This window comes from Polyodon spathula, chromosome 10 (genome assembly GCF_017654505.1).
Source record: "Polyodon spathula isolate WHYD16114869_AA chromosome 10, ASM1765450v1, whole genome shotgun sequence".
NCBI lineage: Eukaryota > Metazoa > Chordata > Actinopteri > Acipenseriformes > Polyodontidae > Polyodon > Polyodon spathula.
The window spans coordinates 15,219,293-15,355,718 of record NC_054543.1 but is presented as its reverse complement, the minus strand read 5'-3'; the positions used below and the strand labels follow the sequence as shown (position 1 = coordinate 15,355,718).

Below are 136,426 nucleotides of genomic sequence, written 5' to 3'. Positions count from 1 at the left end.
AGAAGTCAGGCTTATTGGTCTGTAGTTACCTGGTTCGGTTTTGTTTCCCTTTTTGTCGATCGGTATTACGTTTGCAATTTTAGTCTGTCAGTACAAGATGACCGACTTCCACCTAACCCTGGGAATAAACTGTTGTGCCATTTAGTCCAGGGTACTCTGTTCCCTTTACACAGTGCCCTCGTAGGTCGGGAGGGAGATCTAACACCAAGAATCATTCGATCTCTGTCACAGTGTGCAATGTATTAAAAGTATCAAAAAATTTTAATAGTGACAACTTCATACAATACATTGTGTTTCACAAAACGCTGAGGATGGACATCTTTTGGTTGAAACATGTTCATTTTATTCTCTCTGGATTTTTAACCTCAAAAAAATAATAAAGACATGAACTTGGTTTAAGTTTGGTTTATTAATGTGTGTGGGCATCCACTATGATGGCGATACATTTTACAACCTGACATACATAATAATCAACTAGACAAGTGTTAAACAGATGTTTCTCAAAATGCATTGCTGTATTGGTGTTGTGTTTCTGATTACAGACAGTTCAGATATACCACATACAGGCAGATGGTGCGCTGGGCCCACAGCATCCTAGGCCTGTACATCCGGAAGCCTCTCCCGTCATGTCTGGTGAAAACAGACACTAAAGCATAGCGCCTATACCGCTGTACAGACAAGCCGGATCCTTTGCAAGGAGCGTATATCTGGCTTTTGTCTTCGTGTTTGATTACGTCACCTATAAGCCTTGCTGCTGCCTTCCCCCATGCACGCTACAATACATTAAATCATTAAAAATACATTACATTTTGGCATTTTTTTTATAATCAAATAAAGAAAAACCGCACTTTCAATGGCAATGTTCAATTCAACATCTATAAATCACTTTTTTTTCTATTTTAATTAATGTTTGGTTTTATTTAAAAAAAAAAAAAGTTATATGGAACAATTTTTTCTTAGCTCAGTTTTAGGCGAAAGGATATTTAATAAAAAAATTCCTTTTCGTTAATTAAATGTTTTTTTTTTTCAATTCAGTTAACCCATTTTATAAGCACTCTAAGGCTTTGCCTCGTGACTTTCAATGCACCTGGGGAGTGGTGATATTAGACTATATCATGCATCCTGTCGTGCCTTATTGCTTCCATAAACTAAATGAAAACGCAAGGTGCACTGAGGAATCAGTGTTTGGCTGTGTTAATCACTTTATACAAATAATGTTCTTGACTTAGTACCTTGCTTTTCATTTTATTTTGTTTTCACAGAAGGTGCCATAAGCTAAAAGTGGTTGTTTACTTATTTTGACAAAAGGTATTTAGAGTGTGTCACGGTACAGGAAGTGGCTGAAAACCGCGTCTTTTTAAAGATTTTGAGCAAAACGTCAGGACACCGGGGCCTTTGATGGAAAACAGGGACGTCTGTTCATCCTTGGGACCCTTATATATATATATCTATATCATATATATATATAGATATATATAGTCTATATATATATATATGACTGATGTGTCCTGACAGAATGGTGACAGACAAATCACATTACAGTTAAAATACATCGTGTCATGCAGACTGTTCATGGTGACTGTACATTCTATAATGTCATGGGATGTGCTTCTGTTTTTTTTTTCATGCCGTGAACTGATTTGTAACTTATCGTTAATGTTTTTTTTTCAAACAAAAGTATTAACAATTCTGTCTATTATCATAAAACATCCTTGTATTATTATCCCACTGTTTACATGCTTAATAAAATATTTTTAGTGTAAGGTTATAATAACTGAAATGCTTCTGTTCTTAGACTTAAGGACGACTCCCATAAAGTTCCAAAGAAGGAAACGCAAGATATGGAGGATCAAAACAAAGATGGCCGTGGTAGAAACAGACTGGCCACAAACTATCCAGACACACTCCATCTTTGAACAAGGACCTGCTGACACAATAAGGAGAATAGGTAAAACATCCAAGCAAACTATACTTAATGTTCTCCATTGGCATAATGTCAAATTCATCTGTAGATATAAAACTGGCTGGCCCAAAAAAATGACATGATAATGGATATCCATGCAACCCTTATAAAAGCTGAATGTAGTAAGAGCATAGCAAAGTATTATTAGAGCTTAGTGAAAGCATGATAAAGTATAGGTAAGCACTGTAAAGACTAAAGCATATTCATAGCATTGCATAGCATGATCACAGGAAAAGCAAAGGAAAATTGTAGTGCGAATTTACCATGGTAAACATGAATAAGTGATCCCAACAGAATGGCTGCAGTGATTATCAGGCTTATCAAGACAGTCTAAAAGTCTCTCTTTAATTAACTACGATTTTCTGAAAGCAGGAAATATCATGTTAATGTTATGAAACTGAGGAACAAACAAATTTACAGTACTTGGCATAGACCTTGAATTATGTTACTTAGTTATTAAAGACTAGTAAATGTTTTGAACATAAACCTCTCGAGTCAAGTTGACACACTTTCCAGAAAATGAAAGCACTGTCGTCGTCGGTAAGGAAGTTATGAATTAACTTCTTTAAAAGATTGTATGATTTATTTCTCTTTTCTATTTTTTCTTTATGGAGCTGGCACAGTACAGAAAATAATGACTGTGGCCCCACTCAAGTATTGAAATCTATTAAAAAGGAAAAACATGCATTTAAAGATGACGCACAGGATATTTTACAGAACCTGAAACGGGATGATGCAAGTTAGCACAAATTCTCTCAATCTTCTCTCAGCTCTTATTTGTCTGAGAATTCAGAGGAAAAAAACAAACAGTATGTTAAGTCACTGTAGTTGTTTACTAAAACAATGCATGACATATGCAGCCTTTACTACATTCCCATTGTTAGGGATAATACATTGGTTTACAAATATTCTACAGGTTTAATAAAGCTGTTTTCCATAATTAAAACATTAAGGCCACAATTCTATCCATAGGGACCATAGTTATATATAACTGTTTTTGTAGTAATTAGCCTGTACATCGCTGGTTCGAATCCAGGCTATTCCACTGCCGACCGCGGACGGGAGCTCCCAGGGGGCGGCCACCCAGGGGGGAACAATTAGGTCGGCCAGGGTGTTCTCAGCTCACCACGCATCAGCAACCCCTGTGGTCTGGCTGGGCACCTGTGGGCTTGATGTAACGCTGGATGTTTCGGAGGTAGCAGCCTTTTCTTTCTTATAGGTATGATTTGTCTGTCTGAAAACTGGCACAAGCAACATCTTTCAAAAATATATAAATTTTACCAGGCCCATATAGGCTGTATTTAAAACCAGAGCCACACTAAAATGGACTAAAGAAACAGATTTGGAAACGTCTTTAAAGTTGCATTTTGTGATTTGTGATACTTGAATCGTTATTTATTTGCATACAATCATAAGAATCCAGTACAAAAATAAAATCCATCTACGACTAAAAGCACTCAATTACTGCTGCCCAGCATAGATGACTAGGGGTCTAATTAAATCGCGGTAAATTTACGTATTTTTCACAGGTAGGTTGCAGAATAAAATTAGGATTTCGTAGACATTTCGCTGACCTGTTTAAACATTAAATAAACCTAAGTAGACAGTATTTCAGAACACTACAAAGCCTAAAAATAGTGGTACTTGCTTCCTTACTAAAACAGAGTGCTGTCGTTTATTAAAGGTGAGCATGCAGCATCCCCCTGCAGCTGACTTGCTCATACATTGAGACTGCACATTCTGCATCCACTGAATTGGTTGGAAGTGTAAGGCAAAGCTTTGCCAAGTTTAAAAAAAAAAAAAAAAAAAGTTATACAGGTGTAGAACTCGATTAGAAACAGCCCCAAAACTCGGTTACCGAAGGGCATCTGGCATACTTTAATAAAGGCAATGTATGCAGCACATTCGCTGTCGTGTTACTTGTCCCATCCGATAATTTATTTTGTTAGTACCGAGTCAAAACAAAGAAAACGTGGCTATTCGGGTTTAAAATTCCAACTATGAAAAAGTAAGCAGCAGGTTGAAGCGAGGTGGCTGTGCTAGATCGCTGTAGTATTTAACTTGACGACAGGAATTCTTTTTATCTAGGCTTACTTTCAGTTTGGTTTCTCAAAACTGTTAATTTTATGTTCTGTTCAGCAGCCACTAGTGGCCTTTTGTTGTGATTCTGAAGCTAAATAGTGATCGATCATATTTTCTCCTGACACATTAAGATATGCAAAACATTAGCCGAAATATACTTTGCTTTTTCTGTCGTCCATTTCTACTATTTTACTTCCAATGCTGAAAACTAGATTGCAGCAACGTAAATGAAAACAATGCAACACCAATTTTCTCCCACCCCCTACTGCACAGTACAGGTCACAGAAAAGCAGTCAAGACGCACTCGTAGGCTGATTAAAACTTTGTTCTCATTTGAATAGTAAACAACAACTGGAAATGTTATTTGTGGACGTTTTATTGTTTGTTTTTTGCTTAAGTACTATGCACACAGGGCTGCGAAGGAATAAAAAAGGGTTATCTACAGAAGGAAGATACATAGTTTGCGTCTCTTGCGTTGTGCAGTAGTTCATTTAAACAATGTTTCTCTCCGTACTTGTCCATATGCATTGACCCCTAAAAGAGGTAAATTTCGCGGTGAACGCTCATTTTCCGTGAAATCATGATTTAGGTAGACCCCTATAGATTACAAATATTTCATAGGAATAAGGATTTGTCTCCAACAAAAACTAAAATGCTGAATGTCCAAAAAATGCAATGTAAAGCAATATTGTACAACTTTTTCAGTACACCAATGCGTTTTGAAAGTTGATGACATGTTTTATTGTTGGTTAGTTTTAATTAGAAGGTCTTTTGCTGTACATTGAAAACACTTTCGTAAAAGGAAAAATAAATTGTAGGTCGCTGTGTTTCTTAATCTAAATGCAATTCATAAATCTCTTATCAATAATCATCAAACATTTTTTTCACCATGTCGGTAATTGTCGTACAAAGGTGGCAAGTTAGTTTTTGGAATCAAAATGATTTAATTCCAATCTGTTTTTACATACCAAACAATACTGGGTGACAGCAACCAACCAAGACCTGACTTTTCAAACTGCATTTGACAACAATAAATGCTCTTTTGTGTTTTTTACATCAGCAACTGGTTTCTGTTTGGCTGTCTGAAAGTCGCACTGGGGATATGACTTTACTGGGAAATGTAAAGAACAAAGATGTTATCTCACAAACACAAATGTCTAATACTATTTAACAAACACAAACATATATAGTGCTTTTTAGTCTAGGTTTATTAATTTAATTTTGAGGCTTAATTTTGCTTTTTTAAAACAGATTATTTTTTAAAGATTCATGTGAATTTTAGGTAATTTCCCAAATCCAAAGGAAACTCCCAACAAGGATATTTGTCTGAAATATTTAGATGCCTTATTTTATTTTTGCTCATGTTAATTTAAAAAAAACAAAACAAAAAAAAAAAAAACGGTATTAGTTGTTGATAATGTTTTATCTTTTTGTTTTAAAGAACACAAGCATGATTTGAAACAGGCAAGGGACCTTCCTGTTCAGCATGTAACTTTTCACAGCTTCATGAGGATCATTTACTTTTCCCAGCACAGTAAGTGCTAACAATATATACACAAGGTTTAAATACAGTATGTATCTGAAGGGTGGCAATATCTGGAGGGATTCTGAAATCAGTAGAATCCATGCTCTTCGCTGTTACTCCTCAGTCTTCTTAGCCCTGCTGGTTGACTCTCTAGTACCAGGTGTGCTTGCAGGCGTTTCAGTGCCATTGCTTTCTGAAACCACTTTGATCTTGGTTTTATTTCCTTTTGCTTTTACCGAATTCTTGGGTTTCGTCTTCTTCCTGTTGCGAATGAGGTCTTCACGCCCCACCTCAACCATGTGTTCTTCCCACGACTTCATTTCATTTTTATACCGGATTTTATCGTCTTCTGCAAGTTGCATGTAGACCTGGGTTAAAAAGAGAGGGGTCATTTCTTTCCATATCAATTGTTTTATATTGCAGCAACATCATAGAACAGAAACATACAATAAAAAAGAAGAGGATTTTAAAAAATGTGAAGTGTTTAGTGCAATAGAACAACGCTGAATATGGGAACAGATTAATGGCATAAAACAACATGGGATGGCTTAGAAGGATTTCAATTTTTTTTTTATTTTTTATAAATGTCTGTGCCACATAACCGGTTGTATTCTAATTATCTAAACAAAACAGTGGCGTATCATTTTAACGAACATTTTAGGCAAAGTCACACCTGGGTGAAACACCAGCAGGGTTACTACAGAGCATTAAGCTGTTTAGATCATTAAAAGTGACCCTAATGTATGTAAAGTTTCAAATAATTCAAACAGTTGATCACATTCTTTAATAGCAAATTATGTTTTGGTTTTTTTCCCCCAAAATGATTTATAATTTACCTCTTTTTGTGCAGTACGCAGTTTACTCCAGTCTTCAAACAAGTTCTTCATCTTGGCCTAAAGAAACAGAAGTGCATGCATTTGTCATGTTCTGAAAAGTAACAGATTCATGCTTATGCAGCATGCTGAAGACAGGGTTTCTTCTTATATTTCAATGTATTTAAAATCATTGCTTCTTACTTCTTGAAGCACAGAACTGTAAAACACTGATGTAAAACAAATGCAAGCTACTAAAATTTTAGGAAAATGTTCAGTAAAGAATATTGCAACTTCTATTCCCATGTTCACACAGCATGGATGCATTGAGTGTCACTCACCTGCGTTGATTCTCCTGTAGCTTCTTGAAAGTGTTCAGACATAAAGATGTTAAATGCAGATCTTAGTCGTTTGGGCTTGCCTAACATTGTAAGCTCCTGTAAGATTACAGAATGTAGACAACATCTGTTCCAAGTTATATTTGATAGAATACAGAACATTTGAAGATGTTCTTGATTCTCAAAGATGCAAGGGGGGAGAACTGAAGACATGAAGTATCTGGTCTAGAGTTCAATTGAAACAGGCCATTGGAATCATTAATGTCCGTAGAGTTCTGGCCCAAAGCACCCCCTACTCTTTATGCCAGGACAACATAGATATTTTGATAGTCAATACTGGTTTATCTCTATAAAATACGTAGCTAATTCACCAAGAAATATAGATAAAACACTACAGTAGTCAACGGATTAAACAACACTAAAAGGGCACTGACATTGCTTAATGATTGGCAATCCAACCCCATTTTCTTCTATTTTTTTATCTGTATCATACAGACAATTAGAATATAGATTTCTACTTTAATTAATCAGTGCTCACCCGCTTTTTCCTTATTGCCCTTCTCCTGGCCATTTTCTGCCTCTTCTCTTCTTTCAGCGCTGCTGCATGGGCAGGCGTTAGCTGTTCTTTGAATTTTGTCATCTCTTCTTTATATACCTGCCTCGCTGCAAGTGCAGCCTCCTGATATGGCTGCAATATATACATATATGCATTTTTTTTTTTTTTTTTTTTTTAAATCCTGAAAATACTCTTTAAAAACACTGAACAAATAATTAACAGCATGCATGACATGTTCGCTTTATGATACACTGCAATATAGTGCATCGTGCTCCCTTCTTAGAAGGCAGCCCCTGTGACTGTAGCAAGGAACCAGTTAAAAGGTCATAGCCTTGCTTTCCCCCAGTGTGTCGTTTCTCTGGCACTTGCAGTCTGGTTATAAGACACAACATACTTTTAACTATGGCTAAGGTTAAAATACTATATAATGTCACAGGGTTACATAGCAAAGACTATAAATAGCTTTTAAAGAGCAAAATAAGATATTATGTTGCTGTAATTATGAGTTTCCTGGTAAATATAATTGACTGCAAGCATGGTCACAAAATGTTCTATTAAATTGATCTAAAACAGTAACAGATGGAAAATCTGCCACCAAAACCAACAGCGACTCGCTTTAAATGTACTTGCTTTTTTGACTGAAATGAGAAAGTGTGTTCAGCCAAAGCAGCTAGGATATCCAAACAAGCTCAAAGTCAGGTAAAGCCAGATAAATAGAAACTAATAGCGTAACTCAATGATGTCTATCCAATTAATCTGAACTGTGGTAGATCTTACTACAACACACAGACATTGGTTTTCTTAAAGTTCTCTTTAAAAGATTTAATCAAAGGTGGTACTTAGATCCGCCACCGTTCAGACTAGCTGAACAGAACTCAGTATTGAAGTAACAGAACCACTCAGAACGACAGCAAACATCATAGAAACATTTGAAACAACTTGCCATTTATTATTATTATTATTATTATTATTATTATTATTTATTTCTTAGCAGACACCCTTACCCAGGGTGACTTAGTTGTACACAAAATAAAATACATGTCAATAACTACAGTACAATTAAGAGCAAGATATAAAATACAATGACTTCAGTCCTAATAAGAGCAAATACAAAACACAGTATGATTTAATATCTGGGCAATTCAAGAACAGATAAGTGTTGACAGTTGTGTCAGGGTTAGATACGAGTGGAAGTGAATTACAAAATACTACAGATTGGATTAAGTGCAGGATTAAATACAGTAATATAGGGAGCAGATAAGTGCAAGTTAAAGAGCATTAAAGGCAGAGTGCTATATTGTCCAGAAGGGAAGAGTTGAGTTTTACAGGTGTTGTCTGAAGAGGTGTGTACCAATGTTATTAACCAATGTTAACATTCCTAACAGTGTGTGCGGACGTCTATTGTGCATGTCAGACAGCAAAGGCAGCCCAATTTAAATGATTTAAATCAGCTTACCTGGTCTCCAGCATCTTAACTACGAGACAAAACATTTCTTTACCTTTTTTTGTTCAGGTGACAGCAATCTCCACTCTTGTGCAATCTTTTTCGTTATTTCCACAAATCTCACATCTATATGGCAGACATTAATATACAATAAATATGGTCTCTGGTTTGGAGATAAATTGCAAGGACTCATTTGCATGTAACCCAACAGATCAAATGAACTGATGGGACACAAGGGTCAAGGCCTTTTAGAATACCGTAAAACTTCAATTAAACGCCTCTGGCATTTATTTACAATATTTGCAGCAGACCCGGCACATGTTAGAGAAAGGTAATTATTTGAAAGCCGGCAATTATTCGAAGCTTTACGGTACTGAGATTGTATACAACTTGCTGTACTGACAGTAGACAGAAGAAACAAAAATTCATTGCCATATAAGCTTTTCTTATGGCACAGCCATAATAAATTATCTTACATATATGCTTACTTAAGAAATATAATTTAGACTGTATGAAGTTCGTGTACAACAGTAGCATCATTTTGAAAAATTATATGTAACAAGAAGTGTTACCAGTAATCAAAAGCTACATAATTTAATGAACAAACATTCAAGTATGCATGGATGACTTTTTTTTTTTTTTTTTTTTTTAAATCAATGTAGGTTTTATTTTTTCGAAAAAGATTCCAGTTGCTAAGGTAATTATATATATCTATATATATATATATATATATATATATATATATATATATATATATATATATATATATATATAACACACACACACACACATTGTTTTAAAGCATTTGCAGCTGGTATTTTACCTGGATACTGTTTTGCCACTGCAGGCCGTTGCTGTACTGCATATCGAAGATAACCAGTCAGTGGTCTTTTTGGGGGTCCTCCTGAGCTTGTGCTGAAAGAAACCTCTCTCACTGCTGGGCACACACAGGTGCACCTTAAAATTAAAAAAATATATAAATAAAAATGAGTTACTTTATTCATTAGTTTGAAATAAAACCAAAAAAAATGTTTCCGAATAAAGCCTCCCTGTGAGAACAGTATCGCTGGGAGGAGTGTCACTGGGTACTATACCAAACATGCAATGAGCAGGGTGGGATCAATGGGCACTTGCCAGGTCTGAGGGAAGGTCTCAAAGACAGAGGTCTGCAAGGGAGCCAACCTGAACCAAGACCAGAACAGATGGATGAGAGAAGCAAGTGCGAGTTTGCATCTTTCACAGGTTAAATCCAAATCAGGGTCAATTCTACTGTCCTTTGACCTAATGCGGATGGCTGTGCAAAATGTGGAATTGTATCTGCCCATGTGCAGCACAAACCTTAGAGGAATGCTCAGGTGAGAATCAAACATTATATCTTGTTCCCACAAGGTTTAAAGTGTTTAATGGTATTCTGAATACAAGTCTTGCCCCGTTATTGAGCGCCTGTCCCATCATTAACGTATTCGCAGAAGCGATTCTGATGACTCTACAATGGGGTCTGTGGCAAAGTGGTAATTAGTGCACAGGTGTAAAGCAGGTGCGGTAATCCAACAATGAAAGACAGAAAACAAACGGGCGAAATGGTTTCGGTTTTATTTTGTAATTCCAAAATAGTCTGATGACCAAACAGTAAACAATTGCGATACACAGTGGTGTGTATTGAGAAGTGAATAATTCTGGGTTGCAGTCTTGTCCGGGTTTAGTGCTGGCCTTAAGCGACAGCTCCGGATCATGTTAGCCATCTAATCTAATAACAAACAAACATTTATATTAAAGAAGAGACAGATGAAACAAACAAAACACTCAAGGTACCTTTCACTATACAGGTCCTTTCGGTTTAGCGTAACCATCACAAGGAACATATCACAGTTCAATCACAAGGAACTTCTGCCTAACCATGGGAATAAATTGTCGCAGTACTTACAAAGGTACCACAAAATGTTCCTGCCAGGACAACTGAGGAAGTCAGCACCTCCAGCCACTTTTTTTTTTTAACATAACAAAAATCCTTATTCACTGCCAAACATGAATTATTTTAGATGTGTAATGACTGCAGTATAAGATACTGATCTAAAGGTTAGGGTTTTGGTGCAGGGAGAAGATTCATTGTTTTATTAGCAATAATATGTTAGCCAATAAGAGTGCAGTGTCCTGACAGGAGAATTCTGTGTTACCTTTGTAAGGACATCTTAATTGTCAGGCCATCCAGTCCAGGGTACTCTTTTCCCTTTACACAGCGCCCTCACAGGTCGGGAGGGAGATCCAAGAATCATTTGATCTCTGTCACAGGTCCCAAAATAGACAATTGAGCACTGTGTTAAGACCTGCTGAAACCAGGTTTATTTAGTGGTGTAATCAGGAGCTCTAACAATTTCACACACTATAAAAAGCAAAGTAGTCCGAAGTAACAACTCTGTGTGTTTGGACTGACACAGAAAGAGGAAATCAAAGAAAGAAGTAAAAGAAAAGAATGACTGGGATGAGTGAAGGGGAATTTTCTCTGGCTACTCCATCGCTATTCTTGTAGTTCACATATTGTAGTTCACATTTAGAGGTTGCCACAATGATAAATAATTTGGTTTATTTTATGTATTCATTTAAGGTTAAGTAATTTAGTTTGTTATGTAGCTATTCATTTCCAACATCCATAAATTTACAGTTTGGAGGTACTGTAGCGCTACAACTACAGTACTACAAAAAATGCCATAATTATTTATATCAAATAAATCTGATTTTTTTGATCGCCAACCCAAACCTGATAACTCCCCTACAGTGAGGGTTGAATTCTGGAATCAATAGTGGATTTGAGGCATGAAGTGTGGTTCTTATATAAATACTTTGCAACACAGATGCTTTAAAAAATTCATTCAACTTCTTAAAAATAGTTGCACATAAATTTGTTTATTCTTATGGCTGTCTAAAGCACAGATAAAATGGTTTAAAATGTGGTGGGTGTGGCAGTCTTCTGGTAGGTTTCACCAGTCTTGGTCAACCTAACTTTACATTTGGTAAGGTAATCCACCTTTAATGCAAATAATCAGGGTCTGTTAAACCAACTCTGTAAGTCTATATAGTATTTATATCATGTCATGTACCTTTCCTAAACACATAGTTTGCCTAATAGAATGCAATAATACAAAACCTTTTATAAAACCTTTTCTCAACTTCATACTGTGTGACAGTAAAATTCGCCCAACATGGATTGAAAGGCTCATAATCTTCGTATCACATTTCTCGCATTAGTTGCAGTATACAATGGGGTCCATAAGAACATACCCTACTCAGTAATGTCACTGGTAAAAACAGAATACTTGTTTAAACTTTATACTAAAAAAGTCAATCGGTCTTGCCAATTCCCGTTCTAGTTACAACGTGGAAACGGGCATCAAAAATCGACGACTTGACACAACATGTAACTACCAATGTAAAATATGTTCAGAAATATTTTGCTACATTGTTAATGTAGTCTATTGACTCCGAGAGAATTGCAACCGGGACAACCACGTGTTAATAAATGATAATACAAAAAAGTAACATAAAACACATACAAATCCAGTACACTTTGCATACCTAAGTAATTATGTAGCAAACAGGTCATTAAAATGTTCATTACCCTAATCTCAGTAATTTACTGTACACCGTTATAATCCACAACATTAATGGCATTTAAAAAATGTGGCCAACCTGTATTCAATTAGACTAACTGGGTTAACTGACACTGCTGGTGGCACGTCTGTAAATATTCTCAGGCCCTGGGGATTAAACAGTGGATTAAATTTATATTTTGACCATGCATGACCATCTGCACGAGCATTAACAATAGCATACTGTCTTCCTTACCTTGCAAGAGATCGGCTGCTCAGGAGCCCCAGTGTTTTCGCAAAAAATCCAGCGCCACATGAAATTAAACTGGCCATCTTTGAAGAAATATATTTATAATAATAAAAAAAAATTAACATAAAAAAAAGTTATTCCCCAGATTTACTGCCTCTGTCACGTCAGTCAAGTTTAGGCGCTGGGAACTGTTATAGTCCAGAACGGATGCATTGTGGGGGAAGGTCACACAGTCCCTTGCCTAACTGCACATTGACTGCAGCACTTTCATCACTGTACACGCTGCTTCCAGTGCTGCAGTAAAACAGGTCGTGCGTGATCGTACTGTGCTGAAATTCTTCCGTTTTTATTATTGAATACAAAACAATACAGGTACACAACATGTGAAGGAAACGTGTACAAACTGACAGAAACGTTTTATTACGGTTTTATTTATTATGTCCATGAAACTGGTTTTATATATATATATTTCTAGATTAAATATAGTAAAACCAGAGGTCTCCTGACTGTTGGAAAATACAGTTTAGTATAATAGTCCAAAAATTACTTGGATTTTTTTCAGTAGCTTTTAATCCAGTTTATCTTTATTATTTGATTAAACATTGTTAAATGTTTGGTTGGTGTTAACTGTCTGAATATTTGGGTTGTATAATTTTTTTAAGAAATTTGCTGTAAATCCTGAAATCTTGCCCATATCTTCAAAAATTACATCATTAATGTTAATTTTTAAAATCATATTTACATCAAAATTCCTCTTTTCAAGATTAAAGCAAATCTACTATTTTTTTCACCTTCCTCCATCCATTGTCTTCTAGATCGAATTAATGCCCCTTCAGCTTTTTCTTCAAAAATGTTTATCTAACTCAGTTTGCAGTGTGGTAAGATTTGTCAAATTCTTGTCTAAAATGTTGTTTTGTTTGTCTGCAAGACTAATAATTTCTCTAATTACATGTTTGTAGCTTGTTCTTTTCTATAAAAAAAACTGCAGTACTTCGAACTTTAAATTTTAATAATTCCCAATAGTTCCCAGTGTTCACCTATTAGTTTTTGAGTAACTTGAAATTAACCGTAGATCAATTTTGGACTGCAAGGAATATGTTTTATTACTCAAATTTTACTGTTTTTCTTTTGATAATATAATTTTATTCTTGAATTTCCCTCTGAGAATTGCAACTCCAGCAGAGTGATTATTACCATGTGGTAGCTATATTTCACTGCCCCACTGATTTTTCCTGAACAGAAACAAAATCTGGATTACCTTCCTTACAAAACAAAAAGAAAGCTTTTCTTTTATAACTTTTATATATAACACTAACTCCATAGCAATATACTTACAGCTACCCTAAGTTCTCATTTTTCTGTTCTATCATTTACCACTTTGTATTAACAGTATAATCAGATTAATAAAACTCACCAAAAAGTTATCATATATAAATTAAAAGGAAATAATAATACATAAATAAATAACAATATATTAAATAAGAACATGAAAGAAAGACAGAAACAAACAAAGAAAAAGCTGTTCTAAAGTTCATATAAGGTCGTTTAGTATTGATATTCTCTTAAAAAAAAAAAAAAAAACAGACAAACAAAAAAAACCAAACATGAATGAGTTATTCTGCAGCAGTTTAGCTTCTAGTAAGGTGGGGTAAGCAGCTCAGTTGAGGTAAAAAGCCCATGCCAAAAAAATATCCCTATTTACACATATTCAGTTTAATAACAAACTGTAATAGCAGGCACCATCTTGTGGAGTTGTGTGATTGCATACTTGTGGCAATAGAGGCAAGAGTAAGTTTTCAGTAAAGATTATTTTATTGTTACACCATAATTACTAATTCTTCGACATTCTTTTTTTCTCATGTAATTGTTAACTAACACAGACTAAGCAACGGTTGCCATCGTTATTAATAATGAAGTCATTTGTGATGAACGTGACGGTAGTGTTTCAGGGATCATGTCACTACTTAATGCATTATGGGTAATGTTTGTTCTGTAGGTCAAATGGGGCAAAACGGTCATATAGCACAGCACAGAAACCATTTTTGTTTTGTTTTGTTTTGTTTTTTTCAGTAGGCTACATATACATTTTGTATTTACAGTCTGCAATGGTTAGAAAACACACAAAAAAATACTAACAGGGGAAGTTATGGCAATGAGAAGCTGTTTGCTACATTAAAGGCCATAGAGGAGGGGAGCCCACTTATACGGGTAAGCAAGAATTTTGGCATCCCCGCTCGTACTTTGATGTGGCAGAGACAGGCGTGTTTCAGAACCAGGGACAGTAAAGCTAGGTTGCCATAAACCAATATTATCAAAAGAGGTTGAAATAGAAATACATGATCACATCCAGTACATGGAAAAAACATTTGTATGGCTTGACTACTTTAGATGTAAGACAGTTGGCATTTAAAGCAGCTGAAACATCCCTTTAATGAAGATACCAGAATGGCAGACAAAGAAAGTTGCAAAAGCAAAGAAAACAAGTAGAAATTCTGAAGAGCAGGAGTGGCCTTGCCTAATATGTGGAGAAACCTTTGCAAAAAGTAAGAGGGAAATTTAGCTACACTGCCAACAGTGCCAGAAATGGGCACATGAGAAGTACACCCCAGGCATGCCTTATTTTTGCTGTCCATAGTGCAAGACAGATTTGTCATCAGCTGAGGATTAAGCATGTTATTTTTATATTGTTTGCTTAATGCTCTTGTTCTTAGAGGTGTTTTAGCACTCAATAAAAAAAGTTTACTTCATATCAGTTTGTGTGTGTGGGTGAATACAAAATAATTCTTTAGATATGAAAAATAAATGGAATATACAAACTTAACCTTAAAGCAAAGACAAACACCTGACAACTAAAATGTTATGCATTAAAATAGACAAGTATTCCCATTATTACTGTGACCTCTTGTATTTCTGTTATACATAACTAACACATTGCTGCAGCAAATCCTTAAGGGGCTTCTTGCCCCACCCTACCAATATACCGTCTACCCAAATTTATTTTCCATCGATGTAGGCTCTAGGTCAGAGCTTTATCTACCTGTGGCCAGTTTCTTCCGCCTGTGTTTACACATTTCTGTCAAGTCTTCTCCAAATCTTTGTTTCTTTTAAGAAATGGTTGTTTTGGTCAGTTTTCTAGATGACATCCCTTACTGAACGAAATGCAAATTACATAATGACAGCTCTCTCTTTCCTAGACGGTGAACGATGTCGATAGCATCCTCAAGTTTGTTTTAAATCTGGAACCACGTGTTGATTACTTTATTTCTTTCCCGACTTACCTTTATCAATAGATATTACTGAAATGGGCATCTTAGCTTAACCCTTCCCTTTAGTAACAAATACTAGTGTTTATATAATCCTGTTTATATATGAGATCTCTACCTCGAACAGTCTCCAATAGATGTGGCTTGGCCTGTATAGTGGCAGCAGAACACTATAACCTACAAGCTCCTCAAGAATTATTTTAAAACAGTGCTGACCAGCAGCACCTTGTTCAGGTTTGCAATCAGCAATCAGTTTATTTTCTCTCCTTGAAGCTGCCTGATTCTAGCTGGAACAGTAAAATGTTATAATCACTTCATGTTCTATTATAACTCAGGAAGCAAGAACAGAAATTTAAAAAAGTATTTTTTTGTATGTAGTGTAGTTTTACTGATGATCATTTTACCTTTCTAAATAAACCATGTAACCAGCTGGTTTTACAGCCCCTCAATTAGTACTTACCTTGGACTACCAATGCTACTTTAGGAGATTAGTCCAAATGGCAATATGTAAAACCATCCTATAAACTTAGGTTTTTTCTGTGGGTGGCTCTATACATTTAATAGAGCTTTGTTTATTTTTATATATATATATATATATATATATATATATATATATATATATATATATATATATATATATATATATACACACACATACACACACACAGTACCAGTCAAAAGTTTGAATACACCTGCTTGAAACCAGGTTTTTCATGATTATCTATGCTTTTAACTGTATAAACTTGTCTATACACACTTAATATTTCATTATATAGTAGAAGTACAGATGTTTCAACATCAACTTTTCAGAGGAGATTGTGTGAAGCTTGCCAAACTGGAAGAAGTGCTGCAAAGAAACCATTGTTAAGAATGCCGAATAAGAGGAAGAGACTTGTGGATCAATGAGTCAAAATTTGAAATATTTGGGTCCAACCACCGAGTATTTGTAAGACGCACAGAGGGTTAGCGCATGAGTTCTGCATGTGTGGTGTCCACTGTTAAGCATAGAGGAGGCAGTGTCATGGTCTGGGGTTGCTTTGCTGGTGACAGAGTTGGTGATCTTTACAAAGTCCATGGCAAGCTCAACCAGCATGGCTATCATACCATACTTCAGAGGCATGCCATTCCATCAGGATTACGGCTACTTGGGAAGTCCTTCATTCTTCAGCAAGATAATGACCCAAAACACACCTCAAAGTTGTGCAAGAACTATCTAGCAAAGAAGGAAAGTGAAGGACAACTCAATCTAATGACCTGGCCTGCTCAGTCTCCAGACCTCAATCCCATAGAACTTGTATGGGATGAACTGGACAGAAGAGTCAAAGCAAAGCTACCCACAAGTACCCTACATCTCTGGGAATTGCTGCAGAAGAGCTGGGAAGAAATGCCGGGTGATTTCCTGCTGAAACTTGTTAACCGAATGCCTCATGTTGTGAGGATGTTGTTAAAGGCAAAGGGTGGCTATTTTGAGGAATCCAAGATTTAGAGACAATTTTCAATTTTCTTGAACATTGCTTTGATACTCCTTATGTTTTGCATATTGTAACATGTGTTTTCATTTTCAAGTATTTACAGAAACGTATACGATATAAAACATTGTCAATTATGAACAAAACCTAGTTTCCAGTAAGTGTACTCAAACTTTTGACTGGTACTGTGTGCGATATATATATATATATTCTCACACAGTACAGTCCAGTACAGTGTGTGTATATATATATATATATATATATATATATATATATATATATATATATATATATATATATATATATATATATATATATACACACACACACAGTACTCCATTTGTGAATTATCAAGTCATTACTCTCTTTTAAAGACACAGAATCTACTACATACAGTACTATACTTATGAAAATAAGTTGGTTTATAAAAAGATGGGCAAGGCGGACATGTTTTAAAAGAAAACATAACCAATCAAGTGTAAAAAGTAATCAATTTAGTATTACGGATAAGCATTTCTGCAGCTGCTGTATCCAAATAAATGACACCCTTTGCATCAATAGGAACCCAGAGTACTGAACCACAGCACTCCCAAAAGACGAGACGCTAGTACATTGACTATAGGAGAAGGGTTAGGAGTCTAGTTTTTCAATGTTGGTCTTGGCTACAACCCTAGCAAATCACTGGGTCATTAATATAGAAACATGCAGTTGTCTGGATTTTTCATTTAAAAGATTCATGAGTAATGCACGTGATGAATGAATGGGACGAATGGGACTCAAGTTACGGAAAAGCAAGACAAGCGCATGTTTGTTTTTTGTTTTTTTAGGTTATGTTAATATTTTTGATTAGATTAGTATTGCATAGCAGTGCATTCAGGTAGCTTTTAAATTACAGTAGTGATGTCAATTCACAATCTTAACAGGTTTTGTTCAATTTAACTCAAGCTATGCATATATTACGAGTATTTTAATATGTACAAAAGTAAATTAACAACTTTACAAATGTTATTTTTTATTTTTTACTTTTAAATGCAAAATAATAAAAATAGATTCCGTATAGCTTTCATACTATACAATAAAAATCTCCAAAAAAAAAAATAGAAATGACCTACAGGATGAATAAAGGATTGAAAATCAAATTTTAAATGAAAGAAAAAATATATATTTTAAACCTATGGGTGACCACAGCAAGAAAGCTGAATTACAATTTTAGTTTTAATGAGTTTAAGAGATCAAGAAGTGCTACAATAAAAGGAAAAAAGTCTGTCTGCAATGCACAAAATCCACTAAGCCTTCTCATGTATTTTTTGGACATAGGAGAATTTTCCTGTAAAATACTAAATCTTGGTTCAATAATGGTAATTGCCTTTAGTGATATGCTACCAGTTCATTGTGTTCAACAATATTACCTAATTTTAATTTTTCCCCCCCCCTTCGATTCTAGAATTTACAGTGCTTTGTGACTTTTAAATCTGTTCGGTTTTCTTTACATTGCGTACTTCTGAGTCCATTCTCTTGCTAGTCTGTTGTATCTGGAAAAACAAAATGACATAAGATGGTTAATGCATTTACTGACAATATGCATTTTAATAGCATGAAAGAAAGGGTCACGGTCAAGTTAATAAAAGTAATACCATCTCTCAATATTGAAGCCATTTTATATAACGATTTGTTTTATGCAAGTGTTCATGAAAGATGAGGGACAATGGGATAGCAACAGATGCCTCGTCAGGCAAGCTTCCCCCATAGCTCTGTGCGTGCACCTCAATCCTAACTGGAACAAGCCGTGCCATTCAAGCCTGACTCCAAGGTGACTTGTGCACAAAAGACCCAATTCATGAGTAGCAATACACCTAAATTAGTTCCCTTTAACAAGACTTTTTAGAAGAAAAAACAAGTCCCCCCCCAAAAATACCACCTAAGTAGTATACCGATACTTTACTACACAGTAAACATTTTAACAAGCAGTCTTAATATTTTCATAATACCAATGATTAATTGATGGAAGTTACGGATAATTAGAAAAACTGTACATGCACATTTGAACTTTTCCTAGTTTTAATTTCACTGACAATTTCACATATCAAGCCAGGTGTTCTTCATAGCTGCGGATGGATGTAAAGCAATGACAATAAAATTGAGATTACAAAAGACAGAAATCAGAAGCTACAAAAATAGAAAGTTAAAACAATCAAGAATCAGTAATTCCTATTAAAACTGAACTCCAAAATAGCTAGCAAGTGTGACCTCATTTTCAATATTCCAGTATTAGTGTAGATGACCCATGTGGTGAACAAATCTCTGCGTACGAGCACATCGGGTTTTATATTTTGAAAAAAACAGATAAAGATTATCAAAGCAATTCAAGTTACTGTGGTAAAAGATGCAGTATTACAAACAATATTTTATTTATTTTTTTTTTTTTTTTAATTGGTAGCCTATATTTATGTTAGTCCTTGTTGACCAATAGGATTTTATTATACAGTGCCACCGTTAAGGCAGTGCAGATCACATTAGTCTGCAAACCAAGACAGAACACAATGTCCAGGAAATGCCTCTCTTACGTCAAATACTGTAAACGATCAGGGGAAATAATTGATTCTTCAGTGTACTTGCTGCACATTTTGAATTTAAAGATACATAGAAAACATAATTAAACAGGACTGGGTAAAGCAAACAAATACTTGCATTATTTATTTTTTTCAGAACCATCACTGGTCCTTCATGTCAAAAGGAGCAAATAAAATAAGAGGTTTCTTGACTGCCAAAGCTCAGCTCCAGCAAGGCCTTTGAGAGCATGTCCTGTATTTCTGCTGCAGACTGAACATTTTCCATTAGAAAAAGTAAAAAAAAAAAAAAAATCAGCTACTCCAAACATGCATCATTCTCACCATCATTTCAGAACTCCTCGATGGCACAAATATAACTATGGAGAAGTGCCAGTAAAAGAAGAAAACCATACTCACTTTTCTTTATCTGACTTGTAGATGTGTGCTATGTCTGGTACTAAGGGGTCGTCAGGGTTTGGGTCACAAAGCAATGAACATATGGACAATAAAACTGTAAAATACAAATCGTAAGTTAAAAACTAACACAGAACGCAAGGATTAATAATAACGTATTGGACAAATAAAGCCACGGTACATTCACTTTACAAAAAACAGTTTTGTTTATAAATAGAATTACTTTGCACTGGTGGAAAAAAAAAAAAAGCTAGCTATAAACACCACAGTTTAAGTGTGATTCATTTAGTTACACCAACCTGGAAGTATGCAAAAAGCAAGAGTGATAGGAGGTTAAAGATAACTCAAAACCCTTAAACAGGAACTATCAAGTAAGCTTTCTTTTAGGTCTTCAAACCCATTTCCCCTTGTAACTGTAAACAGGATGTAGATTACATTTTTAAAAAATGGTATACTGTTGTAATGCTTAGATTTCTATGAGATGTAAACACAGCACATTGAGGAAACAATTTAAATCCTGATTCATTATAAAAAAAGAGGTTAGTGCTACATAAGATTCCCCTATTTATTTCATGACATACATATGAGTAAGACTATTTAAAAACTAAACATGGACCACCATATTTTATTTTTCACATCTAAACAAATTCTATCAATGGGAACTACAAGCCATGTGTTTCCATTTGAAAATGGGAAGCATAACAGTATTCATCCTAAACTCCTTTTTTTTTTATAACCATACCCTAAACAGGCTTACCTTTTGATACTGTTAGTGCCGGGGACCACTGTGACCTCAAAATATCCAGGCAAATACTTCCATTACTGTTTATGTTTGGGTGATATATTTTTGTTGTGAACGCTACCTGTTAAGACAAAACAAGCATCTCGCTGTTAGAGCCTTTTGTAATTGGGAACCCTGGACAGGAGGAGGGTGACAATTATTTGTTTAACCTACTTTGTATATTGTCACCGTATTTAGGAGCAGAAGACTACCAGCTATTTTTACAGACACCTATTAGCACTAATCTGATGGATGCCTAAGATTAGTACCAATTTGGATACAGTATTTGAAACCAGCCATACATAGTTACATAAAAATCATCATTTAAACAATGATTCAACAGTTACTCACAATTTTAAATGTCTAGGACTTGGCTAAAGTTTAGACAAAACTCCAAACTAACAGTCCTAGAACAAAATTTAAAATGTTAAACCCATTTAAAACCTAATTCCATATGGTTATGCTAACCTTTGGTGGTTTAAATGGGTAATCTGTCGGAAAGTGGATTGTGAGAAAGAAAACCCCTCCTTGATACGGACTGTCGCTCTAAAAGACAAACATTTGAATGATTAATACAGAACACATTTAACCTAATGTATCACAATAAGATAAGTGGTTCTGGATACAGTAATCTACATCTAAAGTACACAAAGATGTACGTATGGCCGCCTCCACAACATACCCAGCTGGAGATAACGTACATTAATCTCCTTAATGCTTACCCTGGTCAGCTGCCAACCTAAATATACTATGGGTATATGAAAACTACTAATGTTTTATAAAATACATTTTAAAAATCACTAAAACAGCAACAATACACAATCAAACTTTAATTAGAACGGTCACCAACATCTGTGGCTACTCAAGACGTGTGCCTCACATTCATTATTATGACCGTGTGCAATAAACTGCAAGTTGGCTTGTTGTGCATACAGCTTAAAATATATTTTATGGCTCGCAAAGAAATAATGTATATAATAATATATACATAATTAATTGTACTTCATGGAGGTACATCTTTATTTTTAAAGTCATCTGATGCTGCTTCAGGATTATTGAACTCCTGTGAGACTTCTGTAAAACAGTGCTAGATTACATTGTCAGCTAATTAAATATGATTAGGAAAATAAACTGCAGTTATTTAGAGAGGCGTTAACAACAACAAAAACATCTGTAAGCTGCAACATCTGATAAGTATTAAATGTATGTCAACAAACTAATATCCTATGTAAGAAGTAGATATTACATAAATAATGCAGAATGGAAAATGTACTTACAGGTCCCATTATTGTTGCTTGCCAATGAAACACTGCAAAAGAAATATAGCAAACAAGTATCACAATTATGTTCTGTAAACAAGTACTAAAATGAACAAGAATTCTGAAGGCAACACTTACAATCATCTCCCACTGGACCTGCTGAGCACTGTGCAGGTGGATCCCGTTGCAAGTCATTTAACTCCTGAAAGGTAAAAAATAAAGAAAGTGACTGCAAATAAATTACTTGACTGTTTAAAAGTGTTAACAAAATAAAACAAACACCTGCCTTATGATGCATTTCATTGACAATCTGTGTAACACGATGTCAAATATTCTGCAGAAAAGTATTTGTTACTGTAGATCAAGTAAGTTATAAGCTACAAGACAAACATTACAGTAATCAAGAAAGTGAGAGCATACGTGGTACAGGAAATTGTATCTGGATAAATGGCGAGGAAAACATTTGTGCTGCCAATAAAACAATATTTAGGATATACTCCACAATATAACCTCTTCAAGGGTATCAACTTGCAGCGCAATTACGGTGATCGTGGGTACTACGGTGCTTGACTTTATGGGTGACCAATTTGTAGAAATTCCCTTACGATGACCAAAGATGGTATTAGCATAACATACGAGTTTGGGCACATTCCAGGCGTCTCTCAACTCAGACATGGATTCCGATTTAATACATGTATTATGACTAATATTCACCTAAATTCCTTAACGTCAGAATGTTATTAAAATGTATCCCTCCCCCATCGCCAAATATAATGCAAGAGACAAGATATATAATAACACATCAACGGTTATATAATCTATTATGTAAAGTTAACTTAATACTGGTGACCGCTTTCCTCCAATTCTCACTGACATCACCGGCGATTAGGGGCTCACCATACTGACACAGTCATGATGTAGCAAAATACCTCCCTCAGAACTTCAGCAACGTAAAAACAAATGTAGGTGCACTGAATTTTACAATGGATGCTGTAGCATACGTGAAACCAAAACGTGTTTATATATATATAATATTTAGAGAGTTGACAGTCTATATAAATTAGTTGTAGTTTATATGTTTTAACAGTATCAGTACAACACGTGTAAGCGTAGTTGTGAAAGTCCTTTTCGTTAAGGCCCAATCTTGGGAAAACCATATTTAGGCCTAACAATATTACATAGAATCAAGTATACTATATAAAGAAGGTAATGATTCCATATCTGTCGAAATCATTTATCATTTTCTAGAATCCAAAAAGCTAAATTGTGATTGTACACAACTGAAAACATAAACCAGTAATAATAACAATAATAATAATAATAATAATAATACAACATTAAAAACAACGGTACTTTTACTACATTGCGATTAAGTTCAAATAAAATCCTGCCTGAATGAAACAGATTGAACCTCATATTGAAAAACTCCATTGTAAATACCTCAGTAGAAACAAAACTGAAATTAAAATATTCCTGCGGAAATAACGACAACATTTGCTGGTATACTAATGCAGATTTTTCACCTTTGTTAATACTGCCGGTACATCTAATCTATTTTTATAAAACAAATATAACATTTACTTTAACAATAAAGACATAATACTGGTAAGTTTATTTATAACAAATATATAACAATATGAGATACGTGTGAAGACGAAAGCGTAAGCTAAGGTTTATTTAATTTAGCTAGCTAAACCACTTCACTACCCTAAAGCACCTTAACTAGTATGATGAAAAATGCCGGTTAAATTGTTTAAAATTCAGAGTGACTATATGGATTTCTATGTAATTCAACACTAAACATCTCCCTTTTGTACAGGCCTTTGTTGTGGTGTAGTTTCTGGGTACTCGACAATTGAATTTGTACTGTGTTGCATTGTGCTGCGTCTAGCAGAATTAGTCATCTTCCGTACTTACCTTCTGTATTCTTTTCAAAGCCATGACTACAAGCCAGATAAACTAAAAATAATGAACGTATATTTCTGTTCGTGTCTTTTGATATGACTACAGACAAAATCTGACAAATACTTTCTCTTTCTCTCAGTCGCTCACCAAGGGTGTGTTTTAGGATTTTTGATTTCTTTTGTTTCCGCTTTTTTGTTCAGGGTAGCACAAATACCGATGCATTCTGGGATTTGAAGTTGACATAGGGTGCGTTGTTAAATTCATCGGTGCTCTGCCGCGCTGAGTCGGAAGTGACATCACTTGGTGTTCATCGGTGCGGGAATTTAACAGCCGTTTGGTGAATCAACATAGCTAATAATAATAATAATAATAATAATAATAATAATAATAATAGGTTGCTGCTGCGGTATGCAAGCAAATTGGGATGAAGTTTTAGCTATCAAAAGCGACTAATTAGGAGCTAGCTTGTTGTTACATTAAACTGTAGAAAACAGCTAGCTTGCAACTGTAAATATTTATAAACGTGACTATATTAATGGATACACTTTCAAATACAGTTCGCCTACTTTTTGCAACTTCGTAACATATTTGTTTGATCTTAACAACAGTTCGTGAGCAGCTCGGAGGTGCGCTCAACTAGAACGTTTGCGAACAGTTATAAACTTATTTTTCTGATGTGGACTGTTCCCCACAAACGTTTGCTAACTGAGACGAACACTCTGAAGACTTAGTTTGCGTAAAACAATAGTGGCGACAGCCTGGCTGCGAGAACATTTATTTGACTCTGGGGGATGGACAAGCTTTGTCAGTTTATATGACAAAAAAAAAAAAAAAAAGAGCCGAAATAGTTACTTTAGGTATGTTTGATTATAATTTGACTTATTTATACAATATTGGTATTTTTCGATACAATATGTATGCTATTATTATTATTATTATTATTATTATTACTATTATTATTATGATGATGGTGTGTTTACTTAGAAAGAAAAAAGAAAAAAATACGAACTCTAGTTTTGAAATAGCTAATCCTGCCGTTTTGCTTTCGGATTTTAGGATGTGTTGCATATTTGAAATGTTCGTGTAATGTTCGGTAAACAGTTAAATTGGCCTTGTTCAAAGAAACACAGTTCTCCTGCGAAAGTTGTCCTAGTTGAAGAACGCACCTCTGGTGAATACATTTTTACTATAAAATGTTATTATATTACAATTATACTATTACATTTAAACCATACACAAAATATATCAGCATTTAACACAATATTGATTAAACCTTTTTAACACTACTTTGCAGGTACAGAGAAACCTGAATAACATACGCTTGGAAAACTAGCTGTAAGGTACTTCCATCTTATCCTGGGTTTCTCGTGACAGCTTACTTAAGGTGGCCATAAAAACACTTTTTACTTAATTTGCCAAATCCTTTACAGACAACAATTTGAAAGATAAGTCAGTAACTCATTCAAAGGTGGAGAACTAGGAGGTTGACTTGATCACCCTATCCCACAAGAATAAACCACAACATAATTTTTATTTATGTAGTTTACCTGAGATTACCACTAAACATAGTTGCTGCAATCTAGGAGAGGAAAATGTTTAACCTGTATATGGGTATTGGGCCTGTCCACTTTTTGCACTATCAAAGTTTTCTCATTGGCTACTCCACTATTACTCAGAATATTGATGGTGATATTGTTATTCAAAATTAATCAGCCCTTTGCTATTAATCCAAAAAACAAAACCCAGGCCTATATTAAGCAAACTGCTTTATGTTGCCAAAATGGAGTTATCCTCACATGATTAGATTAAGAGGCTTTACCATTGTGGCTTCCACTTTAACAACACTCCCATTCTGACGACGAAACCTAAACGTCACCGCCCTTGTTGTTTCTGTTTGGAGACACGTGATCCTGCGGTTGCAGAAGCGACTGACCTTTTCTGTGTAAAGTTGTCAGTACCATAAACCAAGACATGAACGCGAGTTCTGTGTCAAAAGGTAGGGAATACCGATGCATGTCTGTACGTATATTTTGGTACTATCCTTAGAGCGCTCCCTTTCGATTTATTATTGTCTGGACCCATGTATTCGACTTTGGCAAAAAACACTGGCAGAGATTTATTTATTTATTTATTTATTTATTTTTAGGAAGAGATCGCGCTAAGTGACGTTTTTAAGCCACAACGTGTTTGATTACGTATGGATTAGACATTATTAAGGTCGACTATATCAAATAAAAAATAACAAGGTGACATTGGTAATTTGAAATAAAAAGCGATAGACTGCAGAAAACGTGAAGTAAATCAAGTTTCTTCATTCAGGCCGAGTCGTTAACATGGCAACATCTTTCCAAATCGTTGCTTCACGACCAAATGCAGTCAAAATGGCCATCAGAACTAAAACCACTGGCATTATATATATATATATATATATATATATATATATATATATATATATATATATATATATATATATATAGAGAGTGTTCACATATGCTATTCATGTAATTTAAAAAAAAAATCAATTTTGACACCCTATAATAGGCTATGCCCTGTAAGATTCTATATCTAGATTTGTATTGTATTATATGTAGGAATATATTTGCCACGTGTCTTTGGTTACTGGTTTATCAGCTTCTATAGCATACCACAAAGTATTGTTTAAGCTACCATTGATTTTTAATGTGGTCACATTAGTTTTAACCTTGCTGGATTCACAGTGTTGGTGAAGTTACAGTTACATTTTATTTGAACACATTTGTAACTAGTCACAGTAACATATTACTTTGATTGTAATTAGGTAGTTACTTCTCAGGAACATGATAGATATACTATCTATCTATCTATCTATCTATCTATCTATCTATCTATATATATATATATATATATATATATATATATATATATATATATATATATATATATATAATCAGATGTCTGTACAGAAATTAGTTTATAGAAGGGTAACTTATGAATACTTAACTGGAAAACCATGTTTTCATGTCTTTGTTGTAGCTGAGCTGATAGCAGCGATCTCCTTGACAGCAGGAGCAGCTGCTATTGGGTACCTGGCCTATAAAACATTTATGTCCAAAGATAAGTGCTGTAAGACCCGGGTCAATTTAGAAATTCAGAAGGACAACCCGAAGGTAGTTCATGCCTTTGACATCGAAGACCTGGGAGACAAGGCAGTATACTGCCGCTGCTGGAGGTCTAAAAAGGTAAGACTAGCATGTTGGCACCTTGAATGGAAAGCATTAGCTCTGTACTGCAGACAATGGTAGCAAAGGGACCTGCAATAGTATATAAGCCATTGGATGAATGGTTCTACGCTTATTTAAAGAATGTTGCCCATGCAATATTCTCAGGAAATCTGTGACCCTTGCACTGAATAAGTCTCTCCTGGATCAATGCATTCTTCTGGCTGGAAGCAAGTCAGTCAATACAGTAGGGGAAGCAGCTTGGTTAATGACAGAAACAAATTGAATGAGTGAGGACAATTTCAGCCTCCAGGTTAAATGACCAAGGAGCTCAACACTAATAGTATCAGATATCATGTTTTAAAATAAAAATGCATGTTTACTATGCAATGTGTTTATTTCAAAAGTGTACATTTGAGACCTACATAAAGGAAGTGCACAGAAGGTAAGATTCATGGAATTATGTTGTCAGCTGCAATCACTACAGAAATGCTTGCGCTAGATGTCATATCTCACGTCCACTCAACCAGAAAACAGAAATAACATTTATTTGCCCATCTGTCTCAAATTTTCCTAGACAAATTCACCTGGGGGTTTTCAGATATGCTGAGTTCAGAAATAATTGCCTTTTTTTTGTCCCCTTTGACTGTTTTGCAATGTGAAACATACAAACATATTACTTAACAAATTTAAGGCTCTTAATAGAATAGGGTTATTTCATGCCAACTCGACCAGTGTCGTTGCCTGTCCGACTCAGATTTTCCTAGAAAAATTCACCTGGGGTGTTTCAGACATGCTGAGTTCATAAATCATAGGTCTTTTTTTTTTTTTTTTTTTTTTTAATTCCCCTTCGACCTGTGACCTTGCAATGGTCAACCTAAAGTGAGAAAGGAACCGTGACCAGAAAAGTCACCCTGGGTGCAATTTAGATGCTACCATCATGTGTAGCACCTCATTCTACTTGTATTCAATAGGGCTTTTCAGAAAAAAATACTAGGAGCATCCTACTCACTTCTGGCAAATTGCCAGACGAGGGGTAACTGACGAGTTTTATTCAAACTTCAGCCTAACCCTTTACCCTGTAGGGGATGTGGGTCCAATGTAAGTATTGCTGTATGACCCTTAGGAACCAGTCCTCCAAATTCTGTGAAAAACTTTTGGTTTCAAGTCCCACCACTTGTCATTAAACCCCCTTAAATGTTTGCTACTTGTACCAAGTTTAGGCCATAATAACTTGCGTGGGGGAACTCCAGAGATATGTTTGGAAGGATGTTGATGAGATATACAAGCATCAAGCAAAATATTATGGTATCCGGGGATTTTGGATTTTTGAAGTTGCATTTGTCGTGCATTCGAGCATTGCTTATGGCCACATTGGTGAGGTTAAAGTACCACATAGTTCTATCCAGACTGGTGTTTCTTCAATTGTACATTCTCTGAGGATTGATCTAGAGGAAAAAGTAACAATGTGATCTTCCAATGGCACTAGCTTGGAGCTGAGGGGTTATGAACTTGAATATGGGGCTTGGGACTTCTTTGTTATGATGACACATTTGAAACTACCAAAACCTTATTTAGTTGGATTTTAAAAACCAGAAAGAGACAGTAAAGTTTTTTATAAGTTGTGGTGCCTACCTAGGGGGATAATTGATTGACTGACCAACCATTTGTGAAAAAGCCTTTTGCTGCATTCTCATGCTAGCCAATCACAACTGAAAGTCTTTGGTTTAGAGGTCTTCGATGATAGGTGTGTTTAAAAGGTGCTGTAAACAGGGAAGAAAAACTGTGAATTTAGTTTTTAAAACCCAACTAAGTAAGGTTCAGGTAGTTCCAAATGTGCCACAAAGTAGTCCCAAGTCCTATGCAAGTTCAAAACCCCTCAGCTCCAAGTTAGTGCCAGTGGAAACAAAGACTGTTACTTTTTCCTCTAGAGTCCTCAGAGAATGCAAAGCTGAAGAAATAGCCAGTTTGGACAGAACTATATGGCACTTTAGCCTCACCGAAGTGGTCACAAGTAATGCTGAATGCATGACAAATGCAACTTCAAAAACCTGCCAAAAATTCCAAATCCCTGGATACCATAATATTTAGCTTGACACTTTTAGATCTCATCAACATCTATCCAAACGTATCTTTGGGTGAGTCTCCACACGCGAGTTATTACGGTCTAAACTTGGTACAAATAGCAAAAATTAAAATTTGAAGGGGGTTTAATGATGAGTGCTGGGACTTGAAACCAACATTTTTTTTATACAATTTGGAAGGCTGGTTCCTCAGATTCCTATAGCAATACTTACATTTTAGGACCCACATCCCGTACAGGGTAAAGGGTTAGGCTGAAGTTTGAATAAAACTCATCAGTTACCCCTCATCTGCAGTTTGCCAGAAGTGAGTAGGATGCTCCTAGTATTTTATTCTGAAAAGCCCTATTGAATACAAGTAGAATAAGGTGCTACACATGATGGTAGCATCTAAATTGCACCCAGGTTGACTTTTCTGGTCATGGTCCCTTTCTCACTTTAGGTTGACCATTGCAAGGTCACAGGTCGAAGGGGAATTAAAAAAAAAAAAAAAAAAAAAAAAAAAAGGCCTATCATTTATGAACTCAGAATGTCTGAAACACCCCAGGTGAATTTTTCTAGCTAAATCTGAGTAGGACAGGCAACGACACTGGTTGAGTTGGCATGGAATAACCCTATTCTATTAAGAGCCTTAAATTTGTTAAGTAATATGTTTGTATGTTTCACATTGCAAAACAGTGCAGTCTGATCCTTAGGGCAAATTCTTTACTCAAAGTGTTCTCTGTGAGAAAGTAGTTTGAGTCTAAAGTTCAACAGTATTTCTGGCCTCTGCAGTTATACAACTACATATTTTAGGTATTCATCTAACATATTAAGGTCTATACCTTATCTGTAACTTTATTCAAATAGAATAGCAACACATATATTTGTTTCAAACTGTCTTCATCCCAAGTGCTTTCAAATGGAGCTTCTAAAGTTGCAATGTACAGGCTATTAGTAGAGAGACAATAGTGTTTTATGTGAATACTTGCCTGGAAACCATACAGTTGGCCCAAGTTCGTAGTTAACCTCCTTTTTGTTTTTTTCTTATGCTTAATTTTAGTTCCCATTATGTGATGGATCCCACACAAAGCACAATGAAGACACTGGCGATAATGTGGGGCCTCTCATCATAAAGAAAAAAGAAGCTTGAAGGATCATGTATGCACCTCCTTAAGAATGTAGCTAAAAAGATGCAAATGTTATTGCTTATAGAAACATACCAATATGAATTTAATTTTAAACTAATTTTAGTTATCCATTCAGTCCACATCATGCCATAGTATGCATATTGTATGGCAACTCCTTGTTCTTGTATTAACACTACAATAGCAGTGAATCTATCATAGTTTCTATTGAATTAGGGTGGGACAAATCATCTCAGATTCTGTGGGTCAGATTGCCTTTATTGTTGATAGTCAAATCTAATGTAAAGTAATATTCATAATATATGCTTTTTGTTGGGCTTTAAACTGTCAGTCCAGTTCAGTTACTTTTTCAGCTGGTTGGATGATGTATCCTGTAAATGTTATCTGGTTGTCTGAACACTTTTCTGTTTTGCTTCCTGAACTGCACCAGGTATTTACTCCCTCTTACTGTGTTTAGGAGGAGCAAGGCCATGCCTGTTGGCTTAGAGAGTGACTTTGTGACGTGCCTTTAAAATGTGAAGGGTGCCTTGGAATGTCGTCAAACCAGAAATCTCTACTTTCTGAACCAGTAGGGTGAGGACAAAATTAGTTCTGAACAATGCAGGAAACAGAAACTGAGGAATTATAGTTTAGTGTAAAACTAAATGTGATTGTGAGACATTGCTAGGGACAAGTCAAGAAAACATTTTGGGATAATTCTATGAACACATATGTGTGGTTATTTTTGAGAAATTTTATTTATTCCCATGTATCCTTCAAATTATTGTTCTAGTCTAAAACTGAGAACATTTCCATACTGCCTTCTGCATAGTTTGATGTTATTTCAATGAGGTGGACACTACTTAATATGTATTCAGTTAAAAGCCACTTATGTCTCTAGTACCTGTAAGAGAAATCCAAAAGACCTAACCTGGGACCTGGATTGTTCCTTTAGGTTTTCTAAAAATTTCACATATTGTCATTTTTCAACCTACGTGTTGCAATATATATATATATATATATATATATATATATATATATATATATATATATATATGTGGAAATGATTGTACATCATATAGTGTCTTTGGGAGGTTTTTTTTTTAGGTTACTTGAATAATACTGTATTTTATTGGTTGAAGTATATCTTCATTGAAAAAGGGAAAGACAGTACCTTAGTAATGGCGGAAGTGGGTTTGTTGTTGGCATATGCATAACTAGCAGGGGATTGTCAAAATTGTTGGTTTTTGATTTCTTATAGAAAAGCATACGAAATCGTGACCTTAAATGTATTATTGTTTAATACTGGGACACAGGTACATCAGTTCACAAGTCTGTCATTATTTGTTTTTAAGGTTTAGGAATTCCTACTTCCTGTCAAAAGAATTAAAGGAAAGGTGTGTCACTTCGAATTGTGCTGGGGTTTATATCCAAAGGTAAATGGGTTTTTAAATAGAATCAAGTTCAATAATATGTTGACTCCTTTAGTATGCTGTAGTTCTTGATTAATTCTGTCAGCGCAAAAGTATAGAGGGGGATATTTTTTTTAATATTGGAATGTTCATTTAAGGCTATTGCGTTGTCTTTTCTGAATCTTTTTGCTAGAACCATGACAGGTCAGTATTTAAACCACTCTACTATTCAGTAGATAATGATTTATTTATATTTTGTTTTAAACAAAATCATGAAGACATGTGCATCACAATCGTGAAGTCAGGTGCATGTACATTTAGAAGTGTGTACTAGTGTAATTTATGCTTTTCATGCAATGCCAAAAAATGTAAAAACTGTGTTTTAATGTACATTTATAATAAAATAATGTCAGTGTATGTACGTATCTGTTGTGGCAGTGCGATTGCCCTGCACAGTGGTAAATTAGTGTTGGTGTGGTTTATATGTGGGAATGGGTTTATTTTGTGTCGTTTTGGGACTTGATTTGTTTGATTGAATTATTGTTTATAGATGGGCGCTCAATTGAGACTTGCTGCCTGCTATGCTTGGTTGAGGGAAGGACAGCAAGTGATTGGCTGTGCTGGTCCTCAATCAGCAGGTGGGCGGGTCTCGACCGAGTGTCCGTCAGTTTAAAAACATCTGCGGGAGATAGCTCGGGGCTGTTGCAAGGCCTGCCGTTTTCATGGCACCTTTTGAGTTATAGTTTGGGGTACTGTATTTTATTTTGCACTTTTTGTACAGTTTGCTGTATTTGTCCTCTGTGCGTTACCATCGCTGGTAACGTCACATGACCGCCTTTATTTTACTTTCGTTTTCTGTTTGTGTTAATAAATCCTGCGCGCCTGTGCCGGCGTTTTCAACAACACCACGTCTGTCTCTCTGTATGCTTGAACAGCGGCTACACACACGTGTGACCCGAGGAAGACCCTGTCACATATGTCACATATGTATTAACAGTGTCACACATTGTTTTGCTATATCTTGAGAGCTTGTCATCCAAGTATGCTAAACCTTCGTATGGACATTCCTTTGCAAGTTATTGAGGTTATTGGCTGAGCTGTTGAATGCTAAACATTGGGATTCAATCTCCAAATTTTGATTAAAATGTGCCCAGGTGGTCTTCTACATGCTACGGATGTAAGTGATGACACCTGAGTGGTATTATTTGTATCATTTTAAGGGGATGTGTATGTTTTCAACACCGACCCTCAATTATCCATTATTGTCCAGGGTTTTGATTCAACCAATTTATATTGAAAACAATTTGTGTTGCAGTCGGCACCCTAATTTCGTAATTGGTATAGGCATTTATCAACGATGCATTGACGTTTTATTTTTCAAATTAAAGAACAAACATTCGTTTTTTAAACAGAAGAGCCAATAACTAAAAAGTTCTGCATAACAGTTAAACATAAAGGCACAACTTATATTCAAATTAGAACACTTCCGATTATATAAAAAAAAAAAGAAATAAAGGACTTGAGTTAACAACTGAAAGGAATATGCGTTGTCCGCATCAGATGTCCTTTTAATAATGATAACAGGTACTATATTTTAACAAGTTATTTCTATCTGAACTGTGGTGGTTCATTACTGTTAACATTTTATGTCCAAAAGCAAAGCAAAGTATTCGAATTAATCTCAAAAATCCTGACTGATTTAACTATTGTACTAAATTCTGCATCTTTTTATATAATATTGCCATATAATCCAAATACAACATGCTTTGAAACAAAATGAGGTAAATCAGTAGATTTAATAGATAAAAAAAACCCCAAAAAACATATTGCCTTAATTTTTAAATCAAGAAAATGTGAATACAATACGCCTACATCTGATTTGGCTTGTCAAACTCGAATGTAGAGGCCAAAAGTGTGTATCCTAGCAACGCACTAATCTACCGTACTAGCACTAAAATAAGCACACTCTCCTACACTGAAAGTTTTAATGCAAACCAGCAACAGGAGACTTCAAACTGGGTTCTAATTTGATGCATCGATTCACCATTATGTAATCGAAGCTCAGGAAATTTAAGGACAGATGAGCAATAATCGATGCATCGATTAATTATTGCACCCCTAAACACAATGCATAAAAAACAAATATTTAGTCCTTACTGAAATAAAAACCTCTCCTTATCTAAACAATGGCAGATGTAAATATTCTGTAACCAACTGTCCTGTAATTGAGCAGCCCCTGTAATTGAACACAGATATCAGTATGTTTGGTATATCACCATTTAAACAAAAGCGTCAATAGAAAATTATACAAAACACAGGCTATAAACAGGTAAAGCAAAATTAAAGGTAGGTGATATATTGACTCTTTAACATAAATTCAATTAAAACATCCCCCTGTTTTTTTTTTTAGATATTTAGATTGGATTTTTAGTTTAGATATTATGTAGGGTTCAATCGAGTAGTTGGGGATATACAGTCAATATGTACATTAATTGAAGCCCCACTATAGCAAATAACAAATATGGATTATTGCTTAGTGCTGGAGATAGTACATGAGTTAGGTTTTAATTTAGTGGTTTTGGACTTCAAACCAACCCATCCCGGGTTTAGGGACAATAGAGTTTTTTCATCTTATTCTACAATGTGATGTTAAAATAAATCTTGACATTGCATCACTATGGCATTGGACTTCACTATAGTAAAGAGGAAGAAATCACTAACGTGTAAGAAAAAAAAAAACAAAAAACATTAACACATTAGGCCCTTGTTCTGGATAAAGATCCTACAGCATGTAGTCAATGAGGAATGTAATATGAGTTGCATGTTTCCAGGTTTTTTTTTTTTTTTTTTTTAAAGACTATTAACTACCCATCAGACAATATTGTGACATTAATGGCTACAGAACAACTAGGAAGAGGTGGGGATGGGATATCTAATTTCTCATTTCTACTCAGTCCCCAGACCTGACCCACCTAGATGGCTGGAATAATTTGAAGAATCAGGCAAATCAACTCCAAACAAAATCTTTCTGATGTTCCGTGAAGTGCAGTCCTATTGACAAGCCAGAAGAGGACAATGTTGACATATATTTATGTGCCTAGAAGCCTGAAGCCCACATTACAGACAAATAGTAACAAATGTACAAACAGAATATTTGGAATTTTCATTGACTTATAACTGAAATGATACAAAAAGATATTTCATAGATTACAAATCTGGTTTGGCAAAAACTCCTTAAACATAGTTTGGATGTAAAATTGACAGAAAATGACCCAACCCCAGTTGTACTGTATTTATTCATCTGTTACTTGTTGGAAGGGTTTTCAACCTAACAACAGTCCTGTTGACCAGACAGATCAGGGCACTGGTGGTTCCTATTGGTTTGTCCTGAAGCCTCTGCCGTCCCACAGCTTTGTAAGACCTATGACAGAGAAAGAATGAATCTTGGTTATAAATCTCCCTCCTGACCTGTGAGGGCGCTGTGTAAAGGGAACAGAGTTTCGGAAGGGTCTAGGGATGGTAAAGGACAAGACAAAGCTTTCAAATAATTTTTCAGTAAAGTGATTAGGCCTACTCTAGGAATCGCGTCAAAATAATTGCAAATTCTTGAGTTGTAATAGGTAGTTTGAAACTCCATAAGAATTGTGTATAGTTAAGAAGATTGCCATTACAGTTAAATATAAAAACATTTCTACTTTCTGAATATACCCTTATATAAAAAATAGACAACTGCTTCACAAACATTTTATAAAATTTGGTGGTAATACCATCATTATCTGGTGATTTTTTATTTTATTTTTTTAAATTTAGTAGTTGCCAATTGATTTTACCCCATTTTTCTCCCAAGTTGATATATCCAATTGTACTTTAAGCTCAGCTCACCTCTTCCACCCCTGCGCTGACTAGGGAGCGGCAAAGACGAACACACGCTGTCCTCCCAAGCGTGTGCCGTCAGCCGACTGCTTTTTTTTTCACTCTGCAAGCCCACCATGTAGCCAATGCAGAGCTACAGCGTCAGAGGACAACACAGCTCTGGGCAGCTTACAGACAAGCCCTCAGGCGCTTGGCCAGTCTACAGGGGTTGCTGGTGTGCAGTGAGCCGAGGACACCCTGGCCGACCTATCCCAACTGCGTTCAGTTTCACAATTTTATGCGGGATGCGGGATGATCCATTATTGATGTTTCATCTTCAAAAAAAATCGAGCAGGTTAGATAGACACGATCTCCCTTTCCTAAAACCATGTTGATACTGGATATTGTTACCATATAGGTCATTTTCCATTTTGGATCTTATTATAGTTTTCATAAGTTTGCATCTAATATAAGTTAGGTTTATTGGTCTGTGGTTACCTGGTTCAGTTTTGTTTATCGGTATTACGTTTGCAATTTATATATATATATATATATATATATATATATATATATATATATATATATATATATATATATATATATATATATATAGTTTTGTATAGTTAAGGGGGTTGGAAGAATTTCTACCTTAACATTATTTTCATTTATAAAATGTTGATACTAACCAAAATTCACTGCGAGACTGTTGTGAACAAGCTTTGTTACTCCAGATAAAAGTTTTATCATTAGGGATTTTTTTCCCTCCAAATATCAACATTATTAAATTTTTCAGTGACTAAAACAAAACTATTATTAATATTAGGAGATCTTTATAGTGGCAATGTATCCAAAGTATCATCTTTGGTTATATTTAAATCCCCACTGAGCACAAGTTTAGAGTTTGAATATTTTTTTTGTCAAAGTAAGATTTTATCTTGTAAAGTTCCAAATAGAAAATCATTTTCAGTATGATAATTATAACTATAAATATTAATTAACATTATAATATGATCACTGAGTTTAATAGTGAGAATAATGTAGTGACCATTAAGATCGCTTTCTGATTGAAGAATGTTTCCATCAAATTTATATTTCAGAACAGCAACTCTAGTGGAATGACCCAAACCTTGTGATAACCAGATATCATGCCCCACTGAGACCTCAAGAACCCCTTATCTCTTTCACAAGAGTGAGATTCTTGTACAAAGCAAAAATCAGAATCTCTTTTTTTTTAGTATAATAAAAAAAAGTTTTGTTTCTAACCCCCTGGCATTGAACAAAATAATGGATAATGATGAAATTTTAAGCTAGCAGAATTTAAATGTTATGATCAAGAATACTAGTTCAAACTTAAATAATATACCAATTGTCAGCTGAGAACATCTGACCACTTCATGATTCAGATTATACACACACACACACACAGAGTACTGTGCAAAAGTTTTAGGCAGGTGTGAAAAAATGCTGTAAAGTAAGAATGCTTTCAAAAATAGACATGTTAATAGATTATGTTTATCAAGTAACTAAATGCAAAGTGAGTGAACAGAAAAAAAATCTAAATACAATCCATATTTGGTGTGACCACCCTTTGCCTTCAAAACAGCATCAATTTTTCTAGGTACACTTGCACAAAGTCAGGGATTTTGTAGGCATATAGTCAGGCTTATGATTAAACAATTATACCAAACAGGTGCTAATGATCATCAATTCAATATGTAGGTTGAAACACAATCATTAACTGAAACAGAAACAGCTGTGTAGGAGGAATAAAACTGGGTAAGGAACAACCAAACTCAGCTAACAAGGTGAGGTTGCTGAAGACAGTTTATAGTCAAAAGTCATACACTATGGCAAGACTGAGCACAGCAACAAGACACAAGGTAGTTATACTGCATCAGCAAGGTCTCTCCCAGGCAGAAATTTCAAGGCAGACAGGGGTTTCCAGATGTGCTGTCCAAGCTCTTTTGAAGCAGCACAAAAAAACCGGGCAACATTGAGGACCGTAGACGCAGTGGTCGGCCAAGGAAACTTACTGCAGCAGATGAAAGACACGTCATGCTTACTTCCCTTTGCAATCTGAAGATGTCCAGCAATGCAATCAGCTCAGAATTGGCAGAAAACAGTGGGACCCTGGTACACCCATCTACTGTCCGGAGAAGTCTGGTCATAAGTGGCCTTCGTGGAAGACTTGCGGCCAAAAAGCCATACCTCCGACGTGGAAACAAGGCCAAGTGACTCAACTATGCAGGAAAACACAGGAACTGGGGTGCAGAAAAATGGCAGCAGGTGCTCTGGACTGATGAGTCAACATTTGAAATATTTGGCTGTAGCAGAAGGCAGTTTGTTCGCTGAAGGGCTGGAGAGCGGTACACGAATGAATGTCTGCAGGCAACAGTGAAGCATGGTGGAGGTTCCTTGCAAGTTTGGGGCTGCATTTCTGCAAATGGAGTTGGGGATTTGGTCAGAATGAATGGTCTCCTCAATTCTGAGAAGTACAGGCAGATACTTATTCATCATGCAATACCATCAGGGAGGCATCTGATTGGCCCCAAATTTATTCTGCAGCATGACAACGACCCCAAACATACAGCGAAAGTCATTAAGAACTATCTTCAACATAAAGAAGAACAAGGAGTCCTGGAAGTGATGGTATGGCCCCCACAGAGCCCTGATCTCAACATCATCGAGTCTGTCTGGAATTACATGAAGAGAGAGAGAAGCAACTGAAGCTGCCTAAATCCACAGAAGAACTGTGGTTAGTTCTCCAAGATGTTTGGGCCAACCTACCTGCCGAGTTCCTTCAAAAACTGTGTGCAAGTGTACGTAGAAGAATTGATGCTGTTTTGAAGGCAAAGGGTGATCACAAAAAAATATTGATTTGATGTAGATTTTTCTTTGTTCACTCACTTTGCATTTAGTTAATTGATAAATATAAACTATTAATGTGCCTATTTTTTAAAGCATTCTTACTTTACAGCATTTTTTCACACCTGCCTATAACTTTTGCATAGTACTGTGTGTATGTATATATATATATATATATATATATATATATATATATATATATATATATATATATATATATATACATACACGCACGCATAGGTCATACATATTGCGAACACACCGGGGTAAGTCTGCCACTTGCAGGACCGTTTCCACTGTCTTCTTTGGTGTAAGATAGAATCACAGGACCACAGAAATAAAATAAAACAGCACAGTGTCTGTGTTTATTTGTACCAAACAAAACAAAACCTAAACAATATCTATCTCCGTTAGGAGATCTGACTTCACTCTCTCTCTCTCGTATCTATCTTATACACTGGGTAGCTAAGCTACTTACCAGTTTTAAATCTGTTCCTCTGTATTTCTTTTTGTCTTTTCCTTAACTTCTCCTTTCTTCTTTCTCCTTTCTCCACAAAGTCTAACCGCAACCACCATAAGCCTCCCCCAGCTCGACCCTGAACAATGGAGATAATTTTCTTTTATTGTCAACCAGTCCAGCCACTTACAAAACTAACACCTCTTAAACACCTGCAGCTATGCTGGTTTACATTTCAATTAAACCCCATGTACTCCTGGCCCTTGTAGTTTCTTTGGTGGCTGCCATTTTTGTAGGCCCTATTAACTACACCTCCCGCATTGTCTCTTGGGAGATGTAGTCTTTCCCTGCTCAATCCGGCACTTTCCAGTGCCCTGGTCCTGTATAGCATAATATGCTAGGACCCACATATTTACCATTCATAACCAGCCCACGTCTCTTTCATATTCATATTCATATACAAGTCAAAGTACACATGTATTGTAATGTAACGCATGTAACTAATACGAGGACACACTATTTTTTAGCAGCTAGCAGTCCCAGACCTATAAATTAGAAACATAAAAATAAATTGTAGTTGCTAGTTTATAATCTAACAATACTTCTGTGAATATATACATAGTGTTAGTTCTTACACTTTTTTTTCTTCCCCACAACAAGACTAGAATTGAACCATGAACCGTAAACCTGAGTTGAGATTCTTCAATTTGTGGGAGATTGCATTTCAACCCCATCTACAAATGCTTGAGTCCCTACAAAATATGTGCATTCGTAATGGTGGGCCAGAGCTGACAACAGGTTTCTCTGTCTGCCGGTGACACATCTTTTGCAAATTGGTGTACTTTTTCCTTTAACAATTATAACTTTTTGGAAGCTTTCCAGATTGCATCCTTGTAGTGCTGTGCTGCAGTGAGAATTGTAAAATAACCCCTCTGAGGTGGATGTTACCTGATTGTTTTTTCTCCAGTCTGTGAACAGTGTCAATGACATCGAGTATTTTTATTTTGACATCTGGAAAGAGAATTTGACAAATCTGAATAACTTCCAATCTTATGAGTTTGTTTTCCTTTTCTGGTACACCATACAGTTTTAAGTCCCAATGCCTTTTGTATCTTTTAATTTTGGATACTTTGCTTTCGCATGCATCTAGCCTTTCTTCTGTTTTGTTTATGCGAAGTTCAACTTGCTTAACTTTGCTTTTCATTTCCTTGGCTTCAGCACATACAAAGTCCAATGTTTTTTTTAGGCCTTTTAATTTTTATTACGTTTTCTTGAATCGGCTTTTCAAAACCACCTGCGCTCTCATCACTTATAATATAATATAATAATAGTCGTTTTCATGTTAAGATTTGGGTCTGGCTGAGTTTCAATTTTACCTTGTTTAGGAGCAGGGTAATAGGGAAGATAGCACATCCAAAAAGTTCTCCAACATCATCCACTTAACTGTCAAAACCTCCACAGGAACAAGTGTAGTTGTCATTAGTTACAGCAATGGTAACATTAGCTCCTTCTACCAGTATCAGATTTTCAGTGTCCAAATTTGATTTAGAATGATTCATTTTGTCTTGATACATGACAGCCTGTTTTATTTTATTTTTGTGATTTCTTCCTTTTGCCTTCTTAGACATTTATACATTCAGAGGTTAGGAATTAAAAGATGAAAAAGATTTATTCTTTGACCGGTAGGCCTAGAATTAATTAGCATTTGAGTTACTAGTTTTGTTTTCTGCTTGCTTTAAATGTTTGAAAGTTATTTTACTTTTCCCACAGAAGATTGTGAAATATATGTTTCAGGTATAATGTCGTTTTATAATGTGTATTTGTTTATTTATATTCTTGTCAAACGAAGCTTAGCAGATTGAAATCTTTCTAAGCCGCCATCTTGCCCTCCAAACCACCCCCCCCCCCCCCCCAAAAAAAGCAAGCTAAATGTAATCTTGACTTTCATTAGCTGACTGTGCTGTAACGCTTTGTCGTTGACCACTGAGGTGTAAGACCATGGGAAGAGTGATTTTTCAAATTATTGTATGTTTGAAAACAATTGAAATAGATAGAGAACGCAGAACAGGCTGAAAGGGAATGAAAGAAAACCTTATTAACCAATAAGCAAAATCTTGAATATCGTTTTCGTTCCAGAACGTAATCCATTTCGTTTAGTTTTTTTTTTCTGTTCCATGAAAAATGTATTTAGTTTTTTTGTTCATCATTCCTTTTCCGGTTCCATTTTGAATCTTTGGTCAAATTCAACATTATTTCAATTGTCACCACTAGGGGACTGAATACCATTTTTTCAATCTTTTTGTGACTTTGTAAAGATTAAGATTAAGTTAAAGGTTTAGGGTTAGATTTATCTGTGGATGCTCCTGAAGAATTTGAGACTATGCAACAACAACAGATTGTCACTAGTGCACTCTAATACCATCCTACTATAAACAAAATGGCAGACCAGCCATGGCATCACAAGTGTCTCTGGATAATAAATAATAAAAATATACTGACTACAGTTTTTATCTAGTTGTGGAAAATTGTACCACTTGGGTTGAAAAATTCACCTCCATTTAGCAATAACCCAACAATTTCTTTAAATCCTGGCATAACAATTTTCCACTAGAAGCCACAACTCCAGTCAATGTTTATATAATGTTGCATGTTTAAAGTTGAGTACTGTCCCAGTATGATTATTTAGTTCAGTCCTAATATGACAAATCATATTGCCTAGGGACTGGGTAAGGATAGATATTTCCTGTAAACTGTTATCTGATGTACTAGTTCCACATTGTATTTCTAACTACAAACATTGCTTTGGCAAATAGCCTGTAATGAAACAATCATAGACTTATAAATTATTGTTTAGAGTAGATAAGTCAAATTAATTCTAAGATCTCAATGTGTACTTCAATGAAATGATGACCTACAGTAAGCCCACAATCATTACCTACAATCAGTATCTACAGCAAACTTCCAATGAGTATAATAAACACACATAGAAAATTACATATTACCAAATGACTCTGCTTACTATTAGACCTAGGTTTCAAAGTAACCTTTGATGAACGGTTATACCGCAATGCTGTTATAAAAGCATATTGTATTGGTAAGCATTGTGAAAGCATGGCAAAGAATAAGCAAACATGATAACAATAGAGTGAAAGAGTGTTAATAGACTGTTCAGCACAGTAAAAACAAAAAATAAGCACAAATATTACTTTATATCAAAAATACACATTTTGGATTGCCAGTAGGATCCTTGGATTTTGATTTAGATTTTCTGGGACTGTGATCAGCATGATTACTTTGAGGCTGGTTTGATCAATTTACACGCCACACATACGTTTTATTAGAGCATTTAACAGCACCGTGGAATCACCCTGTTCAACCACCATGTTTATCCCACGATTACCCTAAAAACAGTTGGTGGATAATCTCCAAGGGGATTTCTCAGTGCTGTAAAATGTTCTAATAAAATACAAGGGTTGGTCATCCCAGCAGGGTATAGGTTTATTACACTGATCCCTTAGTTTCACAGGCATTATCACAACTTTGGCTTATGGTCCCTCGAATATCGCAATCAGAAAAACAATAGAAACATGTTTTCTAAATATATAGCATATACTGTACAACAAACAGCAGTAGAGTATTGGCCCTATTTACAAAGCTTTAACTGAGGCCATGAAACAGTTATTCTTTTTTTTAATATCATGCTTTGTTGTTTTTGTTTATTCATATAACCAGCGCAGATGAATATGATGGGTCCTCATTATCTCGGACTACATTAATCTATATCTTAAAAACTGACAGCAAACCAACAGTTTACTGGATTACTGTATACCCAAATGCACATGTGTTCAACGCATACAGTGTGACTGATAGACGGACAAATGCACAGACAGTCACAAATGGCGCATAAGTGTCCACATCTTGAACGAGGACCCTGAGTGAGTTAAAACTTTGTAAATAGGACCAAATAGTACCAAGAAAAAACTTAGATAGAAATGGTTTGACAAATGTTTTTGGCAAGTGTGTGCAGGTGAAGGTAATACAGCAGTACAGAAGAAACACAGAAACAACGATATCCGGGTGCAGTGGTGTTTATTAGTTGTATTTTGTCCAGAGCCTGACAGCAAAACAACAGTAAACAATAATGAAGTAAAGTGATACAGCGGTGTGTATCACTTTATTTATAATCCCCCAGTTTGACCCGTAACCAAAAAGCCCCGTCCTTTATAAACCCACATGTAACACAAAACACATACACAGGTACTTTAATGAGTGATTGTGGTGCAAATACAGTTCTCCATGAAACAAGGGAAGTGCTGGTCTCCAGTTTTGATGATGGCTTTCGGCTGCAGCTCTGGATCGTGTTAGTAGTCTAAATAACAAACAAACAGTTTTTACTTGAGGCAAAACAAACAAACACAACACTCACGTTTTTCACAGGCTCTCCTTTTAGGTTGATTTCTAACCATTTACCAAGGAATCACTTTACTACGTCCCCTATTTATACCCTCACTCATGACCCGTTGGTTAACGAGCGCATCCGCTCCTCCAATCCGCGCATGCCATGCCGTTTCCCGTCTGGGTCATTGAGTTTTGCAAATTAGAAACTAAATGTATGTATACCTCAACAATGAGGCTTTACATTATGTGAAACACTACAAGCACTGTTGCATAATACCAAATGTATTTATATGGATGTTCTTAACTTTTTATCTGCTTAATAACAAGTACTTTTACATACTTAATTACATTTTCATTAAGTGGAATTATGCATTTAGATTTATTGCTTAATGCATGCAGAGTTATATTAGGTAGTATTACATTGTGGTAGATTTATATTTCACCTGCAAATATTATTTCATTGTTGATATTACATTGTAATGTTCTACAGATTATACTAATAACTCCAATTTTGTATTTACAGCCTTTGCAGGAAAAGTATGCTACTAACATAGTTGTTTTAGTAGAAACCATCCTAGTTTTGTTGTACTACAGTAGTAGAAATGAAGCCCAGTCCTCACTTTGCTTCAGAATTCAGGGCTGTATTTGCAGGTGATTGATTTGTCCACTGAAAAAGGACCTGGGAACACCTGTGACTCCAGGAGTATCTATACACAAACTTAACAACATTAAGGGGTCAGACTCATGTCTTTAAGCTTTAGGTTGATATTCCATTATTTCTGTAAACCTTTGAAAAGGTATTTGCACTAAAAAGTAATTAGCACCATTTTTATCAAAGGGAAAAAAATCTGTTATTAGAAGGCAAATAAAAATAATAGTCTGGATCCTTATTCTTTGTTTCTAGATTTATTTAAAAAAAAGAAAAACTGTTTACAAACACTTGAACTGAAACGTACAGGAGGAATGATAATGTCTTTGTGTATTTTTGCTATAGTAGTTTAATTTGTAGTGCTTACAGTTTAAAACCATGCCCTTCTGTGCCTTTGTCCTGTTTAAGCTGGTGGAGTTGTGGTTTGCAATAATAATTGCTTGCAGCATATTGCACAGAGTTATACAGAGTTCAGCCTGTTTAACTGATTTACCTTTGTAATCCAGTGTAGGAAGTGCGCCAGACTCTTAGCCTACTTCAATCTGCAATAGAAATGTTTAAGCTGACCCCCTTAAGTACATTTTAATGAGGATCAGTTCTTCAAGGTTGCCTTCTACCACTATATCTTTCCCCGATGTTCCCAGCTCTGTCAATCGTCAAGCTGTCTCGCTGTCCAGGTGGAGTAAACCTACCACAGCGCACATGTCTGCTCTTCCCTCCTGCAAGGTTATGTTTGTGACATTGTTGTGAGGCACATACTAATTCAAATGCTACTCTCTTCTGCCTCATATAAATGCAGAAGGTTATGTACATTATGCATGACCTCTGCATCACACCCTCTGAAATCTAGCCCCCATCATCATAATTGTGGGATTTGAACCGGTGACCTAATTGGTGAGTATTCCCATAAAACGTAAACTGTATGATAAAAACAAAACAAAACAACAACAACGAAATGTTCCTGTCAGGACAACTGGTAACAAAAAACCTTTTCACTGGATGCTGACCTCAAGGTTAGGGTTTCAGTGGAAGGCGAAGATTAATTGTTTTATTAACAATAATAAGACAGTGTGTCCTGACAGGATAATTTCGTTTTACCTTTGTAAGGACAGCGCTAGTGAGCGGACAAATATTTACGACAGTGCGGGAAGTGCCGGAAATGTTGCTGCTATTAAGTGAGAGAAAGTCGTCTATCAGCTCGCAAAAACTAGAATTTAAACATGGAAGCAGGAGCGAATTGGCGAACACAGTGGCTCTGAAAAGACTACCCGTAAATATCCCGAACTCCCACTTTGAAATACTAAAAAAAAAATATGGAATTTACAATATGCCTACGACCATGTTTGCGTAATTATTCAGGGGAGTGAGATTACAACTTTGGTCTAGACCTGGCTGGATGTCGATAGCGCTGATGTCACGGGTGCTTGACTGCTGGGATTATAAATTAAAACTGTGAAGAGAGAACAAATTTTTTTTTTTCTTTTTTTTTCTTTTCCCGAATCGTTTTCTGCCACTTGAATGAGTGTGTTTTTTTTTTTAATACTCAAAATTGTATTACAGTAACAGGATTCTGTAAATCTGTACAGCACACAGTCCGAGGAGGAGTGTTGACGTTCTCATGAGGAAGTGGGATGTGGCCAGACTGTATCTGTGTTGCAGTTTGGGTTGTCAGAGTCGTTCAAATAGTACAGGACCATGCAACATAGTATTATTAAGATATAAACTTGGTATCTGATGGCGGCAAGTTAATTATTACCAGAATGAACGCTTCTGGTGATCGTATGACTCCAGCTGCGGTTACCTCGTTGGATATTTAAAAAAAAAAGAAAAAGGGGATTTAACAGCTTTGAAGCAACGTTGTCTCCGCCTCATCACCAGCCTTCAAAAAATGACAGCTCAACACCAGACAGTGGACTCGTCTCTCACACTAGGACAAAATCAAATTTGCAGTTGTGACAGCGGTCGTTCTGCATCAGAAAAGGAAAAGAGGAAAAGCCAGGATGGATCACAGAAGCATCTGAATGGATGTTTGCCACTTTCCCATCAGGTGGCTGGTCATAAGTATGGAGTAGATAAAGTAGGTCAGTTGAATGTAGATTTATTTATGTTGTTTTGCCTAAATTTTGTACTTCGTATACTAAATATGTATAGCAATATGTTGTGGTTCACATCTCCACGCTATGTTAGAATCAGTACAGAAGGTAAAAATGTTGTAATGTTGATTTTTGTAATAATTTGAAATCAGTCAACACAGTTACTAACAATACACAAGTTATTTTGTGTAATAAAATAATCTATGTTTTGGTGGTGCTTACTGTACACTGTGTGATTGTGAATACGCGTTCTTTATACTTATACGTTTATACACCCTACCAGAAACTGCCCGATAATTTCAGTGACTGCACTGTACCCCTGGTGCCAACAGGCAGATTCTTCAGTCAATATTTTCTGAGGGAGAGGTGGAGTTCTCTCTACCCAAGGGTGAAAGTCCGTACAGTATTCTACCTGTCGGTGTCAGCAGTTTCTTTGTACTGTAGTTACTCACGCGCAGACATGCACGTTAACTCGCTCTTTGTGGGTAAAGTTGTTTGTAAGAAAAAATACATTTTTGCAGCAACGTCCAGGAAAGAATTATCAAAATGATGGCTTATTCTAGTTATATGAATACTTTATCAAGATGGTCTTTCGCAAAGTCGATTGCTGCTTGAGATTTCTGGTTAAAATCATTTCATATCGCTTGGTTACAGGGCTGGCTATGAGGGTGTGTAACCTGTGTGTCAAGCATACTCTACTGTGCTTGTGTATTGCACAAGTCTTCACAAGCCCAGTTATATTTGTGTTATGGTACCTTGCTAGCAATTTTAAAGCAATTTGTCATGTTGTTAATAATGTTTTTAAATAGTAAAAGGAATATAACATATACCTGGGTTATCCAGCGTTATGAAACATTTGGCTTTGTATTTAAGGAAGTGTTTATTACAAGCTACTGTGTGCATATATATATATATATATATATATATTTATATAATATATAATATATATATACTATTATATATATATATATTAATAAACATATAAACAATGAGTCTTTCACTGTTTATGTTAGGTACTGTTGGTACTTGACTTAACAGTTCAACACTTTTTCCATTGGCATGCAGTTTTAAAGAGGAAGGTTTGCTTTACAGTAACAACACCTACAGAACTTCACTGTACAGCACTTAGGGATTGCAGACAGTGCAAAACACCACAGCGGTTTAGGTTAGACATGGAATTGGGGGAGTGTGATAAATAAAGGATACAGCCTATAGTTTAGTAACAGCTTTCAGAAGAAAGGAAAAAAATCTTTCAGCCTACAGTATAATGGGACAGTGAATTTTCACAATGTAGGCTATTGCATAGGACAGCTTCCATATGTAAAGGCACTACATTATTAAGTACAGTATATGATACAATGAGGTAGCTTTGGAATTTTGTACTTTTATCCTAAGATGAGTGACCATACTATTGTAAGGCCATAATAATGATACAGTTACTATTTTGCATAGCCATGGATATGTGTTACTTTTTATGGTGGTAGAGAAATACCTTTGCAAACCATTTCGGGCTGTGCTATGAACGATCTGAGGTCAAATATTTTTCACATGTATCTGAAGATTGTTACCGTATAAGTCCAAGTTGAAAGTAGCGAAATGTTTCATGGTGTTATAGGTAGTAAAACACCAAAAGGTCATCTACTTTTTAATTTCTGGTTTGTTTTGTGATCTGAAACCAGGCTTAGAACTTAACGATGCGGTTTAATTAACAATCTGATGCAGCAAGTCTGCTGTACAGTGTAGCAGTACATGCTTATTTGCCTCAGAAATGCTGGAAGTCATGTCAAGTATGCTTCAAAGGTGTGGGTTAAGATTGTGTCACCACAGCTGCTGTAAAACTACCTTTGGGCGTCATATTGTAAATTAGCTGATTTTATATTTTTTATGATTTTTGTGGCCTCTAAGAGTTGCTTAACTTCAGCTGGTGTGTCTTACGGTACATTGCTTATAATTAGGCTTGCTACTTTTCAATATTAATCAGTAAAGCTCGTTAAACATTGAATTCCCAAAAAATGAGCTGGACTGAAATAGATTTATATAGGATAAATGTTGGTAAAACCACTCGCTATTTTATTTTCTTACCAAAAATAATAATTTTTAAAAATCATGTCTAGTTTGTAAAGTTTTTGTACTTACTGTCTGTCCCGTCTCTCTGTTCTGCTGTGAATGGCTAGGCGTTGCTGTCAATCAGCGCTGTGGTTCATTAGTATTGTGGTTTCACTGTCACTGTCATTTCACAGTTTCATCCCTGTACAGCAGGGGTAGGCAACCCTAGTCCTGGAGTGCCACAGTCCTGCAGGTTTTGTATGTATCTCTTAATCATCAATTGCTAAATACCTAGAACACATGGTAATTCTGACTAATCAAGCCAATCACTGAATCAATTAGGGCTTGGGTAAAACAAAAACCACAAGTGTCTGTGGCACTGCCGGACCAGGGTTGCCTATCCCTGCTGTACAGGCACTGATAATGTTACAGCCTATGACACAAATAATTCTTAAAAAATACTGTTACTAATTACTCTGAAAATGAGTCAGTTTATTTTATTGCAATTTGTAAATCAGCTCAGTTATTGTTTGAACACCAGAATTGCATATGAGACTGTAATGTTTAACATCATAATTCATACTGTATCTTTCCCCACATCAGTTTTAGCAAACTTTTGAACAGGTTTAGGAAAAGTTTTTAAACCTTTGTATTTTAGAACTTTTGTGTGAATGCAGCATGCACAGAAATCTACAGTACAATCGCAAACAGACTGTACTGTAAGTGGGCAAATAATCTGCCCATTGAAGAATGAAGGATTTGAGATTTGGTACAGTTCGTTAGGCTATTTCACACCATATCTGTTTACTGTACTTTACATACCAGATACTTTTGTTTCTTTTATTCTGCTTAGAAGTAAACTGTTATTAGTAGAACTGTAAAACAGTAATTCTGACATTGATATATGTATTTCACCTGTTTTTCCCAATTAGTATTACATTGTCCAGGCTTTGATGTTTAAATCTACGATAAGGAATTTGTTATTTGGGTGCAAACAATATTTCAGGTGTGACTACTGTTGTCTCACCTTGTGCACATAGAGTTAATAGGGATGTGCTTTTGGTAGATTTTTATGAACTTTTAAGTGCTATGCAGGTGTCAGCGTTTAAACATTTAAACCATATTACATACACACACTATTTATATTGCATTATGATGTATATTGACAGCCCTGGTTATTTTCTAAGTGTAGAAACTAAATAAGCAAATAATGTTTGAATACACCGTGTAACAATTTATTTATTTATTTATTTTTTTTGTGTTCATGGGTAGTAAGTGTTATTTCCTAATTGTTTATGCCTCAAAAGTATAGAAAATGGCTATTATTCCCCACAAACTTTGCTTTTGTGACCAGGACAGTGATATTTCTAAATATCACTATTTCCAATGGGAAAACGGGTAAATGTGTGTCTTTTCGTTCACATAAAGTCAGAAAAAAACAACATATGAATCCAAATTAACATGTATTTATACTAAAGTAATACAAAAATGACTACAAAAGATTTAGTAGTGAGTAGTTTTTCGAGATTGTAAATACAGTGTAATCGTAAATCTCAAAAAACTACTCACTTCTAAATCTTTTGTAGTCATTTTTGTATTACTTTAATAATAGCCATTTTCTATACTTTTGAGGCATAAGCAATTAGAAAATAACACTTACTACCCAGGCAAAAATTGTGTTACATAGTGATATCGTAAAGACGTAACTGCAAAGTAAAAAAATAAATAAACAAAAGAAAAAAAACGTACACAAAGTGTATATTCAAATTTGGGGCTGTCTTTCGATTCAATTTTTTGATGAATTAATTTTATGACATTAGTTGATTAACCTGTAGATTCATCCGATTTTTAATAAAGGGTTTTTTTTGTTTTGTTTTTTTGTTTTTTAATATAACAATCTATACCGCCTGTCCTGCGTGTAACACTAAAAAAGTAAAAGACTAATAAAAAATAAAAAGCCCAATAGGAATTTAAAGCATTTATATTATTATTTGTATCTTGGTAAATGTCTCTGTCTGTGTATTTGTACTGCACTACCTGTGCTGGCCCTGTGGGCACAAAGTGAGTAAAATGAACAAAACTTTTTATTTTTATTTTTTTATTTTACATATTATAGTATGTCAAAAGCCAAAACCAATCATAACAAAACACAGCTGCATATGTTACAAAATCTATGAAATGCAGATTCCAATACATTGTTATAATAATGCTACTATTCAGGGATCGGTGTGTGTGTGTGTGTATATATAATGATTTCCATTACATGAGAGTTGATTTGAACTCTGCTCTCGCCAAGATAAGCACCAACTAAGTCGTAGCTTTGCAGTAAACTAGTGTGATCCATCTGCATCTCCATCCATTTGTGTTGTTTTCCGTCTGATTACGTAGATATCCTTCTGTCTGGTGTTGATTGCTGAAGTGTAATGCTGGCTCCAGGGATAAGCTCATTTTGCCTCCCAGCGCATCAGCACACACAACGGCTGTGATGCTGTCTCCGGGCATCAACCCAGTACGGTCTCCCCAGCGCATCATAATGACAGCCATCTGGATTGACCTAAGTAGGGTACATCTCTGGGGTCTTCAAGTGGGCACCTTCCATCCTCTGTTTCGTTGAGTAGCCCACAACACCTCAAGAGGGCTCAACAGTGATTCTGGCATCCCAGCAGCACCCCCCTCCATCCCCCACTCAGCTCAGCCCAGCTTACTTATCTCTACATCAGCGTTGCTTTCTTTCTATTGTGCTTGAGATCCCCATCCAGAATCTTTCCGTCCCAACCACAGCCAGTTGCTGCCCCTTTCTCCTGCTTCAGATAAGTTCTTCACTGTGCAACGCAACTCTTGGCCACTGAACCCGACATCTCTGAGAAACCAGGATTGTGGAGTCTGCCACAAATCCTTGCTCTTCCGCTTCAGCAGCTAGTTGAGCATACCGAAGTTTCTTCCTCATACGCCTCATCCACAGCATCTTCCCATGGCACTGTTAACTCTACCAGATGAACAAGACGTGCTGATCCAGACAATGTCTGGTCGAAGGTTAGTGGTGGCAATCTCAGGTGGAAAAATAAGCCATTGACCAACATCTGCCAGCATCTTCCAGTCTCTAGCAGCTTCCAGTTGTCCTGGGCAAGGCTTGGTTTTAACACCTTTTCTTGGTGGTTGCTCTCTTGGACAGAGGAATATTTTGTGTGTAATGCTTTGATGTCTTCCATGTTAAGGCCAAACATCGCAGCACCTGGTCATGGCGCCAAGTAAACCGTCCTTGGCTAAGACCCACCTTACATCCTGTCAAAGTGTGCCTTAGTGTTGCAGGTGATGAACACAAAGGACATGAGGGATCCTCACCCACCCAGAGGTTTAGGTTCTGTGGTGATTGAAGAACATCATATGCTGATCTGATGAGGAAACTGATCCTGCTCTGTTCCATTGTCCATAGGTCTTGCCAGCCGATCTTGCGTTGTTCCACACTCTCCCATCTCATCCATTCTCCCTGCTTCGCCTGGGAAATGGCCTTTACACACCTGATCCTCTCCTGCTTTTGCACCTCATTGACTACCAGCTTCCTCCGTTGTGCTGGGGTTGCCTTATGCCATGTAGGATGAGCCGAACTGAGACCAAAATCTTCTCCATGCTGAACTTGCCCCATAATACCTCTGATTTGAAGGGCAGCCTTAGCATCTTCCACAGCTTTCTTTGCCGTCCATTTTCTTCCAGTTTTCAACACAGGTGCTGCCTCCCTTACGCATTTGTTTCGTGAATCTACTAATATAATTTCCAGTCGGACTTTGACGCACTTAAACTCCTCTGTTAGAGCAGAGATTGGTAGCTGCAGTATTCCTTTACCATAAAGTCCCACTCTGCTGAGGCAGCGTGGCCCTCCCAACCATTTCCTGATGTATAAACCGATTAAAGCTTTCAGCTTCTCAACTGTTGTCAAGGAAACCTCGTACACAGTCAGTGGCCATAACAGTCTTGGCAGTAGACCAAACTGAAAGCACCAGAGTTTCAGTTTGCCTAGTAAAGCGCTGCTGTTTATGCTCTTCAACTCTTCCACTGCTTGTTGTCTAACTTCTCCCACACGAACTGTGTCCTTTGATCCCCGTCATACCATCTCCCTAGACTTTTCACTGGTTTCTCAGATACTGTTGGTATTGCCTCACCATTAATGTAGAACCTTTTATCTACTACTTTACCTTTTAATTATAGAGATGCTCCTTGATTTAGTGGGCTTGAATTGGATTTGTGCCCATTCAATGTTATTGGTTAATTTGCCCAATAATCGATTAGTGCAGGCTATTGTTGCAGTCACTGTTGTCATGTCATCCATGTATGCTCGAATTGGTGGCAGTCGCATTCCAGAAGCCAAGCTCTCTCCTCCCACAACCCATTTTGATGCCCTAATAATTACTTCCATTGCCATGGTAATAGCCAGTGGAGATATGGTACATCCTGCCATTATTCCAACTTCTAGGCATTGCCATGTAGTGTTGAATTCTGAAGTTGAAAAACTAAATGACAAATCTCCATGCTGCCAAAAGAAGTTCATGGGGCACTGAACCATATGCATTAGCCAAATCCAGGAATGTCACATGGAGCTCCTTCCTCTCCTTTTTTACTGATTGAATTTGTTGCCAGATTACGCTGATGTGTTCTAAGCATCCTGGGAAACCTGGAATGCCTGCGTTTTGTGCCGAAGTGTCAGAAGCAGTTCTTTAATAGGTAGGTTGACAATCTCAGAGCAATAATGCTGAAGAAAATCTTGCCTTATACGTTTAATAGGGAAATAGGACGAAACTGACTGGTGCTTGTTGAATCCTTTTCTTTTGGGATAAAGACTCCACCTGCTCGGTGCCATGCTCTTGTACAACCTGTTTTTCCCATGCCACTTTCATCAATTTCCACAGGATTCGTAGAAGTCCAGAAGCACTCTTGTACACTCTGTATGGAACTCCATTAGGCCCTGGAGATGATGATACCCTTGTTTTTTTTTTTCACAGCTTCCTCTACTTCTTTCCACTTAGGTGCACAGTCCTCCATTTTGTATTCGGTGGATTGATAGGTGGGATATCTGAAGGAATTAACATAGGTTCCTGCCTTTTTGAATCTGAATGTGTTTCCTCCAAATATCTCTCTAGCTCAAACTTAAGTGATTTTAGTGTGCCATTTTTCTCACTGGTGAATATCTTCTTTACAAATTTGAATGGATCTTTATAAAAGTTAGTTCTCGCACGCTCCTTCTTTTTGTAGAGTTTCCATAGGCGCTCAGCTCTGCGCAATGTTGCAAGCATATCTTTTCTGACCCTTTAACAGATTGAGTCCCTCCTTCTGACTTTGTTTTGCTTTTCTCCATTGCTTCCTCAACTGCCTCCTTTCTCTAAGCGGTCAATCTCCTGCTGCCATTTAGACTTTCCAGGAATAGTTTGTACTTTCTCCTTCCTTTTTTCAATTCCAAACCTCTCGCTTCCATATGCGTCAATGATGTCCCCAAATTTATCCAGCTTCTTTTCAACTGTTCCATTTAACCTTTCCAAAGTAAAACAGAGATCCGTGTTGACTGTGTCCCACGCAGTTTTCCCACAAGCTCTTGGCCATTTAACTCCAGGTTTGTGCCCGTTGAGGTTCTTTTCTCTCTTATGCTGGTTCGTCTGACCGGGTTCGCAAGGATCATTAGGTTCATCACTAGTTATATCCACGCAAGTCCTCCTCACGTCTATGACGGGGGTGCTGATATCCTGCGAACTGTGGTTTGCCTCCTTTCGCTGGATTTCATTCGACTGACTTGCGAGGCCGTTGTCCCTTCTCCCTTGATGAATCTTCAAACCCCTGATTGTTGTTGCCTTGCTCCAGCCTCCAGCTATATATCTATATCTCCCCTTCTGTTGACAAATTACATTGATATCAAGGACTTCTTTTTTTTTTTTTTTTAAACAAACAATTTGCTTAAAAGTGTACTGGTAAACTAAAGCCTATACATAATTTATACACTATGGGTTCTTTGGATTCATGTTTTTATAAATATTCACAGGGATGTAAGGGCTGAATAAATGTCAGCCGAATCGTTCTGTTTATTATGGATGTTGGCTTTTTTTCTAACTCCATCCACAGTAATTTCTGAATGTTTTCATTTCAAATGATGAAGCATCAAACATGTTTTTGTGGTACTGCAATTTTGTTTGGCAAAATTATTTACAACCACGGTTTTCTCATCTGGTTCCTCAAAATACTTCCAAACGTGGCTTCGCTTCGTTCCTTTGTTTATAGATGCCATTTTATTAAAAAATATATAACAAACTTCAGTAAAAAAAAAAAAAAACTCCTCACTTGTCTAACTTTGTTACATCGTGGAATATAGCATACCACACCCACTACAGCATGAAAAACAGAGTGCACCAATGAAGCGCCAGATCGACCAAGAATAAAACCAGCCCCAGTGTCAATCTTTCTGTTGCACCAATCAGAAAAGCTACTTCGAGGCAATTGCCAAACCCCTTTTTATAACGTCCGCCCTTACTGTGGCACCAGAGCAGGAGGATATGCAACAGACTGCTGTATATGATGATATATTAGTAAAATAAGTACATAAAAAATGTGCGTTTGGTGAAATTTGTCATGTGACAGATGTATACGTCTAGCATGTTATTCAACGTTTAACCAGTTCTTTGGAATTTATAAGTTGAAATGTTTAAAAGACCCATCCCTAAGAGTTAATACATTAAGTACAGTATGGGTTGTGGTCTCCCTTTTTTATATAAAAAGGAGCCCTTTCATGTCTGTGGCTTTCATCTCATCTCTGGAGGTCTCTGGCAGTGAGCTCAAGAGAGCCATTTCTCTCTGACTGGTCAAATGTTTGTGTGAAATTATTGATTAGCTGCCCTCGTACTGTATGGAATGTGAATAATGTGTGGTTGTTTACAACATAGAGGCCTTTTCGTGGCTTTTAAAAAATAAAATAAAATAAATTCTATTCCCTTCAAGTTTCTGACTGCATCTTTATAGGTTGACAAGTACATGTTTTTACAGCTCTGTTCTTGCTTTTGGATACCTGGCTACTGTACAGTAGAAGACAATACAAAAACCAGTTCTGCTTTCTTGAATAAACCTCTTTATGTAATCAAAATGAAGGTCCGCAAACATGATCACATTAAGACGTTTTCACTGTATATGACAAATGACATGCCTTTTAATAGTGTGGATTCAATCTCTGAGATCAAGCAGAAATATGGAATTATTTATATAGTTATTTCTTTCATGGGTTACAACCTAACATTAATTTAGGTATAAATAGCAAGCAGAGAACCAGTGATAATTAGGGGCCTACTTAAATCACGGTAAATTTACGTATTTTTTACGGGTAGGTTGCGGAATAAAATTAGATTTTTGCGGACATTTCTTGGACCTGTTTAAACGTTAAATAAACCTGAGTAGACAGTATTTCAGAACACTATAAATCCTAAAAATAGTTATACTTCTTTACTAAAACTGAGTGCTGTGATTTTTTGAAGGCAAGCATGCAGCATCCCCCTGCAGGTGACATGCCCATACATTGAGACTGCACGTTCTGCATCCACTTAATTGGTTGGAAGTTAAGGCAAAGTTTTGCCAAATTATACAGGTGTGGAAATCAATTAGAAACAGCCACAAAACTCGGTTTCCCAAGGGCATCTGGCATACTTTATTAAGAAATGTATGCAGCACATTCGTTGTCATGTTATTTGTCCCATCCAATAATTTATTTTATTAGTACCGAGTCAAAACAAAGAAAACATGGCTATTTGGGTCTAAAAGTACAACTGCGAAAAAGTAAGCAGCAGGTTGAAGTGAGGTGGCTCTGCTAGATAGTTTTAGTACTGATTTAACTTGCAGACAGGAATACTTTTTGTCTGGGCTGACTTTCCAGTTTGGTTTCTGAAAGCTGTTTATTTTATGTTCTGTTCAGCAGCCTCTGTAGTAGCCTTTTGTTTAATGTGTGATTTTGAAGCTAAATAGTGATCGATTGTATTTTCTCCAGACACATTAAGATATGCAAAACAATTACCTCAATCTGCATGTACAGTTTATTTGGGAAATTTTATCTTGAAATGATCATCAGTCGAAATATACTTTGCTTTCTTTGTCGTCTATTTCTAATGTTTTACCTCCAATGCTGAAAACTAGATTTTGGCAACCTAAATGCAGCACCAACTTTGTCCCACCCCCAACTGCACATTAGAGGTCACAGAAAAGCCTTATGAGGCACTGTCACAAAGACGGCCTGTGTGGGTGGTGTCAGACCAGAAACATTCACTCAGCATTTAACAAATAAACAGAACAGAAAATAAACGGTGGTAACAAACAGATACACAAGGACACGGCACATGCAGCCAAAACAGAGACAAACAAAACGGACTAATACTAAACAAAAATACGGTGAGCAGATATTTTCCTAATATTATTATGATCGCAATTACTACCTCCGTCTCCTATCCCGTTCTCCAGTCACTTTCACCCACTCGCGGTTGGGTGTTCAACATGCTGTTTTTATGCAGCTGTACCAAGACTCGATTGCTCGTTAATCATTCAGTTGGAGTCGCGGTACAACTGCACGTGAATTAATAAAGTGCAATTCCCCGTGCTCACATATTATTACTTTTACTTGCATGTGAAGTGCTGTGCAATCCTCGTGCCTAAGTACAAATATACATTTTAAACACTCGCGTTACACAGACCCGTTTATATCCCGTGTACCAGTGACTATACACCAACATTTAACACAACACACGCAACATATAACAGATAATATACACAGGGGCGGGCACTTCGTCACAGGCAGCCATAGGCTGATTAAAACTTTGGTGTCATTTGAATAGTAAGCAAGAATGCCAACTGCTTTGGAGAATTTTTTTTTTGTGCACAAATAACATTTACATTTTTTGTTTGTTTTTTGCTTAAGTGCAATTCACACAGGACGGTGAAGGAATAAAAAAGGGCTTCTGCAGAAGGAAGATACGTAGTTTGTGTCGCTTGCCTTGTGCTGATGTTCATTTAAACAAGTTTTTTTCCTCTGTACTTGTTCGTATGCATTGACCCCTAAGAGGTGAATTTTGCGGTGACCGCTCAATAGATAGACCCTAGTGATAATTGTAAGTGTTTAATATCGTTTTTTTTAGATTTTTTTTTTTTTATTTTGGTTTTGGAAAGCTGCTCACTAAGATGGATTCCAATAGCATGGTGATATTCTAGGCCTCTTTGAACTGGCATTTTAAAATGAAAACCTGTTTGTTTTGTATTAGCAGCATTTTCTTTGAGGGGGATTTGGTAATGATCAGATACTGTTCAGGACCTTTCACAGGCTGCTACTAAATGATAAAGGTCAGCATGTTTGACAAAGCGAGAGGCTGATCTTCCACAACACTTTTACTTGTGTGCTGGCACCAGGATGGCTTTTTCATCCTTGCACTGTCATGTTGAGTCAGCTTGCATCAAGAAATGCTGGGGTAGACACTTGTTTTCTGATGCGAGTGCAAATGCTGTACAGTAGAGTTTGTAGAGCTGGTCATTCAGTAGCAGTTGGTTGAATTTAAGTATTTCATTAGTAAGCCTGTGATGGGTAGATTTTTTTTTTTTTATATTTTCTGGTCACAAAATGTGTTATCAGGCAGGTACAGCCCCAACAGACACTGAACAGTTTCCACAGTCCTATAACCTCTGAATCCTGGGCCTCTTTGCTGGATTCAAACCTAAATCTCAATGGGTAGATTATCGATGGGAGACATGGGTCATCTGATCAAAATGTTGTGATGTAATGTGACTGAAATGCAGTCTTTCAAAAGCTAAAATCCACATTTGAATGGACTGGCTTTCCTTTGAAACCCAGATTTTAAGTTCTTGTGATGGGGTACACCCCTCCCCTGTGCGTATTTTGTGTTTTGTGTTGTGTTGTTATTAGTTAAAATGTATGTGTTTGTGCACGGGGTGTGGTGGTGTTTTAGGTCGGCAGGGAAGGATTAATTGCCTTCCCTGCCAAAGCAGTTCACATACAGAATGTGCCTGGACCCGACTGAATGATTAACAAGCAATTGAGCCCAGGCACAGCTGCATAAGAGGTAGAAACCTCTCACTCTGGGATGTGTTCAGAGGAGGAACGTAAATTAAAGGTACAAAAAAAGTAAACAATTGCTACTCGTGCTGGAGTTAGACCAGTACGATATTTGTTTGTTCAGTGTTCATTGTTCACTTATTGTCTGTTTTGTTTTGGCCATCGTGCTGTTTTGTTTTTTAAAGTGTTTTGTTTGTGTTTGTTTAAATCTTTTATTCAAAAAGGGCGCGCATCAGCGTTTCATACCTCGCAGTACTGTGTGTGTGTCTGCTTCCTGGTCTGACGTCACCACAAGCGATCTGTGGCAGTTCTCTACAGTACAGTGCACAGGAAAAGGCAGTGCACAAATATTTATGATAATATTTTGTAAGCGTGTTGACTTTATGCTCTACACATATTGATCAACTGGATATACTGAGCAAGTCAGGCCCTTCTACATTTTTGATTCTATTAATAATGCAAATGGTATCTTAGCTGCCATAGCAATAAGGCCTACTCATGTATATTGTTGTTCTATAGTAACTGGGAGTATCAGTGTGTTTAGATGAAACCGTTCCTAATTTTTGATATCTTTTAAACAGGTATTTTGCAGCACCCAGATGGCACTGTTCTGAAGCAGCTTCAACCCCCTCCTCGTGGTCCTAGGGAGTTGCGATTCTACAGCATGGTAACTATTGTTTCTGTGGACAGTCTGCATTATTGGCCAAAGTCATTTTATTTTATTTTGTATTTTCTGGCAGAAGGCAAGATTCCAGACTGACTCTGGTCAGTGATCTTCTGTCATTGAAACAGTTATTCATGGTTTACTCATTTGTTTATATACAGTTCCCACGAACTAAAGGTGTCAATCTTTTTTTTGGTGATACAACTTTAAATAAGTCATCCCTTGACGTCGCAATTGAAAAGAGGGCCCGCTGTCTATTCACTGATGAGAAGAAAGGGTATATCTGTATTTGCCAATCATTTTATCTATTAAAATTAGGTTTTTATTATATCTCTATTTTACTGTTTCTGTTTTTTAGTCATTCAGTAGTGTCTTACTGTAAATGAGGACCTCATCATTTGACTTGGTAATGCTTTGCAGTCATCCAGAAGATTAATTAAAATACAAAATAGTTTCATCACTGCTTCTCTAAATGCCAACACCCCTATGGTTTGTTCAATGTCTTTGTGATGCAATACAGTATCCGTTCTACTGTAAGTAAATCCAGGGTCTGTTGGTAGAGCAGTTTCAGTGCACCCTAATTCTGATTAGCTAGATGCTGAGTCACAGGCTCTTCTTAAGATACATCAATACACTGCCTAATTGCATTTCGCGTGTGTGTAAATTGTTCAGTGCACTCTGTCACACGCACATTGCTTGTGTGCATGTTGCTTTTGAGAATAAAAAAAAAATATATATATATATGTAATGAATGTTGCGCAGTGGTAGTGTACTAATGTGATTCCGTAGATAAAGCATGTTTAACAAACGCCTCTATTCTATTCTTCTAAAAGTTGATAATGTAGCCAGGATTTAAACTGTTTGACTGCAATGTAGGATAAAGGTGTGTATAAATAGAACGCAGACTGGACGGTAACTCAGTTTCCAAATTGTGGTATAAATCATTTCAGTTTATTAAACAGAATCTTTTTTTTTTTTTTATAAAAGGCATGGCATTGTTTAAATACATAAAGGCACTGTGATGAGTAGCAGCTGGGCTGCTACAAGACTTTTTATTTTTTTTCCCTTTCATTTTGGCGGCAGAAGAGAGCAGGCTACTGCAATACAGTGTACCAGTGCATATGTTTGCGTCATGCAGTGGAGGTTGTTTGTGTACAATACATAAACCAGAGCGGCACCTGGATTTTAATGGCTAATGAGTCAGGCAGTTTGGTGGAACAAGAAGTCTTTCTGGTCACTGAATCCCATACACACATAGAAAAACAAGCACAAACATGTGTGATACTGCATGCTGAATCTAAACTAGGCCCTGACCCACATTTCACTGTGTATGCTGTACTCATTCCCATTAATTACAGGAATGTTATGAGCATATTGTGTAAACTGACTTCCACCCAGGCTAGCAAGTAGACTGCAAGTTTGTTCACTGCAATGTCAAGGAGCGGTCACTGTCGCCCTCACAAAAAATTATTAACAGTGTGAATAATGAACTTTGGTTGTTTTTAAAACAGTTCTGCACATTTATATGACATTTATAAAAGGTAAATGACTGGGTTTGTTTCTCATTCAGGTGTATGATGAACACTGCTGTGACCCTGTCCTGTTAGACCTCCAGATGTTTTTGCCAAAGTACTATGGCACCTGGACCCCAGCTGATGCACCGAACGGTATGCCTTTACCGCTTCTGATTAACTGTAACACGTGACTGTGCACATACAGTAGGTGTGCTACTCTTTTGGCCTCAGGTATAGGCTTGTGCACTTTTTAAAACCTACATAGATTTTGCCTTTTAGAAATACATTCCATCATTAATAAATAGAGGTTCTAATTTTAGGGTTAAACCTGAAAGGCCAGATTTTCTAAAGTTAGGGTTTCTTCAGATCTCTATTAAAGAGTTTCACAGATAATCTTATCTTCCATACTGTAGGTGTTTGCCTCATATAGAACTGCATGTACCTATTTCCACGCTCATACACTATTATTGTATTGGCTGATTTCACAGACCACATCAGTACACGTGTAATATATAAACATGAACACAGGCAACTTTGCTTTAAATTTGCTTAAAAATATCTGTCAAATAAAATTGTTTCCGGTATTCAAGTTCAGTTTACTTCAGTATTCAGAGCTGTTCAAAGATGCTGAAAACAATAAAAATCAACTCTAAAGATCGGGGCAAGGATGAATTTCACGTTGATGGTAATCTGCTGTTACAATAATAAAACAGTTTTGTTTTATTATTTAATGGTGCTGGTAAGCTTGTAACATGCTTAGAATTTGAAAGTGTAACCATTTTTGTTTTATTTGTTTAGCAGACGCATTTATCCAAAGCGACTTACATATGTTACACTGTAATATAAGGTTGCAGTTCAAGAATAGATATAAACTAAAATACAGCAGTCACAACAAGTGTAACAAGAACAACGATAAATACTTCCTGTGTTAAATGTTACCCAATAGTTCGGTTTGTGTGTCCTCTAATGTGGCAGGCAAAACCTAGCCCTTTTTATTTATTCGCGCAATAACGCTCATTTTTTAATTTTATTTATTTATTTTTATCGGAGAATTTCTTTTTTTTTTTGTTTTATTGCAGAAAAATCAGCATTGTTGCACGAATAAATAAAAGGGCTAGGTTTTTCCTGCCACATGCAATGGTATTCTGACAGTACTTGTCCATATTGTTGTCACGGTTTCTCTTGGCTCATACCCACTCATCATTATTCAGGGGTTTCTTATTCTTATTATTCTTAACTAGCCAGCACAAGAACTACTGTGGTTGCTGTTTGAGATTCTTGAAACCAACTCAAAAATTGGGCCAGTATAAAGAAGATGGTAACAGCTCTGCTAGAGTTATTCTTTGTTACATTCTCAAGCATTGTGATCAGCTGTAACAGGTCCATTCTGGCACCCACCATTTAGCTTGTTTCGTTCAGGTTCACTGCTTACATTGTAACATATCTGTAGTGTGCTAGTAGATCACTCTGTATCGTTGTACTTTTATTTGTTTTCCCTACCAAAACCAGATAGCCCTGGTAACTGTGATTTACCCTTTCTCTGCCTGAGTTATGCATATGAAATAGAGTGAGACTAAACCATGATTGGTTTTCTGAATTTTCATGCAGCACTTGAAACACCTGTTTTTTCTTCTCTTTAATCGTCTGACTTTAGATCTGTACCTTAAACTGGATGACGTGACCCGCAAGTTTAACAAGCCTTGTATAATGGATGTAAAAATAGGCCAGAAAAGTTACGATCCCTATGCCTTGAAGGAAAAGAAAGACCAGCAAATCAGGAAGTACCCTTTGATGGAAGAGATTGGCTTCCTAGTACTTGGCATGAGGGTAAGTGGGTTACATTTTATATTAAGGTTTCCCTGAGTGACAAAGGCACATCCACATGGTGTGCACGGTGAGTCATACAGTCAGGGGAGTGCAGGTTCGCATCCTGGCTGTGTGAAGTTGCATCGCTGAAGATTCCACAGGGAGCGTTGCATTGCTTCTGCCGCTCCACCAGGTTACAAAGACAAAATCATCAGACTGTTTCTCCTCACCATGCTACAACCCTACTCGGCTGAAGTGGACTCCTGTAGGGCTAGCTTTTGTCCTCCCAGAGGTAGTAGCTTTCTCCTTTGGTTGTAAAGAGGCTATTGGCTTGGTTGTGGCATCAGAGAATATTTCCTGACCTGCAGTTCTCTTGAGCAGTTGGGTCAGGAGAACTGAAGGGGAATTGCTGTGGTGAGTGAACATCATTGTGGTGTTAATGGTTGAAGCTTTTTGAACAGCCTGCTGTTTTTGTGGAGTTAATTTCCCTAGACATCTTAAATAAAGGCCTATAATTTTGAAAAATGATTATTTATAGAAGTGTATTAAGGTGAGTTTTTTTTAAGTACATGAATTTCTGTGGAATTTATAACTGGTTCAACTAGCCATTGATTGAAGGATTGCTATTCTAACAAGGACTTTCAATATAGTTTCCTTTATCCAATTAATGAACGCCTGTTTCTTTCTGCTTGACAACTTCTGCTGTGTGTGTGTGTGTGTGTGTGTGTGTGTGGGGGGGTATTAGGTGGCAGGGAGGGAATAAAAATCCTCCCTCAAAAACACTGGAGCTGGAGCTGTCAATTGATTAAATGTTTAAATGATTAATTAAGGCTGTGTAGATAAGGTGATCACCCCCCCATACACACACACACACACACACACACACACACACACCTGCACTGGCAGTGTTTCCATCCTGCCAGACCATGCCACTAGAAACACTTCCCTTTCACTTACTGACAAGGCAGCAGCTGTGAGGCAGAAAGAAACATGTTCATTAATTGGATAAGGGAGACTATAATGAAAGTCCTCAGTAGAATAGTAAAGATTGCACAACAAGAGAATAATGAAGAATAATAATAAAGTATAAAGTTAAGAAAGTTCAGGTTTGACTGTTGACTTTGCAATAGATTCTTCATTTTTGGAAAAATGCATTTCAAGCATTCCATCACCCAGTGGCTCATTGAACCATGTATAAATTCCATAGAATTTCATGTGCTCAAAAACCCACCTTAAAACATTTCTATAAATAATCAATTTTCAAAACTACAGACATTTTATTTAAAGAGGTCTAGGGAAAGTCCACTCAAAACTACAGGCTGCTATAAAAGCTTCAATAATTTTTATGACCAAAATGATGTTCGCTCTGCCACACTGCAACACATGGCAATAGTTTCTTCAAACCCTGCTGTGTTTTTTTTTTATTTTTTTTATTCTGATCCTCTGGTTAATGGCCAGTAATGCTTGTAACATGATGCCATCAGCACTTCTCCAGAGAAGTGGTTTTACACAAGTGATCATCAAAAGACTTCAGTTATTTATTATTTACTGTAAGATGATGCCTAACAATAATGAACAGGACTGTTTAACCTATTTGCAGCTAAGCTAAATAGACCCTTACCATCTGTGAGGTAAATGGCAATTTTACATTGCTAAATTAAAATCTTTACACATCATATTGAAATTCAGATGGGATATCAGAAACGGTAGCTACTGGGAGTTTGTCATAAGCTTTGTATGCATTGTTTCATCAATTTAAGAAAAAGCCAGACCCCAATCCAGAGATTGTACAATACCAAATAATACAGAAATATCTGATATTTCACAAGGAATTCTCTCAAAAATGATGGCCCATTTGTCGCTCTAGAGTGCAGAGTATGCTGCAGATTGCTGAACTTCCCTAAATAACCATGCTAAAGAACAGTCACAGATATCCCTCCAAAGCAATTAACAGCTTTTAAGGCTGTCCATTTTTGGGTGGTCATGATGACCCAGCTGTATATCATACTGACAGTGCTATTGCACATGCTTCGATTTTTTTTTAACTTGTGTATTATTATATACTTGTAGAAAGCTGATGTGAAATTGTCAGATCAAATAGTTGTAAGTTTAAATTACCTGGAAATTGACTAACGAATATTTCCCCATCAATGTTTGTATTATTAATACAACAACCTTATGGCATAACCATTTAGGTCTTTATCTTTAAGAAAAAAAAAAAGTGTTAATTATAATATTTCTAAAAATGAGATCTTATATTCATTAACTCCAGAAAGCAAACATAACCTTAAAATGATAACCTTGCATATTTAATCCATGGCGCAGATTATTGTTATTTTAAAATCTCGTTTCTGAATTCTTCTGCTAACTATTAATAACACCGTGTAACAATTTTTTATTTATTTTTTGTTCCTGGGTAGTAAGTGTTATTTCCTAATTGCTTATGCCTCAAAAGTATAGAAAATGGCTATTATTCCCCACAAACTTTGCTTTTGTGACCAGGACAGGTAAATTTCTAAATATCACTATTTCCAATGAGAAAATGGGCGAATTTGTGTCTTTTCGTTCACATAAAGTCAGAAAAAAACAACATATGAATCCAAATGAACATGTATTTATACTAAAGTAATACAAAAATGACTACAAAGGATTTAGAAGTGAGTAGTTTTTCGAGATTTACGATTATACTGTAAATTTAAAGCCAAATCTAATTGGGCAAGTAGTGTATAGTCAATATTTTTATAGTTATGGGGTTGTGGGGTAGGTAGTACCCTATCGGTTTCTTGAGTAGCAGTTTTATTTTTTACTTTTGTACCCCTAGACACACTAACAAGGTTTGTTAGTGCTTCCTAAGGAGTTGATGAAGTTCAGTGGCAAACCCCACTGACGGAATGACAAGTACCTCTGGTTGTTTTCAGTAGTGGCTCATTTACCTAGTCTTCCGCACAAGGTCATACAGCTCACAGTAAAATATTTTGGCCTCTTTATAAACATGACGCTATGATGTTGTAGCAAGTTGTAGTTCAAAAACTAGACACTTGTTTCTATTTCAGTTTACAGTGAAGACAATTATACAAGACATGTACTGTTCGTGACTGCAATGTATGTGTGCGTGTGTGTATATATATATATATATATATATATATATATATATATATATATATATATATATATATATATAAAGGATGAACAGACGTCCCTGTTTTCCATCAAAGGACCCGGTGTCCCGAAATTCCCGGTTTTCAGCCACTTCCTGTGCTGTGACACACTCTAAATACCTTTTGTCAAAATAAGTAAACAACCGTTTTTAGTTTATGGCACATGCTGTGAAAACAAAATTTCAAATTCCAACTCATTGTGTAACCCTGAGCAAGTCACTTAACCTCCTTGTGCTCTGTCTTTCAGGTGAGATGTTGTTTTAAGTGACTCACACTGTAGTCTCGTATCTTGTAAAGGGCTTGGTGATGGTGGTCCACTATGAAAGGCGTCATATAAAAAAAATAAAGAAAAAAGATTTATGTAAAGTGATTAATACAGCCAAAAAATTGTTCATATAACCTTTAAAAAATAAATAAAACCAAACATGTATTAACTAAAATAGAAAAAAAGCAATTTATAGATGTTGAATTGAACACTGCCATTGAAAGTGCAGTTTTTCTTGATCTGATTTGTTATACTACTTGTAGTTCTTGGTTTGTTCATTTACATTTGTAAAAATATCAGTAAAAAAACAAAACAAAGAGAAATGCCAAAACATAATGTATTTTTAATGATTTAATGTATTGTAGTGTGCACGGAGGAAGGTAGCAGCAAGGCTTATAGGTGATGTAATCAAACATGAAGACAAAAGCCAGATATAAGCTCCTTTCAAAGGAGACGGTTCTTCTGTGCAGCGGTATCGGCGCTATGCTTTAGTGTCTATTAAAAAACCAGAGAGAATAAAATGAACATGTTTTGATCAAAAAATGTCCGTCCTCAGCGTTTTGTGAAACGCAATGTATTGTATGAAGTTGTTGCTATTAAAAAATTATTTGATACTTTTAATACATTGCACACTATGACAGAGATTGAATGATTCTTGGTGTTAGATCTCCCTCCCGACTTGCAAGGGCGTTGTGTAAAAGGAACAGAGTACCCTGGACTAAATGGCACGACAGTTTATTCTCAGGGTTAAGTGGAAGTTGATCATCTAGAAAAGGAGCAGAGGTACGGTACATGAATTCTATGACCCGGACAGGAAACGGATTGGAGGAGCAGGTGTGCTCGTTGACCAAGGGGTCATGGGTGACGTTATAAAAAGGGGACATAGTGATATGATCTGTTCCTTTGGTTATATTAATTGACCAGAATGATACTTTTTGTTGTGAAAAGTGAGTGTTTTGTTTGTTTTTGTAATACTGTGATTATTTGGGTGGCTAACACGATCCGGAGCTGTCGCCAAAGGCCAGCACTAAATCCGGATCAACAACACTGCACTTTTGTTTGCACTAAAGAAATTCACTACGAGCACTAGAGCACGCATTGTGTGACAGAAATACAATGAACCTTGGCTGTAAATCTCCCTCCTGACCTGTAAGGGTACCAAGCGATGACAGAGTTTTTTTTGGATGAGCTGACTTGACAGTTCTTTCCCTGGGACTGGAAGTCAGTCAGCCTGGAAAAAGGCGAGACTCCGTTGCAAGAATGTATTGACCTGGAAGGGAAACAATGTAGCAGCCGCAGATTGTAAAGGGCCATTGTTTTCCGTGAATCCAGCTTTGACATGACATGGCATAGACAACACAAGGTACTGGAAGCTGCTTTTGAAGCATGTTGTTAATCCAATTAATCATTAGTTTTTCAGACTACTGGTCTATCTGTCTTTTCCCTCTGTTTGTCACTAACTTTGCTGCTGCCACAAAAGTCTCTTAGTGACCACTTCCTTTTTGTTTTGCCATTGCATCTCGGATTTAGATGAAAACCAAATCTAATTGGGCAAGTAGTGTATAGTCAATATTTTTATAGTTATGGGGTAGGTAGTGCTGTAGTAATGTACCCTATCGGTTTCTTGAGCAGCAGTTTTATTTTTCACTTTTGTACCCCTAGGCATCTCCCATTAAGGTTTGTTAGTGCTTCTTAAGGAGTGATGAAGTTCAAACTTGTCTATAAACACTTAATATTTCATTATATGATACGTATACTTATATAAGCTGATAATCATAAGTGAACTGCATTCAAAAAATTAATTTTTAAATGAAAATGTAAAGCTTGTCAATTTCATTGAAATTGTCACCCAAAGCAGGGATTTCAGTCTGAAGCCCAAGTCAGTTAAAAGTCTGAAATGTTTATAACATGGTGTAAGAACACTGGCCTAAGTATGTGTCTTTGTTAGATGTTCTCTGAGTTAACTAGCATGTTACCTAATTAACCTTTTGTCACCAATTATTGTTAACAGGTGAGGGTCCATGATTACTATAAATATAGGTAGCATAGGCACAAGTTTGTCATTCCTGAATGTAAGGGAGCAGAAAATGGCAAAATATGCTCAGTTAAGCAAAGAAAAAAGAAATGAAGGTCAATCTTTAAGACAAATTGCAAGAACTTTGCAAATGTCTGTAACTGCTGTGGCCAAGACCATCAAATGATTTGAAGAAACTGGCACTCATGAGGACTGAACAAGGTCAGGCAGGCCAAGGGTGACCTCAGAATCAAAGAACAAGTTCATTAGAGTCACAAGTCTGCAAAACCGGCGATTAACTGCCCCTGAAATACAAGCTCAGCTAAATGCTACTAGAAGAACAGATGTTTCAACATCAACTGTTGAGAGGAGAGTGCGTGAAGCTGGCCTAAGTGGAAGAGTTGCTGCAAAGAAACCATTGTTAAGAGTGCAGAATAAGAGGAACAGACTTGCCTGGGCCAAAAAACACAGAAACTGGACGTTTGAGGAGTGGAAGTCAGTCTTATGGACTGATGAGTCAAAATTTGAAATATTTGGGTCCAACCGCCGAGTATTTGTAAGGCGCACAGAGGATGAGGGCATGAGTTCAGCATGTGTGGTTCCCACTGTCAAGCATGGAGGAGGCAGTGTCATGGTCTGGGGTTGGTTTGCTGGTGACAGAGTTGGTGATCTTTACCAAGTCCATGGCAAGCTCAACCAGCATGGCTATCATAGCATACTTCAAAGGCATGCCATTCCATCAGGATTGTGGCTAGTTGGGCAGTCCTTCATTCTTCAGCAAGATAAATACCCGAAACACACCTCAAAGTTGTGCAAGAACTATCTGGCGAAGAAGGAAAGTGAAGGACAACTCAATCTAATGACCTGGCCTGCCCAGTCTCCTGACCTCATTCCCATAGAACTTGTATGGGACGAACTGGACAGAAGAGTCAAAGCAAAGCAACCCACAAGTGCCCTACATCTCTGGGAATTGCTGCAGAAGAGCTGGGAAGACATGTCGGGTGTTTACCTGCTGAAACTTGTTAACCGAATGCCTTGTGTTTGTGAGGTTGTTATTAAGGCAAAGGGTGGCTATTTTGAGGAATCCAAGATTTAGAGACAATTTTCAATTTTCTTGAACATTGTTTTGATACTCTATGTTTTGTTTTGAATATATTGTAACGTGTGTTTTCATTTTCAAGTATTTACAGAAACGAATATGATGTAAAACATTGTCAATTATGAAAAAAACTTAGTTTCCAGCAAGTGTACTCAAACTTTTGACTAGTACTGTATATATTGTTGCATAGTTGTAGCTGCCCCACTAGCAACAATTGAAATTCACCTTTACCTAGTTTAACCTTTTCCAATCATACATTTATTATTTAAAATACAGATCATTAGTGTGTAGCCTACAATATTATGTTTCTGAAATCACATTTATTACAATGGAATTTGTTTTACGTGTTTGTGGGGGATTGGAATGTGACAATGCCATTTTGCCACCTGCAATACAGGGGTGGCAAACGCGCCTTCTACTGCACCTTTCCATCAGTTGTACAGAGTAATCATTAACTTACTGCCTTGAACAATGAATTAATTGTTAAGGAAAACAAGGTTAATCACATTTATTACTTGAATAGGGTAATTTCCAAGCTGTAACGGGGAAGTGTTACGTGTGTGGGTCATCACCGAATTATAAACAGAGCAGATTTAATTCAACACAAATGACACAACCAGCAAGGGTAGCCCTAGTGTCAGATTTAATAAGGAAAACAAAACAAAGCTAAAAATAAAAGTTTGCCACACTAGGCAGGTGCTTGTCTCGCTAAAAGACATCCTGCTCCAGGAACCTACTATGTTACGAAAATCCTCTCCGCCTTCCCGGGCACAACCCCCAGCGAATCCGGACCTCCCAATCAGCTCAGCACCGGGCGAGACTACTTGCTCATTTTGTTGCCTAGAACGCATCTCCTGTTATGCATCCCAGCTGCACAAGAACCAGCTACAGGGTCTTCCTTGTCACACAAGCATATTGCTCCATCTGACTTTTTTTCCCCCCTGAAATCAGTTCAAATGAATAGTGTGGTTTGTGAAAGGTTTTACTTCACTTTAGGCAGTTGCTTCTACAGTATGTTGGTAAAGTACAGGAGGGTCAAAGGTAGGCAGAATGTGTGGAACTTACAGAACAATGAAACTCTGCAGTAGCAGCAGAGGACCATGGATACAATTGGATAGTTTAGCCTTAATGAACTTGCAAGTCATGGAGCCATTCGCTATGTTTGCAGTTCCTGTAGTTGTGCTGCTTTCTTACAAAGCACTTGAATGGTGATCACAATGAGTGCCTGTGACAGTGCAGTGCCTACGGTATTACATGTCAGCCGTACCATCCTCTTTCTCATTGTATGCCATCACTACCTGCACTTACACATACTTCCCCCTGGCATACCCATTTACTCAAGTAACGTTTGAACCACCTTATATCCACACTTTGCCTTGAAAAGATATTCCAGATATTTCCAATTAACTGGTAGTTTGGTAATGTAGACTTTATTACTAAGTGCAATTTCTGAGACGGCAACTCAATTCATAAAAGCTCCAATAAATGCAGAAACTGCATTTGAGTCTTTACTGTATTAAATCACTCACATAAAAGGCAGTAATCTGTTGATCACTCGCTGGCCTGGAAAAAAAGGGGTCTGTTAATGATATTTTGTGGAGTACAGTTATCAGTACCACTGTAGAATTATTTATTTTTTTAAATCTATTTTTCTTTTCCAAGATCGGTTCATGTTTTTTTATTTGCTTCTGGTTTCTGCCTCACAGAATGGGTTAATAGAAACCACAAAACATTTCTAGTCGGGGGTTGTTTGAAGAGGAACATCTTTGTGTGATTAAATTACTATGGTTAAATACAGGGGCCAGAGTGACCTTTTTGTTTGTTGTTGATTGGCAAGCATGAAATCTTCTGGAATGATGCAGTAAAGGGTAATCGTTGATGAAGCAATGACGTTGTAATCTAATTTAATGGTACTTTCCCTCTATAAGTCAAATTTCCAGTGATAGAGTATTGACCCAAAATAAATTTATACTTCTTTTATTGCAATACTATCGCATCAGTCCTTGTTATTTCCCTCCTCCCCAATGGATGTCTGTAGGGGAAGTTGATCAGATCAGATCTGGTTAATAATGATGGAAATCTGGGGGTAAACTCAGAATTATTTATCAGACATTCCTTAATGATTCATGTATTTTTTCAGTGTGAATGCTCTAGGTTAAAGTGGCACTGAACAGGCTTGTAGGGCTTTAAACACAGTGCATTACTTTTTCTAGCGTTTTGCTGTACATACACCTGCAATATCTTTTTCAACATAATTGTGATTGTTTTTGTATTTTTTTTTATTAATCTCTGGTCATAAATTAGTTTTGATCACTTATTTTCTGATCACTTACGCATCAGGTCAGCTGGCGACAGGAAGGTCGATGCATCACCAATGTAAAACGAAAATAAGTAGTCAAAACTAATTTGACCAGAGAGTCCTAAAAATATCAAAACAAAGATATTGCAGGAGTAAGTACAACAAAGCAGAAAGCTATAGAGTGTAATGTGTTGTATTTTAAACCCTACAGCCTGTTTAGTAACACTTCATACATGTTCTGTATTGCTCTGTAATGATCTTCAGAGTTACCTTAACAAGCATGTATGTAAGCATGTATTTAAATGAAATGTGTCCCTTTTGGCAATAATACGTTATTCTCTATAAATCATTATTGTGGTGGAAATAATCAATGAATAATTGTTTCTTAAACCAGGAGTGACCCATTTTAATTGATAACTAATTGATGCATCGCTATTAATCACAAACAAAATTGTAAAACATGGTAACTGTTCCTGTTAGCACAGCCAATTAATGTCTATGTTTAAACAGTAACTAACATTACCTGGTACTTGCCAGAAATATGTAAATAACCGTTTGCTCGGTAAATAAACTGGAGACCTGACCTCAGATTCGTTATTGACGTGTTGAAATGGTTTCGTGCTGTATCTGCACTGGTTTCATGGAAATTTCAAAGCAGCAGCAGAAAATGCTTGCAAAAACACTCCTAATCTTGCATGTGATTTAAAAAAATCAATTTTCATTATTATTTTTATGAGACCTAGGGCCGGACCAAATCAAAGTTTAGCACCTAGCGAACGAGGACGCGAAAGCATTCGTGGCAATAAAACACAAGAAATTCCAAGCGAAATCTCACGGAACCAAAACAAGCCCTTTTCGGCCTTCAAAAAGCAGCTATCGCTTGTTGACTACAAGTGGCTTGAGAAGGGGGAGTGGTTTGCTATGTCCCGACCAAATCTAGTCAATTCCAGCTATAAATCACATCATAAGACTTTCACAGGACCGGATTTTATAGTCAACTTTGAAGTTATCGAAAGCTATTGCGTATTCAGCAAATAGTTTAAAAAAATTTAATAAATAAATAACACTAAACATCCTGATATTTGCAAAAGAAAAAAAAACAAAAAACAGTACATGCCTGTGGCAGAGTGGCTAGTGATTGTGAACAGTGTAGAAATGATGCAGTGGAGGAGTAACTGCAGACAATTGTAATCCAGTTTGGAAAGTGGTTTTAATTATATTGAGGGTCTGGTGACCAAATAATCAATCCTGGCAGTACACAACGATGTGTATTGCACGGAGATGAAAACAGGGTTACAGTCCCAAACAATAATCACAGACGTATCTGCCCCACAATAATACGGCACGCGGTCACCAGTCCTGGGTGAGTGCGGTCGTGCTCGTGGTGGGTGATAAACAATGTTATTTCGTGACCAGAGATTAATAAAAAAATACGAAAACAATCACAATTATGTTGCAAAAGATATTGCAGGTGTATGTACACAAAAAGCTAGAGAAAAGTAATGCATCTTGTCTATTAGTAACTGTAAAGACACTTCTGTGTTTTGGATTAATTTAGGGAGATGATTTTGATGGATACAATCTAGTGAATTCTCAACAAGACAGGCAGTGCTGTTCTCAACCCTGCCCTGGAGGCAACACTCTCTTGGCTTGGAAACGTGGCACTCCAGTGCTTTGACCTCTGTGTGGTTGCTGACTAAAGTGATCCATTATTGCAAATTGCTGGTATGCTGCAGATTTTGTGATATGGACACTTGCCCAATAGGAAATGATCTGAGACCACCAGACACGGGTAGCTAATTTTTAAAATGACCCCACGATTAAAATATTGAGATCTAGCCCATCTGCTGTAAGCCAGCATCTGTTTAAAATGTTTTTGAAATACATATATTTACCAGTACAGCTGAATGGAGGGCTAACATTTGAGCATGTGATCAGTCACGATTGACTTGATGGATTGTAACACCCATTTGCATGCGAGTTAATGGTTTGGTGTTCTAGATATTTGCATTATTTTTTTTTTTTTTTGCGAGAGTGACAAGCAAGAGGGTTATCACACTAAATGTTGTACCAGTCTTGGGATAGAAAAATTCCATTTTTTATCTTTTGGGGTAGGTAAAACATTTGGTATACCACTAAATTCTGTTGAGGGATACCAAGGTAATTGGTAAATAAGAAGTGGGGATAATGGGCAATAAACTCCCCACCCCCAGCATTCGTCATCACTAAAAAAAATGAATAACATTTTGGGGTAGCACTGTTCTTGTGAGATGGCTTTCTCTGTTAAATCATTTGCACTTACTTGAAAAGGGAACAATATCCAGACACAGTGTAGTAAGGAACACATTTCTCATGTGCATCACAGCAGGCGTGGCTGAACACATGTTTGAGTTCCAGTACACTCACTGTACTTACACTTATTGTGTAATTGTTGCTTAAGTATGAAGAGCTCAGCTTTTTTGAATCCCAACTGCATATTGGCAGTAAACCCACTGGAATCTGTGTCTTGAATCCAGCTCTTTGTAGATCAATTAAATGCTTCCCAGGTCTGGAGTGCAATACTGAGTATGGCAGCAGAGGGCCCTGTTTGAACACTCTGAGTGGTTCTGTTTTTCTGCCTGAAAATAATACAGCCAGCCAGTATGTTAAAACATGTAGCTAGTGCATTTCTTTGTTGTTGTGTCAAACACGTGTTTAATACTGTTTAAGAAAATGCCTTTCCTGGCCATGTGTAACTTCTGCTATTACAGGTGCCCAGATAACATTTTACGTGGATGGCTTCATTTCTGATCATTAAACCATTTAGAAAGAATCAAGTGAAACAACTCCTATCCATGTTTATTGTTTTGCAGATATATCAAGTGACCACTGACAGCTATGAGACCCATGACCAGCATTACGGAAGAGGCTTAGTAAAAGAAACGATAAAGGATGGTAAGTAGTGTGATACACAGACTAAATTATTACTACAGAAGAGCTCCGAGCTGAATTTTCACTTTTGTGTTTAATAGCATTCAAAGTTGTTATTGTGTCCTTGAACTTCCTTTCTTAATTATTCGCCATTTGGGCATGTGGTTTATATATTTTACTTGAGAACATGTCCTGGGCAATTCATGTCTTTGGGTTATTTAAGCAGCTTCCTCTTCCTGCTGTTCAGTTAAGCAGAGACCAGTTGTGTCAAATTATGGGGTGTTTTTTTTTTTATACAGACTGATGTCCATCGGGAGGTAAGGTGAGACCATCAAAACTTATTTTGACATAAGCAGGATTCAAACCTATACCGGTGAAGTTCAAAGACATTATACTGTAATAGCTTCCCTTATGAAAAAAAAAAGTCTTCTAATCTCTTTTTCCTCTGTAGGTTTAACCAGATTCTTCTTTAATGGAAACAGTGTCCGAAAAGATGCCATTGCAGCCAGCATTCAGAAGGTCCAGAACATCCTGCAGTGGTTTGAGAGCCAGAGCCAGTTACATTTTTATGCAAGTTCCCTTCTGTTTGTGTACGAGGGCTCATCTCCGCAAACAGCTCAGATGAAACGGAAGGCCGGCAGTCTGGCAGACGTGAGCACCACTCCCAAAGGCTGTCCCACAGACGGAGAGGTGCTGGAGTACAACAATAATGTCTGTGTGATCAGCTCCATGGAGAATGGGAGGACGATGGCTTCGCTTGGCCAGAGCCTCTCCAACATATATGCGCTCCACAAGAAAGGCTGTTCCAAGGGACATCACAATGACATCTCCCTGGAAATCGAAACCAGCGAGCAGGATAACAGCTTATGGAAATGCACTACTCCACCAAACGGTAATGAAAACAAACCTCAACTGGAAAAGGAAAGCCACCATATGCCAGCTGTGATGCAGAGACCAAACGAGGTAGAAGTTAGAATGATTGACTTTGCTCACGTTTTTCCCAGTAATACCAAGGACGAAGGGTATGTCTATGGGCTAAAACAATTGCTGACTGTGCTGCAACAAATCCTAAATAATTAAACCTCTCCCCATGTTGATGTTGCGGCTGATGTTGCACTTCTTATTAATATTGGGGCCAATATCAAAGAAAAGAGTAACAGACATCATGGAAGTAATTCTGCACTAGCAGTGATGCATACTGGTGTTTGTAATTCTTTGTGTATTACATGTGCTTGTTTTGTACTACTGGTAACTATAGTTTAATTTTATAATTATCTTACTCAGGAAAACTAACGCATAAAACCATTCATTAAAATTCGACTATTGAGAGGATTACGACAGTTGGAAATATAAGTAGGCGATAGCTTATGGCTACAAAATATATCCTCTGTTTTAGAAATAGCCCCAGAAAAAAAAAAAAAATTAAACAGAAGAAACTACTACTGATTTTGTTTTTTTAAACATTTACTATAACTATTTCTATTTCTATTATGTTAGCTACAAATTAACTTTGGAAAATGTTTTTATGATAAACGGCTTATATAACTTAATTTTTATAATCCGAAATCTGGAAAGAAGGTTATGCAAGGTATATATTAAAGATTGGAATGGGTTGACTTGATTGAAATAGTGCTTTTGTGTATTTAGTAGCAAATTATTTTAGTGTAAATATATGAATTGTGCTGCTGTGTTATAAGGAATATACTGTGGAATGGAACTACAATGCTTAATGATATGAATGACCTATGTACTGGTTAGAGTGCAATATGAAGTCAAATTATTTAAGAAAACTGGCAAAAAAAAAAAAAGTAAAAACATCTCTCATTGTTGTATATCTCATACCCAGAGAGAGACGGACACATTTATTTTGCACTCCCAGAGCCAACACTCCAGAAATAGGTGGTCAATATGTAAATTATAACGATTCTAACCCTATGTAATGGTATGTAAGGCAAATTGGGCTCTTACAACTTGGCAAAAGCAGCTAATATATTAACATTTCTTATTACTTCAAATGTTTAGCTTTAGTCTGATGATGATATTTCTCCAGAAAGTGGTATTAATCAAGGCTTTTAACCTGCCATAGCATCATTAGGGTTTCATCTGTTTTAGTTTTCTGGACTCTTTCACTTTGATTCAGGGCTGGCCAGTTTGTCATGTCGGTACGCTGGTGAGTTCACGTCCTGTTACAGGTACAGTAATATGATCCCCGTCTGCTTCACATAGCACACTGTATGGTCTCATTATCTATAACAAGTAAGCAAAAACTCTGTGCTTATAAAATTGCCCATTGTTGCTTTAAAATGAAAAGTGCTTTTGTTTTTACATTGTGTGACGAGGCTTTGTTCCAAACCATGCAGTTGTAGATAATTACATATTTATATGGTTTGGAATCCTCTTCAGTCCATTCAGAGCACTTTCTTCCCCTGTGCTATAAAGGAAATCGGCTTCCTAGCACTATGGCAGGAAAATTGGGCTTCAGAGGAGCCATAGTGAAAATAAAGTTCAACAGAATTTCAGAAGAATAGGCAGAATGGGGGCAAATCAGAGGGGAATATAGGGTGCACTTTAAGGGCATCCATAACAATTTAGTAGCATTGTAATAACTAGCACTTCCTGCTCTTGCACTTATTCCACCAGTAGTTAACATGTATTACATGGAAATGGCCAGTTCCATGGTGTTACAATGTAATTAAAAAAAAGTTGTTCACAAATTAACTAAGGATACAGTTGTTGCCATGTAATAGCTGGAAGCATTGGTAATTACTTGGTTATTACAGTGTGTTTACAGTCATAGTACAACTTTGAGCTACTGCCATTGTTTTTGTAGAAACTCTTTGGTCAGTTAAATCACTAGAACAATTACTAACACAACTGTACCTTGAACATGAGAATATGAACAAAGTGTATTACTGCTTTTCTATTTTAATCCACATCTGTGTCAGCAGTCAAAAAACATCAAAAGGGTTAATGACAAATTGGTTTAACAAATAGATGCACCAAGAAGGGCATTTTAGTTTCACAGTGAAGCTGTTTGGAAAACGTGCATCTCCTTAGGAGTGTTGCATTCCAGTATCATATGGATTTATATAATAATGGTAATGTGAGTATTTATTGTTAATTGTTTTTCATGATGGAATTGGACTCTACAGCAAGCAAGCTGAACTAATGAAAGACAAAAAAGGTCAACTATATTATATCAACTGTATATAGTATAAATAGTTCCTTTATTGGTAAAGAATGGCAATAAAAGTGAACAAATAGATAGTAACCTTTTGTAAAGGAACAAAGTACAAATTAGTTAAATAGTATTGACAGAGAGCAAGACATCGGTAATACTCTTTTGACCAGTTTCTTCATAGGATCAACATGTTACCTTGACATACTTAATTAGGGGTTTCTGTCAACTCACATATTACATACATTACTAATGATTAGAACTATAACCAGTTAATTACATCAGTCTACTAAACGCAACTTGAACCAAGAAATGTACAGCTCCACTTACTGTGACTTACTGTGCCCCTTCACCGGTGGGCCAAACTGTATCTAACAACCTATACCGGTAGCTATTTGAATCTTTTGGATAATGCAAGCATGACTCTTCGAATTAACCAAATTTTGACTTTAACTGACTTAATCAATTGCCGAACATATTAATCTAGTGCTGTAGTATATTGATTTATACTATAAAGCTCTATTACATGTAGTGTTTAAATAGGCATAACAATCCTGCTGGATATCCTGGGAAGATGTGGTTTTAACCCTGCCAGCCAGAGAAATCCACCTTACAGTATCTATCATGCTCTTCTGTGATGCAAATGATTCAGAACTAGTGGGGGATTAAATAGGAGCATTGCAAATCCTTCTAAATAGGTCAAGTAAAGACAGCAGGCTTTTATACACACCTTTTACGAGACTACAGGCTCCTTTTAAAATGCTTTTTGCATCAAGTGGCAACCCTTATTAAAGGCTCTTGAAGGGCAATGGATCTGTACTAAGCGGCAATGATAACACAATAGCAGTGTTTGGTAGAATAGCATCATAATGGTATAAATGTAATATTGGATGAACTAGCATTAGTCAGTTAGAATAAGTTACTGACCTGTAGACAGTTGTGCTGTGATGAGATACTTGAGTTAATTGCTGCTCTTAATGATTGAATGTTGAGATAAATAAAAATTAGGGCAAAAAATAAATGACATCAATGTATTGTATATAAGGTACTGAATCTTAAAAAAAAAAAAAAAATCACAACACCATGCTCTTAATAGCAGCAATTGATTCAAACAGCACGTCAAAATGCAGTTGTCAGCAGGGAAGCTGTTGAAGGTGGGACTATGCAAAAAACACTGAACTAAGGCTTGAAGATAGAAACATTGCTGAGCTTAAACATTTTAAAATAAGTTTCAATGATCTGATGGAGAAACAGAAACCAAAAAAATAAATAAAAGAATTGAAAACCAAACAACACGAATGATTAGTGGGTAAGATTTTTTTTTTTTTTTTACTTTTTAAAAACAACATTTTACCTTTTTAATCACAATATTGACAAAAAGTTGAAGACAAGTGTTCAACATGCACATGTGATTTCACTTGATTTTCGGAAAATATATTTTATGAAGGCTGCACATTTCACCCCTCAGGCCTGGGGACCATTGCTCTCTCTTGTCTGTATACTTTAAATAACCTAGATTGTGGGGTAATTAGCAAGGTTTTAAAATTTGCAGATGACACAAAGCTGAAGGGGGAGTAGGTAACACCTATTGTTTTAAATGATCAGTCATTGTGAAATGGAGTATGTAAGTGTGTTCATTAACACACACTGAAACTGGTTTTAGATACACTGATGCAGTGGCATCCATGTTTAAAGGGAGTGGGGGAGGTACAGTACTTTCGCTTTTCATCCCAACAGTTGCAACTGCCATTTGGTAATGTATATAACATGCATGGTCAGCAAAATGAAGTCTGTTGGGAATTGGACTGCACTGAAGGCTAAACTATGAAAGAATGTAGTTAATGGGTAACAACAATCTTTTTTAGTTTAAAAATGAACATAATTGTGAGACACTGCCTCTTTAAATTAGTGAAATAAATTCTAAATCTAAGCAAAGTGCATGTAGAAGGGCTAGTATGTTTTGTTTAGGTATATATTGTTAATTCAGGATTTACCTGTATTCTATACATATCCAGGATATGGTTGGAATGAAAACCTGGGGTGTCACGGCCCCCAAAGACCATATTTGAGTTTCACTCATATTCTACATTGGTTGCAAGTGATTCTGTTCCATAAAAATTACAAAACTGGATTTTGATTAAGTGTTGTGATGGATCAGGAATTTCATCTTTTTTCCCTAAGCTGTTTAAAAGAGTGATAATGAAGGTAATCGCTGGTCCACATTCTTTTCATTGGTGGTTTATTTTGGCAAAAAAATATCTTCAGCACGACAAGCAGATCAGTGGCAATGTTGCCAAAGCTAGTTAGATTGATTTTAAATACTGAATACTTCATATTGAAATTAGTGACCTTTTGCATTTGCCAATTTTTGGTACATCTCTGGGCAAGTTCAGAGCTCAAGCTAACATGCAAAGGGCTGAGATCTGAGTTTTAAATCTTCTATTGCAGCTAATCTGTACACCAGTGCAAAGGGGGATCGGAGCATTACAGTATATGTAAACAGGTCATTGGTCGTTGCAGCTTATTTCAGAGGCTATGTACTTGTAATCTTTTTATTGTATGGTTTTATATCATCTTTTCCTTTTGTTTACAGTCAATTTTACTGGTTTACTGTTTTCATACACCTAGAGAATGTAACTTCATACTGTATACTAGTGTAAGTGATATTTGGCTAAAATATTCTCCCTCCCTGAAATGTTAGTACATGTTTTGCCTCCAGAGCCAGACACGTTATCTACAGCGTATAGTCACGAGAATAGGTTTATGCTTTTGTTAATTGTTTTTGCTGTGAATGATACGATGACTTTCCCTGTGTATTTTGGTGTTAGCGTAACTGCCATGTGGGCAGTTTAACATGCGTCTGGTTTTAAATTTCTAAAATAAGCAGGTAGTGCATCGAAGCACTTTAGTAATATTGGGACTATACTGGATCGGTTAATAAAGCATCACAGAGATCAGGGCTTGAATTTAACTTTGCCATAAAACATTGTAGACTGGTGGCGCAGACCCTGATTAGCACTGATACGAATCTACAGAAACATTCATACTGACCTGGGCTCTGTGAGTCATTAAGCTTCATTGGTTCAAAAGTTGTAGTTTTGTCAAATTATGAACAATATTGGTAATATGAATACCAAAATGAAATCTGTTTAAACTGTGTTAAATCTGAGCCCTGGTATTCTTGCTTAATGTGGTTTCTGGAAGAAATGGTGTCTTGCATCACCTTTACTTTAGCCTGAATGTGTTCTATTTTGATCTCATAGTCTTTGTCCCAGTTATGTTCTTTCTTATTTTGTTTTTGGATTGTATCTGATTTTGTCTTTTCATTTTTATCATGTAATCACAGGGGAAAGTGTTTGTGTGTAATTGCTTTTTCTTGTAATACAATGGAATCAACTGCATTTAACTAATGTTATTGCATACTTTTGTAAATGAAATAAATATGAAAAATGATATTTAGATAAAAACAATGCCTGTATATTCAGCTAATTTTAAATTACTAATAAAAAATTACTCCACAAAAAACGCAAACAGTTTGTCTATTCTTGGATACCTTTTTAAGTAGTAAGGTTAGAAAATGCATCTGAGAGCAATGCCAGGTAAACCACAGCCTAGAGAACTTTAAGGAGTAAGTAGCTTTGCATTTTATTTATTTATTTATTTATTTTTACTGTTCCCTTAATTTTTTATTCTTGGAAGAAGGTGATTTGATGGAGTTGAGAAAATGCTCTTCAGTTCTTGTTGCCTGACAAAGACATATGCAACGTAGATTAGATGAACCAAAGTGACTTTATATTAGCAAGCACCAGGGCCATCTGGTGCTCAGCAAAAACTAAAGGAAACAGGTTTCCAAAGTGGCTGATCACTATGATGTTGGGTCTTACTTACAAAGAGACTTTGGCAGATCTAGGTTAAATGCAGCTATGGCAGGCAACTCAAACTAATGAGCTGCTCCTGAATCCAGATGAAAGCATCTTAACATGGGCAATAACATGGAGTGAGCTTGGACTACAATACATGAAAAGTGCTTGCTGTCTTTATACAGTATCTCCCAGTATGAAAAAAGAAGAATCTGCGATAATATCGGTAGTGCTAAGAGGGAAGAAAACGCTTATTAGCACTTAGAACCATTAACGTGATCTGTTGTTAAAGTCAATTTTGCCTCAGCCTGCAGCTGTTGTGAACAGTATTACAAATCTAGGTGGAACTGGATTCGATGTTTATGCTCAGGAATAAGTGACCAAAAAAAAAACAGGGAAGCACTATCCATTCCTTCTGTGCCAACTGCATGACTGGCTTCACCTCCAGAGCAGACAGGTGAAGAGGACTGCCCTGCTCTCACACTGATCCCGATGGGAAGACGTTAATCTGTTTTAGAAATGAAACTGCTTACTCCCTACTAACTGACAGACTTCAGACTCAGCATGCAGAAGTAATGATTGGCCTTCATAAACTATTTGCACCAGCTGAATACCTTGACTTATTATTATTATTATAATTATATACTTCTGTAAACGTACATTACGTATATATCATATATATATATATATATATATATTATATATATCTATATATAATATATATAACATATATACGTTTTCAGACCCTGAAATTTGGTTTGGTTTGTAATTTGTCTTATCATTTATGAATTACACATACTGAATTACAAATGGTACATTGAAATTTTGTTCTGTTCGATATTTTATTTTAAAACACTTCAACTCAAAATCAATTATTGTAAGGTGACGTTGGTTTTATGTTGGGAAATATTGTTAAGAAAAATAAAAAAACTGAAATATCTTGCTTGCATAAGTATTTAACCCCCTCACATTAATATTTGGTAGAGACACATTTTGCTTTAAGTCTTCTAGGGTAAGCTTGTACCATCTTTGTACACAGTGTCAGAGTGATTTGCTCCAGGTTGTTCAGGTTGGTTGTTCGACGCTTGTGGACCGCAATTTTCAAATAGTGCCACAGATTCTCAATGGGATTGAGATCAGGACTTTGACTGGGCCACTGTAGGACGTCCACCTTTTTGTTCTTGAGCCACTCCAATGTTGCTTTGGCCTTGTGCTTGGGATCATTGTCCTGCTGAAAGGTGAATTTCCTTCCAAGCTTCAGTTTTTTAGTGAACTGAAACAGATTCTGTTGCAGTATTTTCCTTTATTTTGCTCCATCCATTCTTCCTTCAATTGTAACAAGATGCCCAGTTCCTGCTGATGAGAAGCATCCCCACAGCATGGTGCTGCCACCACCATACTTCACTGTAGAGATGGTGTGTCTTGAGGCATGGGCAGTGTTAGGTTTGTGCCACACATAGCGCTTTGAGTTTTGGCCAAAAAGCTTTATCTTGGTCACATCTGACCACAAAACCTTTTCCCACATCGCAACTGGGTCACTCCAATGCTTTCTGGCAAACTCCAGACATGCTTTCAGATGGTACTTTTTGAATAACGGCTTCTTTCTTGCCACCCTCCCATACAGGCCAGTGTTATGCAGAGCTCTTGATATGGTTGACTGGTGCACCATTACTCCACTCCCAGCCACTGAACTCTGTAGCTCCTTCAAAGTGATTGTTGGCCTCTCTGTGGCTTCTCTCTCAAGTCTCCTTCTTGCTTGAGCGCTGAGTTTTGAGGGACGGCCTTTTCTTGGCAGTGCCTGGGTGGTGTGATGCAGATTCCACTTCCTGATTATTGATCCAACTGTGCTCACTGGGATATCCAAAAACTTGGATATCATTTTGTACCCTTTCCCTCATCTATGCATTTGTATTACTTTATCTCTAACTTCTGTAGAATGGTCTTTGGTCTTCATTTTCTTCAGTTTTTATCCAGAAAATGTGACAACAACTTTAATGGTTCACAGGTGGAGGCCAACGGTAATGTAATTGTGTCCTCGTTAGGGCAATTTCTTTCATCGGTGCAAACTGGGAGCTTCCACAGCACAGGGGTTGAATACTTATGTAAGCAAGATATTTCAGTTTTTTACTTTTCTTAAAAATATTTCCCAACATAAAACCAATGTCATCTTACAATACTTGATTCTGAGTTTCAGTGTTTAAAAATAAAATATCAAACAGAACGAAATTTCAATGTACCATTTGTAATTCGTAAATATGAGAGAATTAGTCAGGGGTCTGAATACTTTTGCGAGCCACTTATATATAGTGCATTACAGAAGTATCCTTTGATCCCCTAACAATTATTGGACAATAGGCTACTGTAGCTTATTAGCAACATACCTGTATGTAACGTGAAAAACTTAAATACTGTATAGCTAAAAATGAACAAGGAAGAAGTTTTTATATAAATAAATACCTAGCATGTGCTAGAAAAACTAGGCTTCAATAATTACTTTTAAAATGCTAATCAATGCTAGTAGGATAGCCATTACGATGAAACATGTCTTCATTTGAAACTATAGTACATATATCAATGTTCTTCCAAATTTGAGTCTACAAAGGGACAAATTCCCAAAGCTATTTCCAAATCGTCTTTAGCTAAAAACACCATTTCCAATTTTTAAATGAATAATCAACCTGATATTCCCTACACACCCCCAAATGTCTTAGTTATTTTTTTTTCTGTTTTGGTATGTTTATATGGTCTTTCTGAAAACATTTTGCTAATGACAATTTGAGTACATACTCTAGCTTTGAGAAACCAGTCCAAAATAATACATACAAAAAATAAATGCCTCTATAGACATTTCAGGAGCTGAATTATTTTGATAACTGAATCTGAATTACTGTGTGACTTGCTGTGCCCCTTCCACCAGTGGGCCAAGCTATATTTAACAGCCTATTCCGGTAGCAATTTGAATCTTAAGGATAATGCAAGCATGACTCTTCGAATTAACCAAATTCTGACTTTAACAATGTAATTAGTATACATTTAGATTCAATTGCCGAACATATTAATCTAGTGCTGTAGTATATTAATTATAATATAAAGCTCTATTACATGTAGTGTTTAAATTGGCATAACAGTCCTGCTGGATATCCTGAGAAGATGTAGTTTTAACCCTGCCAGCCAGAGAAATCCAACTTACAGTATCTGTCATGCTCTTCTGTGATGCAAATGATTCAGAACTAGTGGAGGATTAAATAGGAGCATTGCAAATCCTTTGATGTTATTACACATTTTCTAAATAGGTTAAGTAAAGACAGCAGGCTTTTATACAGACCTTGAAAGGTAATGGATCTGTACTAAGGGACAAAGATAACACAATAGCAGCGTTAGGTAGAATAGCATCACAGTGGTATAAATGTAATATTGTATGGACTAGCATTAGTCTGTAAGAATAAGTGACTGACCTGTGTAGACAGTTGTGCTGTGATGAGATACTTGAGTTAATTGCTGCTTTTAATGATTGAATGTTGTGTATATATATATATATATATATATATATATATATATATATATATATATATATATATATACAAAAAAAAAAAACAAAAAACAGTTGGCTTGCATTACTATCCCTCTGTGGTTAAATATAGGAAGACAGATGGGGTTAAAAATAAATAAAAGTACACCACAATACTTCCTAACAGCGGCAATTAACTCAAACAGCACGTCAAAATGCAGTTGTCATCAGGGAAGCTGTTGAAGGTGGGACTATGCAAAAAACATTGAACTAAATCTTGTGGATAGAAACATTGCTGAGCTTAAACATTTTAAAAATAAGTCTCAATGATCTGATGAAAAACAGAAACCAAAAAATTAATTAAAGAATTGAAAACCAAACAACACGAATGATAAGTGGGTCAGAGTATTTTTTTTTTTTTTTTTTTTTTTTTTTAAAAACAGCATTTTACATTTATCACAATTATGACCAATAGGTGAAGTGTTCAACATGTACATGAGATTTAACTTGATTTTCTGAAAATATATTTTAAGGCGGCTACACATTTCACCCCTCAGGCCTGGGGACCACTGCTCTCTCTTTTACCTAAATACTGTGAATAACCTAGATCATGAGGTAATTAGCAATTGGTTTTGTTTAACAAGGCAGAATAATTTCAAAAACAAAATCTGCTTCCCTTGAAAACTTAAAACTGTTCACATTAAAGACTAAACTGGAACTTATGAAAAGCATTATAGTCCATCCACATTTGTATTATGTGAACCACCTAAGCAGCATACAATTACACACACAAAACATGTATTTATTTTAAACCGAATCTCATTTAACAGTTAAATAGCCACCAGACAGAAAATACACCAAATTGTATCTTGTATTGTGCTTGTAGCCATGTCCCACCACTAGATGGTGCGTTAACACTGTATATGTACATCGTGACAGTAGGCATTTATTAATGGGCCTGTATGTGAATTAAACACGATATTAACATTTACATGTTGAATTACCAGTGCTTTAAATTGATGAATACAGTACTATGTTATATTTTCTGAGTTGATAAGCATGTATATTTTTCCTATATACATGATGTGTGAATAAATAATTGGCCCCTCTACAAAAACTAGAGATTCTATGCAAAATATACATAAAGTAGATAATAATAGAACTGCAATGGATAACTGTGTGGGCAATATTTTGTTGATATGGAATGAAGAATAAATGTCCCACCCCTTCATGAGGCATTGGTAGTAAACAGATAGAATTATATATACTGCTTGGCCACTTTATTAGGACCTGTACCTAATACACGTCACTGTTTGCCTTGATCACAACCTTAACATGATGCGACAGGAACTCTGAAAAGATGCTGGAAGTTGTCTGGAGAGATTTTAATTCATTTCCTCAAATGGTGCAGCAAGGTAGTCAGAGGATTGCGATGCTGAATTAGTTGTTTAAGTTCATCCTGTTATGCTTAATTTGATTGAGATCGGAGGATTGTGGTTGTCATGGGAGGTCACAGTCCCCTCAATCAATTTGTGTGAAATTGTATCATGGGATGGGTGCTTTACTGTCTTGAAAGTAGCCATCACCACCAATGTACAAGTGCAGCATTGTTGAATGGATTTTGTCCACAATGATGCTTAAATAAACATTAATTTGGGGTACCCAGGACATACCAGGAGAACATAATCCACATCAGGGCAATGATAAATCCATATACCGGTGTGTGTGTGTGTGTGTGTGTGTGTGTGTCTGTATATATATATATATATATATATATATATATATATATATATATATATATATATATATATATATGAAACCTTCAGTTCAGATCTAGCCCCAGGCAAGAATAATGAGAGCAATAAATATATTCTGCAGGTCTTCATTTGTGAGAAATACATTTACATCTATATTTTAGTACGATGTTCATAATTTAGCCTTGGCGCACCCTGAACAAATGGCATTTTTGAGCATTGATTAAAGAGGTTGTCTGCAAAAGAAATGACATTGTGATTGAGTTATGGAAGGCATGTAACTCTGCGTAGGCTGTGCTCTGTCTAACGGAAGATGCATTTTTCATGAACACAAGGACACCCTGCTTTGGCACGTTTCTTGAGGGCTATTATAAGTCAAGGCTGTTCTTATAGGTGTCCATCCGTCAGGATTATCACACAGTCTTTCTACAGTCACAATCTCTACACCCAAGCAATCCAGAAAAGAAAGAGCTCAATCATTTCTTTTTTATTTATTGTGGGTTCAGTTTTTCTCCTTTTTTATTAATTTGTTTAGGTGGCTCACTATACATCACGTGTATTACCAAAGGTATGCACCAATAAACATTGGTACTCCACTGCAGTAACATATAAAGCGTTGGTAGTAATGCGCTAATGCATCAAAAATTGAAAATATTTGTTTTCAATACATGTTGTTGCTTTAGGTTATGCAATGAAAAGGAAAGAACTAGCCAACCAGTCATGTTATAAATACTGCTTGGAGGAGGAATTCCCAAACTGTGAAAAGAATTGCACTGACAAAGCAATGCTTCCCATTACTTTTGCACCAATTTTGCTGTTAGGTACTTGGAGTTATTTCGTATGCAACACTTCAGCTTGAGCCCGTGCTAACAGTATGTACCTGTCACAAAGACGGCCAGAGTGGGTGGCGTCAGACCAGAAGCAGGAAAATAAACAAAGACAGAGGTGGAGTTTGGTGGAGCTGAGCGAATGGTCTCGCTCAGCATTTAATGAATTAACAGACAGACAGAAAATAAACGGTTGGAACAATACAAAAACAGGACACGGCACTGGTAGCCAAAATAAAAAGAAACAAAAACGGACTAAACTTAACAAAACGGTGCACGGACAGATTCTGACAAACACGGTGAGTTTTGAACACACAAGTATTGTGCTGGCCCCACCAGCACGCAATAGCAATTGTATTTATCACTCTCCTACTCTCTCTCCCGTTCTCCACTCACCGAACACCCAACCGCGAGTATGTGAAAACGTGCATCTATATATACTGTTGTGCTGGGATTCAATTACTAATTAATTATTCACTTGAATCCCAGCACGTGAATTAATAAAGTGCAATTCCCCGTGCTCACATATTACATTTTACTTGCACGTGAAGTGCTGTGCAATCCTCGTGCCTAAATACACATATACATTTTAAACACTCGTGTTACACAGACCCGTTTATATCCCGTGTACCAATGTCTATACACCAACATTTTAAACACACCACACGCAACACATAACAGATAATATACACAGGGGCGGGCACTTTGTTACAGTACCTTATACAACAAAAGGGGGTAATTGTAAGGAGAGCAAAATAGCCAGTTAAACGAATTCCCTTTATGATTATATCATTACATCTTTTGATTAAAAAGAAATGAACATATACATGCAGGATTGCTGCTAATGTACTAGTTTACAGTAGAAGTTCTTGATATGTTTTCTTCTCCCAACATAAATACAATAAACATAGCGCTCCAGCTTAGCGTAACTGAGTACAGGTATTATGGAAGGGTTTTTTGAAATGTCTAAGAAATGACGTTGAACATAATGAAAGCATTTAGCCTTGAGCTAAGAAAGTGGGAACCTCTGGGCTAGAGCTGTGGAGCATTTTGAAAATCTGCAAGGTTAAGACTATTGCTTTGTGTCTTTTTGCTTTATATTACATGTTAATAAAATATCTAGTTTTAAATATTTATCTAATTTATTTAAAAAAAAATTTTCAACTGGGGTTGTTGCAGCAGGCCAAAGTTACTTTGAAGTGGGTCCCAACTTGAAAAAGTCTGATAACCACAGAGGCTGCAAACCAATTTCTGTTGAACGGTATTCTAAGTTATTTAACTGCCAGTATACTAATACATGCAGTGAACAGTAAATGGTAGTTAAAGGTATTTAAAATGTCTTATATGTAATCTACACAGTTCAAAAGGCAAATAAGTAAGTTGATGACATTCAAGAAGATGAAACAAATGATCTGAGGAAATTATGATTTATATTGTACACATTGGTACAGAAGACTGGCTTATTCACAATTAATTTTATTAAAAACTGCCACTTTATCTGTAAGTGCATACTAAACAAACCTGGCATGATTATGTATTTAACCTAAACAATTTACATTTTTGAGCAGTGTAAATTATCAACACAAAATTACAGGTAGGTCTATTAACCATGATGTCCCGCTTGGTTAAACTGCTCATGTCTGCTTCCCTGATCCTGGCAGGTTAATTATTAAATCTTTGCAAGCTGGTGATGAGTAAAATGTGGTGGAGCTGAGTGGCAAGGACAGCGTGGTAGAAATATGTAGTAAATGACACAACAGATCAAACCTTGTATAATTCAGGTGTCACTTCAATGGCAGCTAAATTACAGTCGAGAGATGAGACAACAAAAAGCCTGGACATTAAAAGACTGGATGTGTTTTTTTATAGAGTGGTTGTTTAACCAACTGCATCTTCCTGCTCCTGAAAACCAAATTAGATATTGAGGCTCATTTCGCTCTTCGCTGGCCAAGGAGCAAAATCCTGAAGGGGCTTTATTCAGAATGCAAAAGTTTCTATCCGCATTTACTTTCTAACGTTATTTACCCTATTGTCCTTTGTTTGCAAATAATACAATAATCCAAATGATTGCACTTTACCCAAGGACAACATCCCTTTTGTCCATGTGCCAGTTTTTTTTCTGCACTTTACCATGTTAAATAGTTTATGTATTGTGTAATGAAAGTGCAGTGTTGGATTCTGTCCACTGTTGTTGAGATGAGTTGAGGTTAAAAGCCCTATAAGAATATAAAGGAAGCTGACTCTTTTGCATGGTGACTCAGACACTCGCTCTTGGTGTGCGTGGTAGTCGTTTCGAGCCCAGCCTCTGCCATGTTACATTGGTACCGTGATGTTAAAGAAGGAAAGAGTGTGCAATGGAGCTCCATTACACTGACATCAGCATAAAACACATGCTTACCTCTGGCCTACAGAGCTCGCTCTTTATTTGAACAGTAAGATGTATATCTTTGTTCATGTTCAGCCCTTGCCCTTCCATTCAATTCAATGGGCTGGGATGCCAATTCATTACTCTTTTACAAAGCGATTTACAGAGACTTGTGGGTGAACCTCCTGATAATAAGCCCTTTTCTTTAACCACTGGACCACCAAGCCTCCTAATCAAGGAAGCACAATCTTTCTGCATTTTTTTTATAAGTACAGTATAAGTGCTCCTGTAAATATAATTATTAATCATAATGCTCATGCTTTTACGGGTTTTGTTTTATTTATAAGGCACGGCTGCCTTTTAGTAAGCGTCTAGTTGAATTTGTTTTCGGTATTTGATGAAATGGATACATTGCTTACTTGCAAAACAAAGGAAGAAAACACAAGAGTCTACAGAAAATGTAAAGCGACAGAAAGTTAAACCGAATCCCATTGGACTTTTATGTTGGCTTTAATAAAAACGTTTATCACTGTTAGTGGTTATTATAGTTTTATCTCGAGGTAAACATTTTAAATGGCACATAATTATGCGGAGATGGGAAGTAAACATTAATGGAAAAAACATTTCCAGTGCACGCTATTTTGTATTATTTACTTTGCTGAATAGAAAATGAATAAAACTGTTTCAAAGAGATTACCAAATACTTTATTGTCTTTTAATTCTGTGCATCCAAATACTTGAAATTAAAATGTTTAAGAATTAAGCCTACTGTGACATACATTATTTATTAAATAAACAAGGAGGAAAAGAAATTAGCTAATCAGATTATTATCAATTTTATTGCAGCTGGGTGCCATTCAGTAGAGCAAAAACTGTAACAGGGTACTTGAGCTGCAACCTCCAGACAGAAGGAGTACAGTTTCAAAAAAAGGTTGAAAACCCCTGTTTTAATGTAAATAGATATAAACCCATGATCTCAAGGTGTGTAGTTAATGCTCTGAGAGTTTGGCTAAGGGAGTTTCTGAATGAGTATTGCATTACCATGAGTGAACTTGGAGGAATATGTTTCAAATGAATTAACACATCATTGCTGACTGCTTGAGCTCCATTCGGTCAATGTTTTAGTAGGGAAAAACATAACGAAATGAACAAACTATTTTGAATTTGTCCATTGGAATTATTTTCACCTGCTGAACCTGAACAGTGGATAATACTGAGCTACTGATAACTGTGATAAGGTGATCCACTGGGGACCATTGTAACACTAGCATTTTATGCTGCCCCTAGACAGAGTTCAGTGCACACTGCTTTATAGATTTTCTTGTGTGGATGGGTATTTGTTTCTGATGGACTTGCATCACTTATTATTTATGAAAATGGATTGATTCAAAACATCTTATTGGTGGGAGAACAAAAAAGTGACACAACTGGAAATTGTTTTAACCAAACTACCCCCCCCCCCCCCCCCCCCCCCCCACAGTGACTATTGAAAGATTTTCGAGGATAGTTATGTGACGTCATCTAGTTTTATTACTTTTACATTCTTTTTCTGCAAGCAGTGTGCCTCTTAAAGTAATATAATTCTACCTCATGCTGTGTATTTTAAATAGTAATTAAAAGCCTAATGAGAATAACCAGTATATCAATGTGTTTGCGACCTAACCCTTCTCCTCTTCAAGTCAAAAGCTGCTGTCCTTGAAAATGCATGAACTTGAAAGTGAAAGCAAGACTCTTTGGATTTCACTGAACAGTTCTCATATGTTCTCATATGAATTGAATGTTGCTGATTTTTTTTTTTTTTGTAGATTGATCTCTTTGTCTTTTAACTTTCTATTGTGCTTAATGGTAAAGTGTCTTTCTTTTATGCAGCAGCATTTTAATAAATTTATTCATAGAATAATATTCTGTGTGGGGGATTAACTCAAACTTTCAACAACACCAAATACAGCACATAACATATATTCCGGTCCATTATATATATTTTACATGTGTGCAAGAACTTTGGTAACACTGTACATTATTTGTCATAGTGTAATTACACAACTGCTAATATAATGCATTTTGTTGCATTGCAAAGTCATTGACTGGTATGTGATGCACATATTTTAAACCATAAAGCTCAGCAGTTGACAACCAATCTATTTAGGCCCTTAACTAATTTGCAAGCTTTACTGTATGTTTGCATAAAATGTAATTCTTATTGAAGATATTTATATCTTGCGGCGCCAAGATGGAACACGTCTATCATGTATCACATATGCTTTTTACTTAAAGTCAGCAAGTTAAGCTGGTTAAATACATTTGAACACGTCCAGTACAGTTGCTGGGTTTTGTCCATGTATGTATCTCAATTAGAGATCTATAACAACATTTCCTTATAATACAAACATAGCTTTAATATAAAATGGCTGTTCACAAGGAAACATGTTGATTTATGTATTTAATATGTTTCCATCATACAGAATCAGTACACAGTATATGTGGTTAGCTTTCAGATTCAATTAAGAACCATGTGACTTACCTTAGAACATATATGATTTAATATTTTATATATATTGAAGTAAATATCAACTGACTTATTTATTCAACACTTATTCACATTGACTGACTTGAAATATATGTCTATTCATAACTTTGTCCCTCTTCATGATGAAATTATCTTAAGTTTCTACTATATGAATACATGTGTCTTCTGTCAAGTGTTACCCAAAACTATTAAACTAATTAATAGTAAACTATTAAAACTATTAATTCAGTATTCGTATTGCCTCATAGAGTATAAAGAGACATTGAAAAGCATTGGAAGCTAACAAAGTTGCAGTGACAGCATTTCAAAATTTGTTTGGGCTTGTCACTGGCTGAATTCATAATAAGTTAAGTAAATTAGATAAATACAGGTGGTTTGGTCACAGTTGAAACATCCACACAGGTTTTAGGAATGAAAAAACAAAACATTCTACTGTAGTAAGTATACCATTACATTAAGACCTTTGTTGCATTACCTCATGTCAAAATGAGAAAGCAATATGCCACACTGATTTACATCCACAGCATTAAGACTAATATCATGGCAAATACCCTGAAATCGGTTCAATGGCCCAGCCAGTCAACCACAATGAAAAATATGTTATACTGACCACTAAGGTGATATCATTTACCTGTCTCAAAGCAGCATGCTTCTATGAATTGCACTCAGTAATTTGACTAAAAAGACTTTGATATAGGGATCAGTGTTTGGTTATACTACCCTCAACAGACTATAAACTACACTGAACAAAAATATAAATGCAACATGTAAAGCATTGGTCCCATGTTTCATGAGCTGAAATAAAAGATCCCAGAACTTTTCTATACGCACAAAAAGCTTATTTCTCTCAAATTTTGTGCACAAATTTGTTTACATCCCTGTTAGTGAGCATTTCTCCTTTGCCAAGATAATCTATCCACCTGACAGGTGTGACATATCAAAAAGCTGTTTAAACAGCAGGATCATTACACAGGTGCACCTTGTGTTGGGGACAATAAAAGGCCACTCTAAAATGTGCAGTTTTGTCACACAACACAATGCCACAGATGTTTCAAGTTTTGAGGAGAATTGAATGTTCATTTCTCTGCCATAAACCACCTCCAATGTTGTTTTAGAAAATTTGGCAGTATGTCCAACCGGCCTCACAACCACAGACCACGTGTAACCACGCCAGCCCAGGACCTCCATTTTCTTCCCCTGCGGGGTCGTCTGAGACCAGCCACTTGGACAGCTGGTGAAACTGTGTGTTTGCACAACCAAAGAATTTCTACATAAACTGTCAGAAACAATCTCAGGTAAGCTCATCTGCATGCTCGTCGTCCTCACCAGGGTCTTGACCTGACTGCATTTCGGCGTCGTAACCGACTCCAGTGGGCAAATGCTCACCTTCGATGGCCACTGGCATGCTGGAGAAGTGTGCTTTTCATGGATGTACTCCGGTTTCAACATTGCAGGGCAGATGGCAGACAGTGTGTATGGCGTCATGTGGGCGAGTGGTTTGCTGATGTCGAAGTTGTGAACTGCCCCATGGTGGCAGTGGGGTTATGGTATGGGCAGGCATAAGCTACGGACAACGAACACAATTGCATTTCATCGATGGCAATTTGAATGCACAGAGATACTGTGACGAGATCCTGAGGCCCATTGTCGTGCCATTCATCCGCCGCCATCACCTCATGTTTCAGCATGATAATGCACAGCTCCATGTCGCAAGGAACTGTACACAAGTCCTGGAAGCTGAAAATGTCCCAGTTCTTCAGCATGTTTGGGATGCTCTGGATTGACGTGTACGACAGCATGTTCCAGTTCCCGCCAATATCCAGCAATTTCGCACAGCCATTGAAGAGGAGTGGGACAACATTCCACAGGCCACAATCAATAGCCTGATCAACTCTATGCGAAGGAGATGTGTTGCGCTGCATGAGGCAAATGGTGGTCACACCAGATACTGACTGTTTTTTTCATCCACGCCCCTACCTTTTTTTTTAAGGTATCTGTGTCCAACAGATGCATATCTATATTCCCAGCCATGAAATCCATAGATTAAGGCCTAATGAATTTATTTCAATTGACTGATTTCCTTATATGAACTGTAACACAGTAAAATCTTTGAAATTGTTGCATTTATATTTTTGTTCAGTGTAACTTGCTTTAGTGTGTCATTATATATAGATAAATATGCATTTTCAAAGCAGCTGTCTGCAGTACTACATGCCTACAATAGATGGCACTGTTGTTCTAGAATGTTACATTTGCATTCTCCTCTAAACTCCAGCTGTACCTCAGGAAATCTTGAAAGAACACACACATATATATATATATATATATATATATATATATATATATATATATATATATATATATAGAGAGAGAGAGAGAGAGAGAGAGAGAGAGAGAGAGAGAGAGAGAGAGAGAGAGAGAGAGAGAGAAATGTAAACAAGACGCTAGCCACACAGGCATGCTCGGGTTCTTTTCCCTTCCAAACATGACCTAGCACACAGGATTGAAAGAAAAGCGCTGACGCGGACGTTTATTTATTACAATATCAATCAAAAACAAAATAAACTCCTATCACTAACTAAACATTTGTCAGGAACCTATTCTACTAATGAACTGGACAGCTAAGTTGTTTACCAGCTGACAAAACACACAGTTTTAAAGATAAACACAAAAAAGGGGTCACACAGTACCTTTTAGTTCGATTGAACACACCATCAACGGGCTCGCCACACAGCAGCAGTCCTGAAAAGACTGTCTGCTCTCCTTTAACACATATCATTCAGCCCCCTTGGCTGCAACAAGTTACTATTTTTCAGGGCAATTAAATAACCATCAGCTTTCAGTGTCTGAAACAGACTGAAAAAAAAAAATGCTCAGTGGTTTATAAAAAGGCTTAGCTGTTGAAATTGGTGCCTTTACTAAGAGATAAATGTTCCAGACTTTATTTGCTTTCTTCTCTCAGTGTCTGCTGGGTTGATAGATATTATGTGATTAGGAGGGTTGTACACTTATTCGTTAGTAATATGAAAAGAAACTTTCACCCAAAAGTTTCATTCATAAAAAAGGTCACCCAAAAATAATTTTATCATTGACAACTTCTAATTGAAACATTTGTTAAATAATGATATGTCTCTTTTAGTGTTACTACTTATTCTCTTTCCCAATAGGAATACCTTATAATATTTTTACATTAAGCTATGTTGGTGACATATTTCCTGTCACAAACATGCCACATTGCAAGTGGTGACACCACAGAAACATATTGTAGGCCAAAAAGACTTCACCCCCGGTATGTAGACCAGCATCATGGCAAATACTGTACCATTCATTGTTTTATTAGCTAAGCCAGTCAGGTGTCTGCACAGCCAATGGCATCATTGAAACATACATAGCGAAGCATGGCTTGCCAATGAAATTGATTATGTGGTAAATAGTTTGATGTCATTAATGCCAAAGATTAAACTGCTGACCAGTTCAGTACCTCTCCTGCTTCACTGAATTAAAACTTCTATCATGGCTGTTGTGTTTGTTTTACATCAGCTAATTATTACTTTACAATTAACTTGAAAAAACAACAGTTTTCATTGAACTTCAGGAGTATATTTAAACCAACTAAATGACATACAGTTGTAGTCAAAGGTTAATATTTATTTCTTTATTTTTTGCAAAACTCAAAAAAAGCGAATTCAAAAATATTAATTCCCTTTCAGGCTATGATAGTATTGTTTATAAGGAGCTAGAATTTTTCATATGATAAATCTAGAAAATGCTGGATTGTAGGTGAACAGTCTTAGAGAGTATACAAGGGTTAAGTTTGTCCCTAGGCGACCTGGGGCACGCACGCTTCCTACGGGAGGTGAACGCTCCTTAGGAGGGGAGTGCTGAAGCTGCCCCACACTCCTGGTAGGTGAGCAAGAGCATCGCCTGAGAGACGAGATGGTGACCTGGATAGCTGCAGGCGGGCAGGAGATGATGCTGTACCACCTGAAGGGGGAACAGAATCACAATGGGATCCCCTGCTAGAAGGAGATGCCAGCCACACTGCCCTGTTGGCTCCAGCCTTTAGGACCCACCTCTGGAACTTCCCGCACATAGTGCAGAATGCTGTGTCGGACAGAGCCAAAGCAGCATGTTCTGGACCCAGTCATCCTCAAGGGGCATTTTTCGACTACAAGAGCCGAGTTCATGGAAACCCGGCATAGCGCACAGCACTTGCCTGGGTTGTATGGTGGGTACAAATGTGCACAAGGCACAGGAGCGGGTATGCGCATGGGGTGCACAATAAGTGGACTGGCACAGAACAGATGTGCACCTATGAGTGCATGGGGTGCTTGGATGCGTGGATGCACGGGCACCGATGTGCACAGAGAATTTTATTTTTTATTTTTAATGATCACAGTGTTGTTGAACAACACATAGATTACGCTCAAACCTGATCAGCAGATGAAAGTAAAAGAGGGTTGGCTTCCAACGCTAGGCTTAGTCATTCAGCATCCGAGGGGCGGGTCGCTGATGTCAGAGCCACGGAGGCTTAAAGGCAGCTTTTATATTAAGCTCAGCATAATCCTATCACCTGACGGAGAGACCCGTTAGTTGATGGCTATTTTCGAATTGAAAGAGAAGTTCCTTTAGCTTTTTAGACATAATGGCATCAATGCATTACAGCAGCCTTGGACTGTAGGTGCAGTGCTATAATTACCTGTGATGAGTCAAAGGGATTTCGGTCTGTGATTCAGCCTCCCGACGGTAGATGGCATCAAACCAACTCGGGACTTCCATTACCAAGATCTCGTGACCACGGCAAAAGTTATCTTTTTGAGGGGCGGCACCTTGGTGAGGGGCGGAAGTACGAGTATGTAAATTTCAGCCACTGGAGTCAAGTGAAGGATAAGGACACTTGTCAGTTGGGGATTGGTGTTCCACTGACTACAGAGGCAGGACATTACATACTAAAGGGAACGTACTACTGTGTTCGGGGTTGGTCCGAAAGTAAAATAGGTGGAGTAACGGGTGGAGGGAGAGACTAGTTTGGTGCAGCAGGATTTTTTGAAAACACTAACATTTCTTTTGTCTTTTTTTTGTTTATGTATGGTTCGCCACAAAGACGATTAAAGACGAGTTCTCATGATCTGTTTTGGATTTCACCCCTGCACTCCTTCCCTCACGCCGTTTTGTTTTCTTTTGTTATTTAATTATTTTGTTGTGTATAGATAATAAAAATAAATTATTTTGTTTCTGTACACGTAAATTACTGTATGGACATTCCATTTAATACACTCTCATCTCACATTACCCCTTAACTTGTTTTTGAACTATAAAACACTATTTGAATTGAAAACATAATTTCCATTCAGTGGCACTGTCCAATAATAAATGTTTATTGTAGTCCAGTACCATCATCGCAGTGACAATAAACCTATGTATTTGTTACATAGCCTGTATTTTACAACTTCTTCCTGCTACAAAATACTTTTACAGCATTCTAGCTTTTATTTTGCTCATCCAGATAGACAGATTCTGGCAAGTTTGTCTAAATAGTTCCTTTTGGTGCACCAGTAAGAGCTTAATGACTTACTGGGATCAGACTCCACACCTCAAATGTATTTCCTCAGAAAAAGAGACTAGTGAAATGCAAGCATTTTTGGGTCATTTGAACACATGCAATACGATGGAAGCACAAGTACACTCCACATTTGTATGTAAACTTTGTGATGATTTCAAATAAAACACAAGAAGTGAATCCTCTGGGGACATTCATAAAACCCACTTTCTATAAGTGCGAATGATGAATGTGTTTTGTATTATTGTTCAATTCAATTATGGAAATTGTGGCTTGAGTTTTGCTGTATGGTGTGTTGTCCCCTTCCTAATTTACAAAGAAATGTACGACAAAACACTAATATTTCCACAGAGACCGAAAAACCTGTTTCACGCTTTAAGCCTTATATTTCTAATATTAAAATGAAGTTTGACAAACATCTTCTAGCTGCAATGAATCGTATCCTAGCGGCTGATGTTAATAATACTGACGTCAGCTTAAGACATATACTTAGTTCTTGACTATAGTTTGCTCTTTAATTGAATACGGCTCTTTGAGCCGTATGGTTTGTGGTTCATGGTTCATTCATTACAGTGGCATCCTATGAGAAAGAATCCTGACCCCTGTGGTTGAAACAGGTAATTTAATATCTGTGTTCTTTGCATTACATAAAATATAGCATGTATGCTGCAGAGTTAGTTTCGTTAATATGGCTCTAAAATTCACAACACTCCAAAAGTTTTCAGCCTGTCTTTTTTTTTTCTTGCCCATCACAGTATTTTATGCGGAATACATTTTTTCGTCTCTTTGCATAGTCTGTTTTTTTTTTTTTTTTTTTTTTTTTACATTATAAGGCTAACACTAAAATTTGCCATTTTGAGATATTTCACAGCAAGCTTCTGGGGAATCAATATTCTAGAAGCACCATCTGGAATAAAATCTGGAATACTGAGTAAATCAGAATTCAGCCAGGTGAGCAACTGTATGCATCTGCATGTAAATTATTCTTGAGGGTTAGCACTTTGTTCCATTCTTACTTGAATTCATCAAAAGATGTAAAGGAAAAAGCTTACTGTTAGCCATGTGTCTTACAGATTAAGCCGCCTATTGATCCAATGATAATTTTAGGAGAACAGCATTACAATATATCCAGGGGGAATATCCCACTGCATCTGGCAACATTAGCAGCAGAAACGAAGACTATATTTTGTTTTGTATATCAACCAGTTTGCTGTCGCATGGGCACTGCTTTCTGAAGCATTGCTAATCTTTATCAGGAAGGTGATCTGAATCCAAACCTGATTAGTGAAGCCAGCTTGGAAAACAGTGGTGATTAGAAGATGTGAATGATATTTTTTAATAAGGCTGGCTTTCAGCTTAAAGTCAAGTCAGCTTGATAATTAACCCCTTTCTCCTTATTGGTCAAATATGAGATTGCCACTTAGCAGTACCGTATGGACTACAGGTAGCTTACAAATCAAAACACAGATGCAAATTTCTGGGTGCCTCATAATGCAGTCAGCTAGAAAAAAAAAAAAAGATTTAAGTGCACACTTTTTTTCTTACAACTCTAATTAGCTGTTGCTTCAAGGGGGATCTGCTTTGATGCCTTCGGTTTTTAAGGGAGGAAGGATTTATAGTTTGTCTGCTACTCTTCATTTTTATTTTCCCACACAAAGCTTTTATAGTTGGGCAGTGACAAAATGTTGAAAGTGTTATATGCAGCAATTAAAACAGAAGCCATATGTAATCCCAAAGTATATAATGCCATTTAAAGTGACAGTACGGCTGCTTGTCGACAAGGGCATTTTCTGTTTTAGTGCTGTAGATAAATTTGAAGGAAAATCATCAGAAATAAGATTTATCACCATGGAATAGAGAACAAAAGCATAGCACAACTGATATATTAGATTTTTTCCCTAATAGTTATTGCAACTTGAGATCCATTATTTAAGCTGTTAAAAAAAAAAAAAAAAAAAAAAAAGATATCAGACAGACGGTCACCTTGATAGGACTTTTTTATTATTTTTTTTTAATCTGATTGATATTTTAGTAATATGATAAAAAATGTATGACCTTTTTTTCTAACCATACTTGAATATTTCACTGATGTCCTTTCCTTTTAGCATTTTTTCGCTACTAGTGCAGTGCAGGCCTATCAATTATTCCTCTGGAGACACTTACTCAGGTGAGGAAAACAGAGGCAATGACAGCTTCTTGGCTGTCAGCACTATCCTAGCAGGGCGAAGTTTTTTCTTCCTTGCTATACATCATTTGTGAAGCATAGCCAATCAGCAGTCACGGCCGCACCGTGCTTGATCTGAAGCAGGTCTAGCAGTCACCTTGTTGTTTGTTGTCAAGGCAGCTTTAGACTATTAATCATATTGGAAGGAAAAATGTCTTGTCTCTTTTCTTGAGCAAGACTATTACAATTGTATAACTTAATTTCGCCTCAGTACTCAATAAACAGTGCAGATTTAACATATTTCCAGAGGTCACTTGTTAGGTGCATTTGTACTTCCCATAAAGTTTATATTTCTGTGGGTTTACACTAATGAAAAGCAGTAAGGGGCATATCACAGAGGAATAAGGCTGGTCCATACTTCAGTCTTGAGACCACTGGAAGACAATTGTGCGACCAGTCAGGAGACTAAAAACACAATCAGTGATGGTCATTGGTATGAATTTAGAGTGCATGGTTTGCCTCACTGTTGCTGTGGGACAGCTACCATTGATGTAGCTCAATGTGCCCAGTTTCTACAACAACATGTACAGTCACTAATATTAGGCATGCACAGTCATTGTCAGTGAATATTTAATATATTATTTAGTGAATATGCTTCACAGGAAGGCAACAAGAGGATGCTGTAGCTGGCTTGCGTGCAGTGACTGCTGGGAATTTTCTCAAATCATTCCAGAACGTGTGTTTGCACTAGTAAATATTCCGGCTGTGCAAGAATCGAACCTCAACTTTTTTTGCAGCTAAGAGGATACGTTCTGGAATGCACTTGGTAGCGTTTACACTAACAAAATCTTCCAGAATATGTCCTCTTCGCTTCCCGTTCAAAAAATATTTTTGCAAGTGTAAACGTAGTCTTGTGGCAGACTTACACTGTACTGATCATGAGCCAACACACAGCAAGTTGGTTTTGAAGGGTGTGACAGTTCTTATCAGAGAGTAAATTATTGACTTTGTGAAACTTTGTGTTATGTATCTATTAATACAAACAGCCATCCAATAAATGGCACAATATGAAACTTCTCTTGATTGTGAAGCTTAATCTCTTGGAAAGTTGAGTCGTGAAGCTTTCTGAGACATTTTGACAAATATTTATGGCACACCACCAGTGTAAAATAAAATAAAATTAGCAGTTACCACCAGAATGGGCTTCCTTTAAACAGATTTGAATCTTTAAGGGAACATATGGCAAATGTAAAATCTAGTCTCTAAGTCTTTTCTTCAAATGGGAAGTTTCATGCAATACTGGTAAAAGGAAAACAACCTTGACAAAACACATAAACATCAAGTACTGTTGTTTGTTTTAACAGAAGAATTGTCATCTTTTTTTAAAGATGATCTACCCATTTTCAAAGGCACCGTACAACCATTGTGTCACTACAAAGGAATGTATAAATGGCTATGATGAAGTTTGAAGTAAAAAAAAAAGACTATTTTTGTAATCTGTAAACTAATTGAGGAGGAAAATATCTTTTACTAAGAAAAATAAATTCAAACTGCTATCAACTGCATACAATATGTACCTTTTTAGATGGTTACCTGCACTTTTGTGCAAATTAGTTGTGAATAAAACTTTTTAGTTAAAAGGAAAAGCTAGTACTTTTAGCAGATTTCTTCACTGCATTTAAGTTTTTAATTATTAATATTATTGCTTTTAAAATGAGCAATACATTTAAAAAATGCATTTATCCCCATAGTCATTGCTAGTATTTAATGATAATTGTGTAATTACTGATGGAGTAAAACCAATAATCTTCTCAGATGATGTATTAAAACAATAAAAAGAATAATTTTGGTGCTGAATTGTTACACTGTATTCTGCAAGACTTTAATAGGTATTATAGGTGCCTGTAAATTACAATTGTGTTTTTTTTTTATGGGACACTTGAATTTTCATCTGCATCTATTAATTAAATGAATATGTACTATGTAATATGTTTACTAGTGTTATAACGTTAAAGTACAAACAAAAGACAAGACTGAGAACTATGAATATGTCTTTCCTGCTATCCAGAAAAAAAGTATGAAACATTGATATTTAACACTGCATAGAAGGGTTATTTCTTTTAATTAGTCTATATATCACTACAGTATATTTAATCATTGTTTCATGAACTTTGTTGTCTCTTGTATCTGTTCTCTTTCTCCTTTCCCAAGTACTGTTCAGCAGCAGCTGTCACCCTTCACTTTGATATAATCATTTTCTTTTACATGACAGAATGAATATCGGTGATTGGAGTACATTATTTTGTTGCCAGAATCTTGTCAGGTTGTTGACTACAGGTTTCTCACTTGTTTGTCTCCAGAATATCCAATTAATCCAACACAAACTAATCACATTTCCTTTCTATTTCCATTTACTCTTTGATAATGTAGCCACTAAAGATGAAAACATGTACTGTACTCAAGCCTTGACTCATTTCGAATACCTTCCTTAATGTTCTCACTAATTAACAGTTCTGATGCTGACACAGACCTTATTTTATCTTAAACGCCAATAGCTGATTCAACATTAGGTTATCATGCTTTATGCATTGTAAATAAGATTATACAGTTCTATATTTTGGGATGCTGTTCCTGTCTTTTAAAGCAACCCTGTATAGAGGTAAACTCTAAGTGGCTTTAATTAAAGCTTGACAACCATGAAAATAAAGTGAAGAAACTGCTCAATAAATCTAGAGAAACAGATGCTATATGACTTAACATAAAATAATACATGTGCATGTATAGCTATGGCCAAACGTTTTATATCACCCTATAGCATCAACTAATTTTGCTTCATAAAGTCAAACGAAACCTGCTGAATAATGTTACGTTAACATATTGAATTACATTATATAGTTTTCCATATATTTAAGGAAAAAATGTGAAAAATATAGAAATGAGACCTTTTGAAATCTAGCATGAAATACTGTGCAATTATTATGGCTTCCAGTAGACTTTTGTAGTTTATTTGATTACATGATGTTAAATAAAATATCTAAATTAAGAACAAAACAAAACAACAGTTGCATAAGAGCTACTAAAATCTTACGTTTTCAGGCATGTTTTTGTAAACGCACACTCATTGTAAGAAAACATTAAGGGCTGGGTTATGAATAAAAAATAGTCTCTCACTATTTCTGGAAGGAAACCAGGTTATCAGAGAACAGCACATACTATGTATTCCCATTGAAACTCCCCCTATTGTTGTCTCGTTTCTCTTCACCCTCCACCAGCTGGGGGCTGCTCATCGGAAGCTCCTTACTGGACTGTTTTGTCTATAGGCAGCTGATGGCTCAGAGAGGTGAGCGCATTGGGCCAAGACAATATGATAAACTGATATATATATATATATATTATATATATATATATATATATATATATATATATATATATATATATATATATATATATATATACACACACATACATAAACACACACACACACAATTTTTTATTCCTATTTTTGTTTCCTGACAGGAAAGCTACTTACTCCAAATCATCAATAACACTTTTTTTTTAAAATTATAATTCTGAGTAAACAGCTTTGAGAATCTAACTATACTGTGTGTGTGTTTGTCTGAGACAACAACTTACTGCACCATCCTTGTTAGTTAATTTATAAGTTATTCACAATACCCTAAATGTTACACTAATTTATTTTCAAGTGAGGTGTTTCAATAAAAAATAATTATCAAAAGTATAATTTAAATATTCTATTATGAAAACACCTGGTAAATTAACAGTGCCAGCAGATAACTCCAGCATCAAGCAGGCAGATTGTTCTTTGCATGGCTCCCTTGAATCTTAGTCCTGTATTGCTTTTGCTAAATGTTACAGCTATATGTTACTTATTGGACTTCTGCACGCAGATTAATAATTGGGTACTCTACTATACTATCTGTTGTATTGACTTGAAACAGCATAAATCGTGGGGGATTTGTTGAGAAGCCTTGACTTTGATCTCCTGGCCAATATAGTAACTACCTAGTGGCCCTCTTGAGTTGTTGTATTGACTTGAAACTTAGCAAACATCATCAGGAATTTGTTCTGTAGCCATGACTTTGATCTCCTTTTAACCATAATGAAGTTTTTCTCTTTTTTTCACAATAGCCTCTCCTTTTTAATTAACTTGGAAACAATGCATTGCTAAAAAAATGGTTATAGCTTGACTTGTATTCTTGTATTTAATTTTAACAGTGCTCCCAAATGAAACATGATCATTTGTCCAGATTATATGGCAGTTATTCTTTCTATTTGTACTTGCACAACTTGTTTATCATGAAAAAAAGAGCTACTGGTTTGAGAAAGATATCCTTCACATTTAGAAGTGGTCTGGTAGTTGTTGAATGATATGTCCGGAGACAAGAGCTTTGGTTCAATTATTATTTTATAATTATCACTTGACTGGTGATCGCCATTACTGTACAAAATCAAGAGACCAGACAAGTCCTGCTAATCGGCCTTAGCAGGAATGTGTGCTTACATGAATATTCTACAGTAGTGATACATGGTATGGGGAATGAAGTAAGCTTTTGACTTTCTGTCTAGTCCCATTCTGCTTAGCATCATAGAAAATATTGTAAGACAATGGCATTTTGCATAATATACTTCAAAGGGACTAAGTAAGTGCTCACAGCAGTTACATTTTTCCAAAAAGATCTATGGGACTGAGAGGCAAGCTGTGGTCTCAATGGCAATCTAGTTTCCAAACAGATGGGATTTTTGTTGGTGCTTCTCTTTCCATTTCTTTTTTAAACAGTAAATAGACTTAGTTGTTGGGTAAAAATGCTATAGCACATTCTTTAAGGGAAGAATTTCTTTATCTGCTGGTGCAGGAAAATGATTAAATACAATAAATACAGAGCAGGTCTGTTGCCCAACACCCATTGACCTAAGTACTAATTCTTTACAATGATAACAAGAACAATATTTAGAATCCAATGGACTGCTGTATTTGGATCGTATTCAGAACCACTAAACTCCTGAGTTATGTAAAACTAAGTTCATGTCTGTTAAACAGGAGAGTAAACATTCTATTTCATGTGGCAAAAAAAAAAAAAAAGATTAGCAGATTCAGAAACGGGTGGTATCCTTAGCCAGGCGCATTTGTTGTCATGGGAGAGAAATAGCAAATCTGCTAGCAGAAGCAGACCATGGAAAAGAAGATGGTGTAGAAGGCATTTTGGGCCAGTTTTATCAAGGTCTTTACAACATTTTTGTGAAGGGACAACATGGCTGTAAATTATACAAAACTAGTTAAATGCAATTCACAAAAATGTTGTAAAGACCTTGATAAAACTGGCCCAAAATGCCTTCTACACCATCTTCTTTTCCATGGTCTGCTTCTGCTAGCAGACCATGGAAAGTATGACGTATGTAAGTATGTCACTGGGTTAAAATCAAAGCATGTGCTTTAGGTGACTACCATATGTTTCAGCAATGCATTATTTGAATGAAAAGGATGTTCTTTAATCCAGATTTAGTTCTTTAACCCAGATTTAATGATTTACCATCCAATGACAGCTTTGTTTTAGGATCCAGTGGTTTCAACCATCCCCATTGTTTTTCCCTGTCAAGTTTCATTGCTCTAGGATAAATACTGTTTCCTGTCATACCTGAACTGATAAAAAGAGGAATGATGCAGGGGAAAACTGTATGATATATGCTGTATTTGCAAGGACAGCAATTGACTTATCATCTAGTTTAAATTGGTAAGGCAAAAAAAAAAAAAAAAAAAAAAAAACAAGATTGTGAATGTTTCCAGTTCGCAGAATCGTGTCTCTCACTCTCTTGTAAAAAGTCCCACAAGACTCCTATGATATGTTAAGAACATAAAAACATAAAAAAGTTTACAAACGAGAGGAGGCCATTCGGCCCATCTTACTCGTTTGGTTGTTAGTAGCTTATTGATCCCAGAATCTCATCAAGCAGCTTCTTGAAGGATCCCCGGGTGTCAGCTTCAACAACATTACTGGGGAGTTGATTCCAGACCCTCACAATTCTCTCTGTAAAAAAGTGCCTCCTATTTTCTGTTCTGAATGCCCCTTTGTCTAATCTCCATTTGTGACCCCTGGTCCTTGTTTCTTTTTTCAGGCTGAAAAAGTCCCTTGGGTCGACACTGTCAATACCTTTTAGAATTTTGAATGCTTGAGTTAGGTCGCCATGTAGTCTTCTTTGTTCAAGACTGAACAAATTCAATTCTTTTAGCCTGTCTGCATATGACATGCCTTTTAAGCCCGGAATAATTCTGGTCGCTCTTCTTTGCACTCTTTCTAGAGCAGCAATATCTTTTTTTATAGCGAGGTGACCAGATCTGAACACAATATTCAAGATGAGGTCTTACTAGTGCATTGTACAGTTTTAACATTACTTCCCTTGATTTAAATTCAACACTTTTCACAATGTATCCGAGCATCTTGTTAGCCTTTTTTATAGCTTCCCCACATTGTCTAGATGAAGACATTTCTGAGTCAACAAAAACTCCTAGGTCTTTTTCATAGATTCCTTCTCCAATTTCAGTATCTCCCATATGATATTTATAATGTACATTTTTATTTCCTGCGTGCAGTACCTTACACTTTTCTCTATTAAATGTCATTTGCCATGTGTCTGCCCAGTTCTGAATCTTGTCTAGATCATTTTGAATGACCTTTGCTGCTACAACAGTGTTTGCCACTCCTCCTACTTTTGTGTCATCTGCAAATTTAACAAGTTTGCTTACTATACCAGAATCTAAATCATTAATGTAGATTAGGAATAGCAGAGGACCTAATACTGATCCCTGTGGTACACCACTGGTTACCACACTTCATTCTGAGGTTTTTCCTCTAATCAGTACTTTCTGTTTTCTACATGTTAACCACTCCCTAATCCATGTACATGTGTTTCCTTGAATTCCAACTGCGTTCAGTTTGAGAATTAATCTTTTGTGCGGGACTTTGTCAAAAGCTTTCTGGAAATCTAAATAAACCATGTCATATGCTTTGCAATTATCCATTATCGATGTTGCATCCTCAAAGAAATCAAGCAAGTTAGTTAGACACGATCTCCCTTTCCTAAAACCACGTTGCTAACACGCAGACAGTAAGAAATGTGTTGGCCGTTGCTCTGTCTTAAGCAATATACCTTCTGTAAAGCGACACAAATGTTTTAACAGCTTGCCTCAATGGTCCAGAAATGTCCATGCTGACCAGCTTTGTACTCTGAACAAAATTTGTCTTTTGGGTGAGACTGTTGTAAGTGACTCTGCAGTGGATGCATAGTTCACACACCTTGGTCTCTTATCTTGTAAAGCACTTTGTGATGGTGGTCCCACTATGAAAGGCGCTATATAAAGATTATTATCCATTCTAGCATGGATAATTATAACATTGATATAACAGTGATGTTTAAATGGATTTAAAAAAATACAGCCTTCTTCACTGTATTTGTAACATTGCATTTTTGTTCATAGTACATGCTAGTGAAAAAAAAAAAAAAACACTTTAAAACCCTGCATCATAGTTATGATAAATATGACACATGCATTTCTCAGTTGTTGTATAAAAATGTATTATATATAACAGGCACACATTGCTATACAGTGGCACAATGCCTTTAGGCCTCTTTTATGAGGGTGTATAACCAGTCTTCTTAATGCATTTATCCCATTAATTTTCACAGTGTACAACCTTTCAGAATGTTGGCAGCGTCTTTCTAGCTCTTCAAATTTTATTAATAATAGATGGCCATTGTAATGAAGCATGGGGGGATGATTCAACAACTTTGTTTTGAGTAAATTAATTTAAAATACAAAATTGCTGTTCAAGTACTGTAATAGCACTAATTGATTTTTTGTTATATCTGAAAATTTGGCAAGTACACAGACACATATTTATAATGTGATTCTTGATCCTCTTAACATGCTTATTTGTCCATTATACAAATCCACCTAATTTACGAGCCAAAGAGCTTAAATATAAACAGAACTATTCAATGGTTTCCTACAGTATTTTATTGTGAATATGTATTTATTTATTTCTGAAAATAAAGTACTGAATGAGCCCTGACCCCCAATTTTGTTTTACTCTCCAATGCCAATTTCTTCAGCAGAAAAAAAAGATGACTAAGCCAACTGAATTCTGTTCAACAGACCGTCCAGCTGGAACTCTTCCTTTTGAAAAGCAGGATTGACTTGGTGCCCTTTTTATTCCACAGAGCAAGATCTCCTGCTGAGCCAAATGACAGCTTTGAAATGCTCAAGGAAATCGCTTCAAATGTTTACCTCCAGTGAGATTCTAGCATGTGTGACCTGTTTAAGAAAAATATGCATCAAATTGTCTCTACTATGGTGGCAAGAGAAGATAAGAATGTATATATCTAAGGTTATCTTTGGGAGTCCATTTCTTTTCAAATAAAGTATGGATTCTTCAATAAATATGTATGTATGAACAGCAGGGTCATCATTTGCTATAGGGCAGACAGGGAAGTTGCCCACCCCCCCCCAGAACTCCTTTTTCTTAACTGTCTCTTAGCAGTTCAGCCCGCCTACTGCAGTTCTTTGTGCTGCCCCGGTTGTGTGACTGTACGTGGTCAAGGCCAGGCTATTGCCCACGCTGCACCCTGGTACCCTACCTCCACCTGGGCGGGTGGCCACGCACTCTACCAGAGGAGAGGCTACATCATGGGTCCTCTTTAGAGGAACCTCGCTATCCGACATATGTACTGCGGCCAGCTGAGCTACCCCGCATACTTTCACCAGGTTCTACTGACTTAATATGGTAGATCCCCCCTATGCCTTCATTAGGCATAAGGGTCCTTGAGGTTTTACGCTCGCCCAGCTAACCATGGTTTAGTCTGCTGTCTCCGCTCATGCTCCCTCGCGACGGCTTTGGTATACTTTCCCAAAAGTATTGTTGATGGTAGTCTTCTCTTTTAGGGAACCAGGGTTATATCCGTAACCTAACGTTAAATTGCAGTATTACCCTATGCTCTTTTTGTAGAGCCCATGCAATACATTAGTTCTTTTCGCCTAGCTGCTACTCTAAAATGATTACAAATTATGTTGTACCACTATTTGTTTAATGTAGCAGTAGTTAAAGTTTACAACTGTGAAATATTTACTAAGTGGGATATCAGAAGCTGGTAACAGAGCAATTTAGTTAGCATTAAAGCCTTTTTAAAACACAAAACTTTCAGTGAAAGCGAGACTGTAACACTACACACTTTATTACTGTACAATGAGACTCAGTGGAACAACATTTTCGAGTTTGTTATATACCAGCACCTGGCCTGCATTGAACATTTTGTATAATTTGTTTTAAGAATAAGAATGATGTTGACAAAGCCAGCACCCTATCTCATTGTTAACTGGCACAATTACTTCCAGTTTTTATCATTCACAATGCTATTTGGGACAATTTTTCCGAAATGAGGCCCCTGAAAAACTATATTTAACTAAAACTAACAAATATATTATTTATTGAAATAGAAAATCCATTAGTGTTTGTGGCAGGGTGCCCGCCCTCTGTGTATTATTATTATTATTATTACTGTGTTTTAGTTGTAAATGTATGACTGGTGAAAAGCTGTATCATAATTGTTTGCGGCCACTATGAAAAGCCGCCACTATTGTTTTGTTGTTGCTTTATTGGTTTAGAATACCTTGTGAAGATGCGTGACTGATCAGCTACTAAATGTTTAATCAGCTGACAGTCACGCAACTTACTAAACCTGTGCAAAATGTGATCGAGGGATAATAAGATAATTGTTAGCTAGATAATCACTTGGTCACCAATATAAAAGACTTGCAGCTTCGGCTGCACAGGGAAGTGTGTTCAGAGTGGAGAACGGTAGTTGAGAGAAAGGAGGTAATTAAACATAGAAAGCTTAAAACAATTGCTATTCAGCGTGATAATAATTTGAATAACCAAACAAGTATTTGTTTGTTCTTTTGGCCAATGTGCCTGTGACAGGCTGGCGAGTGGATAGAGGCCCAGAGACAGACTGCAGTTCAAAAAAAATAATACTTTTATTATAAATAAACACAAAATAAAAGGGCACAAGGGCCAAAATTAAGATATTTAAACACAAATAACCAAACAAAAAGCAAAACTCACAAAAACAAAGATTTCCAGGCTGGGCGATGCCTTCACTGGATTTAAAAAAATTCCCAAAACCACAAACACCAACCACAAACACCAACCACAAACCACAACCACAACCACCAACCACCAACCACCAACCACCAACCACCAACCTGCTTCCTCAGCTCCCTCCTCTCAATGGGAAGCAGAGGCCTCCTTTTATGTCAGGTGGCTAGGCGCTGATTGATCGTTAATTAAGCTAATCAACTAATCAACCCCAGCCACCTGAACACAATAAACCCAGGCAGGTAGGGGAATTTAACCCCATCCCTGCCAATTTATAAACCCTCTGAGTTCTCGGAGCTGCGGCTCCTCCCCTCTCGGCTCTCAGGACGGCGGCTCCTCCCTCTCGGGCTCTGGGAGCGGCGGCTCCTCCCTCTCGGGCTCTGGGAGCGGCGGCTCCTCCCTCTCGGGCTCTGGGAGCGGCGGCTCCTCCCTCTCGGGCTCTGGGAGCGGCGGCTCCTCCCTCTCGGGCTCTGGGAGCAGCGGCTCACCCCTCTCTGGCCCTGGGAGCGGCGGCTCACCCCTCTCTGGCCCTGGGAACAACGGTGGTTCACCCCTCTCTGGCTCTGGGAGCGGCGGCTCCTCCCTCTCTGGCTCTCGGGAATGCAACTCACCCCTCTCTGGCTCTCGGGAATGCAGCTCACCCCTCTCTGGCTCTCGGGAAGGCAGCTCCACCCTCTTTGTTGGAATGACTGGGGCATCTCCCATGTCTACCGCCAGGTAATTAATAACCATGAGGGCAACCTCTGGGAAGGACGCCGGGTGGCGTTGTTCCTCCCATTTTTCCCACCTCTCTCCATCTCGTCACCACAGCGTGTTAATAACTATGGGAAGGTCGTGGACAAGGTCTGCCTCAGGTTGCATAAACCAGTCCCAGATCTCCTGGGACGGTGGTGAAGGTGGTGGCACTGGAGGTAGTGGGGTGGCCCCTGATGCCCAGGGTGAAAACTGCACCCATTCCTGGGCCTAATTGTAGGGGTATCCTGTCCAGTTGTGGTCATCCTCCTCACAACAGCCACACCAGTTTGCCAGTGGCACGTTTGGGCAGGACCTCCAATGGTGGTCCTCCTTCCCGCACCAGGAACACCAGGGGAAGAGGCTGGCTGGGTCCTCCAGCGGTGGCTGCAGCAGCTTACATTTCTTCAGCTGCTGCCTCTCCTGCCTTTGCCCCTGTCTGCTCTTCTTTCCCATTTTCTAATTTATAAAAAAAAAAATTAGTCTAAAAAAATTAGTCCCTCCTGGAGGCGCTATATCCCACCACTGACACCAAATGTGACAGAGTGGCGAGTGGATAGAGGCCCAGAGACAGACTGCAGTTCAAAATAAATAATACTTTTATTATAAACAAACACAAAATAAAAGGGCACAAGGGCCCAAATAAAGATATTTAAACACAAATAACCAAATAAAAAGCAAAACTTACAAAAACAAAGATTTCCATGCTGGGCAATGCCTTCACTGGATTTAAAAAAAATTCCCAAAACCACAAACACCAACCTGCTTCCTCAGCTCCCGCCTCTCAATGGGAAGCAGAGACCTCCTTTTATGTCAGGTGGCTGGGCGTTGATTGATCTATAATTAAGCTAATCAACTAATTAGCCCCAGCCACCTGAACACAATAAATCCAGGCAGGTAGGGGAATTTAACCCCATCCCTGCCAATTTATAAAGGGCAGAGCTTTACTCTGCCACAGTGCCCTTTTGTTTTGTAAACCTGTTTATTTTTGTTATTTAATAAACATTGAGTGCTGTAGCATCTCAGTTCCGCCCTGTCATTACTTGTTTTGGTTTCATTTCCCTGGTCTGACGTCACGCTACAGCCATCGTATTCACAGCCGCACATACAGTATTTCACAGTATATCAACATCTGTACATTTATTGCTAAATACATTCAGTATGCATTTCAACTGTGATTTCAAGTTCTTTGTAATTAGTAACATCTTTCATTTTCATTGTACTAATTACACCCAACTCTAAAGCTTTTTGCCTTATGAACCCTCAGCAAACTCCAATGCTCCTAATGGCACCCATTCTTCTAAAATGCTCACATTTGAAAAGATTGTGAAAAACGGCTAGTCAAAATTTTGTATACATTTTGATATATAAAATGTTTACCCCCTCTCGCTGGGTGTGGCCTGGTATAACCCTCCATCACTTAACCCCTTCACCACTCCATGGGACTTAATTTCTCCCATGTACTGTGAGCCCAGCTGGCATTTCTGCATCTTTTCGTGCTAGTGGGGAACCAATTGTCCTACACCAGTAAGATGCAGAAAGTGTAGTTCAGAAAAAAGCCCAATGTACTGTATAGAACATTCCCTATATGGAAAAACAACTGCAGCTTTACTGCACTGTAAATACAATTTAAGATTCCTGTGATTCTATTGAGACTGGGTTAAATGCAAATGTAATCAAACTTTCTTGAAATATTAATTTACTAACAAATATGATTTTAATCTCACTCCTAACAGGAATTAAAAATCTACTTTAGTTTACTGAAGGGTCAAACCTAATATAGTAGTAAGGCAGACAAGACAACTTATACCAATAGCTTCAGAAGTAAAAGTTATCTGAACTGAGCGAGCTGATATTTTCTTCTCATTACTTATCAGTGGGGAATTTCAGTTTCAGTCACGCTTTTGGAATTCATTTTGACACCTTGGCGCTAAAATGGTAACACTTCAATTCTTCTGGCAGAAAATAAATCACGTGGAGACTAATTAAAGGAATTTTGAGTTTCTTCAGGGATTGGGCTGAACCTCCCCTGGAGTTTGAGACAGCTGTGCTCTAGGATCCCTTGGAGATATCCACTCTTGGGGATGACATATTGCTGGCTCATGCTGAGACTTAGGTTGTGGATTTCAATGCATTGGAAATATTCAGTATTATTATTCTTGTATTGGTCTTACCTGCCTGTTCTATTCAATTGATTTAAATGGTTATAAAAGTCGTACAGTTATACAGTTCATTAGCAATATTACAAAACATTGCTGTACATGCAGTGGTGTAACTTTGGTCTAAAAAATGGGGGGGATAGCTTCTGTACCTGGGGCATGCATGAAGATTATTCTATATATTATCTCCCTCTTTGGAGAACAAGAGGGGGCATTTCACAGCCTCTCTACAACAATAAGATCTCAATCTTCAAATAGAAAATAATTTTATAGTACTGAGACCATACACATCTGAAATGGAAATTTCACAATGAAAGGAAAATAAAACTTGAAGAAACATTTCTTTATTACCGGGCTCTGCTTTCTTCTCTCTGCTTGAGATCGGCCACAGTGCAATTGATTGCCATTTATCCTCAGTCCAAGTGAAGACTTATATACTAACTAATGATTATGCAAGGATATTACTGAGAAATAAGTTTTAGTGCTGCTGCAATGTGAAGGGGACTTTTCTCCGACGTGGAAAAAGTGAGTGGGGCAAGTCCCCTGTGTAAATTACACCGATATATACATGTGATGACCTAGAGTCTTATTTTCTCACACTTTGAAATGGACAGAGATCTTTTTCCATCTTCTTGACAGAAGTTTTATAAAAGGCATGGACATTGTTTTTTGTTAAAAAAATAACAAAAGAAAAAAAAACAAAACAGACCAGCTATATCTATTATTGGGGCTTCATTTTACCATTGAGCCAAATAGATCAGACGTGGGCCATCTACACCAGGTTTAACTATAAAGTAGTATTTCACTGCTTTAGGAGCTGGATGGAGGCCAGAGTTGCCTATCCCTGATATAGATACTGTACTTGTATTTTTATATCCTAGAGAATCTTCCTTGTTTGAAATTTTGTTTACCTACAAAGCTGTACAGTATTTTAATGATCTAAACTCTGGTATATCTGCTGTAAATGCAGTGATTCTGATGTGATGTATGTGTTACTGACCTGGAAGTGACACCTCTCTTGCTAATCGTGATCACATTCCCAGGTACAGGTGTAAACATAATATAATTTTGAGGAAGTCCTCTGAGGAAACGTTTGGTGTATTGTTGTTTTTTTTTTCACCAGATCATTTAACAACTGATCAACCATGTCACTAGATTTAGTGGAAAGTCATGCTGTAGTAGTGCTGATTTAAATTTGAGTTTGTCACTCAGAAGCGAATGACTAATTCTATCTGCATTTCTACCCAGTTGCTTAGGTTTTTGTAAAATGACAAAGCAGTTAGATTAATATTGATGCACTGCACCTTTTGTGCTCACCATGAATCTTCCCTATAGTTCATCGGATTAGCTTGAGGAGCTATATAGAGACATTGGTGGTGTAAATCAGATCCAAAATGCAGTCATTTTACACTGGTCCTCAGTGATACTCTACATGGTTTGAACTGTGGGGTCTGTTTAATTATCTAAGCATTGGTGCCACCAAGGCAATGAAAATCAAATATCCAACAGAACATATCATTTTCTTTAGTGCACATATGTTCATGTAATAATTTTATTTAGTTATTTATATAAAATAATGACTTAACCCCCATTTGTCTCCCCAGTTTAGAATGCCGAGATACAGTATGATTGTAACAATCTCCATAAGAGCTCAGAAGAACAGGTGGTCAGTGTGTGTTCTCTGTTCCCACGACCAAACCCGAAACACTAACAAAAACAAAACCCACTGTAACTGTAACTTGTAACAATGTCTATAAGGCACACACCCACCGTGACCAGGCAGATATTCAAGATGAAGAATTCTACAAGCTGTTAAAATTGTTCTGAAGGGACATGTGACCATTCTCAATAATTTATCATGCCTAATATACTCAGAGGGGAGTTGGATGAGGTTAATAACTCTAATGAGCATTTCTCCAAGCTGTCAATTCTCTTGCAAACGAGTATATAAAAGTGGTAATAAAGATGATTTCTTAAAGACTTTGAAAATTTCTATCAGTTAACCAACCACATCTTTATTTTAAACCAGCTTGCATATAACTTTATTACTTCCAACACATCACAAGATTACAGTTGCAAAAGAAGATCAAAACGGGTTCTATATGATCTTGTAAAGTTTTAGAATTAATGGTTGATTACACAAACCTTTGTTCCTAGAAATATTTTGAGGTCATACTGGTACTGTATATAGAAATGTACTAAATGATATTGAGGGCTGCATCATTGGCATTAGCTTAGGGTTACTCTATATTTTTTATTACTTCCCATTGGGAAATGGTTACATCTTCAGGATGGTGAAAAAAAATAGCTTAGTGATGATCTAATCTCCTGACATATGGTGAGGAATTCCCTGGGTATGCAAATACTAAAATGCTGATGTGTTTTAAAGACTGCATGAGTTAATATTAATCTTGCAGGGCAACCTAGTCTCCACCCTACCTATAACCATCTGCTTCTTATGCAAGAACTGTGAAAACTGCAGACTGCCTTGGTGAACATGTTCAGAAAGAACACTTGACTGCAGCACAGAAATCCCACACAAATCCATGTTCTGTATAGTTGTACCAGTTTGCAGAGGACCAATGATGCATGCGGACGAAATCTCAGCTGAGACTTTTTGAAAGTCGTTGACAGATGCAGCAAAGATGACTTCACTTTCTTTCTTTTTTTTTTTTTAAATATTAACTGCTGTGTAAATATGTCACTTAACAATTGGGCTCAATCTCTTAAATTTTCTAAAGATTTTTTTTTTTCATTGAGTAAGACTCATTCTATGCGTCACTATGCAAAGTCAGGCATAAAAAGTACAAACTTGTCAATTATTTTTTTTCCCCCCAAGAGAAATGACTAAATAACACAAGCAACTCCTGGCATTTGAGATATATATATATATATATATATAAAATTATTAAACCAGTGGTGTTGCTTGGGTGCTCATTTGTGGGGTTATGTAAAATAAACAAAAAGCTTCTTCGGGTGTTCATATGCATCATAAGCATAGGAGTAGTCACACAGAAAAAAACTCATTATCATATAATAGATGTATCCCCCCCAACTCAACATGAAAACGACCATCATAACAGTAAAAATAGACATAATGAAGCATTCTTACCTTTGTATAAGTTAGTGATCAGCAGATGTGTCAGCAGATGTTTGGTTTTCACTAACTCTACTATGGAGAATAATTTTTTAACTATGGGTAAATATTGGAACTTTCTTCCTATGCATCAGGACACAGGACATTGGCTAGGAAATCGGGACTGTCCAGTCCATATAGAGACTGTTGGCAAATATGAAACACCCATACTGTGGCCAAAATTGTCGAGTATGCCTGTGCATATGGAGGAATGAGACTTTTTGACTTTTAACTTTTTGGGAGAGAGCTGATAAAAAGAGTGGTTTTAATGGCTATTAAAACCAGCCCTGGTGTTCTGCCTTTTCTACAGTGCCGCTGAAAACCCAGCACACAGTCGCTACATTGCTGTCAGAAGTAGGGGCGATGCAGCAAGAGAGAACCAGATCGTTATTATTTTTTATTGTTTTGGTTTAATATAATGTAGCAGGCTAATGATCCTATTGAAGTAGGCTACAATATATTTTTTCATTAAAAAGCTGTCGTTGTTCTTTGTTGAAATTAATGTTCTGCTTTCACATTTTGTTGTGTACTACTCATTTAATCAAAGTAGTGTAAAAAGTTGCTTGTATCTTTCAAGACGTTTTTCAAATTAAGTAAGCTTATTTTTGTGTATAAAAAACAAATAGAGTTGCAGCCAGTATCATCTTAAAGGCACTCAAGCTGAAATCTTAAAGTAAACGTGGTAGCAGACTGTCTAATAATAACTTTAAAACGTTCCAGACAGTATTTGTAAAATGTCAGTAAAAAATTGATTTAAAGTAGGCCTATTAAAAACAAAATCTAAACGTAACATATTTAAATATATTTTTCTTTACAACTTGTTTTTATACATGCAATGTAGTCCTTTTTTTTTTCACAAAACTGTTTCAACCTGTGGTTTAGTCCAGTATTTCTCAATTCCTGTGAAATCTTTTGGTAGACTTTATTGTTTCGGACAGTACAAGTAAACCCCACCCTCAGCCTTGCTCAGCACTGAGCCAATACCAGATATCTTGCTAGGCCAGAGTTTCACAGTTCCGGCTCGGCTCGGCTCGGTTCGACAAAATCACAAGTGTGAAACTAGCCGTACCGTGAGGACTCGGCTCGGAAAGGGAGAGTGCTGGGCAGGGAGAGGTGGAAAGGGTGCCTGAGTGTACTGTGAGTGCCACCATTTTTTTTTTTTTCCCATTTCAAGCACTGATTAGGGCTGTGTGTGGATAGGCCTCCACCTTTGTGTGGATTGGCTTGCCCTGTGTGATGCACCTGTCTGCATTGACTTACTTCGCTACTTATATATATATATATATATATATATATATATATATATATATATATATATATATATATATATTAGAAGAATATAACAAATCAACACTCATATATATATATATATATATTGTGACAAACCATGGGGCCAAGTGATAAATGGCAGGTATGTGAGGGCAAAACTGCTAATGGGGCACTGCCCTCTCACTGGGTTGTGACCAGAAGGGGGACTACAATTCACAAAATGGCCATCCCAAAAAGACTACAAGCCCCAACACCCAGAGGAATGTGCTGAGGCGTGGCCAGCCAATATAAAAAGGGTCAACACAAATCAGAAAGTGAAGAGGGAGAGGAGCAGACAGTGTTGAGGAGTGTGCTATTTATTGTTTGTTGATTCTCAGTTGGTTTACTGTGTATGACCTGAACTGACTGAGATCCCTACTGGCTGTGAACCTGATTTGTACTGAGAACCAGACTTGTGAACTGACCCTTGATACCCCTGACACAGTGTGTGTCTCCCATACCTATTTGTGTACAAGTTTGCTTACCAAGAAAGAGCTATGTCACTCTCTCATATTATATATATATATATATATATATATATATATATATATATATATATATATATATATATATATATATATATATATATATATATATATATATATATATATATACAGGGGGAGTCAGATTCCTCCCTACCTAAAAACATGTGCAAATGCACCTTTGTTTAATTTAATTGTTACTTGTATAAGAATTAATATAGGGCACGTGGAGCTCTATTAACATTTAATCTTGGTGCACGTCCCATAAAGAGTGCAGCTCACCGTTCTGCCAAACAAGACCCGACGACACCTCATGTCGGGTTGACCGTCAACATTCCAGACAAATTTTTGATACAAAACTAAAATATCTTCTTATAGAAGTTTGTGTTATATGTCAGGTAAACAGCTTAGCTGTCCTGTGTGTTAATCAGGGACCTGCATATGTTTAGTTAACGCTCTGAGGGAGCTAGTTTTTTTTTATTGTTTTTGTATAAAAGTGTGCATAAGTGCTGTAAATTCAAAGTTTTATCTCTGAGTCATGTTCTTAAAGGGGCACGAACCTGTACATTATATTTATATATCTATATATATATATATATATATATATATATATATATATATATATATATATATATATATATACATACATACATACATACAGTGCCTTGCAAAAGGACCAATTCTCTTATATAACTGAATTACAAATGGCACATTGAAATTTCGTTCTGTTTGATATTTTATTTTTAAACACTGAAACTCAGAATCAATTATTGTAAAGTGACATTGGTTTTATGTTGGGAAATATTTTAAGAAAAATAAAAAACTGAAATATCTTGCTTGCATAAGTATTCGACCCCTGTGCTGTGGAAGCTCCCAGTTTGCACCGACTAACAAGGACAAAATTACCTTACCATTGGCCTCCACCTGTGAACCATTAAAGTTGTTGTCACATTTTCTGGATAAAAACCCCACTGTTGAAGGATCATTGGTAAGGCTGAATCTGAAGGAAAATGAAGACCAAAGAGCATTCTACAGAAGTTAGAGATAAAGTAATACAAATGCATAGATTAGGGAAAGGGTACAAAATAATATCCAAGTGTATGGATATCCCAGTGAGCACAGTTGGATCAATAATCAGGAAGTGGAAGCTGCATCACACCACCCAGGCACTGCCAAGAAAAGGCTGTCCCTCAAAACTCAGCGCTCAAACAAAAAGGAGACTTGTGAGAGAAGCCACAGAGAGGCCAACAATCACTTTGAAGGATCTACAGAGTTCAATGGCTGGGAGTGGAGTAATGGTGCACCAGTCAACCATATCAAGAGCTCTGCATAACACTGGCCTGCATGGGAGGGTGGCAAGAAAGAAGCCGTTACTCAAAAAGTACCATCTGAAAGCATGTCTGGAGTTTGCCAGAAAGCATTGGAGTGACCCAGCTGCGATGTGGGAAAAGGTTTTGTGGTCAGATGTGACCAAGATAAAGCTTTTTGGCCAAAACTCAAAGCGCTATGTGTGGCACAAACCTAACACTGCCCATGCCTCAAGACACACCATCCCTACAGTGAAGTATGGTGGTGGCAGCATCATGCTGTGGGGACGCTTCTCATCAGCAGGGACTGGGCATCTTGTTACAATTGAAGGAAGAATGGATGGAGCAAAATACAGGAAAATAATACAAGCGAATCTTCTTCAGTCTGCTAAAAAACTGAAGTTTGGGAGGAAATTCACCTTTCAGCAGGACAATGATCCCAAGCACAAGGCCAAAGCAACATTGGAGTGGCTCAAGAATAAAAAGGTGAATGTCCTACAGTGGTCCAGTCAAAGTCCTGACCTCAATCCCATTGAGATTCTGTGGCACTATTTGAAAATTGCAGTCCACAAGCGTCGTCCAACCAACCTGAACAACCTGGAGCAAATCTGCCAAGAAAAATGGGCCAAAATCACTCTGACACTGTGTGCAATGCTAGTACACACTTACCCCAAAAGACTTAAAGCTGTTTTTGCAGTGAAAGGTGGCTCTACCAAATATTAATGTGTGGGGGTTGAATACTTATGCAAGCAAGATATTTCAGTTTTTTACTTTTCTTAACGATATTTCCCAACATAAAACGAATGTCACCTTACAATAATTTATTTTGAGTTTAAGTGTTTTAAAATAAAATATCGAACAGAACGAAATTTCAGTGTACCATTTGTAGTTAAGTAATATGAGAAAATTGGTCAGGGGTCTGAATACTTTTGCAAGACACTGTATATATATAAATAATACATGGATGTAGGGTATATTTGCATCCTGAGTCATTCAAAAAACTGCATTCTACTGTAGTATTGATGGCATATTGGTCTAGAACAGGGCTTCTCAAACTCTCAATTACTTAACTAGACCCTTAATTGAACTGATAATTTGCTTAATTAGACCTTTTTCCTTGTTTTCAGCTCTTGAACAATTGCATATTTCAAGTTAGCTGTAACATTTGATAAGTAACTTGAACTGCAACTGTTAGTAAGTAAAAAGGACTAATTAAGCAAATTATCAGTTCAATTAAGGGTCTAGTTAAGTAATAGAGCTTGGTTGGACCGAAAACGAGCAGCCACAGGAGGTCTTCAGGACAGAGTTTGAGAAACCCTGGTCTAGAAGATTATACTTGACCTGTGACCCATATGACTCCTGTGCACCCTGACCACTTTCAAACAAAATGTCTTGTTTTAAATCACTCAACAACACACACAATTTGTGGTTTTTAGGCACATTTAACAAATCGGTGTGTGTGAAGAGTTACAATTATCCTCCACCGACGGCAGAACCAACCAAGCGAACCAGAAAAAATAATCTTGACTAAAATAAAATAAAAAGCATATCCCACTGAAACACCTTTTCCTTAAATACCTTATTTTTTGCAGCTCTATATCTACCCAGTTTAATTGTTCCTGAATTATCAAAAAGAGAATTATATTTAAGATTCTTTAATATTGACTTAATTTCCATTAATTAAATTCACTTGCAATTCCTTAACACCCATTAACATAACTTGAATCTAGTAAGTGAAATCCAGACTTACAACCATGGAGGAAATAACCTTCAGGTACTTGCGTCTGTCACAGTTGTTGCAGTTGATCTAGTTTAGTTTCAGTAATTGACTACTAAAAAAGAGAATTATAATTATCAAAAATAATTATATTTAAGATTCTTTAATATTGACTTAATTTACGCTATTATTCAATAAATTAACTTGCAATTTGAACCTTAACACCCTTCTCAGGTTTCTGTGTCTGTCAATTAGTTTATGATGTCACATGAACCCAAGATCAGTGGCGCACAACTCAGGTCATGGAGGGCCGGTGTCCCTCCTGGTTATTGTTCTAACCATCTCCTAAATTAGTTAATTGGACCAATTAAGCTTCTAATAAGGTCCAATAAAGTACTTTAGGGTGCAGTTGGAATAAAAACCTTCAGGGACACCGGCCCTCCAGGACAGAGTTGTGCACCACTGTTTTAGAGAGGTGAAAAAGGATTTTCCTGTAACTCACTGTCCTAGATGAAATTATTTTCCTGTAACTCACTGAAGCCCATCTATTATATATATATGTGTGTGTGTGTGTGTAGAATGCTTTCAAATGGTTTAAATGTAATTCTATCTGTACTGAGTTTACCTGTCGAATAAATTGAAATTTGATTAAACTGAAATGCCCATTTCTTACATAGATTCAATTTACTTTGTTTCATACCCCGCCCCAATCAGCACAACAGATTTTGTTTCACTTCACTGATCAAGTTTCCATCGTACCAGCCACTGTTTGAACATTGCAAAGACTGAATCCCCTCAATAAATATGTGCAACATTTTGGCAGGGAAGACTCCATATATAATATATATGTTAGTGTCACTGTTGTGTGCTTGTTATAAATATGTGGATTTAAAAGCAGATTCTTCTAGTTTGAATCTCCGCATGGTGTCTAGGCCCCCCTCCATCAGACAGACAATCTATCAATTTGAGAATGTGGCTGGACTGGTTTTCTCTTGATTGAACGGGAACTTCTATAATGTCGCAAGACTCAAACTGGATAATTGATTGCCAATTGAAATCTGAACATTTGTATAAAATAGGAGCTAGGAGCCAGTCCCTTTGTTCTGCAGCTCCTGTGTTAGTTGTTAGTTTGGATTGCATAAATGTGGGTGATTTTGATTTGTATTCTGTTGATTTTAATTTGTTTAATTGTTAAAAATAAGTGTACTGTAAGGTGGCAGGGGGAGGGTCAGATTCCTCCCAGACTAAGAACGTGTGCAAATGCACATTTTGTTTACTTTAATTGCTTTGGTTTAATTTGATTGTTAATTGTTTTATTGTTAATTATCCTCTGCATATGGAGGTAATTGTAAATTCGAACCAGGTGCAGGGTATTTAAAGAGTGCAGCCAGTTGGTTCTGGGCTGTGGTTGTAGAGTGAGGAGCTTGATTGTTATGGTGTGCAAATATGGAGGTAAAAACTTACTTTTGGTTTAAAGCTTTTTGTTGAGTGTGGTGTGTTTTGATTGGCAGGTAAACAGCGTAGCTGTTTTGTGCATTAGTTAGGGACCTGCCAGTATTTAGTGAGTGCACAAAGAGTTAGGTTTTTGTTTCATTTATTTGTATTTTGAATAAAAGTGCGCATAAGTGCTAAAAATGAAAGTTTTTATCTATGGGTCATGTTACTACTTTTTTTTTTTTTTAATTCATGATACACAACCTGGCTGTTTGATTGGCTGTACTCTCTTCCTTAACTACATTCCTTTTAATTTGTATTAGTTATGGTAAATGATTTATTTTTACCACAACTTCTTTAAAAGACAACACAATTTCACAATCCTCCAAGTATTTCTGAGGTTTGTATGTGGCAGTATTGTTTAATGGCCATGTATTGCACAGCCAACTGTCATCAATCAATTGAATCCCATCTTAACCACTATAGAAGTGGACCAAAGTTACCAAGCCTTTGCTCCAATTTAAATGAAACCCCCTTTTTTTTCTTTCAAAAATGTTCTGTAAGAACACCTTACAACGTTAATTGAAAGGTTCTCATTCATGGGCCTTGGCTTTACCCAACTCTGTAAGAGATATTTCAGTTGGGCTAGCCAGGGTAAAAAGAATGATATCATGAAGGCTTCCCTACAGACCTGACACTGCATTTGAGTCTTGATCTGAACAATCATGTATCTTGGATCCCCAAAAAGCAGACTGAACATTGTTAATTTTGTGTGGAGTTTTTGTGAAATGTTGTCCACTGGGGCTAAGCTGAGACCACTATACACATTTTTACTTTGAGTAAGATTTAAACCATGTGAAAGGCATGAGAGGCTAACCTGCTCTCTCCAGCTTTGTGGTTTAATGCTTTCAAAATAAAAGCTCATAAAAGAAAGGTCAGGCCAGACCTACATATTTATTTAGATGTTTGCCATTTCTTTGAAGGTTACTGTGCAACAGCTACAATTACAGTTGTCTTAAATTGACCATGTCCAATCCACCTATTCATTTTGACGAAGTAAGCAATAGATTTTTGTGTCATACAAGAGTTGACATTGAATGCATAGCAAGTAATAGGCAAAGAAATACAGAAGTGCTTTCACACGAATTAATAACATTGTCAAACAGAATGTCAAAGAAAAACATCACTTGGTTGTTACCCTTGACTCCACATTAATTTCCCAATAGTTGACTTTAAGTTTGCCAATGAAGATTAATTCCTGTGAAATATACACAAAGTTTGTGAAAGGAATACTTTGTTTGTTTTGTTATTACAATGCAAAGAAAATATAAAAAGATGTTGCTCTGTCATCACTACACTCGAGATGTGCTGACTGTGTTGAACTACTAAAACACAATATAATAGGTAACAGTAAAAAAACAAAACAAAACTATTAAGTACAGTTATATTTATTTTAAAAACCCTTAATTCTCCTCCAACGACTATCATTAATACAGAATACTTATTCAACATTGGGAATGTAAGTAACATAATTATACGAAATAAAAAACATCAAACTGTTCTCTTGCAGTTCATCATGTCACCAAAACCCCTCAGTGGAATTAAAGACTTGTTGTGTATAGTTTGTGCTTATTTTAATAATGTGCTACACATACATTTCAATATAATTAAATGCTACTTGAAAACAAAATTGGAATTAGAAAATATTACCCTAGATATAAGTAGGAAATATTTCCTAATTTACTAAAAGTATGGATTTCACTCAATACAACAGTTAGTCAGTTTAATACTAACACTTTGTTAAACATCAAAATCAGCATGCAATACGCATGATTATATGTGCATAATTATCACTTTCAGAGTGTGCAGTCTTCATTTCTCTGGTCTAACAAAATTCCCTAGAGAGGCCTTTTTATCCCTAACTGTGGTTACAGCATTCTTCAACATATCTTTTGTAACTTTTCTTCATTACAGATTTGATATAATTTGGTCCTTCTCACAAAGACACACACACCCTGCTAATAAGATATATTACTATAAGAGATTACAAGGCATAGGAAGAGATAAAAACATCAACAACCTCCATATATCAAAACCAGCTAAGGAATGTGTCCTATCAGCAACTTTCCATAAGCTTGCCTTTGCCATTTAAGGAAAAACAGCAATGTATAAAATAGAAAAATATTACAAACTCGGCTCGACTCAAAGAAGTACTGCATAGAATTGTAGTCAGTCTCCAGCTGTGTTCAGGTAATGGCATCAGACTCAACTCCTAAAGTCAAGCTTTCTATTTTGAGATTTAACTTTTTCTTAAGCCTGAATCTACAGAAATGGAATGGCAGTTATAAATAAAAATAATTTGACAAGACTGGAAGCTCTAGTTGGTAAAGCTGCAATGGTGAACTCAATTCAGAAAGCCCATAATCAGCCTTTTGTTTTAAAATGAAGTTTGTCTTATGTCTGTTTTGTACTCATTTTTATTGCTACTTTAGGCTTAACATTAAAAACCACTTTGCATAAAAACCCTGTTTTATTGTTCTTTTCCATATACTGTACTTAAATGTAAACTTAAACATGCATCCTTTTCATTTTTTTAAATATAATTTATGTTAACTATAACCGGTGTCTGAAATACTTTTTTTATGACTATGCATTAAAGAAAAAAGCAAAACAATTTTGAAAGATCATATCATATTTGGAAAACAATGCCTAGTTTATTTTCATATACATATTAAAGACTCAATGGAAATTGTGAACCTCACTAAAGACTCAAACTTTTCAAACTAACCATGGAAAAGTACATGCAAGTCGAACACTTTGGTTGACAGCAGCTGCCAGTAATGGAGAGATACTCTAGTGTGCTTGTCAACAACATATCTTTTTATTTATTCAGTCTAGTCCTCTGGTGAGCTTGCATTGCTTGAGGTTTGACAAGCCACTGACATTCATAATGAAGAAATGACTTATCCAGTTGAGTTTTGCCCGAGACACAGCCCATCATGTACCATTTTCAGGTTTTTCCTTTCACTGCCTGATCGGCATGACTGCAAAGCTTGAAGCCCTGATCGATTATATATATATATATATATATATATATATTTTTTTTCTTTGTCAGAGATGTTAGTGCATAGAGAAGAACCACTTGGCTGAGTGGATATAATTGTCATATTTAATCATTTCCCTGCCAAACAAAGATCTTATCATGTTTTAGAAACGCACCTTCAAAATAGCCCTTGAGCTGATTCAAAAATGCTTGACACAATGTATCAGTGTTCACTACAGAAAGCAGATGACAAGTGAGCTGGCCTTGCTTATTCCCAGTGTTTATCATGTTGGGTCTGCCTCTGACTAAATTGCAGGTGGCATTCGGAGAAAGAAAAGCAATACATATGAAAGGCTTAACATTTTCCAAAAAGCAGCTCCATGACAACAGCAGAAAATAGGGATGAGCTTCCTGATAGTAATGGAGTTATTAGACTGATCAATATAGTGGATCAACATGTGTTACCCTGGAGGTTTTGTTGGGCTGACTTTCTTTCAATTGTTTTTTTTTTTTTTAGTAAAGTCTTTTTCACATGCAGGGGAAGTCTTCAAGAGCTTGACTGGTAGTCCACAGGGAACTGTGATGCAGACTCGGGGCAGGAAGTCAAAGACAACAGTCAAACTCATCTTGCTTCAGTGACCCCATATTGGTGAGACGCCCCACAGGTACAGGTTGAAACAGCCCAATAAGGTGACTGGCTTGACAGTTATCGATTTGTCCACTAAAGATGGCTCCAGGAATATCTACAACACTAACATTAACATCTCCAAGGGACTGGACACCTAGCTTAAAGCTTTAGCTGTTTGCAGTTTCATTATGGCACAGGCAGTAGTGTCCTGGACTTACACTGGGTGTGACTGACACTCTGATTTCCATTTTTTAGGTGGTAAGAAGTTTAGTTTGTTTTTTTTTAGTTTTAAAGGAGTTAAGGACTTTTTGTTAGTTTGACTAAAGTTTCATTGATTAACATCAGGGCTGAATACTCACAGCGACTGCACCGAGGCGTTTTGTTTACATAGAGGAGAGTGCCTGCTCTGCAGGATAACTACTACAGAAGATAGTGCCTGTGAAGGCTCTGCCCAGCCAGGACTGTTGTAAATACAGGACTTTGGGAGCAACAGCAATATGTCAGTTTGGGGGATGTTGATCCCAAACAGTACAGAGAAGGTTTCATAGTGTAGTAAGTTCCTGGAGCGGGACATCTCTTTTAACAAGGCTAACGCTTGCCTTGTGTGGCAGACTTTTAGCTTTGTTTTGTTTTTGATGTGGTACTGTATTTGCAGCACCTGTGTTAATAAATCTGTGTGCCTGTGTGGCGTGTTAACACCCAATGCTCTGTGTCTGATTTATTATTATGCAGTGATGACCCACACAAGTAACACTGTACCCTGTTACAGTAGGTATATTAACAATTCATGAGATTAGGTTAAGGGAATATTTAAACAGAAGATATTCCATGAGAACCCTAAGGAACGAGTGATCTGTTTGCAGAGAAGCATTGTAGATGAATTTAGTTTGTCTGTAAATATGTCTAATGTCACAGATTGTTCCAAAGCTTTTTTCAGTGGATGAATTGATTACATGCAACAAAGGTACTGTAACCAGTTGTGCTTCAGTCCACCTGATCAATTAGTGGGTTACAGTAGTAGGGTGACTTAGAAATTGACTAGAAAAGTGGTTGTAAAAAATGTGTATATATATATATATATCATCTCTGTACTTTTGATATGTGACCTACCAATGTCTTTGTCCTTTCTTTGTTCTGATTCAGTTAGAGTTGAACCCACCATTACCCCAAGATACTTTTTCAAAGTATTTCTGCTCAATCCCATTGGTCTAGCGTAGCCTCAAATGATTATTCAAATAGCACAGCAGTATGTGTAGATTAAGGAATACATTATAAAAAGCATTCCAGAGCAATGTTTAATCACCATGAATCTACAATATATTCTATAAGGGCTGAGGGGTAAGAGGATGGAAGTGATTAATTATGCACTACCCTGACCAGCATTCCACATGGTAGTTGACAGTGACAGGGAATTGTGTCCTGAGCCAAAGATGAGGGCGCTAACGAGTCAAGGTTAACACCACACAGTAGAGTCTTCACTGAGAGTGCACTATCGCTATTAGAAACATGTTCTCATTATTTTCTTTAAAATGACACTTTAAAGTCTAGATTTATCTTGAACTTCTAATGATTTGTTGTGTACCTTTCCGCTGAGAAAGGTTTTAGGAAAATAGTTCCAAAAATGTTCATATAGGATCACATATAGTATAAATGAAAGGGAAAAAATATGTAATAAACAAACAACCTTTTACTTGTCGGAGTTGCTTATAGTTTATCTGGATCATACCAGGTATCTAAATGGAATAATATCACTGAACTGTCTCTGTCTTGGTTTGTTGTTGCTGAAAGATGCCGCGCTCCAGTCGAGCTGACAGGCTGTAATTGGCTGGTGCAGGGCTGGTTGCTTTCGTAGTTGCAAAGTATTAATTGTCTGATCTAAGTGGGTAATAAAACACATTTGGACCAATTGTGTCTTTGTTTAGTATTTGCTGCCCAGTAGATGTGAACTAAGCTTTCATTAAGGCCAGTCAAAATGAAAAAACTGATACTTTTGATTTATTTCAAATTTGAGTGACAGTTGATGCTATGACATAGCAGCGGACATCTACCGTCTGATAGAAGCTTGCTAGAGCTAGAATCTGATTGCCTGATGGCACTGCATCGTTCTCTTATAAGGATAAGCTAATATAACCCATTAATTTGTTAGATAGACAAGCAGCTCACTGCATAAACAATCAGGTCAACAAGAGACAAACTATGAAGATTTTTTTGTCCTTAAATAAAAACTAATCAATGAGAAGTAATTTCTAGCCTGGGCTGTTTAAAGGCGAGTCAATAAACTATTATGTGGACCTTGGAATTTGGAAGAGGGCCATAAAGTGTCTCTCATGGTCAATGATACTCAGTCAGGGAGGGTCATTAGATTTACATGAGTTATAAAGCTTGGGTCTTTTATCTTTAACTTTAAATACATATATAAAAACAGTGAAATATAATAGTATTATAAAGAAAGCATTCTGACTGTAAAAACAGCACCCAAGACTGATATAAAAGCAGATTAACCCTTCATTTTAGGTGCATTTTCAGACTGCAAACATGCATTGATCCATAATAAACGGCTATTTAGAGATTAGTATATAATAAAGCAACAATTGTTTGTGATAAATTTGGCCCTAGTAGGGAATTCAGTAAAACACACATACATAATGTTAGTTAGGGTCATTTTCAAGACCCTAACTAACATAGCGATCTAAACAATAATTGGTTACTCAGAGATTTATTAGCTGTTATTAATCTCCAAACCCTGTATTGAAATAACATCTAACACTGTAGTGAGTTGGGTATAAGGGAGGGGCATAACAATCTACATGGTTTATGTAAAGGTACATATCGTTTGTGTCGTGATACAAGAACAAAAGCACAACAGAGGTCATTGTACTTCACCAAATGATTCTTGAAACAAGTGTGTGTTTTATAATGGGTATTGTGGAAGGGGTGTGGGTAATTCACTGACCAGGAGACAGACAGGTGTATTTGGAAACACCACACAGGTGCCCAGTTTTATTTTAGACCGGTTCTTATTTCTCTCCGGCAGAGGGCACTGTTGACCGTGGGCTGCCTATCAACGATGCACCACGGAAATACCACAGCTGGTACACGAACAGCAAATGCACTCGCAGGTGCTCAAAGAAATAATAATGAAAACAGAAGGTGAAAAGAACAAGGGAAAATAAAACAGTAATAAAACTACAAATAAAAGGTGCTGCACTCGGCAGCGTTATCCCGGTCGCCGCTACCCGCACGACCCGGATCACCGTCCTACTCTGTCGGCTATCTAGCCTGCTCTTTTACAATACGCCGGGGTCTGCCCAAGGGTTCCCCGCTCTCTCTCTCTTTCTCGCTGTGAATTTCTTTTCTCCCGGCTGATTCCCGGTCCTGAATCAAAGCTTCCGCACTCTTGGTGCGTCTAAGTAGGCAGACCTGAGGAAACAACAGAGCGTTATTTTATAGGACCAACAATCACCCAAGACCCGCCTCCCAGCCATTCAGAGAGGGGGAAAGTCCACACACACCCTTTCCCACCTCCCCGTGTCATTGCCATGACTCACAGGCGGCTGTTGGGCGACTGCCGCCCTCTTCCTGCAGCCCGTGAACACGCCAGCAGAGTCAGCACAGACTATAAAACAATTTCTATAAAACAATTTGGGTTTTTGAAACATATAACCTGCCTGAATACATTCTGTGGTTCTTACTGATTGTAATACAGCTTGACACAATGATGGAAGAGACTCGTACAGACCCTTTCTGCTGGGTCCCCTTTCTTTCCTACAGTATACTGTAGATGAGGGGTGTGGAGATTTGGAAATATGTAGGGCAACATTATCCCATCACAATTATTAAGACAGGAAATAACATCACCTGCAATTCATTATTTTTAGTTAGCAATTTCATCAAAGAAAGGTTTGCTGCAATGATATATTTGCAATTACTGTGCACGTTACTGTAATGATTTCCATATTTACGATTGCAATTGTATTCATTATCGCGCAAAATAGTTGGCATATTATGGTGCACGCTAATTTTATTGTGCCATGCTATGGTAATCAGAATGAATATGTGATTTCTATGGTAATTCACAATAATGTATTTAAATGAGCATCCAGCTCAGAATAATGAGATGAGCTGTGTTCACATGGTATTTACAAAATGTTAAATTTAGTGCATGCATTAAATTGGTCATTTATTAGTGTGTATGGGAACCAGGCTTTAACCACTGATAGGCACGCTATCTTTCTGGCCTGAAAACTAATGATGTGCAGTTGTCTTTTTGCTGACTCGATTTTGTTTGATTCATTCAGTTTAGTCAATCAATTCAACAGATTTGTTCATTTTTGATTCACTGATTCACCAACGCAAAATAAATACATTTTGCTGAATTACTTGTTTATGAAAATTTGTTTAAACGAAGAAATCTGGCAGCAAGGGCCATTTAAGTTAAGCCTGTTCACTTGGTGGGTCGCACTGTAATGTATGGGAAAATGTCTATATAAATTGTATGTAGGCCAATATACTCAAATATACCACTTTACACAAAACACATTAACTAGAAACAGCTTCCCTAGAACACTGACAAAAAAAACTCAATATCACAAATATAATATAATGGAGGAAATAGGACAGTATTTTACTTTCAATGGAAATCTCAAACAGTATAATGCTAAGTCTCAATATTTAATTTATATTCCAAAATATACATTTAACCTCTGACCGTGTGTATGACACCACTGCTTTTCAGTAGGCTGTTAACTATGTATTTTTAACTATGTCATTCAGCTTTAACTGCAACCTATTTCATAAACTGCAATGTACACAAAAAAAGCCCTGCTGAAGCTCACAGTGAATTATGTTAAATTCCCCACAGAGGACAGGTTTACAGGACACGTGCTATTGATTGTACTCACATAGCACTGTCAATCCGATCCATGGGGCTCTGCAGTGTGGCAATACTGACAAGGAATAGAATTGAGGCTAAGTCTCATCAATCAATATTTCTCGAATAAGCAGAACAAAAAGAAAAATATGCCATTGCACAGCATTACCTTTATTGTATATGCATTAAAGGAGAAAGAAAACATGCTTTTTTTTCTTTTTTACAGCAGACAAGGAATACATGTTAAATTTAAAAGGTAAGCAGTGCAGTTTCACTTTACGTTGCCGCTGCCTGTCTCCTGCTGCTGAGTGCTGTTGTCTGTTGATTGATCATTTTCGGTCAATGTAAGCCACCTCCACCTTCACAATAAACTACTGACCAAAAGATATGTAAGGACTGCTGGGGCTTTTGATATAGTAGTGGTCACAGAGAGGCTGATTTTTACCTTCAGTATTGCACTTCTATCAACACTAGGCTGTCAACCTAGAATTACGCAGATAATTCAGTAACTAAAAATAACACTAGTCCTATTTTTGTGGTTGATTAGTGAGTTTTTTTTTTTTTTTTTTAACAAACACGTTCTCAGATACATTGCTTACTCCTTAAACCATTAAAGACAAGAAAATCATCAAATCAAAACCAGATCTTTTTGTTTTGGACAATAGTTTTTTATTTGTAAGCAAGCAATACAAGAACAAATGGATACAAATTAATAGTGGGAGCTCTAAAACATACAAAGTAAAACAGTAACAGGAATACAAAATTAATGAATCCAAATTAATGAGAATCATATATGTATAAAAAGGTGGAGGGGGGGCTTATTAAGCAAATTTGTGAGATAAGAAACAGCATCTGACCATGCCATTACAGTTTTTATGCAGGCATGTTGTAATCTAGCTGTACTTCTCTCTACAAGAACAATATCTGTAATTGAGAACAACTAATTGCGATCTAAAGGTATCTCAATCTCCACCCAACCTCGTAAAATTGACTTTTTAGGTTAACGTTAATTTGGGAGTCGTCTTTGAGAAGGAGAGGTTGGGCTTTCAGCAGCACTTTCACCCCAGAAAGCACATTAGCCACGTATTTCCAGAAGCGTTCGATTTCAGGACATTCTCAGGACATATGTAAATAGTTCTGGTCACACCCTGAGTGCATTTATAACACAGAGGGGCTAGAGCGATCTTCATCTGATATCACTGGTATGGTGTTGCGTATATTCTATGCGGTAATTTAAAGTGAATTAACTGGTGTGCTACATTTTTGGAGAATTAAGATATTGGGGCCGATATCCGAAATGTTTGCGCACCACGCCGAGGGGTATGCGTGTCACAAATGGCCATTGTGCTGAAATTGTGCCAAGTTGCCATATTTGAAATGTCCTTTTGGGTGTCACAATCCATTCTGCGCTGTGCAGAAATAAAATGTATGCATCGCGCAATGTGGGGGGGAGTGGCTGACAATATGCGCGATCCTGGTATATTCGAATGTATACAAAACCAGGTTTGTGACATGCAGAATAAGGATTATAAAAGGGCTGCGTTAACTCCGTGCAAACTACCATTCCAGCACAGACTACAAACAGGCAACAATGGGAAACGTGGGCAGCATGCAGTGTGTCCGTCGACATGTGGATGTGAATGATGCAAGGCACACCCAGCAACAGCAACCCTGACATAGGCGAAGATATGCTGAAAGGGTGTACAGGCCTTGGCACACATATGAAAAGCTCAGCAATGAGCAGGTCGTGTCCAGGTATCGTCTCAACTGAGACATGCTGACTATATCTATGTCACATACTGCATGATGACCTGGCCAGAAGAAACCTGCGCAGTCATGCCTTGTCTGAGCAATTGGTAGTGTCTGTCTGTAGTGGTATCCTAGCTACCGGGACCTTCCAGAAGGTAGCAGGTGATATGGTGGGGATCACCCAGTCAGCGGTTTTAATGAGGTTGCGCACCTGCCGCGCGTGGTAGGTACAATTGACTGCACCCATACTGCTATTCGGGCACCTGTTCCGGTTCTCCTGTTTTATCAGGATTCCAGTTGTATTCGGAATAGTGGGAAATTTGAATAGCTATTCCATGCCATGTAAATAGGGTATTCCAAATGAATCCATCCGTATTCTGGATACCAGTATTCCGAAAATGTGATACCAAATACCCACTTAGTATTAGGATACAATCGGAATGCTAGCCCTTTGTGCTAAAGTGCCCCGCCCCTGGGCTATTTATTTGTGTTGTATGTTACGTGTAGCGTGTTAATGTTGGTGTATAGTCATTGGTACGTGGGATATAAATGGGTCTGTGTAACATGAGTGGTTTAAAATATATATTTGTATTTAGGAACAAGGATTGCACAGCACTTCACGTGCAGGTAAAATGTATTAATATGCGATCATGGGGAATTGCACTTTATTAATTCACATGCAGTTGTACCGAGACTCAAATTGAATGATTTATTAGCAATCAAGTCTCGGTACAGCTGCATAAAAGCAGCATGTTTTCACTCACTCTGGGTCGAGTGTTCAGTGTTTGGAGAACGGGTGAGAGAGGAGATTTATTCGGATTACAATTGCAATTGCGTGCTGGAAGTGCCAGCACGGTACTTGTGTTCTGTTCGTCCACTGTCTGTTTAGTGTTAGTATGTTTTGTTTGTATATTTATTTATTTTGGCTAAAGTGCCGTGTCCTGTTTTGGTGTCAGTGTTTTTGTTACAAACCTTTTTATTTCCTGTCTGTTTAATTATTAAACAGCACATCAGCGCCGTCACCATTTCCGTGTTCTGTTTTGGTTCCTGTTTCTGGTCTGAAGTCACCTACTGCAGCCGTCTTTGTAAAACCCTTCTAGACACATTCAGAAAACCAGTTTTTTTCTAGACACGTGAGTCTTCATTTTATAATCTATAATATATAAAAGACAACAACTTGTGTGCCCAACAAAGCCTTTGCAAAAACTGCACAGATACATTAGTACTTGTATGACTCCAAATTGGTTGCCGACAAAGCAATATCGTTTCCTATTTTTTTACTTTTAAGTTTTTTAGTAGATCAACAGTCAATACCAGGATATATATATACACACACATATATATATATATATATATATATATATATATATATATATATATATATATATATATATATATATATTAAGTTTTTTTTTCAAACTAACTTAAACAACACCAGTCTACATAGCTATTTCTATTGCTATCTGAAGGCAAAAGTGGAGCATTGTAGCTAATGATTAAATAGTGAGTATATATACACACATGTATTTCATACTTGTACACATTCTTTCTCATCATAAGGGTCTACACAGTTAAACAAACCATTCCTCTCCTACAACTTCATATTTTGCTCTCTTGCCCTAATGAAGCAGAGGGGAAATGTCAACATGAGTAACTTACAGCATCTTCTTTAACTTGCCTAAGCAAAAAGTGATAGAGCAGCACTGAGCAGGAGAAGGGTACAAAAAAAATTCAAAAAGGTGCTGATTATCCCTCTTAGCACAGTGAAGTACATCATTGATAAATTAAAAATGCATCATACCACCCAGACACTACCCAGATCAGGTCACCTTCCCAAACTGAGTAGCTGGGCAAGCAGGAAACTGGTTCAGATGTCACTCTGAAGGCAACAATGACCTTGAGAGATCTGCAAAGTTCTGTGTCTGAGATGGGAGTCAGTGTTCACACATCAAAAATAAGCCGGTCCCTACACAAAGCTGGCCTGTATGGATGGGTGGAAGAAAGAAGCCATTACTGAAAAAGCCTTGTCTTAAAGGTGGTATGGAGTTTGCAAAAAAGCATGTGGATTATACTGCAGACATGTGGAAAAAGCTTGTGGTCAGACGAGACAAAAATTGAACTTTTCGGTCTAAATTCCAAGTGTTACGTCTGGTGCAAGTCCAACACTGCACATCACCCAATCAACACCATCCCAGCAGGGACTGGGAAGCTTGTCAGGATAGAGAGGAGAATGGATGGTGCCAAGTACTGGTGAATTCTTCAGGAAAGTACAGGCGAATCCTGTTCGAGTCAACCAAGACTCTGGGTAAGAAATTCACATTTCAGCAGAACAATGACCCAAAGCACAAAGCCAAAGCCACACTGGATTGGTCAAACAAAAAAAGAATTAATGCTCGAGTGGCCCAGTCAAAGTCTTGACTTCAATCCAATTGAAAATTTATGACGAAACTTGAAGATTGCACTCCATTGACGATCTCCAATGAGCATAAGCAATTTTCCTGTTAAGAATGGGCAAAATTTTCACCATCCTATTGTGCAAAGCTAGTAGAGACCTATCCAAAAAGACTCATAGCAGTAATTGTTGCAAAAGGTGCTTCTACTAAGTACTGACTTAAGGGGATGAATACTTATGCAGCCAGTAAATTTTCATTTTATACATTTTCTTTACAAGTTTTGCTGACATTTAATCTTCTCCTCATATAACAGTGTTCAATTTAATCACTACAGCTTTCAATAAAAACAAGTTTGTTTGAAAAACTGTGCACACATCACTTGTAATTCTACAAAATATTACATTGTTGGTAGGGGGTGATTACTTCTGCAAACCACTATGGTATAAAGATTTCACCAATTTTAAGGTTTGCAGCCCCTTTAAAATAGACCCAGACACAAGATTTAAAAGTGTTTTAAAGCACCTGCATGCCCATTTTAATATTTACAATAAAAAAATAAAACAAAAACATAACACCTAACTCCCACTTGGATTACTTACTAAACTTTTCTTTGTTTCCCAAACTAACCCACTGGATGGCTAAGCCATTTACCAGCCAAACAGCACTTTAACACACACAGCGTTGCACACGACACACACAATCCAAAAGGACTTCACTCTTTTTAAACTGAGGTTTCTTCTTTGTGACAGCCTCGCTTCACGCTGCCCAGAACAAACATTTTTGCTGGTTAAATACCTGCCTATACCTATACCTATATATATATATATATATATATATATATATATATATATATATATATATATATATATATATATATATATATATACACACACACACACATATATATACACACACACACACACACACACTGGAATGGTAAAAACATTGTACGACAATTAAATCGATGAACTGATTTGCTATAAATAAGAGTACATAAATAACACCATCCTAATATAAATAAATGTAATATAAATGTAACTCATGTAGCTAACAATAACTGAAGTTCAATTCCAATGAAGCAGATCCTATGCTGTAAAGTCAAGCCAGTCAAATGCAGCAGTTTATTATTCAAAAGCCAAAAAAGGGAAAAAAGAAACACATTTAATATCCAACTCCAGTGTTGAAAGTGATGCAACATGTTTATTCCATATATGTATAGATTAGACTTCTGTAGCCCCGAGACAAATCTTTCCACTTATTTTGCTGAATCAAACAGACTGGATTGGCCATCGTGAATGATCTTCAATTTCGCCAGGTACAGCAGAAAGTTCTGAACTCCAAGCTCTGCCTGAGAGACTTTTGAACTGGGGCAAAACTCATTCTTCACTGGGCAATGAAAGCAGAG

At 36.8% G+C, this 136,426-nt stretch overlaps 4 protein-coding genes across 5 annotated transcripts; 2 read left to right on the top strand and 2 right to left on the bottom strand.

Moving 5' to 3' along the window:
* Positions 1-5,449: 5,449 nt before the first annotated feature.
* LOC121322187 (transcription factor A, mitochondrial-like) lies at positions 5,450-12,806 on the bottom strand. Its single transcript, XM_041261777.1, has 7 exons — positions 12,561-12,806; positions 9,544-9,677; positions 8,776-8,846; positions 7,259-7,408; positions 6,724-6,819; positions 6,407-6,463; positions 5,450-5,938 (listed from the first exon to the last, which is right to left on the bottom strand). The coding sequence occupies exons 1-7, from the start codon at positions 12,677-12,679 to the stop codon at positions 5,684-5,686; spliced, it is 882 nt and encodes a 293-aa protein (XP_041117711.1). The 5' UTR covers positions 12,680-12,806; the 3' UTR covers positions 5,450-5,683.
* Positions 12,807-17,745: 4,939 nt separating this feature from the next.
* Positions 17,746-24,383, bottom strand: LOC121322060 (ubiquitin-conjugating enzyme E2 D4-like). Its single transcript, XM_041261550.1, has 7 exons — positions 24,207-24,383; positions 22,428-22,491; positions 22,308-22,339; positions 21,499-21,576; positions 21,007-21,112; positions 20,253-20,346; positions 17,746-18,818 (listed from the first exon to the last, which is right to left on the bottom strand). The coding sequence occupies exons 1-7, from the start codon at positions 24,228-24,230 to the stop codon at positions 18,773-18,775; spliced, it is 444 nt and encodes a 147-aa protein (XP_041117484.1). The 5' UTR covers positions 24,231-24,383; the 3' UTR covers positions 17,746-18,772.
* Positions 24,384-25,517: 1,134 nt separating this feature from the next.
* LOC121322181 (CDGSH iron-sulfur domain-containing protein 1-like) lies at positions 25,518-35,895 on the top strand. 2 transcript variants are annotated; one of them, XM_041261768.1, is made up of 4 exons: positions 25,518-26,190; positions 27,207-27,412; positions 30,515-30,612; positions 34,945-35,895. In XM_041261768.1, exons 1-3 carry the CDS (start codon positions 26,166-26,168, stop codon positions 30,602-30,604), a joined length of 321 nt encoding a protein of 106 aa, XP_041117702.1. In that variant the 5' UTR covers positions 25,518-26,165; the 3' UTR covers positions 30,605-30,612; positions 34,945-35,895. The 2 variants fall into 2 exon arrangements, with proteins under 2 accessions (XP_041117702.1, XP_041117701.1); XM_041261767.1 differs by lacking the exon at positions 34,945-35,895 and having other exon boundaries at positions 25,547-26,190; positions 30,515-31,517.
* A 9,463-nt stretch (positions 35,896-45,358) lies between these two features.
* On the top strand, positions 45,359-80,844 carry LOC121321864 (inositol polyphosphate multikinase-like). The gene is made up of 6 exons (XM_041261162.1): positions 45,359-46,292; positions 59,004-59,089; positions 60,657-60,753; positions 62,255-62,427; positions 74,094-74,175; positions 74,603-80,844. The coding sequence occupies exons 1-6, from the start codon at positions 46,100-46,102 to the stop codon at positions 75,229-75,231; spliced, it is 1,260 nt and encodes a 419-aa protein (XP_041117096.1). The 5' UTR covers positions 45,359-46,099; the 3' UTR covers positions 75,232-80,844.
* Positions 80,845-136,426: the final 55,582 nt, after the last annotated feature.

Excerpts from the sequence above, each read along its gene's own strand:
- LOC121322060 (XM_041261550.1), bottom strand. The coding sequence starts at position 24,230 with ATGGCTTTGAAAAGAATACAGAAG. Across the intron at positions 22,492-24,206 it reads CTTTGAAAAGAATACAGAAG|GAGTTAAATGACTTGCAACG; the intron begins GTAAGTACGGAA and ends TTTACCTTTCAG. Across the intron at positions 22,340-22,427 it reads AGGTCCAGTGGGAGATGATT|TGTTTCATTGGCAAGCAACA; the intron begins GTAAGTGTTGCC and ends TTTCTTTTGCAG.
- LOC121321864 (XM_041261162.1), top strand. The coding sequence starts at position 46,100 with ATGACAGCTCAACACCAGACAGTGGACTCGTCTCTCACACTAGGACAA. Across the intron at positions 60,754-62,254 it reads CCCAGCTGATGCACCGAACG|ATCTGTACCTTAAACTGGAT; the intron begins GTATGCCTTTAC and ends GTCTGACTTTAG. Across the intron at positions 74,176-74,602 it reads AAAAGAAACGATAAAGGATG|GTTTAACCAGATTCTTCTTT; the intron begins GTAAGTAGTGTG and ends TTTCCTCTGTAG.
- LOC121322187 (XM_041261777.1), bottom strand. The coding sequence starts at position 12,679 with ATGTTAATTTTTTTTTATTATTATAAATATATTTCTTCAAAGATGGCC. Across the intron at positions 8,847-9,543 it reads AGTGGCAAAACAGTATCCAG|ATGTGAGATTTGTGGAAATA; the intron begins GTAAAATACCAG and ends TCTGCCATATAG. Across the intron at positions 6,820-7,258 it reads GGGCAATAAGGAAAAAGCGG|GAGCTTACAATGTTAGGCAA; the intron begins GTGAGCACTGAT and ends GTAATCTTACAG.
- LOC121322181 (XM_041261768.1), top strand. The coding sequence starts at position 26,166 with ATGAACGCGAGTTCTGTGTCAAAAG. Across the intron at positions 26,191-27,206 it reads CGCGAGTTCTGTGTCAAAAG|CTGAGCTGATAGCAGCGATC; the intron begins GTAGGGAATACC and ends TCTTTGTTGTAG. Across the intron at positions 27,413-30,514 it reads GCTGCTGGAGGTCTAAAAAG|TTCCCATTATGTGATGGATC; the intron begins GTAAGACTAGCA and ends GCTTAATTTTAG.